Below are 144,179 nucleotides of genomic sequence, written 5' to 3' on the forward strand. Positions count from 1 at the left end.
GTGGCCCCTGGTGCTATTTAGCTTTGCTGTTTCACGTGTCCCCAGGTGTTGTCCAGCATATTCAGCCTGCTATTCCACGTCTCCATATGTGCCATTCAGCATATTCAACTCTGCTGTTCAACGTGGCCCCAGGTGCTGTTCAGCAGATTTAATTCTGCTATTCCATGCGGTCCCAGGTGCTGTCTAGCATATTCATCTTTTCTGTACCATGTGTCCCCAGGTACTGCCCAGGATTTTCAGCACTGCTGTTTCACACAGCCCTGGGTGCTGTCCAACATTTTCAGCTCTGCTGTTCTGTGGAGCTCCAGGTATTGTCCAGTCTATTCAGCTCTCCCCGTACCGCCAGCTGCTGTACAGCATATTCAGCTTTGCTATTCCATGTGGTCCCAGGTGCTGTGTGGCATATTCAGCTCAGCTATGCCACATGACCCCAGGAGCTTTCCAGCATATTCAGCTCTGCTGTTCCACATAACCCAGGTGTTGTTCAGCACAATCAGCTCAGCAATTCCACATAGTCCCAGGTTCTGTTCATGATATTCAGCTCTGCTGTTCCACATACTGTAGTCCCAGGTGTTGTCCAGCATATTCAAATCTGCTGCTCTACACAACTTCAGGTGTTGTCCAGCATATTCAGCTCTGCTGTTCTCTGGGGCCCCAGGTGTTGTCCAGCATATTTAGTTCTGCTATTGTACATGGACCAGGTGCTGTCCAGCATATTATTCAGCTCTGCTGTTCCATGCAGATGTCATCCATACTTTTACTCACTGTTGCTCCCTGTCTGAAAAATTGCTGGTTTAATTCATATTCAATGAATACGCAAGACACTGCCTCCCCTGCTCTATAACCCAACAAGCCCCACCTTCCTCTGCTTGGCTTGACTACACTATCAGTCAAGCAAGGAAAGGTAGGGCTGGGTGGGTAATTGAGTTGGGGAGGCAGAGTCTTGTGAAGTGCTTTGTCACTCCCACAGCACTTAGGCCTCATTTGCATATTAATTCAAATATCATTTTTTTCAGTCAGGGAGCATCATATGGCATAAGTGATCAAATTGGGTGTCGACTAAATCCAATTACCCTAATAAATAATGGAATTGAAGTAAGCAGGATATCACAAAAGAAAACTGGGCTGTTTATGGTAGTTTTGTGAATGGAGTCCAAGGACTGGCCTAAACGCCATCTGCAGTGAGAATCTGAGATGAAACAATAGATTTTTACTTTTTCACTCCTAATGATCCCATTATACTTAATTGTACAGTGATGGGGTCTGACAACACCCCCAATATAGTCTGATAAAGGAACGACTGCCATTCCCTACAATAATAAGAGGGCTACAATCTGAAGGTTTTGCCTTTTCCATTTGTGCTGGAAAGTCGCAAGGTAACGAGGCATTCCTGACATCTGGACAAGGTGTGTTAGTAATAAGTGAACATGTCAGCTGCTTATCAGGATGTCCACTGCCATCTCCTTTCTGTTCAAGAAGTTTTTGCAGTCTGACATACATTAAGCTCTTTATATTTTACGGATCCTAAATATTCTGCTGTGATTTCCATGTGAAGTTTGTGAAAGTATGATTTTATAAGGTGACCTATAGCTTGGGGATTACTGTAAATGGTTCTATTAGGTTTTACTATGGCTTGTAAACACAATGGAGGCTATAAAACCAGACAGAAGGCTAAGTGCTCTGTGACAGCCTAAATCCAAACTGAAGCACATGTGGAAAGCAGATGACTGATGAATGCTGAGGAGAGGAAAAGCTGCACAGCGTACATAGTTTTCCTTAGGTCAGATCTGATATAGGTCAAAACTTCACTATATGGCTAAATATACGGGGGGGGGCACCTGACCATACACTTTTTGTTAGGATCAGAAATATTGGGAGAGTGACCGAATCTTCATGATTTCAGCTCTGCAGGCCACTATTTTGGATTTAAAATGAAACTTCATTTCATGGCTTTAAACAGTGTTGTGCCAACAGCTGTCAGTGACAGCTGAGCGTTATGAAAAGAGGGGTGGTGACCCATGTCAGTAGTCCCCATACTCAGGGGACTGTGATCAGTCCATCTGACTGACCGATCACAGCAAGATCGCGCAGGAGGTGCCGAAATATCAGCATCTCTCAACTGATTACAGCAGGAGCTCAAGCGCTGCTAGTGGCCGATCTCCTGTATTAACAGTCAGAGACGGTGCCAGCATGATCTAAGAAGCTTCTGTATAGGTATAATCCATTTTCGATGCATTAAAAAGCGCTATGGCTCCTCACCCCCCCAAAAGAAATCCAGCAAATTCTGCACTCCTAAATCCAAATGCCCTCTCCTTTCTGAGCTCCACAGTATTTCTAAACCACATTTAGCGTTCAAATGTTTGGCAGTCGTATGATTTCCAAAATGGGGTCACTTGATGGGAGATTCTGCTCTTCTAGCTCTTGGGGGCTCTGTATATGGAGTACGCACACATTTCCAGGAAAAGCTGCTCTCCAGGAGGCAAATAGCGCTCCGTCCCTCCCGAGTCTCGCTGGGTTGCTATGCAGTACTGTACAGTCACGTATGGGGTATTGCCAGGTTCAGCAGAAATTGTGGGACAAATTTTGATGCCATTTTTACCCATTTCCCCATGTGACAATGTAAAATCTTGGGCTAAAACAACATTTTTGTGCTAAAAATTTAGTTTTTTTTCTCTATCCCCCATGACAGCACCACGGAGAGATGGGACGCGCCCTTCAGGGACAGGGAACCTACAGATAAAAGGTCGGTACCTCTCCCTTGCATCAGTTGGTGTCACGATCCATTTTTGGATCGATGTCAGATCTGGATCCTCATATATAACCTTTTTTCCTTTCAGGCCATTGGGGTTAATAGATGAGCAGGATTCAGAAAGGCGCTTCCTGATGTGGGCACGCTGTGCAAGGTGGCTCTTTATGTGCATGTCTCACAAGAGAGGGGCGGGAATCTCCCAAACCTTGCATAAGCAAGAAACTAATAGATTGTTCCCGCCCCTCTCTTGTCTGACATGCACATAAAGAGCCGTCTTGCACAGCGTGCCCACACCAGGAAGCGCCTTTCTGTATCCTGCTCATATAGGTACTGTTCACATGATCAGGTTTTAAATACATTAGATAGGACTGCTCCGAGATGGGTATACCGTGACGTTGGTGAAGTGGCTTAGTATACATTTTTTGCAAAAAACATATCAACTAAATACCCTGTTTGTTATCTTTTTACTAGCACTTGCTGACTACTGTTATATATTTTTTACAACAGAGTATTGCAGAAGATCGTGCTCCTGCGGGTCGGGTGACCGGGTTCAATCAAATGTCACCGGATCCGCCGTTGCAGGGGGACCTAGACTTCACACCGGGGGGTGGCTTCGCCCCCCCGGGGATACGATCACTCCTGGTGACCTTTTAGTCACCCCCCTCAGATCTGATTGGAGCTAGCGTCCATGTGATGCTAGCCCTCCAATCAGATGTGGAGGGGCGGAGTATAATGTAGCTGCCTCCTTCCTCAGCTTCATCCCGTCTTCCCGTCTGCGGAAGCTGAGGAAGGAGGTGACTGACCGCTGCTCTGCCCCGTGATCGTCGACGCTGCCGCCGATCTAATTATACACCGGCTCTCCCCCACCGCCTGTTTCCATGCCCCCAACCTCCGATCACCACCCCCTGCACTCCTGATTAACCCCTGCACCCCTGATAAACTCACCTGCTGCTGCCAGCTCCTCAGCCCTTTTCTCCTGTGCCTGATCGCCCCCTCCTGCTCCCCCCGTGATCACCCCTCAGCCCCCTGATCACCTCCTGCCCCTATGATCACCCCCTGCCCCCCTAATCAACCCCTGCTGCTTCATATCCAATTCCAACCCTCAGCCCCTTTCTGCCCCCTCGCTTCTGACAGCCCTTTCTGCCCCCCCTGATCACCCTCTGCCCCCCCCTGATCAACCCCTTCTGCTACATATCCACCTCCATCTCTTCAGCCCCTTTCTGCCCTCTCGCGTCTGACAGCCCTTTCTGCCCCCGGTGATCATCCCCCTGCTGCTGCTGCATCTCCTCTGCCCCCCGTGCGCCTGACAGCTCCCTCCTGCCCCCCGTGCGCCTGACAGCTCCCTCCTGCCCCCCGTACACCTGACAGCTCCCTCCTGCCCCCTGTACGCCTGACAGCTCCCTCCTGCCACCCGCGCGCCTGACAGCACCCTCCTGACAGCCCCCTCCTGAAGTAAAGTTTCACCAACCACTCGCACGCACACTATAATAAAGCTTTTTTACACACGCACAATGTCCCGCTCATCCCAGTCATCCCAGTCCCAAAGGGTCTACTCAGTTGAGGAGGCATATGAAATTATTGCCTCCGAAACAGATAGTGAGAGAGAGGACCCCACCTTTCTCTATTCCTCCCACTCTTCGTCTTCCAGCGACACAGACTCACCACCACCGAGATGTCGCAGGATGAGAAATCGTCCGGAGCCCAGGGAGGAAGAGTCGGAGGCCTTGGAGGAAGAGTCGGGTACCTTGGAGGAAGTCCCACAGCCAAATGTGACTTTCGCCCAACCTAGCACTAGTTCTCCCTCCTGGACCCCCGTCACTGAAAATTTTGCTCCACGGATTCCTGATTTCGTTCCCCAATCAGGAATCCAGTTTGAGACTGCCAACTTCAGGGAAATAGACTTTTTCAAAGTCTTTTTCTCGGAGTCAATCATCAGGTTGGGTGTGTGGTGTAGTGTATGCCAGGTTGGTGTGTGTTTGGTGTATACTATACCACACACACCAACCTGACGTACACTACAGCACACCACGCACACCAACCTGACATACACTACACCACGCACATCAACCTGACGAAGTGTGTCAGGTGTCATGGTTTGAACAGGGTTCTTGCCCTGTACTCACAGGGTTAACTGTTCGTGGCCTCTTTCTGGATCTGGGAGGGGTATTTATACTCACTCTTTACCAGGGTTCTCTGTTAGCTATACTGTTGTTCTGGTGTGTCTGGCCCCTGGTGTGCGTGTATTCTGCGTTGCTTGTTTCCTTCCCGTGTATGACCCGGCCTGTTCCCTCACTCTGTACTCCGTCTCTCGCTTTGGTACTATTGTCTTCTCCGGTTCTGAGCTCCTGGCTTGGCTATCGTTACTCCGTTACAGTTTGTCGCTATTGTACCGTCTATTGCCCGTTCTGGTTTTCTGACCTATTGCTACGTCCTGACTATCCATTCTGTCTAACCCTTTGGTACTGTATTGCTATCTTGTGCTTTGACCCTGGCATCATCTGGTTTCTGTCTCTGTCTATGTCCCTTGGTAACATTGACCTGTGGTTACCTTTCTGGGAGTTTACCTGCAGCTCCTAGCTCTGTGGAGCTTAGGCAACGCCCCCAGCAATCATGTGCTTCAGGTCCTGATACTCTGAAGCATGCATTGTCACCACTGCTGCCCTGCTCCACAGGTATCTTTGAGCACTGTTTTTGTACTCAGGACACCCGCATTGACTCAGTGAGCAAGTGCAGTGTGGTGCTCCTGACATTATAGCTGACCGTTTCAGTTTTTTTTCCTCTGAAGAAAAAAAAAAAAGTGTTATCCTCATGGATCCCATACAAGCTTTGGCTGATCAGGTCAAGCACCTGACTCAAATGTTCCACAAACTTAATGTGGAACAGCACACCATGGCCCAGACCCAGCAACAGTTGGTGGATACTGTGCAGGGGGCTGTCGCTGCAGGGGCTCCTAGTGCTGGGGATAGAGATGTGTCATTGGCATTCCCTGAATCTCCGGTCAAATTGCCAGACCTTTTCTCAGGGGATAAAAAGGAGTTCAGGTCTTTCAGAGAAGGATGCAAGCTTTTTTTTTTCTCTGAGGCCCCGCTCCTCCGGGGATGAGTTCCAGAGGGTGGGGGGTCATCATTTCCCTACTTCGGGGGGCTCCACAGGCATGGGCTTTCTCTCTCTCTTCCTCTGCTCCTGAACGTATGTCTGTGAATTTGTTCTTTGAGGCTCTGGGGCACATTTATGATGAGCCTGATAGAGTGCGTCTGGCAGAGGATATGGTGATGAGTGTGACACAGGGGAGGAACTCTGCTGAATGGTTCTGCTCTGAGTTCAGAAGCTGGGCAGCGGAGGTCTCCTGGGATGATGCTGCCCTCCGGGGTTTGTTCTGTAGAGGCCTGTCCGAATGTTTGAAAGATGCCCTAGCCCTTCATCCTCCACCGGATTCTTTGGAGGACGCTATGATCCACGCCGTCCGCATGGACCATAGGCTGCGGGCAAGAGGGGTCATGCTGCAGGAGACCCCTTTATTCTCCAATCTGAGAGACTCTACATCTAGTCCTGAGCCCATGGAGGTTGGTGCCACGTCATTGGAGGAAAAAGAGAGGAGACATCGAAGAAACAACCAATTGTGCTTTTACTGTGGATCCGCTGGACATTGGAGAAGGAACTGTCCTTCTTGCCCTTCTTCAGTGAAGCCGTAAGGAAAACGACTGAGTCCGGGTAACAATTGAGGAGGTTGCCCAGACTCGCAGGTACCCTTTTCCTCACTTACTAAAATTCTGCTTCCGGTGGAACTGGAACTTACTGGCGGTCCAGTTGGGACTACCGCCTTTGTTGACTGTGGTTCTTCTATTTATCTGATCGATGCCAAAGTTGTGACTTTTCATAAGATAGGGACAGTCAGGTTAAAAGATCCTGTTAAAATCGTGGCAATTGATTCTTCTCCTATCACCAGGAGGGAATTTGTTTCATGACTGATGCCTTTTCTCTGAAAGTGGGTTCCACTCATGTGGAAAAATTAAGGTGTTTTGTTTTAAATAATCTGCCGGCTGGACTGGTACTGGGTATGCCTTGGCTTCAACGTCACAATCCTACTATTGACTGGGTCACGGGGGAGATCATTCAGTGGGGTTGTATGGCTAACGGTCTATGTTGTAACTTGACAACTCTTGTCACCCCAGTAAAATCTGTGTCAGTGTCGTCTGTCGATCTGGAAGGTATTCCGGAGTACCTGAAAGATTTTGAAGTCGTATTTTCTGAAAGTGAGGCTGAGGCGCTACCACCACATAGACCCTTTGATTGTGCCATTAATCTAGTCCCTGGAGCCAAGTTACCCAAGGCTCGCCTGTTCAATTTGTCCGGGCCCAAACGTCTAGCCATGAAGGAGTACATTACTGAGAGTCTCCGCAAAGGGCATATTAGGCCTTCTGTTTCACCTGTGGCAGCGGGCTTCTTTTTTGTTAAGAAAAAAGATGGTGGTTTGCGGCCGTGCTTCGACTTTCGGGAATAAAAACAAAATTACTGTGAAAAATACCCTCTCCCCCTAATTCCTGATCTATGTAACCAACTCACCGGGGCCAAGTGGTTCTCTAAACTGGATTTACGTGGGGCATATAACCTTATAAGAGTCCGGGAAGGGAACGAATGGAAAACAGCATTCCTGACGACTGAAGGGCTGTTCGAAAACTTGGTTATGCCCTTTGGTCTCACCAACGCTCCTGCTGTTTTTCAGAATTTTATTAATGCAATTTTCTCTGATTTAATTGGTCGTTTTGTGGTGATCTATTTGGATACATTCTGGTGTACTCGGTGGACAGTCAATCTCACTTGCACCATTTGCGGATGGTTCTCATGAGACTGAGGGAGAATCATTTGTATGCCAAGTTGGAAAAATGCTCATTTTTCATGCAAGAAGTATCCTTTCTGGGGTTAATTGTGTCAGGGGAGGGGTTCCGCATGGATCCTAAGAAGGTCCAGGCTGTTACAGAGTGGGTGCAGCCTCATGACTTGAAAGGGTTGCAGCGATTTTTGAGCTTTGCCAACTTTTATAGGAAATTTATTAAGGGCTTCTCGCAGGTGGTAAAGCCTCTAACGGACCTCACTCTCAAGGGAGCTGATGTAAAAAATTGGTCTGTCGCTGCAAAAAATTCTTTCATGACATTAAAAAAGTGCTTTTCTTCAGCCCCTGTATTGGTACAACCCGACCCGTCAAGACCTTTTGTCGTGGAGGTTGACGCCTCGGAAGTAGGGGTGGGGGCAGTTTTGTCTCAGGGCCCTCCTATCCTTACTAATCTGAGGCCTTGCGCCTTCTTCTCTAAAAAATTTTCCTCTGCCGAGAGAAATTACGATGTCGGCAATAGAGAGTTGTTGGCGGTAAATTTGGCTTTTGAAGAAAGAAGGCATTTCCTGGAGGGGGCTGTTCATCCCATTACAGTCATCACTGATCACAAAAATTTGGCCTATATAGAGTCTGCCAAGAGATTGATCCCCAGACAGGCTCGGTGGGCGCTTTTTTTTTTTTCTCGATTTCTGTTTACCATCACATTCCGCCCGGGATCTAAAAACATCAAGGCTGATGCCTTATCCCGAAGCTTTGATTCGGTGTCCCCTCCAGAACCTCCCTCCTCCATTCTTCAGCCAGGAGTAGTGGTGGCCGAAATCTCATCTGAGTTACAGAGAGGGATTTTGGAGGCCCAGGCTCGGGCTCCTGGTGGTAAACCCCCGGGTAATTTGCTTGTACCGGAACGTTTCTGTCTCGGACTTATGCAGGAATTTCACGATTCTGTGTTGAGTGCTCATCCTGGGATTGCAGCTACCCAGGGGGCAAATACGAGGGATTTCTGGTGGCCCTCTATGGTAGCAGATATTAAAAAGTTTGTGACTGCATGTGGGGTGTGTGCTCGTTCTAAAAGTTCTCAGGTCCGGCCAGCCGGGGAATTGGTGCCTTTGCCAATTCCGGATAGAACATGGACACATTTGTCCATGGATTTTATCACAAATCTTCCTCCTTCCAGGGGCAACTCGGTGATATGGGTGGTGGTGGATAGGTTTTCAAAGCAAGCTCACTTTGTACCTCTCCCCGCGTTACCATCTGCTGAAATCCCCGCTTATTTATGCAGCATATAATTAGGTTGCATGGAGTGCCTATGAATGTGGTGTCAGACGGAGGGGTACAGTTTGTAGCCAGGTTCTGGAGGGCTTTTTGCAAAAAGCTGGGGATTTCGTTGTCCTTCTCCTCTGCCTACCACTCAGAGTCTAATAGACAGACGTAGCGCACGAACCAATCGTTGGAGCAGATTCTGAGATGCTTGGCCTCTTCCAGGCAGGAGGACTGGTGTGAGGTATTGCCCATGGCAGAGTTTGCATTCAACAGTCATGTGAGCCAACCCACTGGGAAGTCTCCCTTTCAGGTCAACTATGGGTTTAACCCACATTTTGGAGAGTTTTACCGCATGGATTCAGGTTGTCCTGGCGCTGAGGGTGCGACACAACGTCTTAGAATTCTTTGGAGGGAGGTTCAGAGGAATATTTCCAAGGCCCAGGAAAACTATAAGCGGTTTGCTGACTGGAGGAGGGGGCCAGGTCCAGCATTTGCAGTAGGGGAGAAGGTGTGGCTCTCCACCCGCAATATCAAGCTTAAGATACCATCTATAAAGCTGGGCCCCAAGTTTATTGGCCCATACAAAGTTGTGGAGGTTGTTAACCCAGTAGGCTACCGACTGCAGCTGCCCACCTCCTTTAAAATTTCTGATGTCTTCCACAGGTCCCTGTTAAAGCCTGTGGGGACAGTGAGAGAGGATCCCTCATCAAATGCTCCGCCAGTGCTGGTAGAGGGGCAGCTGGAGTATGAAGTAGGGCGCATTGATGACTCCCGGTGGGTGCGCCGGAGACTCCAGTATCTGATACACTGGAAGGGGTACTCTCTGGAGGATCGGTCATGGGTTCTGGCCAGTTCGGTGCATGCCGATCGTCTGGTGCGGGCTTTCCACGCCAGATACCCAGACAAGCCTGGGGGTCCAGTGGCCCCCCCCGTTAAGAGGGGGGTACTGTCATGGTTTGAACAGGTTTCTTGCCCTGCACTCACAGGGTTAAGTGTTCGTGGCCTCTTTCTGGATCTGGGAGGGGTATTTATACTCACTCTTTACCAGGGTTCTCTGTCAGCTATACTGTTGTTCTGGTGTGCGTGTATTCTGCGTTGCTTGTTTGCTTCCCGTGTATGACCCGGCCTGTTCCCTCCCTCTGTACTCTGTCTCTCGCTTTGGTACTATTGTCTTCTCCGGTTCTGACCTCCTGGCTTGGCTATCGTTACTCTGTTACAGTTTGTCCCTATTGTACCGTCTATTGCCCGTTCTGGTTTTCTGACCTATTGCTATGTCCTGACTATCCATTCTGTCTAACCCTTTGGTACTGTATTGCTATCTTGTGCTTTGACCCTGGCATCATCTGGTTTCTGTTTCTGTCTATGTCCCTTGGTAACATTGTCCTGTAGTTACCTTTCTAGGAGTTTCCCTGCAGCTCCTAGATCTGTGAAGCTTAGGCCACGCCCCCAGCAGTCATGTGCTTCAGGTCCTGATACTCTGAAGCATGCATTGTCACCACTGCTGCCCTGCTCCACAGGTATCTTTGAGCACTGTTTTTGTACTCAGGACACCCGCATTGACTCAGTGAGCAAGTGCAGTGCGGTGCTCCTGACATCAGGTTGGTGTGTGTGGCGTAGTGTACGTCAGGATGGTGTGTGTGGTGTAGTGTATGTCAGGTTGGTGTGTGTTTGGTGTATACTATACCACACACACCAACCTGACATACACTACACCACGCACATCAAAATTTTTGTGAAAAAAAAATCCTTTTTTCTTTTTTACGGATCAATTTGTGAAGCACCTGGGGGTTCAAGGTGCTCACTATGCATCTAGATAAGTTCCTTGGGGGGGTCTAGTTTCCAAAATGGGGGAGCTCCAATGTTTAGGCACACAGCGGCTCTCCAAATGCGACATGGCAACCGCTAAATATTCTAACCTATTTTCCATTCAAAAAGTCAAATGGCGCTCCTTCCCTTCTGAGCCCTGCCGTGCGCCCAAACAGTGGTTTATGACCACATATATCGGTGTATCGGTATCGGTGTACTCATGAGAAATTGCCCAACAAATTTTAGCATCCATTTTATCCTGTTGCCCATGTGAAAATGAAAAAATTGATGCTAAAAGAAAATTTTTGTTGGAAAAATTAAAATGTCCATTTTTTCCTTCCACGTTGCTTTAGTTCCTGTGAAGCACCTGAAGGGTTAATAATCTTCTTGAAAGTAGTTTTGAGTAGCTTGAGGGGTGCAGTTTTTAGAATGGTGTCACTTGTGGGTATTTTCTGCCATATAGACCCCTCAAAGTGACTTCAAATGTGAGGTGGTCCCTAAAAAAATGGTTTTATAAATTGCTGGTCAACTTTTAACCCTTATAACGTCCTAACAAAAATAAATTTTGTTTCCAAAATTGTGCTGATGTAAAGTAGACATGTGGGAAATGTTATTTAGTAACTATTTTGTGTCATATAACTCTCTGGCTTAACAGAATAAAAATTCAAAATTTGAAAATTGCAAAATTTTCAAAATTTTTGCCAAATTTCTGATTTTTTTCACAAATAAACGCAAAAATTATCGACCTAAATTTACCACTAACATGAAGCCCAATATGTCATGAAAAAACAATCTCGGAATCGCTAGAATGCGTTGAAGTGTTCCAGAGTTATTACCTCATAAAGGGACAGTGGTCAGAATTGCAAAAAATGGCCTGGTCATTAAGGTCAAAATAGGCTTGGTCACGAAGGGGTTAAACGGTCCTTTCAGACATTAGAGACCAAGCCAGATGGGTCCTATTGCACAATTATAAACCTGTGGAAACTGAATGACTATGTGAAATCTCAGAAATTCAAAATGGAATCAATAAAATTGACCATCAAAATACTGTTTCCGAACTGTTTTATGACTGTCCTGGATCTCAGCGATGCCTACTATCATGTACCCATTCACAAAGAATCTCAGAGATTCCCCAGGTTAGCGGTTTCCATGGGGGGGATAAAGGAATTTCAATACAGAGCCCTTCCCTTCGGACTATCAATAGCCCCCTGGGTATTTACCAAATTAGTGGCAGAGATGATGGCTCACCTGAGAGAACAGGACATTTTGATAGTCCCCTACCTGGATGATTTTTTGATAGCAAGCGACTCAGTTCAACACTGCAGAGAGCAGATGGACAGAGTAATGAGTACCCTAACAGACCTGGGCTGGCTTCTAAACCTAAAAAAAAATCAAAGCTAGAGCCAAACATGGTGCAGGAGTTCCTGGGGTTAACGTTGGACTCCCGGAAGCAGGAATGCTGTCTTCCAACGAAGAAAAAGGGGAAGTTTATAGATCTGGTGTCAAGAGCCCTCAGAACCCCTCTATGACCTTGAGGAAGGCCATGTCGCTACTAGGTTCCCTTTCTGCCTGTTTACCAGCAGTTTAGGGGGCACAGTTACACACCAGGGATCTACAGTGGGACATTCTAAAGAACCAGGTCATATTAAAGGGTCACAGAGAGGGCTGCATGACTTTAGCCTTAGCCACTATTCGTTCCCTAGATTGGTGGAGAGACACCAACAACCTGTCCAAATGGATTCCATGGGTAACAGAAGTATCCCGGGTAGTTACCACCGACGCAAGCACCACGGGATGGGTGGCTCATCAGGGCGACAGGGTCACTCGGTGGATGTGGAGAAGCCAGGAGCTCGAGGCATCTTCGAACCAGAAACAACTTTGGGCAGTAGGTCGGATTTCCTACACATTCTATGGGGCCATCACATTCGGGTGTTCTCGAACAATCAAGTGGTAGTGGCCTATCTAAACCACCAAGGGGGGACCAGATCCCGGGCCCTTATGAACACCCCTTCCCAAATCTTCAGGATATCAGAGAACAGTCTTCTGTCCCTTTCTGCATTACACATTTGGGGGGGGTAGAAAATCAGAAAGCAGATTTTCTGAGCCACTATCAATTGAGACAGGGCGAATGGGTTCTGAACCAATCCATTTTCAAACAGATTGTGAAAATATGTGGGGTCCCGGTCATAGACCTGTTTGCCAATGTCATCAACGAAAAGGTGGAAACATTTTATTCCCTAGATCCCAGGGGGAATCCTCAAGCCCTGGACGCTTTCATGATTCCGTGAACTCAGTCTGGCATACGCCTTTCCCACAACGATTCTCATCCCAACGGTCCTACGGAAAGTTAGGGAGGATGGGTCGCGAGACAAATAATAGCCCTTTTCTGGCCAAAAAGAACTTGGTTCTCCTGGCTGAGGATGTTATCAATCACCGATCCTTGGGTTCTGCCATATCTCCCGAACCTTCATTTAACAGCATGGAATTTGAGGGGGAGCGATTAAAAGAAAAAAATGGCTTGTCATAGAACCTAGTTTCTACCCTTTTAAACTGTAGAAAAGCTGTCACCACAAGAGCTTACGGAAAGACCTGGAGAAAGTTCCTGTCCACCTCAGGTGTAAGCGTTCAGGATGGGGTCCCAATTACTGTGATCCTCGAGTTTTTACAAAAGGGGCTAGAACAGGGCCTAGCAGTCAGTATCTTAAAAGTACAAGTAGCAGCCCTAGGAGCATTCTATAATCATGATGTAGTGGGTGATACGTGGGTTGCACGCTTCATCAGAGCCGCCGCTAGATCTAGGCCGATAGTCAGTCAGAGGCTACCATCTTGGGATTTAAATCTAGTCCTAACAGGTCCCCCTTGAGCTTCTAGATCCAGCTCCTCTAAAAATCCTATCTTTCAAAACCGCTCTCATGGTGGCTTTAACATCAGACCGGAGGGTAAGAAATACTCAGGCCTTTTCCGCAGGTCCTTCCTTCACAGATACTTGATGATAAGGTTATTTTAAAATCTGTTTGTTTTTTTCTGCTATGCAATATGATAAAGTATATAAATTTTGATGTCATTAACCTGGAGGTCCTCCAATGCTCTGCAAACCAACTAATGCAAGGAAGAGGTGCCGCCCTTTTATCTGTAGGTTCCCTGTCCCTGAAGGATGGATCCCCTCTCTCCGTGGTGCTGTCATGGGGTCTGACAAGTCCCGTTACCGGTAAGTAACTTCGTTTTTCTTCACTGTCCAATGGTAGAAAATTCTGTAACACACCTGTGGTGTCAATATGATCACTGAACCCTGTAAGGTAGCGCTCACTGAGTGTATTGGGGGACACTCACTTGGCTGCAGATAAACCAGGTCCGGAACAGGCTTTTCACATAACACAGTCCATACGGTTTATTGTATGTGGCATAAACCATGAGGAATTGATAACAGTCTTACAGCAGACGAAACAGATGTTCATAGTGGAGCTCTGCTCCCGTAGCTCTGTGTTCACACAGGCTGTGCTTTGTCCAGTAACAGGCTCTATAGCCTCAACAGTTATTTCCCCCTTTTGGGGGTTACCTCTCAGGAGCTCCTGCTCCAGACGCCGACTCTGGGTTAGTCCTTTCTCCCAGGGAAGCGGCCGCACTGGGCTCACCGATCCGGACAGTGCCTTATTCACTAGGCCACCCCATGGTTACAGAACCACAGCCGGGCAGTGGCTTCCCCATCGCAGGCCGTCACAGACTCTGCTCACACACGTGGCCTGTCCGGGTGCTGTTCAGGGATCCGACCCTACTCCTTGGGTCTCCCAGGTCCAGGGACTCAGCGGGTGCTATTCAGGACATCCGTCCCCTCCTGAGACCGTCCAACGCTCACGCTTCACTGGGTGCTATTCAGGGATCCGTACCTACTCCCAGGGACTCCCAGCACACCGGCCTTACCAGGTCCAAGGTCACAGCAGGTGCTATTCTGGAAGGCAGCACACCTTCCAACACCTAGACCCTCCAGGACCTTGCACCCTGAACCATTCAGGTACACTCTCTCCCCATGTGACCAGACCTCAGGCACATTATATGGTACATAGCCACACCCACAGGTGATCACATGGCTATGGCCTCATTGCAGGTCCTTTCAGACAACCAACCATACACACACATATACTTTGGGCATTCAGACACATGCCCCTGGGTGGGTTTGTAGGTGATTCGTCCCACCCATCTCACCGGCCACCTGGAAGCTCTCCCTATTACACTGCAGAAAATCCTCAGCAGTATATCTCTGCTGATTAATACATATTCCAGCTTCCATCACAGGGCACACACCCCTGTGATACATATCGGCCATTTATAATCCTGCCACTCACCATTTTCCCATCATAACAAAGGGAATGCCTGCATACATGTCCTGGGAAGCCCATACAGCACCCCCTAGCTGTCACAGGGGTAACTGCATCACAACCCCTAGATGAATTAATTGAGAGGTGTAGTTTGTATAATGACTTAATTTATGGGTGGGTTTTTGCTGTTCTGACACCTAAGGGGCTCTGCCAATGTGACTTGGCCCTCTTAAACCATTAAAACAAAATCTAAACTCCAGTATGGCGCTTCTTCTCTTCTGAGCTTTGCATTGTGCTTGAAAAGTAGTTTTCGACCACATATGGGTGTACTCAGGAGACATTTCACAAAAAAATTGTATGGTGCATTTTCAAATTACCCTTGTGAAAATAAAGAATTTGGGGCTAAAAGAACATTTTTGTGGGAAAAATTAGATTTATTTAATTTTCACGGCTCTACTTTATAAACTTCTGTGAAGCACCTGGTGTCACATGTACTGTCCTGTGTGACACGACCCGCAGGCTGGTAACTGAAACAACAAGACCAACACATGTAACTGTCCTGTGTGACATGACCCGCAGGCCGGTAACTGAAACAACAAGACCAACACATGTACCTGTCCTGTGTGATATAACCCGCTGGCCGGTAACTGAAACAACAAGACAAAGGGGAAGGGGAAACAGTTACAACGGTGGGCCCTGCAATAGGGAACGGGGACGTGGAGACCTCCTGCACTCCCCTGAGGCAGTGTCCCTAAGCACTCGTAACATTCCCTATACAGGCTCCTCACCTGTCGCCGACCAGGATACCTGAACTCTCATTTGCCCTGCACCTACCCCTTGCTAGGTAACTGGGTGGGGCAGACACTGGTCCCACCGCTGCACTAATACACATAAGGAAAAATACAAAAAATAGGGAATACAATGAAACACATCTTTCTCTGCTGCAGTCACCAGGCAGCAGAGTGCAGCACCAGATCAGCTTTCAGCAGTGGCTCGAACCCTCAGAGCCAGCTGCTACCTTCACCGTCTTCAGCAGTGGCTCGACACCTCATAGCTAGCTGCTCCCCTTTCTCTGCTGCAAACACCGGGCAGCAGAGTTCAGCACTAGACTTTCAGCAGTGGCTAGACACCTCAGAGCCAGCTGCTAACTTAACCAGGTTTCAGCAGTGGCTCAACACCTCAGAGCCAGCTGCTCACTTCACCGTGGTTGGAATCCACAAAGGAAATGCTATCACCAACACCTGCTGATAGACCAGCTGACATCATATAGCAAAGGAGGAGTGGTCACATCAGCAGGGGCCAAAAACAAATGTAATAACCCCAGTGACCACCGGGGGCAAAAGGTAAAACAAAGAAACCATTATAATGTAATGACACCTGTGGCCACCGTGGCCAAAAACACATATTAAGCCCCAGAAGCCTGAAAATAAAGGTTTTAATGCGGGAACCCAGAATCTGACATAGATCCAAGAATTGGACTGTGACACCTGGGGGTTCAAGGTGCTCACCACGCATCCAGATATATTACTTGAGGGTCTAGTTTTCAAAATTGGGTCACTTGTGAAGAGTTTCCACTGTTTAGATACATCAGGGGCTCTCCAAACGCGACATTGTGTCCTCTCTTGATTCCAGACATTTTTGCTTTCGAAAAGTCAAACTGTTCTCCTTTCCTTCCGAGCCCTGCCATGCGCCCAAACAGTAGTTTTCCCTTGCATGTGAGGTATCAGCATACTCAGGAGAAACTGTCCAACAAATTTCGGGCTCCATTTTGTCCTGATACTATTGTGAAAATAAAATATTTGGGGCTTAAAGAACATTTTTCTGGAAAAAATTTGATTTTTTTATTTTCACGGCTCAACTTATAAATTTCTTCTAAGCACCTGGGGGTTCAAGGTGCTCACCACACATATAGTTAAATTCCTTGAGGGGTCTAATTTCCAAAAAGAGGTCACTTGTGGGGGTTTCCTCTTTTTTAGGCACATCGTGGATCTCCAAATGTGACATGGCATCCTCTCTCTATTCCAGTCAAAAGAAGATTAACAAGCCCCTATAGAGTTAGGTCCAGAAATATTTGGACAGTAGCACAAATTTGGGCATATTAGCTGTTTACCAAAACATATTCAAGATGCAGTTATGTAATCACTATGAGCTTGTAGTGGAGACTCGCAGCTTTAATTTGATAATATTCACCTCCTAATTGGATTAAGGGTTTGGAATTACAGCTCTTTAATATGTAGCTGAATCTTTTTAAAGGCATCAAAGGTAATAGGACAATTATCTCAAAAGCTCTTTAACTGGCTGCTGTTACGGGGTTACCGTGACAATATGAAGCCAGAAGACCACAGCATCTGATTGCTTCTACTCTGGCGCTGAGAAGAAGCACTTCTCCTTCATGTTAATGGTCGTTATTTCTTCAGGCAGAACATGGGCTAATCGGCCATGTTGGAAATCTCTGAGTTCGCAGCTGAGCTCAGTTAGCCACTCCTTTCCCCTTTATAATCTGGGCTCTGATGCAAATCCTTGTCAGAGCTAGCATTTTCTGTATGGCTTCAGGATGGAGAGGTGTTCAAATGAGAAGGAGTGTTGCAGGAGTTATCTCTGAGTGTTGCTTGGTTTGTAAGTGTGGTGTTTCCCTATCCTTCTCTATTTTGGTTTATTCCCCTACCTCCACTCCCTGGTGCATTCCTCTGTTATATGTGAGTGAATATTTTGTATGCCTGGAGCTTTCAGTTAACCCTTGTGTTGTCTTGTTTGTCTGATTGGTGTACTTTGGTGCACAGTAGCGTCCCTCTTCAATTGGGTGGGGGAAGAGAACAGAGGGCTGACTCAGGAGATAAGGAAAGGGTGGAGGCCCCAGCTTCTTCACCTTCAGAAGTATCCTGGGAAATAGGGAAAGCTACGGTGCCCCCTAGTGTTAGGGACAAGGAAGGAGCCCCTGTTCCCGGGTCACCCAACAGTTGTGTCGTGACTTCTGCCTAGGATATTCTCTCATTAATCAATCATTAGTTAAGAAAGCGGATAACAGGTCTTGACAGGACTCCAGGTGTGGAATTTGCATTTGGAAATCCATCAGAGAGAAAGCAGAAAAGTTAGGAGTGGACAAATCAAGTTTGGTACATTCTGCAAAAAAAGGAGCTCACTGGTGAGATTGGGAACTCAAAAAGACATGTACTTCCACAGAAGACAACAGTGGTGGATGATCAGAGAATCCTTTTCATGGTGAAGAAAAACCTCTTCACAACATCCACCCAGGTGAAGAACCCTCTCCAGGAAGTCGGTGTGTCAGTATCTAATGCTACCATAAAGAGAAAACTTGATGAGCGCAAATACAGAGAGTTCACCATGTTTAAAAACATAAAGTCCAGATTAGACTTTGCCAAAAAAACATCTAAAGAAGCTTTCCAGCCCAGTCTCTATTCTTCTGGTTTTCCCACAATAGTTCACTGACAAAAAGGTAAATTATGAAAACATGCGATGATGTTGGAAAAGAAGAATTGACTATTGCATTGTATTGATAATTGCTCCACTTCATCCCTAAGGAGATCAAACCAAAGACAGAAACAAAATATTAAAAAACCTGAAGTGAAGAAATAAACAGCATAGTGCATGAAAATAATATATGGTACTTAGTTAACATGTTTTTTGACAAAAAATATGTCAATGCCTCCCACTACGCCACGGTGACCAATGATAGTCACCATGACGTGGTGGGATGGCTTTCACATTTTGTTGATCAAAAAACCTGTTAACCAAGTACTGTACATTATTTTCATGCACTATACTGCAAACACATATATAATGTTTATGTTGCTAAATGCAACGAGATTTGGTATACTGAAAAATACAACAGGAGGGCGGGACATCATTAGGTGTCAGTGTTATACTGATATTTAATAAAAGAGTATGCGCCATTCTAATTTTCATAAATCAATAATACACATGAAAATAAGAAACTTTGTAATATATATTATTAGACAAAAATCTGCTTCTTTGCACCAACAGTCGTGTTTTATTCATATGCAAATTAGGTTCACAAGTGCGCTAGTGGGCTTATTAGTGCACTTGCAATGCTTGCTTCTCCCTGCTGGCGGCGCCCCTTGATTGACAGTGGAGAGCAAAGGTGATATTATGTACCACTGTCAGTCAAAAATTTGAATCCTGTCTGGGAGAAGCAAAGAAGCGCTGTGGACTGCAAGTGCACAGATACCCCCACTAGTGCACTTGCAGGCATAATTTGCATATAAATAAAAGCAAAATTTCAGCACAATGGTTCCCTAGGTACATTCTTACAGGGTGCTATCCTTGGAAATATGTTACCTTTGCTCTATCCTGCAGGACCTCAGGTTTCTTACGCACATTCTTTGTGACAGGTAGACTATAAAACTAGACCCAGAACGGTCGGAAAAAAAATTCTATACTCACCAGAGGCGAGGAATCTGTAGCTAGAGATATCTGGCATTTATTGCATTTTGTGACATGTAGATGCCTATACTATTGTGAGGTGGTTCCCTCTTTTTTGTCTGGTAGTCCATATAACAGCAGCAATATACCACTATTATATACAGTACAAGCTGCATGGTTTGTAGTCCTTCTGCTGACGCCATGTTCTTTGCAGAGCTATGATTTTCCAGTATCTCATTACACTGCCCAATGAGCATCTGAATTTCCCGACGTCCTGCAGACTTTCTACCATCTGCTGCCATATCTGACTTGGCACTCACATCCTCTCCTTCTTAAAACCTGAAAGGAGATTGTATGAGTAAAGGAACAGCTTATATTTTCATGTACATCAATCTTTTCTAGGCCAAAAAAGAGGAGAAAATCGTCAAATAGGCTTTTTATTAAAATGTAACAGTGGGAAGGAAGAAATAAATGACTCTTTAATGAGTGGAACAGGCTGCCACGAGAGGTGGTGAGTTCCCCTTCAATGGAAGTCTTCAAACAGAGGTTGGACAGACATCTGTCTGAGATGGTTTAGTGAGTCCTGTATTGAGCAGGCGGTTGGACACGAAGACCCTGGAAGTTCCATTCTATGATTCTAAGTCATACTTACCCCTTGAGTCCGCTCTCCGTTCCAGTGCTGCCACTCTGACCGTCTCCACCGGACTAGAAGAGATGATGTCCTGACAATCAGGTATTTGGTGTTCTTGACATATGATGATGTCCCAACCATCAATAACCTGACTTAGTGGCCTCAGCAATCAGGTGGTCTTCACATAATGTCTTCTGGGAGGAGACACAGATTAGATATTAGAAAAAACTTTTTGACAGTTAGAGTGATCAATGAGTGGAACAGGCTGCCACGAGAAGTGGTGAGTTCTCCTTCAATGGAAGTCTTCAAACAGAGGCTGGACAGACATCTGACTGGGATGATTTAGCGAATCCTGCTTTGAGCAGGGGGTTGGACCAGATGGCCCAGGAGGTCCCTTCCAACTCTACGATTCTATGATTCTATGACTGGCAGACTCGGTCAGACAGAGCGTGAATATGGTTTCTGCGACTGTTCCCATTGAAAAAAAAAGGTAATACATATTAAAAACTACCATAAAAACTAATAAATCAATTCCTGACCACTAACCATGCAAACCTGCGCAAGGTACGATGGCATTATCTTACCTAATGAAGGCTCCACCGTGTCTGCCATGGTTGTGCACCTATGAAGCCAACGTAACTGGACTTCACTGTAGATCAATAATTTTGAAAAACGTTGCATCATTTGGCTTCTAAACAATGTATACAAGTGAACAAGTGCATCTTTAGTCCTCAATGTTGCTCATTTCTTGGTGTCCTCAACACTGAGAAGTACAGTCAGATACTTATCCATCATGTAGTAATACCATCAGGGAGGCGTCTGATCGGCTCCGAATTTATTCTGCATCAGGGCAACCACCTCCAAACATACAGCCGATGTCATTAAGAACCACCTTCAGGGTAAAGAAGAACAAGAATTCCTTGAGTGATGATCCGGCCCCCGCGGAGCCCTGATCTCACATCATCTAGTCTGTCTGGGATCACATGAAGAGACAGAAGGATTTCATAGAATCACAGAATGTTAGAGTTTTGAAGAGACCTCTAGGGTCATCGTGTCCAACCCCCTGCTCAATACAGGATTCACTAAACCATCTCAGACAGATATCTGTCCAGCCTCTGTTTGGAGACTTCCATTGAAGGAGAACTTACCACCTCTCGTGTTACAAGCGACATCCATAGAAGATCTGTGGTTGGCTTTCCAAAATATTTGGATCAACCTATACACCGAGATCCCTCACAAGTACCCAGAAGTTCTGATGAAAGCAAATTGTGGTCATCAAATATTGACTGGATTTTGATTTCTCTGTTGTTCACTCACTTTTTATTTTGTTAATTGCTAAAAAAAACCAAAACAATTCTGCTCTGTGCTAAAGATCCCTATAATGCAGCAGCTACACCAATGAGTGCAGCCGTCACTCTTGGGTCAGGAGAGTCGCCGGCCAGTGTGTGCACTGCGATCCAGTATATCACCAGTGACCCTCTTACAATAAGCAAATTATTTTTTTTATTAATAAATAAAACAAATATCAGGGGCGCTAAGCGCTATTGCACCGGAGTCCTGAGCAGCAAATAATGAGACAAAACCACCTAATTTGTCCAATACATACAAAAATGGAATAGAATAATTATATTATTTGTGCTAAAGTGGTATCCGGAGGAAAAGATTTATTATTTTGGCGAAAACGGAAATATGTTTTATTTATTTTTTTCCTATTTTGCTTTTCCTTTTCTGCACAATGCTTTCAATAAGCTGGAAGGGGTCACATGTTCACTTTGAGCAGAGGAGAAATAAAAATGTTATACTCTTTAAAGGCCCTGGAGTACTACTCAGGGCCGCTGTCACCACCAGGCCAAGTTCAGGGGCCCTGACCAAGAAAGGGGGCCCTCTCGCCATTGGGGACACTGGCAAGCTATGGGGTCCATGAGTCGGGGAGGCCAGTGCCCACAAGTGGGCCCCAGTCTGCTTGCTTTGGGCCCCCGCACTTTCAATACTGACCTCTCCCTATTTCTCCGCAGCTCTGGTGTCTTCTGCATTTTCTGACTGACATCTCAGGGAAGAGGGCGCTATGATGTTACTACTGTGCACCCTCTGCTCTGAGCAGTCACAGTGCAGAGAGCTGGATGACTGTGACACTGAGTCCAGACCTGCGAACAGCGAGGAGAGGTGACTATTTGATTTTTTTTCTATGTATGGAGCAATATATTGGGCCCATTATTATGTATGGAGCATTATACGAGACCCATTTGTTACGTGTTACAGAACCACTTAGCACCCAGAATATGTTGTGCAGTTATATGTATGGATAATAGGTTCTATGTGAGATGCATGTCCCTAATGCATCAGCATTCCCCTTTTGTCCGCCCTCCCACCTTTGTAATTTCCACAGTAAACATTGGCAGGCTCCGGCCACCTGCGGCTTTTGTAATGCATGTCTGGCCTGCCGCTTTTCTATTGGCCTGCCCTCTGTATCTGTGTGATATATTCTGTGTCCTGTGAGTGAAGTGTTGTCTGACTGGAAATACATGGAGAAGCAGTGATCTTTTATATGCGCCCATGTAACCCAGGGATTCCAGCCAGCGTCCTTCATTCAGACTCCAGCCAAAGCAGAGTGGACCTCCGGAAACACGGGGTGGTACTGAAAGAGGTACCTCAGCTTGGTAGACCCCATTACACTGGTGGCAGACAGAGGGATTTGATACCCCTTCTACAGGAGGAAAGGAATGAATGGAAATAACTACCAGAAGTTAAAGAGGACTACATTAAAAGATCTGGTGGAAGCCCGAGGGTTGATCGCCAGCAACAAAACAAAAGCGGATTTGATAGCAGCCATCATGGAACACGACAGTGCAGCGCCCCCCAATGTGAATATGGAGGAGACCGAATTCCAGAGGGAGGTAAAGAACAGACTGGCGTTCTATGGCCTAAACCCTGCAGTAGAGATCATACGAGAGGTGATGGCTGATGTGCGTACTGATCTGAAGGAAAAGATGGCAGAGCGGACCAGGATTGAGCTAGCCAAGATGGAGATGGCAGAGCGGACCAAAGTGGAGCTGGCCAAGATGGAGATGGCAGAGCGGAGAGAGGAGAGCCAGCGAGCAGGGGGAGCTCTGGCCTTCGACCAGGTACCTTCAACAGTAAGCCACAAAAAGATCAGTATAATGCCTTCCGACAGTTGGGGGAGGCAGAGGAAGACATTGATGGCTTTCTGCAGGACTTTGAGCGGCAGTGTGCCCTTCATCAAGTGAAGCCGGAGGAACGGGCTCAGATTCTGGCCAGCAAGCTGACAGGACGGGCAGTGGACGTCTATCGCACGGTACCTGATGAGGACTGTATGGACTATGAGCGAATCAAAGAAGTGATCTTGGCCCGGCATGCGCTGACACCAGAGGCCCATCACCAAAAGTTCCGTGGACTTATAAAACGCGTAACCGATACCCACGCTGAATGGGCCTGTAAATTACGGCGGTCACTGCTACAAGGGAGCCAAGCAACCACTAAGGAGGACGTCCTCCAGCTCTTCCTGTTAGAACGATTCTTTAATGGACTAAACCCCGAGACACAGGAATGGCTTCGGGACAGGCGGCCAACGACTCTTGAGGAAGCCGCTCGTCTGGCCGATGAACATCATGATGCCAGGAGGCCGCAGTTCTCCGGATCAAAGGTGGTCACTAGGGGCCCGCCCATGGACCTGGAGGGCCCCAAACCACCGAAGATTGTGGGGGGGACCAGCTAGAAACCCGGCCTACCACAGTCCCCCTGGGGCGCGATGCCACACCTGCCGTCAGCTGGGCCACCTGCAAAGACAATGCCCCAACTGGACTCGGCATACCCAGTGGCCAAAGGCGGGAACAGCTACCTTCAGCCGGGCTGCTGTACACTGCTACCAAGGCGAAGCTGACCCGGCATTGGGGGCTATGACTAACTAAGGGGTGGAAGAGATGGAGGAAGTGCTGCATGAAGTAGACCCCGTGCAGGCAGCCCGGGCAGATAATCGACAACAGCATCGACAGGTCGTGTGGGTTAATGGGAAACGTATGCAGGGACTAAGATTCCGGAGCAACTTTGACCCTTGTGAAGCCTCATCTCGTCCGGGACCAAGAGAAGACAGACCGGACAGTGGCAGTCCGTGTAGCAGGGGGAGCTATACATCGACTACCCACTGCCAGGATTCACCTGAACTGGGAGTCGGGGATGGCCTTGTTGAGGTCGGCTTGATGGAGGATTTGCCTGCAGACGCCTTGCTGGGAAATGACTTGGGGCCCATGTTGTCTGCATTCTCGGTGGCCCCTCTGGCTGAGACCTATCCTGTGACCACCCGGAGACAAGCTTGAGCTGCGGAGGCGGAATCACACTCAGAGGAGGCCCAGGTAAGACATCCCAGCCCTACACGTATTCCCATAGCCAGACACATTTCTTGGGCCACCCCAGATGAATTTAAGAGGGAGGTACTTGAGTATCCTTCATTAGAGGGATATCGTGGGAAGGCACAGGAGGGTAGAGGAGTACTGGAAGGGGAACAGTTTGTATGGAAGCAGGGTCTCCTCTACCGGATCACAGAGCAGCACCACACAGGGACGAGCCCCACTATAAAACAACAGCTGGTAGTTCCCAAGAAGTATAGGCAGGAGCTACTGCGAATCTCTCATGATATACCCTTGGCCGGGCACTTCGGCGTCAGTCGCACCAGGCATCGTCTGACACAAAACTTCTTTTGGCCGGGGGTAACCTATGATGTTCGTCAGTACTGCCAGACCTGTGACAGTTGTCAGCGCATTGGCAAGAGGGGAGATCGATGCAAGGCAAAATTACGCCCCCTCCCCATTGTGGAGGAACCATTTAGACGAGTAGCGGTCGATCTGATAGGGCCGTTAGCCAAACCCAGTCCATCCGGGAAAAAGTATTATTGACAGTGGTAGATTATGCCACACGGTATCCAAAGGCGGTTGCGTTACCTAACAAACTGGCAGAGACTGTGGCGGCCGCCCTGCTCAAGGTTTTCTCACGGGTTGGATTTCCCCGGGAGATTATCTCGGGCCAGGGTACCCAGTTTACAGCAGAGGTGGCCAACCGTGGAAGCTGTGCGGCGAAAAGTCCATAAGAAGCGCCCCGTACCACCCGCAAACCAATGGGTTGTGTGAACGCTTTAACGGGACTTTAAAACAGCTCATTGGGACTTTTACCAGGACCTACAGGGACTGGGAGAAATTCTTGCCATTGCCACACCTCCTGTTTGCCTATCGGGAGGTGCCCCAAGAATCCACGGGGTTCTTCCCGTTCGAGCTGGTATACGGGAGACGGGTAAGGGGACCCCTAGACTTAGTGCTGCAACTCTGGGAAGGGGAGGGCCTCATAGAAGGGGTACCTATTGTACCCTATGTGCTGGAATTCTGGGACCGCCTACAGGAGCTGACTCAGGCTGTATGTGAGAACATGCAGGCGACCCAGCGGCGCCAGCGCATATGGTACGATCGGAGGGCCAGAGAGCGCACTTTGGAAATAGGACAGAAGGTCCTGGTGTTAGAGCCCACTAAGCAGAATAAGTTTCAAGCTGCATGGCAGGGGCCCTACCAGGTAGTGGGGAAAATAGCCAACACAACCTATAATGTTGCCGACTGTGACGACCCCAGGGTTATCCGCATGTTCCACGTGAATATGCTGAAGCCCTACCGGGAGCGCCCTGAAGAGGTAGTTGCCATCTGTGCACCTGAAGCAGAGGATTTAGCCAGACTTCCCTTGCTGGATGTCTTAGGGGAAAGGACTCAGTCTAAAACATGGGACCAGGTACACTTGGGTGAAGACCTAGGCACACGGGAGAGACAGCAGGCGGAGGCGTTGTTGAGGCTGCGACAGAGGATGTTTTCAGAGAGACTGGGGTACACTCGCCTGGCACAACACAAGGTTGAGACCCAGGATCAGACCCCCCTGCGACAAAACCCCTTCCGCGTCCCTGAGTCTGTACGAGAGGGGATGCGGCAAGAGATACAAGAGATGTTGCGTTTAGGGGTCATTGAGGTGTTAGACCGGCTGGCGGGGGCAAAGTATTTGACCACCATCGATCTATGCAAAGGCTACTAGCAGATTTCCCTTAGTCCTGACGCTATTCCCAAGTCGGCATTTGTCACCCCGTTCGGCTTATTCCAGTTTCGAGTTATGCCTTTCGGGATGAAGAATGCCCCGGCGACCTTCCAAAGGCTGGCTGACCGGCTTCTGGATGGTCTCCAGGACTATGCTTGTGCCTACCTGGATGACATTGCCATCTATAGTGCGATAAGGGAAGAGCATCTAAATCACCTAGAGACAGTATTGGACAGGATCCACCAGGCCGGAATCACCCTGAACCCAAACAAGCGTCACGTGGGCAAAGCAGAGGTTCAGTATTTAGGGCATTGGGTGGGAAGTGGGAAATAGCGACCAGAACCAGCCAAGATTGAGGCCATAGCCAAATGGCCCATCCCACGCACTAAAACCCAGGTCATGGCGTTTCTAAGGACAGTGGGGTATTACAGGAAATTTGTTCCCAATTACAGCAGCGTAGCCAAGCCCCTCACTGATTTGACCCATAAGAACCAACCCAGCCAGGTAACCTGGACCTCAGAGTGTGAGGAAGCCTTCCGCCAACTAAAGGACACCCTCACCAATACCCCTGTATTGGCCGCACCCGATCCAACTAAACGTTTCCTTGTTCATACAGACGCTTCTATGTTTGGATTGGGGGCAGTACTGAGCCAAGTCGGGCCAGACGGACAAGAACACCCGGTAGCTTACCTGAGTCGGAAACTACTGCCCCATGAAGTAAGCTATGCGGCCATCGAGGAGTGCCTGGCGGTAGTATGGGCACTCAAGAAGTTGCAACCTTATTTGTATGGACGACAGTTTTCCCTCCTAACGGACCATAATCCCCTAGTCTGGCTTAATCGCGTCTCCGGAGACAACGCCAGATTGCTGCGGTGGAGTTTAGCCCTACAACCTCTGGACTTCACCATCCACCACAGACCCGGCAAACTGGTAACGCCGATGGACTAAGTCGACAAACGGAACTTGTACCAACCCCATAAACTCCGGTCATCCCCAAACCGATCCGTTGAGGATCAGACTGTGTATGCCGATCGCGTCGCTGAAAAGGGGGAGCCGTGTTACGTGTTACAGAACCACTTAGCACCCAGAATATGTTGTGCAGTTATATGTATGGATAATAGGTTCTATGTGAGATGCATGTCCCTAATGCATCAGCATTCCCCTTTTGTCCGCCCTCCCACCTTTGTAATTTCCACAGTAAACATTGGCAGGCTCCGGCCACCTGCGGCTTTTGTAATGCATGTCTGGCCTGCCGCTTTTCTATTGGCCTGCCCTCTGTATCTGTGTGATATATTCTGTGTCCTGTGAGTAAAGTGTTGTCAGACTGGAAATACATGGAGAAGCAGTGATCTTTTATATGCGCCCATGTAACCCAGGGATTCCAGCCAGCGTCCTTCATTCAGACTCCAGCCAAAGCAGAGTGGACCTCCGGAAACACAGGGTGGTACTGAAAGAGGTACCCCAGCTTGGTAGACCCCGTTACACCATTATTCTGTATGGAGTATGTGATGCCCATAATACTGTATGGAGGACTATGTGGTACCCATAATACTGTATGGAGGACTATGCGGTGCCCATAATACTGTATGGAGGACTATGTGGTGCCCATAATACTGTATGGAGGACAATGTGGTGCCCATAATACTGTATGGAGTATGTGGTGCCCATAATACTGTATGGAGGACTATGTGGTGCCTATAATACTGTATGGAGGACTATGTGGTGCCCATAATACTGTATGGAGGACTATGTGGTGCCCATAATACTGTATGGAGTATGTGGTGTCCATAATACTGTATGGAGGACTATGTGGTGCCCATAATACTGTATGGAGTATGTGGTGCCCATAATACTTTATGGAGGACTATGTGGCACTCATAATACTGTATGGAAGACTATGTGGTGCTCATAATACTGTATGGAGGACTATGTGGCACTCATAATACTGTATGGAGGACTATATTGTGCCCATAATACTGTGTGACTGCAAGGCAAAATGAATCAAATTTATGAAACATCTTCAACCACTATTAGAGAAACCCAAAACATCCAAATGACCCTGATCAAAAGTTTACATACCTCATTTCTTAATACCGTGTATTGCCCTCTACAACATCAATGACAGCTTGACGTCTTTTGTGGTAGTTGTGGATGAGGTTATTTTCTCAGATGGTAAAGCTGCTCACTGTTCTTGGTAAAAAGCCTCCTGTTCCTATAAATTCCTGGGCTGTCTAGCATGAACTGTGCTCTTGAGATCTCCTCAGAGTGGCTAAATGATATTGAGGTCAGGAGACTGAGATGGCTACTCCAGAACCTTCACTTTATTCTGCTGTAGCCAAATGACAGGTCGACTTGGCCTTGTGTTTTGGATCGTTGTCATGTTGGAACATTCAAGTAGATCACATGTGCTGCTTCCGGGCTGATGATTGCAAATTTTCCTGAAGTATTTGCTGATAAGGTGCTGCATTCATCTTTCCTTCAACTTTGACCAAGTTTCCTGTGCCTATGTAGCTCGCATGTCCCCAAAACATTAGCGATCCACCTCCATGCTTTACAGTAGGAATGGTGTTCCTTTCATCATAGGCCTTGTTGACCTCTCTCCAAATGTAACGTTTTTGGTTGTGGTCAAAAAGTTCAATTTTGGTCTCGTCACTCCAAATTACCTTGTTCTGAAAGTTTTGAGGCTTGTCTTTGTGCTGTTTTGCATATTGTAGGCAAGATACTTTGCGGCATTTGCGCAGTAATGGCATTTGGCGACTGGACCATGCAGCACACTTTTCTTCAAGTGCCTCCTTATTGTGCATCTTGAAACAGCCACACCGCTAGTTTTCAGAGAGTCCAGTATTTCAGCTGATGTTATTTGTGGGTTTTTCTTTGCATCTCAAACAATTTTAATGGCAGATGTGGATGATATTTTTATTCGTCTACCTGACTGTGGTTTTGTTTTTACAGAGCCCCCGATTTTCCATTTGTTAATCACAGTTTGAACACTGCTGACTGGCATTATCAATTCCTTGGATATCTTTTTGTATCCATTTCCTGTTTTATACAGTTCAACTACCTTTTCCCGTAGATCTGTTGACAATTCTTTTGCTTTCCCCATGACTCACAATCCTGAAAAGTCAGTGGATGGATGAAAGATGCAAGAGTCTGTCTGGATCCCAGAAACTCACTCAGCTTTTATGCACACACACTGATTACAAGCAAACAGGTCACCGGTGAGGATGTTACCTTTAGTAGCCATTCAAACCCATTTGTGTCAACTGCTGTGCATGTTATCAGGCCAAAATAACCTGGCTATGTGAACTTTTGATCAGGGTTATTTGGATGTTTTGAGTTGTCATTATGATTTAAAAAGAGAAAACACAGTAGTTTGACAATAAAAGGCTTCACCCAACCTCTAACCATGAGTGGAGAAAAAGTTTTGGTGTTATTCATATTCTCTGAAAAAAGGCCAAGAAAACAAAAATTCTGCCGGGGTGTGTAAACTTTTGAGCACAACTGTACAGTATGTGGATGGGGTAGTATACAATGTATATATGAAAACAGCAAAAAGTTCTCTTTATAGACAATTTTATTTCCGTACATCACGTGTATTGCAGCATCATGTTAAACATATGTACAAGATATTCTCAAATCAACAGCACAGAGTCCTGGGAAACGAGTCCCGAGGCTCCAGGACATCATGCTAGGACACAGTGTCATCAACTGGACGTCTGGACATTCACAGCTGCTCCACGTCGGCGAGAAGCTGCGCCAGTGTCGGAGTTTACAGTATTGAGTGAGGCCGGGTTCACACATCCCACCCACACTGCAGTCATCTCTGGGTAGTAAATAGGAATGTTTCCATTCACTGACTGCAATCAGAGATGCTTAAAAAAAGAAAAAAAAAAAAACACAAAATAAAAAAAAACAAAACAGTACACCCCGAATAATTTGTAGACTTAATATAATACATTCCCATTTTTTATTAATAGGTATTGAAATGGCGTTGTTAAAAAAATAATAAAAATAATAATATGAACGTGGCCCTGTGTGAACCCGGGCTCATACGAATTCTTACAGGACCGAAAAGATAACTTGCATAGCAATGGTAATTAATTTATTAATGGTACATTATTATCAACCATAATTGGAATGTGCTTTTAAAGGATGGCTAAAGCTATGGTAACGCAGGAGACTGAGATTTGTTTTGGCAGCCATTTTGTGGGCTCGAAAACGTGAGTGGACACCCCCCCACAAAATAGCTGCTTACACTGAAGACTCAACCAATGATATTCCATGTTTCTTTTCTGCAATGCAGGTTCAGCAATGAAAGCTGGAATCTGATTGGTTGTTATGGCCATCTGTGCTTATAGATAAGGACTAATAGTAATTTGCCTTGCAGCCAGTATCAACCAATCAAGGTTCAGGTTTCACTTTTCTATTCAGAATTAGAAAATGCTATCTATATTCTGATTGGTTGCTATAGTCAACTACTTAAGAGTCTCTACTTTAACACGAGGCCCTTTCTTTTTCTAAATCAGAAAGAAAACTTGTCAGCTGTAACCGGTTGCTACGAGCAACTAAAATCCCAGTGCCCATTGTGTCGGAGATAAAATGACCTGTTGAACACAGCAACCAATCAGTGTTCAGCATTCATTTTCTAACCTGTGTCAAAAAGATATAAGCCATAATTTGATTGGTTGCCAAAGGCAATTTTTCTCTGCGACCTTATCAGAACATAAGGTCCTTTGTGCGGTGGCGGTTAGTGCACAATATGGAAGAACTTAGTAGAGGAGAGGGCGAGTTTCTGTCATCAAATCTGACAAATAAGATCGGCGACTAGTGGTCTGCAGTCAGGGCATTCTGGGAGATGTAGTTATACACTCGTTGTCGGGTCACCTGTTGCAGACCACCAATATGGACGTCCAACGAAAGACTCCAATTTTCCATTTGATATAGTGCAATAAATGACATTTCCTCTTATTCATTGTTTAGGCATATCAATATTGGGGTCTTTCCAAGGCAGTGATGGAAGCAAAGATGTCTCACATACACAGAGGGCGGCCATGTTTTAGGCATAATTAATTCACTAATTCACATTGGTGGTATAGGATTCCTTAAAGGAAAACTCCACTTTTTCCTAACATGTTCCATTAACCCACCATTTAAATCTCCATAATCTGTTTAATATCTTTCTAAATACTTTGCTTTACTTATTTTGCACTTTTTTTTTTTTCTCCTTTTAGTCAGAAAGCTACATGGTGACCACAAAATGGTGCATTGTGGGAGATCGGGTCACATGACTGTCTGCAGAGCACTTTCACTTTTGAGTGGAGAAGGAAATGTCATAAAGCTGGAAAATTGGTGCAAAATGAGAAATTAAAAAGTTTATTTCAAAGCCTCCTAACTTTTAGGCAGATTTTAGCTGTGCAGTTTATTTGGGTTATGCCTTAAAGAGGACACGCTTCGTCTCTTACGCTTTGGATAACAATAAAATAGATCTACGTTTTCAGCCGCCCACAATATGGCTGCCCACGTGATTTACAGGCAATAGGCATATGACATAACAGAAGAACTATTCATTTTTGTTGTTAAAAAAAAAGCAAATATTGCTAAATTGTCTCTACTAGGAGATAGTAAAAAGCAAAAAAAAAAAATAAAAAAATAATGTCTTAAACACTGTAGTTCTTCGGGGCAGTCACAAGGAGAATAGTCAGCTGCCATGTTGTGACTGCACCTCCTTCCCCTGTATTCTTTAGCGAGGGGTTAAACCTGAATCACCTGATCGTAAGATAATAAAACATACACAAATATCTGTTGTTGGCAAGACAGGAGCCAAGTAAGTGCAAACAAAAGGGCACATTCAGAAGAAAAATAAAATAAAAGGAAAAAGGCTCCGTTACGGCCAATCGGAGGCTTGCTCTTTTTGTATTGTAGAAAAAAGTATTCCGATTGGTCGGTGACACCTTTTTCCTTATATGCCCTTTACTTAAGCTGCCAAAAATGTATATTCAGATTTATATAGTAACTGGTGTTTGGAGACAAAGATTTCGGCATCTGTGTTATTTTTCTTAACCAATCTAAATGACAATTTTTGGAACTGTGCTGACCACAGAAGACCGGAAGTACCCAGCAAAAGTCATAAAATGTTCTTAGAGGATATGAGCACCTCTAAAGGGTTTGTTCCAAGTTAATTAGTTAGGATAGAGAATAACTTATTTATCACAGGGGGGGGGGGGGGGTTCAACCACCGGGACCTTCAGAGATCCCGAAATCCCATCTTGAATAAATGGTGTTTGGCCATCTCTCCATTCAGACAGATTTTCTGAATCCCATTCTCTAGAGCCAAGGACTCGGACCGGCGGCGAGCAATAAGTTGATCCCTAACTACAAATAACTTCAGACAAACCCTTTATCTATAGCACCTGTGGTGGTCTGTTAGCTGGGAACCCAACTAATAACGGGGGGGGGGGGGGGGAGAAGTTATGGTGGTCTATCAGCACCATACTTTTTCATCTTCACTCATTGATTTATATAACAGTATCAAAAATATCAATTATTAAGGCCAATTTCACACATCCAATATTCACAGAGTAGGGACCGCGATGGATGCCCGACCAACCCAAACTCATATATATATATATATATATATATATATATATATATATATATATATATATATTCGGGTCAGCAGATCTGCACCGGTACAAAAATCACAGTCCGTACTTTGATAGTGAATGGCGGACACGTGAAACCGGACTAAATCTTAATCTTGTGATTGGCGGAGGTTCTAGCTCACGAACCTGATGCCATTTTCTTCTGTTAGATCAGAAGACGGTAATTAGAGGATCTCCTATAGTGGTATAGGCAATAAATGCTAAATTGGTGGGGCTCCAATCAATGATCGCCGAAACGGGGGACTTCTAAGCCACCATCTACAGGACCCAAGAGAAGTTTCAATAGAGCGGCGGCCAAGCATATGCCCTTCCGCTATGCTATACATGTGCTTAAATGGCTCTCTCGTAGTCTCATGGAAAATGAATGAAACAATGGTGCGTATGCTCGAACTTCGCTCCCGCAAAGTCCCTTTCTCGAGGGATCCCAGCGGTCGGCTCCCTATTCTATGGATAGTGGATAATGTTCAAACTCGGCGCGACCCCTTTAATCCAATATTAGAATAAAATTAGATTTTTTTTTATATGTAGAAATTCTTAAAAAATGGCTATAAATATAGTGATCTCACAGATATAAGATGTCATTACTATACAGTAACTATAAGCAGGGCTTGCTCTAGCAATTTATAATAAAAAATGACAATTAGTGTTTACAGTCTTAATGGGGGCAGAAAATTGTTATATTTCTTTCTTTCCATATAGGGGCTTTAAAGGGATCTCTTCTATATTTACATGTATATTCGCCAGTTATTCAGACTTTCTATACTGGTTCTCTAGACATAGACAATATATGTATTAAAATAAAGTCTCGTAACCAAAAAAATAATCTCAGACATAGCCAAAAATAAAGTAGAATCGATTAACAAGGCACAATATGAAAAAAAATAAAAAATAAGAGTCCCTGAGACTCTATTTTGGATTCTTTTTTTTTTTTACCCCCATCTCCCCCCTACCCCCCAATATATTGAGAACATTTAGGAAAATATAATACAAAATTTTTTTTTTTTTTTTTTTTACAAGGAAATATAGACTACACGTACTAAAATCACTCGTCAGAAAAGTGTCCGTAGCTTTTTCTTCTTTTATTACAACCTCAAACTGGAAATCCAGAGTATCGACCTGTTATGATCAAGTGGCGGAAGGCGGTCATTTTCACAATTATTTAAAGGGGTGCTCCAGAACAAAAGTTTATGGCCGTACCAGTCCCATAGGTAAATAATAATCACCCCCCCTCTACACAGATTGGCGTCAGGAAACTTGACTAGGAGCCCAAATTGCTTTTTAATAATACCCTTTAATAGGGTGTTCTCGTCAATAAAGTTTTGGAACTTTCTAACATCCATTGTATTCTAATTCCTAAGTAATTTTTAAAATCTCTGTCAATCAGCAGAAGCGCACCATCCCTGACCAGCAGAAAGTCAAAAGGCTGGGGAGAAGTGTGCTCCTGAAGACAGAAACATGAGACAACCCCTTTAACGAGGACCTGTCACTTGCCATAAATATGTAGGTTTTTTGGCTGGTATAAATGCCGCTCTTCTCCTGAATCCGGCACTGTTTTACTTTTGTTCCTGCGCCTCTCCGTTCCTGAGATATGGCCTCTTCTTTGATGTGTAAAAATTTAGTCTTTTAAAGCCAAGTGGGCTTGGTCCGCTGTTTTCTTGATGTCTCCGCCCCCTTGGCTTATAAGACTAGTTTTATATACAGGGAATACAGGGCTGTATCTCAGGAACGGAGAGGCGCAGGAACAAAAGAAAAACAACGCCGGATTCAGTAGACCGGCGGCATTTACACTAGGTAAAAAAAAAATTACATATTTATGGCAAGTGACCACTTCAATATGGAGTCTTCCAAGCAATGCTCCATGGGAAAAAAAACTATGCAAATTAGCTGTAAAGTGTATTAGACTGAAAGTCAATTAAAAAGTTTACAAAGATCTGTCCTATTACAGAAGGACTTTTCTGGAGCACCCCTTTAATAGCTGCTCTGTCATCAACCTGTGAGACCATAAACGTCCTGGAGCTTAAGGTGGTCATACACACTAGGCTTGGGTTGCGACTGGTTGAAATGTTTGGCCGACGTTCGTTTGGCAGACGGATTGGTCATGTTGGGATTTCAACATGCTCGATCCTTTGTTCTTAAGGAAGATAAGGAGTCTCGCTTCGATTCCCTTATCCTTGTTAAAACAAAAAACATCCACGCTTGGTGGAACTGAGCCCCCATACGTGTGAGGGTATGTAAAGAATCTCGGTTGGCTGAATGAGCTAAAGGGGTATTTCCATCTTCAAGATCCAATCCCAATATATAGTACAGTAGGTATAATAATAATATTAGTAAATATCACCAAACAGAAATGTAGTATAGTTCATCTGATTAGCTATGTCACTTACCCTATGTGCAGGGCATTGTAGTAGCTTAGGTATCCATGGTTACGACCACTCATATAGTGACAGTTAGTTGTTAGTAGTTGTAACCATGGATATCTAAGCTACTGCAATACCCTGCACATAGGGTAAGTGACATAGCTAATCAGAAGAACTAGACTACATTTCTATTTGGAGTCATTTGCTAATATACTGTAATATTATTACACCTACTTGGCGAAGGGAATACCCCTTTAACGAAAATTTATGGCCCACCTTTAGCAATGGTTCAGCCGACTGTAACGATGTGCTAAGACTAGGGCCACATTTGGACTTCTGCCTCCCTCCACCTGGTGCCGGTTCCACCTCCAGCGGCGCTATCACTATTGCCCCAGTAGCCCCCTCTTTTTTTTTTCCCCCGCTATACCGCCCTTCCTTTACCGGACTTCACAAGAGGAACCCGAGGCCACGTTACACAAAATAAAACTAGACTACGACTTCATAGTATTGCTACAATTCTCATAGATACATATTTAAGTATACAAAATAAACAGTGCCGTTTCACAGCATGATTTTCTTTTTCCCCCCTACATTTTTTTTTGTTTTTTTTGTTGTTGCTGTTATTGTTTTTTTTGCCATTCTAGACGTAGTTCCTATAGTGCTGAGGAAACACAATGTAAGAATACGCAGCAGCCGGAAGCCATGCCTTCGGGGAAAATAAAAAAATTGCATCTGTGGCGGAAACGTTGGACACAAAACAAGCGGCTTTCTCCTAACCGGGTACCACGTTTAGAGGGGGACTCTATGGGGGTCTTACAGGGACATCTGAGTACAGTGGTCCCATTGCTATATACTGCATTAGACAACGTGGAAACCCCATAATGCAAGTGTGTGGTCAGGGAGAGCTGTGGGGGGCTGCAGAGCCATGGGGGGCTGCCAATGTTCCATTTTCTTGGGGGGGCCCACAGCATATCATGATTTTGCCAAACTCGGTCAAGGTTGGAACATGTGCAGTGCTTCCCTCCCTGGAGAAGCCATAATGGCCCCGAGGGTCATGAACAGAGAGAAACAAGCACCGAGCTGTTATGGGTGGGCTCACCTAGCACCATAATGGGGGCCCATATTGATCACTCCTATGTAAATCTCTCGCCAAAGCCACCGTATCCATTCACGGGTGAAAAAAGTCATTTTGCAATTGTGTTTCATTAAAAATGTCGCATTATTTGCCTTTTATAGCATTTGAAGAATGAGTTAACTGAGAACCCATCAGTGAGCACATTCTAACAGAAGGGTGTGAAATCCTTTCTCTAATCTCCTCCCTGTTGATTTATAGTCGCAGACCAGACCACGTCAACGCTGGATGTGCAAGGAAACAAAATAAGCCTGTGAGAGGCAAACAGTGCAAAATTGGTAAAGAAACCCAATTGTAAAAATGATTTTTAGCCTCAAATATATAAAACTTGAGTAAAATAAAAAAAACAGGGGAAACCCCCCCCTTTAAGGATCTATAAACGTATATATTATAAAGTAGGCTCCAAATGATCTGAACGCAGTAATCTGAATATTTAAAGACCGTTCCCCCGAACGCGGGTTATACTCCGGTCTGCCTCGGGCTAATCCACAGCGCCGTATACTGCAATGTAAAAGCTGATTGGTCGGCAGGGAAGAGATACAAACGCCACCTACGTGTAGGAAGCCGCTCTTGGAACGGCCTCGCCGTGTGTCCTTGTATACAGTACAACCTGTACATTGTAGTCACCTCCCTCCCCCCATCGGACTCCGCTCCTCTCTTCCTGCTCTTCCCAATCCAAGTGCTTGAAAATACTGACTCCGGGAAGCGTCGCTGCCTTTATTCGGTTACGTCTAGCTACGCGGGGATCCGCCGGCGTGTACAAAAAACTAGATGATCTCTGGTAATCAAAAATATCTGACCTGCTTTATGTCTCCTGTGTATTCATGTAATACTTAGTAATGGAATGATAGGACTGCGAAATTGGGCGTCACTTTTTTTTTTATGCTACTACCGTAATAACAGCACAGGATTCCGCCAGAGGCGAGTTGGGGGTCTCCATGTGCTGTGTAGGGGGCCGCTCAGCACTAACGCTCCTTTTTCAGGATGTAGCAATGGACTGAGTCCCGGCTGAGCGGCAGGTAACATTTCTTTTCTTGCAGTTGTTGTTGTTGTTTCCATTGTTGTTTTTTTTTCTTCTTCTTTTTTTATTTTTTATATATAAGTGCCTTCAGCTGGGTGGTCCTGAGTTGGTCCAGTAATTTGTCCACTATAAGAGGCTGGAATTAAGTCTCAGGGAATGTGGGGTGTATCCGCTGTCGCTCGAGCTGCTTTGCAAACTGTAGTGGTCGTCGACATCGCTGGCGCTTCCGATGCTGTCCATTTCACCCGGTGCAAACTCCATGCCTTCAATGTCCACTTCTGAAAAGACAAGGAGAACGGGGAAGGTTACGGCACGACTCTACGTAGCAAGGAGCGCCGCACAACCATGGCTGAGGTGTATTAAACTGAACGTCTACCCCGAAAATTATAACACCCCACCTCCATTTGCTAACTTGCTTAGAAGTTTAGTGTTTTTGTTTTTTGCATAGTAAAAGTCTGTGCGGTATGGAGGGGCAGTATATTATATAGCAGACATAACTTTCTGTGATTCTAGTTACATTGAGGCAGGAAGACCAGTAGGACAAACTAGGTGGAGAATACATAAAAATGGATGTGCAAGTGTATTAACCATGGTTAACCTTCCCATAATGAACTAGTGCAAAACTACAGTGCCTACAAGTAGTATTCAACCCCCTGCAGATTTAGCAGGTTTGATAAGATGCAAATAAGTTAGAGCCTTCAAACTTCACACAAGAGCAGGATTTATTAACAGATGCATAAATCTTACAAACCAAAAAGTTATGTTGCTCAGTTAAATTTTAATAAATTTTAAACATAAAAGTGTGGGTCAATTATTATTCAACCCCTAGGTTTAATATTTTGTGGAATAACCCTTGTTTGCAATTACAGCTAATAATTGTCTTTTATAAGACCTGATCAGGCCGGCACAGGTCTCTGGAGTTATCTTGGCCCACTCCTCCATGCAGATCTTCTCCAAGTTATCTAGGTTCTTTGGGTGTCTCATGTGGACTTTAATCTTGAGCTCCTTCCACAAGTTTTCAATTGGGTTAAGGTCAGGAGACTGACTAGGCCACTCCAACACCTTGATTTTTTCCCTCTTGAACCAGGCCTTGGTTTTCTTGGCTGTGTGCTTTGGGTCGTTGTCTTGTTGGAAGATGAAATGACGACCCATCTTAAGATCCTTGATGGAGGAGCGGAGGTTCTTGGCCAAAATCTCCAGGTAGGCCGTGCTATCCATCTTCCCATGGATGCGGACCAGATGGCCAGGCCCCTTGGCTGAGAAACAGCCCCACAGCATGATGCTGCCACCACCATGCTTGACTGTAGGGATAGTATTCTTGGGGTCGTATGCAGTGCCATCCAGTCTCCAAACGTCACATGTGTGGTTGGCACCAAAGATCTCGATCTTGGTCTCCTCAGACCAGAGAACCTTGAACCAGTCTGTCTCAGAGTCCTCCAAGTGATCATGAGCAAACTGTAGACGAGCCTTGACATGACGCTTTGAAAGTAAAGGTACCTTACGGGCTCGTCTGGAACGGAGACCATTGCGGTGGAGTACGTAACTTATGGTATTGACTGAAACCAATGTCCCCACTGCCATGAGATCTTCCCGGAGCTCCTTCCTTGTTGTCCTTGGGTTAGCCTTGACTCTTCGGACAAGCCTGGCCTCAGCACGGGAGGAAACTTTCAAAGGCTGTCCAGGCCGTGGAAGGCTAACAGTAGTTCCATAAGCCTTCCACTTCCGGATGATGCTCCCAACAGTGGAGACAGGTAGGCCCAACTCCTTGGAAAGGGTTTTGTACCCCTTGCCAGCCTTGTGACCCTCCACGATCTTGTCTCTGATGGCCTTGGAATGCTCCTTTGTCTTTCCCATGTTGACCATGTATGAGTGCTGTTCACAAGTTTGGGGAGGGTCTTAAATAGTCAGAAAAGGCTGGAAAAAGAGATAATTAATCCAAACATGTGAAGCTCATTGTTCTTTGTGCCTGAAATACTTCTTAATACTTTAGGGGAACCAAACAGAATTCTGGTGGTTTGAGGGGTTGAATAATAAATGACCCTCTGAATAAACTTTTCACAATTTAAAAAAAAATTAAACAAAGAAATAACATTCTTTTTTGCTGCAGTGCATTTCACACTTCCAGGCTGATCTACAGTCCAAATGTCACAATGCCAAGTTAATTCCGAATGTGTAAACCTGCTAAATCTGCAGGGGGTTGAATACTACTTGTAGGCACTGTAAGTAAAATGACAAAATACATCCATTAAAGGGCTTGTCTGGCCTTAGGCTTTTGAATCCTCACATTTTGCGCTCTGCACGCCGTTGGGATTCTCCGTTGCCAGGACTGGACGGTCCAGTGACTGCAAGTATGTGAGTTGCATACTACCGGCCACAGTCCGACTAGACTTGTCCAGCTTTGCTCAATACACTTCCATTGAATGAGGTGAGGCTATGCACCACTAGTCGACACATGACTGCATGTATGCAAATCACATATTTGTGGTCATGCGTGGTCACCAGAGGAGAATCTTCAAGGTGGACAGTGAACGCAGTGTGAGGTAAGAGGCACCGGATAACTTTTAATACTCACTTTACAAACTGCTGCTATGTCATGGCTCCCTTAGTCCCTTGCCATGTTCATCTTTTGACACCACATGTGACCGCAGAAGCGCAGTAAGCAGTGACCGGAGTTGTCGACATGTCATTGCGGTAGCTTGGTAAACAGAGACCGGCGGGAGACCAGGGAAGGGTCATAGGAGTGGCAGGAAAGTCTAATGTCGGTTTGTCCAAGAGTCCTAATGTGTATGGTGGCCCCTGACAGATGATGTTGGGGGGGGGGGGGGGATAAGAATCTGACGCTCCCAATTTCAAACCTTTTATTATCAAGGAAATGAGCTGCCGCCAGGGGATGAGTCTGGCAGCGGCTCTCTCATAGAAGACCTACATGTGGGACTGTCAGCCAAGATAGCTGCCAGCTGACTGATCGTCCGTCGGCTATCTGATGTGTATGGGCAGGCTTTACTCCTTTAGATGGAAAAACCTTAAAATTCTGTAGCCCAACCCAAAAAAAAAAAAATTCATAACCCCCCAGAACTATCACATTGGCAATGATCTCAGTAATCTATAGGCCATCGTCCAGCCTGCTGACGGTCTCCCCGGTACCCGCTCGTCTCTGGGTTATACAGAAGGTCATTTTTCATTTATTATTACCCCGTACTGTTCTTATTCCCATAAATTTCAAACTCCCTAATCTTAATCTATCTTGTCCTAATGACAGAGAAATTAGTATTATCCTGCATGATTAATAATTACAAAAATAAAAATATTATTTCCTAAAAAATGTCCACATTAAAAGCTTTATAGGTAGGATTGTGCCCCGATCACCAGGTTCTGGAGGGGAACTCAGTAATACACAGGATAGGGGATAACGTCCTAATCCCGATACGGTCATTCAGGATAAAGGGGGGGGGAGGGTCTAAAATACCACGTTTTGGCTTATTCAGTCCGTCTGCTATCTATTGGGAATGTCTTGGTATCGCCCAGCTAGGACCTTCCTCCTCCATCATCATACAGCTACATTTCCTTAAATTCCCTGCTAAAGATTGTGGCCATTCCTGTGAGCTTTGGGGGATATTTAGGGTGAGGGCTAAAAAAAAGTAAGTGCGCCACCAATGACTCGAAAGGATTTAAGGGGAAGAGCGATGAGCTGTGGAAACATGTCAAAGGATTCACACAAGCTTAGTGAGCTGAGAAAGGAAAATCAGGAGGCCATGCCAAGTCTGAAGTTCTGAAGACATAGATGATGACACACCTGGAGCGAAACGGGCAGAATTGGATCCTGGAGCCACATGGGGTAGCACTTGGCGCTGAATGTGTATCCTCTGCTGTAAGTCCACCAGCACTGCCTCACTGTACCGCCATCCATTCCCCCTCTATCCTGTAATGCCCGTAGACATTGGGAAGTGGCCCTCACCTTGTTCGGAGTCCGTGGATATGATGGAGCCCATACTGTCAGTGCGCATGCGCTCCATGCCGTGTAAGGAGAGCTGCTCTAGGCGACGCTTGAGGTAGCGATGTTCTCTCTGAAGCTGCTCTTTGACGTTCAGTGCTTTTCGGTCCTGTTCTTCTAATTTCTGTTATGAAAAGAACCAAGAACGGACCGGTAGTTTTATTTCACTCCTGATAATGGTCCTAAATATATAGGGTCACATTGCAAATAAATATGAAGTCAAGAAGATGATGGATGGACAGATAGATATAGATACTAGACACACGTCACCTACCTTAATGTGCATTTTTGCTCTTTTCAAGAGACTCAGAGTGGTATGTCTGTTACTATCGGGTCCCAGCGGCACAAGCTGCTTCAGCTGCTCCAGATAAAGCCTGAGTTTCGCTCGCCTAGAATGATATCATGAGAAAAATACGCTGCATTAGTGAGGCCTGGCCGGTCATATCCTACGGCTGTATATGACTACATATATAGACAATCACTGATGGTAAAAATACAGGTAGTAGGAAACCCTTCACTGCACATTTGGGAGCAGCAATCCCTGCCCTGTTATATTTCCACTTTCAGAAATGATAACAATAAATCCTTGCTCTAAATATTATATAATGTAGCTGCCTCATAAGGGATTCAGCAATGTACTCTGAATATGTCACATACAACATGGAGAGGTCCTTAACCATATTCTGTCAAGATAATAATAGTTATAAGAGAAGCAAGAAGACAATGAAGATTTGACTTTCATTAAAGTAAAAAAAAAAAAAAAAAAATACCATACTAGTGGGTCCAGAAATATTTGGACACTGACATAGGTTTGCTGTGTACCAAAATATATTTAAGATACCACAAGGCTCTGTACTGGCCCCCGTGTTCAACATTTTTATAAATGATCTACATAAGAGAAGTGAAGGTAAACTAATCAAGTTTGCAGACGATGCAAAGCTAGGAGGGATAGCTAACACTAGATAACAGAGAAAGGATTCAGAAGGATCTAGATAAGCTTGATAAATGGGCAGTGACTAATAGAATGGTATTTGACATGAAGAAATGCAAGCTTCTACATCTGGACAAGAAAAGTGAAAATTACATCTACAGAATGGGAGGAATAGAACTAAGCAACAGCATGTGAGAAAAAGTTAAAAGATCTGGGAATATTTAGCTTTTAATAAAAGATTGAGAGGAGACTTAATAGCGGTCTACAAATATCTCAAGGGCTGTCACAGTGTAGAAGGATCATCCTTATTCTTACTTGCACAAGGAAAGACTAGAAGCAATGGGATCAAACTGAAAGGGAGGAGAAATATTAGAAAACACTTTTTGACAGTGAGGGTGATCAAATGAGTGGAACAGGCTGCCACGAGAGGTGGCGAGTTCTCCTTCTATGGAAATCTTCAATCAGAGACGGGGGCGCAATCTGTACGTAACTGTGCACAAATCAGATCTGCTAGTGATGCCCCCGTCCTCCACTAGAGGGTGCCATCTGTATTTAGCTGTGCACAGATCAGATCCGCTAGTGATGCCCCCGTCCTCCACTAGAGGGTGCCATCTGTATGTAGCTGTGCACAGATCAGATCCGCTAGTGATGCCCCCGTCCTCCAATAGAGGGTGCTATCTGTATGTAGCGGTGCACAGATCAGATCCGCTAGAGATGCTCCTGTCCTCTACTAGGGGGTGCTGTTGTGAATTCACTTTCTGGCCTATCTCTGGTTGCTAGTGAAGGTAGTGGAGCTGGTTGTATTGACAGAGGGGACGCGAGTTCTCTTTCCGGGCTCCCTCTGGTGGTTACAGGAGGTAATGGAGCTGATCTAATTAACAGAGGCCTGCCACCTGATAATGAGGACGACGATTGGACATGTGGAGTTTCTGACTGGATTTAAGACAGCCGACTCCCTCTATCCCTGCTGGTGATTTTTTTCCTGCCTCCTGAGGTCTTAGTTTCCAGCTCCGCCCCCTGCATGCTCAGCTAAGTGTTCTTTTGCTATTGTTCACATTTGATTTGGTTTTGTCTATTTCAGTTTTGTGTGGCCAGCCAGCCCAGGCTGGGGCTGTGCTGAATTTCCATCCTTATGTTACTGCTTGTGCCAGTTTGTTTTTGTCCCTTATTAGATTGGCCTCTCTTTGCTCTGCTTTCAGAATATACCAGAGTGCTGATATAGTGGGCGAAGTCTAGTGACTTCAGTGTTTTTCTTTCAGACGTGTTGGACATTTTTTGCAGGGTTTTTTGCGTGATTACAGACAGTGTCTTTCCTTTCCTGTCCAGTCTAGTCAGTGTGGGCCCCATCGTTTGCTCAGCCTATTTTCCTACCTGCGTTTGTGTTTTCATCTTGTCTCACCGACAATATATGTTTGGGGGCTATCTATTCCTTTAGGGTCTGCTCTGGGGTAGTTTAGATTTCCCCTTTCTTGCTTTAGGCTTATTTGGTTCTCCGGCTGTGTCGAGGCATCTAGGATCATCGTAGGAATGCTCCACGGCTACTGCTAGTTGTGGGATAGGATCAGGGGTCTTCAATCCGCTTAGTTACCAACCTCTCTGGTTTTCTGTGGCTTAGCCTGGGCCTGCTATCCTCCTCGGTGACCCAATCATAACAGGGTGCTATCTGTATGTAGCTGTGCACAGATCAGATACACTAGTGATGCCCCCGTCCTCCACTAGGGGGTGCTATCTGTATGTAGCTGTGCACAGATCAGATCCACTAGTGATGCCCCCGCCCTCCACTAGAGGGTGCCATCTGTATGTAGCTGTGCAACCATCATATTTGCTAGTGATGCCCCCGTCCTCCACTAGAGGGTGCTATCTGTATGTAGCTGTGCACAGATCAGATCCGCTAGTGATGCCCCCGCCCTCCACTAGAGGGTGCTATCTGTATGTAGCTGTGCACAGATCAGATCCGCTAGTGATGCCCCCGCCCTCCACTAGAGGGTGCCATCTGTATGTAACTGTGCAAACATCAGTTCTGCTAGTGATGCCCCACACTCCACTAGAGGGTGCTATCTGTATGTAGCTGTGCAAACATCATATATGCTAGTGATGCCCCTGTGCTCCACTAGGGGGTGCTATCTGAATGTAGCTGTATACAGATTAGATCCACTAGTGATGCCCCAGACCTTCATTAGTGGGTGCTCCACTAGGGAGTGCAATCTGTATACACATCAGATCCACTAGTGATGCCCCCGTCCTTCACTAGAGGGTGCTAACTGTATATGGCTGTGTACAGATAAGATCTGATAGTGATGCCACCGTCCTCCACTAGAGGGTGCAATCTATACATTGATTCTAACGTAAGCCTCTTCCTTGTGGAATGAAACATTAATGTCGACCAATGTTCAGATTTCTGCTTTTAGTGAATTTAGTTTTTATTTTTGTTTTCACTTAGAAGCGAATATCCTCTCCTGATCCCGTCCAGTTAAAGGGGCGGTGCATGGCTTGTTCCAGTGTATGAAAGCTTTCGTATATCTTACCCCTGGGACACGGTCTGGGTCGGTTTTCCAGCCTCTGTACATAAATAATAATGTTTTCGGTCACTGGCAGTGAGGTAGGAGACATCTTGGAAGTCATGTATTTCCTTAAAATAGAAATCCCCTTTCAGCCGTCGCACAGTGTGTGTTCACGGTGGAGCTGCTGCCATTGACATCTACTGGGGGGGGGATCATCACCTGCGTTGTAGTGAACGTCGCACCCATTGCATGAGCTTCTTTTTGCCTTGAATCACTTCGACCACAAGCTCCAGCGTGTCCCGTAAAGGGCAAATGAGTCAGACAGCGCGGCAGGGAGCACCGAAAATAGATCTGGAGGCAGGAAAGACTGGGAGGGAGCAGAGCGGGGTCCCGGTGACTGCACAGAACACTGCTCTCCTGCCTGCCGGATACGGCCGCATCACAGCCCTCTACCCTTATATAGGTGGGGTGTAATGTAAACCGGAACCAGGGACAGAAACTTCCCGGCAGCTTCCGAAATGCAAACTTTCTACAGTCTTCATGAAACTTTCTACCATTTAGCTGCTGTAAGGCCTTTACAGTATCTAGCGGAATGTTTTAAAAAAATAATGTTACAAATCTGATAGAGCTCCACCTCCGCTCTAACGGCTGTCCCTTCTCTCAGTGTTAGAGATAGTAGCAAGGATGTGTAGGAGAGGGGTTGTACACAGAGCTCCAGTGTGGAGAGGGAAGAAAGTATCTATAGTCTTGGAGAGGACGGACACAACAGACTATGGAAGAGAAAATTCATATATAAGCTAATGAAGACAGCAGCACCGTGGAGACACCTAGACCTCACGTTCAGCCTATTAGGGTCATTTTCCAGCTTACAAGGTGACAGCTCCACATATAACATGAAGTCTTGGCTGTTAAAGGGAACCTGTCAGTATAATTTTCCCACAGGAATTAGTGTCACCGCTGTGTAGGTCCTAGTACAACAAGAAAAATGATACCTGCATTGTAGTAATCCGATGTGCCAGCCCTGAGAAATCAGGCTTTGAAGTAAAATGCAAATGAGACTCTAAGTATGTTGGGGGTGTGGTGAATCCTGAGTAGCCCGACACGCCCCCAGTGCACTTCCAGGCTCATTTGCATGTGGCTTCAATTTCAAAGCTGTATATCTCAGCGCCGACACATCGCATTTTTACAATAGAGGTATCATTTTTCTTGTTGTACTAGGACCTATACAACCGTACCGCTAGTTTTTGAATTGACAGGCTCTCTCTTATATCCCCAGTGTAGGCAATCAGCATGTGACAGAAGTGTCCATCTTACCTGTGCTTTTCTAGCTCGTTGTGCGATGACCTGTAAAAGAAAAAAAAAAGAAAAAAAAAACAAAAAGAGAATATCATTAGGAATCGGCTCTACACATGTGGACAAACAATGATTTCTGGTATGAAAGGGTTGTGCAGAGAGACAAGGCCCCTTTGACATGGCTCGGAGGTTTCCGTTAGTAGAAAATCTCCCATAACATTCTAAGCAAAAGTCGAGTCCTGTATTTCACCCAAACAGCAACTAACATGGAAATAATGGAGAGAATCAATTACAGAAAGTTTCCAGACGAGCCCAGGAATCATACATCATGGTGGATTTCATGCACAGGCAAAAGGCACCGAGCCGCTCATATAATATCGTCAGCGGGGATGGCCGCCGTCCCAGAAAGTCTCAGCATCTTGGAATGCGGCACATTTGGTATAACGGATGTCACCCCATGGCATTCGTGTGCAACGGGAATACACAAACACTGTCCTTAAAGGGGTGTTTCCATCTCAGTAAGTGGTGACACTGCACTAGGATATATGCCATCACTTACTGATCGCTGGGGGGTCTGACTGCTGGAACCGCAGTCACAATGACTATCATTAAAGGGTCAATAAAAGCCTGACTGCTGGGATCCCCATGGATTCCATGAATGGGGTTCTGAAGTTCTGCTATCGGCTGTTTTGCTATCGGCTGTTTTGCTATCGGCTGTTCTGCTATCGGCTATCTTCAGCCTTATACCCCTTTAAAGAGAACCTGTTACTTACCATAAATATGCATTGGTGTAAATGCCGCTGTTCTCCTGAATCCGGCAATGTTTTTCTTTTGTTCCTACGCCTCTCTGTTCCCGAGATATGGCCTCCTCTTCACTGCTAATAAAACTAGTCTTGTTAGCCAACTAGGTGTGGTCCTCGTGAACACGCCCACAAAAGAGCTGATGGCCACACCCACTTTGATAAAAAAAAGACTATATTTTCATATAAAAATAGAAGGCCATATCTCAGGAACACAGACGCACAGAAACAAAAGAAAAACATCGCCGGATTCAGGAGAATAGCGGCATTTACACCAGCACATATTTATGGTAAGTGACACGTCCTCTTTAATATGATAAAAGTTCTTCTAATCCCGGGCCTCCTAATGTCTTTACATGTAGCGAAGGGGGAAAGGGTTTATGGCTGCCATAATTGACAGCCACCAAGAGCTCAGGATAAGTTAATAGCCCTAGTTAGGACTATTATGGGGGATTGGAAAAACATGACCACGTTCAGAGGCAGCGCCACTCTTGTCCAAAGGTCGTGTCTGGTATTGCAGCTCATTTAAGTAAATGCCCATGAAGTATAAACCTAGGCATTAATGAACCGTAAACATGAGATCATTTTGCTCCAGTGTGACAGCGTTGTAAAACTCCTGGAGACAACACAGGGTTAATTTTCCTCCTGATTTGCTCCATTTGGGAATGAATAAGGGGTGGGGCATAACTAAGAGGCGGGCCTTATTGTCCTACTGCAGCAGAGCAGATGGGGAGAGGCTCCTGCTGCAGTTAGTTGTCTTACAGCCAGACACAGGACAGTGAGAAGGAGTGACATGGCTGATCTCGAGTTTATTAATGTATTTCTCAGTTTTTAATGTGATATGAGACAAATTAGGATGAAAGCAGCTTCAAATGATTGTATTTTGGTCTAAACCCCCCCACCCTAAAAAATAAAAAAAATAAAAAAAAAACACATTTTGCTGTTGGATTTCATTAAATTTTTCTGCATCATTTGGCTTTTACATGCTTCATTTCCTTTTGTTGTGCTTGTACTGGCTGCAGAATGAGAAACCTGAGAATTATCAGGTGGACGTGGAGTCTGTTACTCCTTTATCTGTCTTTTCCTGAGCTCCTCTCAGCTGATTTATCACCGGAAAGCTCGGCTCAACATTGATGTGGTCTGTGATCACAACCAAGAACAAAAGGAGCTCAGAAAAACAACTGTTTAAAAAAAAAAAAAAAAAAAAGTAAAAACTCCCCCAAGGAGCTCACTGACAGATTCTCAGTTAACTCATTATTCAACCAGCAACACGAATAGGAAACAAAGAAGCCTATAAAAGACGAACTAAGCAAAATTTTTCATGAAACCCATCTCCAAAAATTATTTTTAGCCCAAAATACTTGCATTTAAAGAAAATACAAAAATATAAAAATTGTATTTAATACAAAAATGTATACCCAAATTCTTTAATGGAGGCAATAATGTGATTTTTTTTTTTTTTTTTTACATCTCACACTGCTAAATGTGGGTTGTACACAGTGGACAATGCATCCAAGCGAGTGTCAGCTCTGCAGGCAAGTGACTGTGGATACAATTGGGAATAAATGAGCAGCAGTGCGGCATCTGGGATTGCAATCTATGGAGGCTTCGCGGTGTTTTCCTTTCTGCGCTATTCTCGCTTTTCATCAGATTCTTGCACCTGGCACCTTCTGCATTCTGTAAAACCCATGAAACATATGTTCAGAACTGAAATGAAAACAAATGTGCCGCCGTCCGCAGCGGGCGGATTCAATTACTGGAGATTTACACCGAAAACATTCCCCATCACAAGCTCATAGGCAATGGGGGGGGGGGGGATGTTCGGCAGGGGTCCGATCTCCGCCTCAAAATACGAGTGCAGGAGGAGAAGCTGCTGCACAGTCCGCACCTTGGCACAGCAGTGCCGGGCTAGTGCTGAATAAGGGTTTTTACCACTCCAGAAGCCAAAATATATCATATACTCCCCTGCTATGTTCTGCTTGAAGGCTGTGTCCAACCATGTAAAGCTTCCCTAGTTAATGGTTAGCTCCGGGTAGGAAGCATAAGTCACATATGATGAGTGAATATACAGAGAAAATAGCAGGGGCTCACAGATTTCTGAGGCAACAAATTTCCCTGCCTGTTTTATCACAGGAGTGAGTGTTTCTGCCGTGTCAGTGACATAGGGGCTCCAGCAGATGCTGAGTTTATTTGTCACAGCTTTGATGTATGATGAGCTCACTGGAATTTTGACATGGCAGAGACACTTGCTCCTGTGATAAAACAGGCAGGGAAATGTGCTACCTCAGAAAGCTGCAAAGCTCTGCTATTTATCCTAAGTGACTTATGCTCCCTTCCCGGACAGAAGATGTGGTGTGTGCTGACCATTAACTGGAGCACCTCTGCATGGTAGGACGCAGTCATTACACAGTACACAGCAGGGGCACATTTATAAGATTATGTCACTTTTTTTTTTTTTAACATATCCAATTGTGGAGCGTATTAAAATTACAAGGCAAAAATCAGAAAGTTAGTGATCATATAGTGGTCACACGTGACATAGGAAGTCGCCGTGTAACCTGGGCCCCAATAATTGGCAGAATTCCAAAATGGTTTCCAAGGCGGAGCTGCACTCCAGGAAATGTTTCCACAAGTGAAATACTTTCTAACAAGTAGCCAGACGCTCACTGTAGACAGGCACTATACGGACACAAGTATCCGGACACCGCCACATTACACCTCCCATTCTACACCCATAGACATTAGCTAGGACAGCTCACACTCTTCTGGGAAGGTTTTCGATAAGATTTTGGAGGTGTCTATGGCAATTTTTGCCCCTTCATCCAGAAGAGCATTTGTTAGGTCAGACCCGGATGGGGAGAGGACGGGCTCACAATCTCCATTCTACTTGATCCCAAAGGTGTTGGATGGGGCTGAGGTCCGGGCTCTGTGTGGTCATGTTCTTCCACCAATCTCATCCCTCCGTATCTGTATGGAGTCATGTGGAGCAGAAATGGGCCTTCCCCAAACTGTTCCCACAAAGCTGGAGGCTACAATTGTCCACAATGTTTTGTACTGAAGCATTAGAATTTCCCATCATTGGGAATAACGGGCAGAGGCCGAGCCATGAAAAACACCGCCATGGTATTATCCTCCACCCCAAACTGTACAGCGGGCACAGAGCAGTCAGGAGGGTAACGTTCTCTTGGAATCACCAAACTCAGACTCATCTATCAGACGCTAGATAGAGACACATGATCCGTCACTGCACAGAACACGTTTCCTCCAGAATCCAGTGGTGGCGGCTTTACACCACTCCATCCGATGCTCTGCATTGTGCTTGGTGATGTAAGGCTGCATGCAGCTGCTCAGCCATGTAGGACAGGAGGTCTGGACTCTGCAGTTATGGAGTTAGCAGAGAATTGGTGACTTTCCTGCCCTCTGCTCCTCAGCACTCGGCCCCCCGCTCTAACATTACGTCGTGGCTGAGTTGCTGCGGTTCCTTCTGCTACTCAGTAATATCACTCACAGGTGATGGGGAAAAACTTAGGAGGGAAGAAATATCATGACCGGACTTGTTACAGTGACTCCTACAGGACTGTGCTGGTATCAGTGAACTGTGAACCACCGGCCATTCTGCTACATGTTAGTAAAGGCAGACGGCATGGAAGGAAGCCAGATATTATACACCGGGGGCGAGGGGCTGGATGTTATACACCGGGGGCGAGGGGCTGGATGTTATACACCGGGGGCGAGGGGCTGGATGTTATACACCGGGGGCGAAGGGCTGGATGTTATACACTGGGGGTGAGGAGGCCAGAGGTTATACACTGGGGGCAATGGGACTGGGTGGAAAACTGTATCTCAATGATTAAGACGTGTGGGATACTTTTCTCCATACAGTGTGAGGGATGTGAGGGCCGAGAGGGGAGGATACTACAAGGAGTGAACGCCTCTCTGCAGTGAATACTTTCTACTGGATCCTCGAGGGACATAAATCAACGGGCTGAATATTTACATTGCTTTCCAGGAACATTTTCTGCTTATGCTGCACATTCTGACTATTCAGTGATCAGGAGGGAAGATGGATTACACAGATCTGCAGAAATGATTACCATGTGTAAACATTGGGGGCTCTTAAAGGGGAAGGGACAGCAAAGAGGCTCCAAGACATGCAGCATAAAGGGCCTGTCACACTAAGCGATATCGCTATAACGTCACTGGTTTTTGTGACGTTATAGCGATATCGCTTTGTCTGATACTTACCTCCGACCGCTCCCCCGCTGGTTATCGCTGATCGCGCAAAAGCCTGTAAAACGAAGGAGAAGGCTTCTTAAAAGGGGTCTTACACTAATAAATTTTACACTTTTCGTCTTTTCTTTGAGCTCTGACTTTTTCAAGTGGAAACCACTCCAGGAAATGCAGCTTTTAGGGGAGTTGTTGGAGGAGTTTTACTTTTTTGAAGAGTTCCCCCCCCCTCCCTGAATCTTTGTAGTGCTGTGATTGGTCAGTGCCTATGGAGATGTTTCCTACAAGATCCACTTTGAAGAACTGATCTGCATTCTTTTTTTCCACTAGGAATTTTCTAAAACCTCTTCATAAAAAAGCTAAAAAAAAAAAATACATAGATATCCCAAAGAAAGTAATAGGAAGAGTTTTCTAAATTTTGAGGTGGATTTTGAAGCCCTTGTAAAACTGTGTGTGAACACCACAGCTAAAGGGGTGGACTGATTTCGAAAACCTATTTAAGTACTCCATTAATAGAGAGGGAACCACCATTTAGGACCCTCAATTAAAGGCGTTGTTCAGGAAAAATGTGTTTTTTTTTGTAAAACAAAATTTTGAGTTAACATAGGGGGTCTCACTATTCAGGAGACCACTTGATAGATCAATCCTTTACAGGCATGATCACTGTACGGTGTAATACCCCATTTCTCCTGCAGAAGTGCTGCTGCACTTTCTGCCACTTGGAAGATCAATCCTGTACAGGCATGATCACTGTACGGTGTAATACCCCATTTCTCCTGCGGAAGTGCTGCTGCACTTTCTGCCACTTGCTAGATCAATCCTGTACAGGCATGATCACTGTACGGTGTAATACCCCATTTCTCCTGCAGAAGTGCTGCTGCACTTTCTGCCACTTGCTAGATCAATCCTGTACAGGCATGATCACTGTACGGTGTAATACCCCATTTCTCCTGCAGAAGTGCTGCTGCACTTTCTGCCACTTGCTAGATCAATCCTTTACAGGCATGATCACTGTATGGTGTAATACCCCATTTCTCCTGTGGAAGTGCTGCTGCACTTTCTGCCAGGTTTTCCCTACAGCTAATCAATGAGGTTCTCAGCAGCAGGACACAACACTGATCTTTGAACAAAAAAGTTTGCCTATGCCAATATTTCATGGTCTGAAATTCTGACCCCAATGCGCAGACTTACGCCACATGACCATTACAGCCAATCACTGGCTTCAGCTGGAATGCCTGCCTGCATGTGTAGCACCAGAATACAGTGAGGCCAGTGACTAGCTTCAGCGGTCACATAGGTAAAAGGCAGAGAACGTCAGGGATCACCAGAACTGGAGTGGCGGCAATTGTAACAACACCTTTAAGAGGAGAATTTTAGGGGCTGAATTGCTGAAATACTGGAAACATGATTTTCTAAGTGCCAATGTAAGTAGAGGCCTGCGCAGAGCGCAGCTGCGATCCTTTACAGCATGGCATGTGAGAAAGGTAGAAAAACTCTCATAAATCATCATTATCATCACAGAAACCGCAATATTCTGTCTGCAAGATGAAAAGTGACTGGTTACAGATGGGCGCACACCACCTCTGCAGAGTGCTTTCATGTGGGTCTAAACACAGAGGCCCCGACCCACATAGGGGTGCACAGGGGGCACGAAATCACAGAGCAAAGCCTAAAAGCTTCTCGCCCTCGGTAGACATCATTCTCAATGATTACAGGCTTGTCACTTGTATCTATGAGGTATCGGAAAGGTTGCAGAAGTTGAATTTCCTCTAAGTTTAAGGTCATGATCACACTGAATTTTTTTTTTTTTTTTTTTTTTTTTTTTAAGATGATCCGCTGCAAAATCCTCCTCGAAAATACCTCAAATAACTGTGTGAACAATGCCTTAGGCAAAATTCAGCAGTCTGTGGAAGACGGTCCTAGTGATGTCTGGCCTGGCAAATATGGAGCTGGCCAGTTCAGGTCAGGAGACCCGGGGCCAGTTCAGGTCAGGAGACCCGGGGCCAGTTCAGGTCAGGAGACCCGGGGCCAGTTCAGGTCAGGAGACCCGGGGCCAGTTCAGGTCAGGAGACCCGGGGCCAGTTCAGGTCAGGAGACCCGGGGCCAGTTCAGGTCAGGAGACCCGGGGCCGGTGGCACTTGGATCACGTTCCACTAAACCTAGCCTCACATACAGGAGGATGGGGGGGGGACAGGTGAGCCCTCCTGACAGCATCACTCACTCTGGGGGGCCTTGCATTTTAAATACCCCCCCCCCCCCCGGATTTTAATGAATAAATGCCCTCTATTCATAAAGGCGTATTACAGAAGTGTCCCAAGGACATAAATTGATCATTGAGTGTCCTGTAGTAATCACCATTGATCAACTCTAAAATCTATTCAGTTTCCCTGCAGCACCACCACAGGTTCAAAGAAGCATTACACTGTTTTTACTGAAGCTAGTAGGCTGTCTGTGTAATGTGGGGTCCTGCAGACCAAGACATGCTGTGGGATCCCCTCTATTAGCCCAGTTTTATAGTAAATCTTGACATAACGATCCCAGTCTTACGCCGCGCACTGGATCAGATCACTGGGTAATTGTGACTTTCTCATCACTTTGTAGGACCTGGATGTGTCACCCCGTCCGCTCTTATGTCATCATCTCTGTGTTGTGTCGTTCACCCTGTACGTCTGGCTGTATACTCCTCGGCCTCCATAGTGTGGTGTGATACACAGCAGGTTAGGTGTCTGCCTGTATATTCCTCATCCAGCCGTAGATGCTGTATCCTCCATGTCTAGACCCCGGGGCATTGTCTCCGAGCTCACCCTAGCTACAACCTGTTAGTAAAGGTATTGATGTTACACATTAATGTGCTCCGTCCTGTGTCACCAGGGACCTCACATGTCAACACCGGCCTACGTCTGGACCGCTTATCCTCCTTGGACAGCAGGTGAGGCCAGCTATGGCTGCTCTGCTGCTGTGAGTCCTCTTTGTGAATGGAGCAGCAGTGCACATACTCGACCACTGCTCCATTCACTTCTATGGAAGCAGCAATGCACATGCTGAATCACCCCTCCATTAACTTCTATGGGAGCAGCAGGGCACTTGCTCAACCAAACAGCTTCATTCACTTCTATGGGAGCAGCAGTGCACGTACTGAACTCAACCACTGTTCCATATACTTCTATGGCATTGATGTAAAATAGAAATGACTGGCACAATGGTTGAGATTGCTACAATCACACTTGGGATTTTAGGACCCCAATTCTTGCGATCGGTGGTGGTCCCAGCGGTCGGACCCACGGGCAGCCGTGTATTTGTCTCCGAAATGCTGCAGAATTTAAAGAAAATATATTTATCCAAAAGCCGGGCGAGAACTACTTGCTTCTGATGTCCAAGAGGCAGTGTACGAGGATGACAGGTACAAGGCCGATCCCTGGGGGCTTCTCCCTGCCCCGTTCCCCTACACTGACAGGTCTCTTCCTGTATACGAAGGGATCAGTCAGTCCAACCAACTGGGTCCAAGCTCAGACTAGTCAGCCCAGAGCCATAGTCTGCATATACAGTTGCTTACAAAAGTATTCACCCCCTTGGGATTTTTCATGTACAGTTTGCATCAGTTCATGTAAAGAACTTGCCTACAACTGTGAACATTTGTTTTTCTTTTTATTGTGAACAGAGGCGTAGCTCGGGTTTTGGTCCGGGGGGGCGAAACTTCTGAGTGGGCCCCTAACCAGAGAACCTAAGCAGATGACCGCGCTGTTGCCAAAAATAATTAATCTATATATAAAAAGACCAAAATTGATATTACGTCCCCGCTGTGTGCCGGTCTGACTGCAGCACAGCTCCTGACATCGGAGCAGAGTCGCCGCCGAAATCAGCGTGGGAGCGAGGAGGAGAGGCGAGTATTTTTTTTATTTTTTTTTTTAAATTTATATAGTGAGTCCTGGTTGCATGATTATGATAACACGTATGGGGGGCGACAGCAAGATACCCGTATGAGGGGCAGCATGATATACCACGCATGAGGAGGGGGCAGCATGATACCCCATATAAGGGAGGGCAGCATTATATTCTGAAGGGGATGTATTATACCATATGAAGGGGGCTACATTATACAGAAAGAAAGAACAGAGAGAGAAAGAACAGAGAGAGAGAGAAAGAGAGGAAAGAAAGAACAGAGAGAAAGAAAGAAAGGGGAAAGAAAGAACACAGAGAGAGAGAAGGAAAGATGAGAGAAAGAAAGAACACAGAGAGAGAAGGAAAGATGAGAGAAAGAGAAGGAGAGAAAAAGAAAGGAAGAGGGGAAATAAAGAAAGAACAGAAAAAGAAAAGAGAGAAAGAAAAGAAAGATTAGAGAGAGAAAGAAAGAACAGAGAGAGAGAGAGAGAGAGAGAAAGGAAGAGGGGAAAGAAATAAACAGAAAGAAAGAAAGAAAGAAAGAACAGAGAGAGAGTAGGAAAAGAAAGATTAGAGAGAGAAAGAACAGAGAGAGAAAGAAAGAACAGAGATAGAGAGAGAAAGCAAGATTCTATAAAGATACTATAGCAGCCCGGCTCCCATTGTAGTGCCCACCTGAGCCTCCCAGGGCAGGACATATCATGATCCGCTCACATGGCCGACATCCCCGTGTCCAAGGCGATCCCGCTGTCCACCCTGGAGGAGCAGGACATGGTGATGGATCTGAAGCATTCCCTGAAGTGCCTCCATGGTTCCGTCACAATCTCCTCCCGAAATTACCTCATTTCCAGTCAGCTTCTAGCACGTCACTTCCGGTGGAACGTCACGTGCGAATTTTAAAGTGCTCCTCGGGGCTCCGCCGTGTACTCCTGTGTCCGTGGGAAAAGTAAGCTCCCAGCAGGGGCAAACTCTCAAAATCAGGACTGTCCCGCTGGATCAAGGACGGTTGGGCGGTATGAATGATCCCCACCATACACCTTGTACACGTATGGCTCCGCACACCTCATACACACACGGTTCCGCTGTCTATGTCTCGTACACACACGGCTCCGCTCCGTACACCTCGCACACACGGCTCCACACAGTACACACATGGCTTCACTCCGTAAACCTTGTACACATGCGGCTCTGCTACGTACACCTTGTAAACACGCAGCCACGCTCTGTACACCTTGTACATACTTGGCTCCACTCCATAAACCTTGTACACATGTGGCTTTGCTCCATACACACGCGGTTCCGCTCTGTACACCTCGTACACACGCGGCTCCGCTCCATAAACACGCAGCTCCATTCCATACACCCATGGCTCTGCTCCGCTACGTACACACACAGCTCCGCTCCATACACCCCGTACACACATGGCTCCACTCCATACACATGTGGCTCCACTCCGTACACCCCGTACACACAGGGCTCCGCTCCGTACACTTTCTACACACACGGCTCCGTTCTGTACACATGTGGCTCCGCTCACCTCGTACACACACGGCTCCACTCCATACACCTCGTACACACATGGCTGCACTCCATACACCTCGTACACACACGGCTCCACTCCATACACCTTGTACACACACAGCTCTGCTACATGCACCCTGTAAACCCCTCCAAATCCCACAAATAAACTTCCCTTATCCAGCACGATGACAACTAGCATACGAGGCCCCTGATCATGTGACCCCTGACTCCTCCCCTCCTGTGACCTTATCACAGGTCCTGTGCAGTGCACACAGAAGAGAGAACATTGATCATCTCCCTGCTCTATTCTCCCTGCTCTGCCGCAGATAGTTACACCAGCATAGCCCGGGTGGGCCCCCTCAGAGAGCGGGGCGCGGGGCCCGGGGCCACCGCCCCCTCTGCCCCCCCCTCCCGGTAGCTACGCTACTGATTGTGAAGCAATAGGACAAAATAACTGAAAATTTCAGTGTGCAGAACTATTCACCCCCCTAAAGTCAGTACTTTGTAGAGCTTCCTTTTGCGGCAATAACAGCTGCTTTGGATAAGTCTCTAGTAGCTTTCCACATTTTGCCATTGGGATTTTTGCCCATTCCTCAATGCAAATCTGCTCCAGCTCCTTCAGGTTATATGGTTTCCTCTGGTGAGCAGCAATCAGCAAGTCTGACCACAGATTCTCCATTGGATTAAGATCTGGGTTGTGACCAGGCCATTCCAAAACATTTACACGTTTCCCATTAAACCACTCGAGTATTGCTTTAGCAGTATGCTTTGGGTGACTGTCTTGTTGGAAGGTGAACCTCCATTCCAGTGTCAAATCACTGACAGACTGAAACAGGCTTTGCTGAAGAATATCCCTGTAGTTCGCACCATCCATTTTTCCCTAGACTTGGACCGTTTTTGCTGTCCCTGCTGCCGAAAAACATTCCCACAGCATGATGCTGCCACCACCATGTTTCACTGTGAGGATGGTGTTCTTGGGGTGATAAGCGGTGTTGGTTTAGCACCAGACAAAGTGTTTACCTTGGTGGCCAAAATTTCAGTTTTAGTCTCATCTGACCACAGCACCTTCTTCCGTACAATTGGGGTGTCTCCCACATGTCTTTTGGCAAACTCAAAACGAGCCTTACAATTTTCATGCGTAAGTAAAAGGCTTTTTTCTCCCCACACTTCCATAAAGGCCACCTCTATGGAGTGTACGGCTTATTGTGGTCGTATGGACAGATACTCCAGTCTCTGGCTGGGAACTCTGCAGCTCCTTCAGGGTTACCGTTGGTCTCTGCGCTGCCTCTCTGATTAATGCCCTCCTTTCCCAGGCTGAGAGTTTTGGTGGGCGGCCCTCTCTTGGAGGTTTGTGTGGTATCATGTTCTTTCCATTTGATGAAAGTGGATTTGATGGTGCTCCTGGGATCATCGGAGGTTGGGATATTTTTTTTTTGTAACCCAACCCTGACTTGTACTTCTCAACAACTTTGTACCTGACTTGTTTGGAGATTTCCTTGGTCTTCATGGTGATGTTTGGTTAGTGGTGCCTCTTCCTTCATGGTGTTTGGTTACTGGTGCCTCTTGAAGAAATAGATAAAAAGCCAAAGGGGTCAATACTTTCGCAAACCCCTCTAGCTGTACTCTGAAATGCTGTCGCATTTCAGAGTAAAACGTAAGCTGCTACAATGATGCGGCCGGCATCTGATTCATGCTGTCCGGGGATCGAGCCCAGTAAATCTCCCGCAGGTTCCCTTTAAGAGAAAACTATTAAACCTATATATAACACCTATCATTAAGAACCACCCTCATCGGACCATGAAAAGGTAATCACAAATACAGACTGAGTGCACACCAGGGATGCGGCCGGATGAGAGACCCAGAGGAAAAATCCCCATGACATAAGGCATCCGGATACCGAGGGAGCAAATTACACAGTCGCCGTGCGATAAGTACTATATAATTATCTCGATGGCCATGATGTCATTTACTGATGAAGCTAAATCAACATTCTTATTGCCATGGTAACACTCACGACCCTTTAAACTCGGGTTCCAGTCACTAACCACTTCACAAAGTCCTACCGACGAGACATCATTACCTAACTTTTGTAAAAAAATTAAATTAGATTTTTCATAAACAGATGATTATTAGGTATTTGTTTCTTTGCTGATTTATTCGTTTTATTTAATTTTTCTTTTTTTTAAATGTATTAATATTATTGTTTTTTTATGATAGGTATTTTTATTTTTTACTGGTAATTTTACACCAGCCACATGTTAAAAAAAAAAAAGCTTTGGACAAATGATACAAACTTTTTATTGAAAAAAATAAAAATTTAAATGTATCTAGAAGTTAGGGGTCCGATCGCAGGGACCCTTGCTGAGCCCAAGGTCCCCGTCTGAATGTAGCAGAGGTAGAGCATGCACACCTCCGCTACCATTCATTCATCGCAGGCTCAAGTCTCCCTAAGGGCATCAAAAAGAAATGAAAAAAAAAAAAAAAAAGTCTTGAAAAATAAAAAAAAATAAAAAACTTTACACGCTTCTTTTAATCATTCAAAAATAAACATATTCAGCATCGCCGAGTCTGTAAAAGTCCACCAAATATACAGCAAATACCGTGAGGCAGAAAAAAGGAACGCTGCAAGTGTGCCGATAATTAGTCGAGTCTCCCCCAAAATATGTATGAAAATATGCTCTGTACCTCCCAAAAAAAAAACAATTAAAATATCAACTTGCCACGAAAAATACAAACTCTCATACAGTGACATAGTGAAAAATTAAAATGTTCCGCCTCTCAGAAAAAAAAAATTCAAATTTTTGTTCTACTTCTGTGTTATTTCTATTTTTTTTTTTTGCCACTTTTCTGCACGAGAGTCTTTTTCTCCTTTGCATTACATTATATGGTAAAAAAAAAAAAAAATGGGGTCGTTAAAAACGGTAATAAAAAAAAATAAGCCCCCTATACGGTTATGCGGAAGGAAAGCGCAAAAATAGGAAAAAAGGGTTTGTTTTTTTGTAGACTTCTGTCTTTTACGCTCACTTTGGCCACCGTTTGGCTTGTAAAACATCAAAGCATCATTGCTGGAATAAAAGGCTGAAACTGAATCCTGGGGAGCGAAACTGATCAAAGGGGATTTAAAGGGAACTTCCACCTCGACTTGGAAGCCACGGCAGGGGAATGTGCTGGCACTCACGGGTCCCTGGGCTACTATATTCATTCCTATAGCCCCGCTCCCATTCAGCCGCCCTGTTTGTGTTTGGGCTGGAGGTTTAATAGTTTCCACATAAAGAGGCGGCTCTGAATGGTAATGAATGGCCGACATTCACACAGCTCGCTGCCATTGTCTGGAATTGGGCTGGAGCTGCCTCTTTTATATCAGATAGTAGGCAATTGACGATGTCATGAAAGGAGAGTCATTGAAAAAAAAAAAAAAAAGCTCAAAATAATAAAAACAATCCCGGGAAAAGGAGGAGTACTCGCTGTCATGTCTGCTCACCGCATCATAAGTCATATCACCCATCGCCTTCTATACCATTATGGATTTTTTTCCGTTATTTTAAATAAATCTTTGGAAAAAAAAAAACAAAAAACAAATAAAATAACTATTTTTTTTAATGATTTTTATCTATTTCGTCTGTGTTGTTTATTGGATTTATTCTTTTTGTTTCAGCTTTCTTCGTTTTGTATTCGTGGCCGCGGCGGAGGGTGCTATTCAATCTTGGCAGACTCGTATGATGAAATGCTCGGTTGGCATGGGCAACAAGGACATTATACCTCTGAGGCAGCACTGAGGCCCCCGTTCTTTTTGGCAAAGACTAAACTTGTGAACAGTAATAACCATTGCTACCTAGGTTGGATAAGTAAGCAAACAACACATATACTATGTGTCAATATATATGCATGTCCATATATGTACACATTTATGTGTGTATATATACAATATATATATATACACACACAAACACATACACACATGTAAATATACATATATGAATATAACTATATATATTATATATAATTTTTTTTTATTTTTTTTCTAAATTAATTTATTTATTTTTGTAGCTTTTTGATTGGCCATATATTTTTTCCAATATATTTATTTATCTTTACGATTGGCCAGCAGTGCTAGAGGAGATAAAGCACACGCCCACAGAGAGGTTCTGTGGTTCACTCCCAATTTGATGAAGGGAAAATTTGCATCTTTACTTCCGGAGGTCAGAACTTTGGAACGGAGGAGCCCGGAAGAAAAATAAAAACTGTTCCAGAATCAGTGGATCAGCGGCAATTGGAGGAGTGAAGTCAGATTAAATTAAAAAAAAAAAAAAGACAAAAAGGTCCCCTTTAACCCCTTCATGACCAAGCCTATTTTGACCTTAATGACCAGGCCATTTTTTGCAATTCTGACCAGTGTCCCTTTATGAGGTAATAACTCTGGAACGCTTCAACGGATCCCAGCGATTCTCAGATTGTTTTTTGTGACATATTGGGCTTCATGTTAGTGGTAAATTTAGGTCGATAATTTTTGTGTTTATTTGTGAAAAAATCAGAAATTTGGCAAAAATTGAGAAAATTTTGCAATTTTCAGATTTTGAATTTTTATTCTGTTAAACCAGAGAGTTATGTGACACAAAGTGTCATTTCCCACATGTCTACTTTACATCAGCACAATTTTGGATTTTTTTTTGTTTTGCTAGGGGTTAAAAGTTGACCAGTGATTTCTCATTTTTACAACAAAATTTACAAAACCATTTTTTTAGGGACCATCTAACATTTGAAGTCACTTTGAGGGGTCTATATGGCAGAAAATACCCAAAAGTGACACCATTCTAAAAACTGCACCCCTCAAGCCGATCAAAACCACATTCAAGAAGATTATTAACCCTTCAGGTGTTTCACAGGAACTAAAGCAACGTGGAAAGAAAATATGGACATTTTAATTTTTCCAACAAAAAATCTTTTAGCATTAATCATTTTCACATGGGCAACAGGATAAAATGGATCCTAAAATTTGTTGGGCAATTTCTCCTGAGTGCACTGATACCTCATATGTGGTCATAAACCACTGTTTGGGTGCATGGCAGGGCTCAGAAGGGAAGGAGCACATTTGACTTTTTGAATGGAAAACATGCCGGAATATTTAGCGGTTGCCATGTCGCGTTTGGAGAGCCATGGCCGCCTATGCAGCATCAGTAGTAAAAGATAGAATGTAAAAAAAAAAAAAAAAAAAAAGTGTTATTCTTACCTTCCGACGTCCCGCGCAGCCGTTCCCAGTAATCCTTTGCGAAAATGCCCGCGATGGCGTCCGTTCTCGCGGGATCGCGACGTCTCGCGGTAATTCGCGATGACGTCGCACGAATGACCGCGAGACTTCGCGACCCCGCGAGAACGGACGCCATCGCGGGCATTTTCGCAAAGGATTACTGGGAACGAGATCGTGGAGAGAGGCGGGAATGCTGCGCGGGACGCCGGAAGGTAAGAATAACAATATTTTTTATTCTATTTTTTACAGGGATATGGTACCCAAAGCCCGGAGGACAGTCTCCTCTCCTCCGTACCGTGGGTACCATCCGCAAATGTTCTGCTTACGTTCCGCATGGTGTGCACAGCCACATGCGGGAAGTAAGCGGAACAATGCATTCCTATGGGTGCGGGATCGCCGCGATTCCGCAAAATAAATGAGTATGCTGCGTTTTTTTTCCCTCAAAAATGATTTTTTTAGCTCGTAAATTTTTATTTTCACAAGGGTAACAGGAGAAATTGGACTCCAAAAGTTGTTGTCCAGTTTGTCCTGAGTACGCTGATACCCCATATGTGGGGGGGAACCATTGTTTGGGCGCACGTAAGGGCTCAGAATGGAAGTAGTGACGTTTTGAAATGCAGACTTTGATGGAAAGGTCTGCGGTCATTGTTATGTTTGCAGAGCCCCTGATGGGCCTTAACAGTGGAAACCCCCCCCACAAGTGACCCCATTTTGAAAACTAGACCTTCCAAGGAACTTATCTAGATGTGTAGTGAGCACTTTGAACCCCCAAGTGCTTCACAGAAGTTTATAACGCAGAGATGTGAAAATTAAAAAATCATTTTTTTTCCACAAAAATAATTTTTTAGCCCCCAATTTTTTATTTTCCCAAGGGTAACAGGAGATATTAGACCACCAAAGTTGTTGTGCAATTTTTCCTGAGTACGTTAATACCCCATATGTTGGGATAAACCACTGTTTAGGAACACGTTGGGGCTTGGAAGGGTGGGAGCACCGTTTGACTTTTTGAACACAAAATTGGCTGGAATCAATGGTTGCACCATGTTGCGTTTGGAGACCCCCTGATGTTCCTAAACAGTGGAAACCCCTCAATTCTAACTCCAACCCTAACACCAACCCACCCCTAACCACAGCCCTAACCCAGAGTTTATCACAGTGATCAAAATGAATGAATGAATCTGTAGCCGGCGGGAGCACTGCGCATGTGCGCCCGCCATTTTCCAAGATGGCAGCGCCCAAGAAGCAGGACCGCGGGACACCGGGAGCCGGAGAGGGACATCGGAGGTACCGGGGAGGGGGGGGTGGTCGGAAGGGGGAGGGGAGCAGATGACGGGGGCGGGGGTCGGATCACGGTCTCCAGCCATGTCCAATGTTACTGCAGCATCGGCCATGGCTGGATTGTAATATTTCATCAATTTTCATTGATGAAATATTACTATCGCTCTGATTAGCTGTTTCACTTTTAACAGACAATCAGAGCGATCGTAGCCAACGTGGGGGCGAAGCCACGCCCCCTGTGGTGAAGAACAAAGCCCCCTGTATCTGCGGGTCGGGTGACCTTTTAGTGACCCCGGTCACCCGACCCGCAGGGGGGCTTTAAAGTCATGACGCCACATAGGCATCACTGGTCAGTTTGGCACCAGTTTTCATGACGCCTATGTGGCGTCATTGGTCGGGAAGGGGATAATAGCTATCCTGTTGCCCCTTTAATTCTATCACTTTTTTTCTCTCCTTCTGTGTCCCTGTGACAACGCTTCTTGCACACATCTACATCAATATTCGCATACCATATATTGCATTTGTTTTGTATGAACGTGTAAAATTTGGATTGTCTTGATGACAATGTTGAACAAGAATGGTCACAGGGATACAGGAGTAGAGATAACAGGATATACGGATGTTTTTGGCACCATGTGACGGCACATAGATGGATAAGGTCGGCACCCTAAGTTTTATACATGGCTGCCTTTGTTGTCCACATGTGCCCAGATGAATCACTATGAGATGTGATCGATCCGATAATCGTTATTTTGCAAACCCCAGGACTAGAGTTATGGGCTATGTCCACACAAGGCAGAAATGCAACAACTTGCCATGGAAAATGCAAGCAGCAAATCCTCCAACCCTGGAGGTTCCATTTACGCTCGATGCACCTCTATTCATCAGCCGTGTACAGTCATGGCCAAAAGTTTTGAGAATGACACATATTATATTTTCACATGATCTGCTGGCCTCTGGTTTTTATGTGTGTTTGTCAGATGTTTTTTATCACATACAGAAATATAATTGCAATCATATTATGAGTAACAAAAGGTTATATCGACAGTTAGAATGAGTTAATGCAGCAAGTCAATATTTGCAGTGTTGACGCTTCTTCTTCAGGACCTCAGCAATTCTCCCTGGCATGCTCTCAATCAACTTCTGGATCAAATCCTGACTGATAGCAGTCCATTCTTGCAAAATCAATGCTTTTATTTTGTCTGAATTTGAAGGTTTTTGTTTGTCCACCCGTCTCTTGATGATTGACCACAAGTTCTCAATGGGATTAAGATCTGGGGAGTTTCCAGGCCATGGTCCCAAAATCTCTATGTTTTGTTCCCTGAGCCATTTAGTTATCACCTTTGCTTTATGGCAAGGTGCTCCATCATGTTGAAAAAGGCATTGTTGATGGCCAAACTGCTCTTGGACGGTTGGGAGAAGTTGCTCTTGGAGGACATTCTGGTACCATTCTTTATTCATGGCTGTGTTTTTAGGCAAGACTGAGAGAGAGCCCATTCCCTTGGCTGAGAAGCAACCCCACACATGAATGGTTTCAGGATGCTTGACAGTTGGCATGAGACAAGACTGGTGGTAGCGCTCACCTCGTCTTCTCCGAATAAGCCGTTTTCCAGATGTCCCAAACAATCGAAAAGGGGATTCATCAGAGAAAATGACTTTACCCCAGTCCTCAGCAGTCCACTCCCTGTACCTCTTGCAGAATATCAGTCTGTCCATGATGTTTTTTCTGGAGAGAATTGGCTTCTTTGCTGCCCTCCTTGAGACCAGGCCTTGCTCCAAGAGTCTCCGCCTCACAGTGCGTGCAGATGCACTCACACCTGCCTGCTGCCATTCCTAAGCAAGCTCTGCACTGCTGGTAGCCCGATCCCGCAGCTGAAACACTTTTAAGAGACAGTCCTGGCGCTTGCTGGTCTTTCTTGGGTGCCCTGGAGCCTTTTTGGCAACAAGGGAACCTCTCTCCTCGAAGTTCTTGATGATGCAATAGATTGTTGAATGAGGTGCAATCTTTCTAGCTGCAATACTCTTCCCTGTTAGGCCATTTTTGTGCAGTGCAATGATGACTGCACGTGTTTCTTTAGAGATAACCATGGTTAACAGAAGAGAAACAATGATGCCAAGCACCAGCCTCCTTTTAAAGTGTCCAGTGGTGTCATTCTTACTTAATCATGACAGATTGATCTCCAGCCCTGTCCTCATCAACACCCACACCTGTATTAATGGAGCAATCACTGAAACGATGTTAGCTGGTCCTTTTAAGGCAGGGCTGCAATGATGTTGAAATGTGTTTTGGGGGATAAAGTTCATTTTCTAGGCAAATATTGACTTTGCAAGTAATTGCTGTTAAGCTGATCAATCTTTATAACATTCTGGAGTATATGCAAATTGCCATTAGAAAAAATGAAGCAGTAGACTTTGTAAAAATTAATATTTGTGTCATTCTCAAAACTTTTGGCCATGACTGTATGTCCATCCTTCCTGTCTTTCCTCGGACATACATGTATTATGTGGCCACTATATTTATATATAGAATACAGAAAATAATCACATCGGCCAGATTTCTACTACGGATGAATGTAAAAATGTATTTTAGTCCAGAGGGAAAGCATTCCAGAGCCTGCGAGCTCCTATATATAGACCTCTCCCAGCAAGGAGCGCTGCACAATGCCAGGAGGACCCGAGAGAACAGTCTCAGGGTGAGCAAAGACATTGGACAGGTTCTTGTACGTGCTGGTTGGATAGTAGTCACCACAACCGATGCCTCCACATTGATATGGACTGTTGGCGTAAGGGTGACATGACAGAACTAAAAAATCCAGCATGGCCCATCTTATTTACCCCTATATGAGAACCCAGAAGAGTCTGAACATCCTAGAATCGGTTTTAGAGAAAATGGTGCCCTAAATAGTAAGAAAAATTACTGCCATACAATGTCTGCGAATACCACCACACAACTTCAGAGAAAACCTCCATACAATGTCTGCGAATACCACCACACAACTTCAGAGAAAACCGTCATACAGTGTCAGCGAATACCACCACACAACTTCAGAGAAAACCTCCATACAGTGTCAGCGAATACCACCACACAACTTCAGAGAAAACCTCCATACAGTGTCAGCGAATACCACCATACATCTTCAGAGAAAACATCCATACAATGTCTGCGAATACCACCACACAACTTCAGAGAAAACCTCCATACAGTGTCAGCGAATACCACCACACATCTTCAGAGAAAACCGTCATACCATGTCAGTGAATACCACCACACAACTTCAGAGAAAACCTCCATACAGTGTCAGCGAATACCACCACACAACTTCAGAGAAAACCTCCATACAGTGTCAGCGAATACCACCATACATCTTCAGAGAAAACATCCATACAATGTCTGCGAATACCACCACACAACTTCAGAGAAAACCTCCATACAGTGTCAGCGAATACCACCACACATCTTCAGAGAAAACCGTCATACCATGTCAGTGAATACCACCACACAACTTCAGAGAAAACCTCCATACAATGTCTGCGAATACCACCACACAACTTCAGAGAAAACCTCCATACAATGTCTGCGAATACCACCACACAACTTCAGAGAAAACCTCCATACAGTGTCAGTGAATACCACCACACAACTTCAGAGAAAACCTCCATACAATGTCAGCGAATACCACCATACATCTTCAGAGAAAACCTCCATACAATGTCTGCGAATACCACCACACAACTTCAGAGAAAACCGTCATACCATGTCAGTGAATATCACCACACATCCTTAGAGACAACCGTCATACCATGTCAGTGAATACCACCACACAACTTCAGAGAAAACCTCCATACAGAGTCAGCAAATACCACCATACAACTTCAGAGAAAACCTCCATACAGTGTCAGTGAATACCAGGGCTGTGGAGTCGGAGTCGGAGTCGTGGAGTCGGAGTTAGTTTTGGTTGGAGTCGGAGTCGGTAGAAATGTACCAACTCCAGCTTTAAAAAAATGTATTAATATTTCATAATTGAACTTTCATATGAATTTTATAAATGTTACTCAAATATATATGTTCTATCAAACTATGAACAACAGTGATAAGCAGTTCTGCTGGAGATAGAGACATTTCTTACTTCTTGTGTGTCACTGTTCTCCACTGCCCTTATCTAATCTTATACTTGGTTAACCTCATGCTGCCCCAACCCCCCTACTTACAATGTATGAAACTCAAAGTGAAAATGTGTTGCAAATTCTTAGTAGTAAAGCTCCTCCTCTAGACTAGATCATACTAGGTGTGCGTCTTCCAAGCATCTCACAGCTGCCTGCTACTCAGAAGAGGAAGACTGTAAGAAGTATTATCCTTTCAACAAACTTTGCATCAGTTAACTGTGAGTACATGAGGAATAATAACAGTATTACTGACCACTATATCAGTTGTACGACCTGGCAATAATTTTGTACAATTGTTTTTAGGAAAAACAATTGTCATTTGGATTGTGAATGCAGAATTAAAAACCTGAGAATGTCAAAGAAGCATCACATTAAATCAGCTGTATTTGAACATTTCACCATCACTCAAGATAGAAAACATTATGTCTGTCAGTGTATGACAAATGATCTAGACGAAAACAAATGCTGTGAAGCCAAGATGAGTGCATATTCAGGCAAAGATAAAAATGCTCCTACCAGAGCTTCTAATCTAAAGAGACATTTACAGCGCTTTCATCCAGAAGTACTGAAAGCAGTGGATGAGAAAGACTGCATCCAAACCAATGAACCAGTGCCCAGCTCATCCAGCCAAACAAAGGAGCAGAGAACTTTGCAGCCATCAGTTGCAAGATATTTTGTCAGTGACAAAGTTACTGTGACAATGACAGTAGATACATTTAAAAAACAGATCATAGAGCTTGTTGTAAAGGATAGTGTGCCTATTTCATTATTTTCACGACCAGCTTTTATGTGTCTGAATGGGGAAATGGCCCGCAAGTTTGGTGTTTCTCTGGAGAGAGAGAGTATTAGAAAATTAGTAATCGAAGAAGCTTTTAACCCCTTCCTGACATCCGACGTACTATCCCGTCCACGGTACCAGGGCCCGTATGACCGTGGACGGGATAGTACGTCTACCGCGATCAGCGGCGCCCACGTGGTGAGCGCCGCTGATCGCGGCCGGGTGTCAGCTGATTATCACAGCTGACACCCGGCACTATGTGTCAGGGGCGGTCACGGACCGCCCCCGACACGTTAACCCCTTGCACACCGCGATCAAACATGATCGCGGTGTACCGGGAGTTAAAGGGAAGCATCGGCAGGGAGGGGGCTCCCTCCGTGCTTCCCTGAGCCCCCCACGGCAGCGCAATGTGCAGCGTTGCTGCGGGGGGCTCCTATCCTCCAGGCCCCCGAATCCAAGATGGCGACGGGGGCCTTCGGGGACCTGAGGAAGCTGGCTTCCTCAGTGCCTGCAAAGCGCAGGCAAGAGGAAGTCTGCTTCAATGCCTGTGACAGATTGCTGATCTGTCACAGTGATCTGTGATGTGACTGATCAGCGATCTGTCACAGGACAGTGATGTCCCACCTGGGACTATGTAATAAAGTAAAAAAAAATTAAAATAAAAATGTGAAAATAAATTAAATCGCCAAATAAATTAGTAAAAAAAAAAAATAAAAAATAATATTCCCCAATAAATTCATTTTTTGAAAATAATAATAATAAAAAAAAAAAAACAATAAAAGTACACATATTAGGTATCGCCGCGTCCGTAATGACCCGCCCTATAAAACTGTCCCATTAGTTAACCCTTTTAGCGAACCCCTTAAAAAATAAAAATAAAAAACGAAGCAAAAAATAATGATTTATTATCATACTGCCAAACAAAAAGTGTAATAACGCGCGATCAAAAAGACGCATATAAATATCCATGGTACCGCTGAAAACGTCATCTTGTCCCGCAAAAAACGAGCCGCCACACAGCATCATCAGCGAAAAAATAAAAAAGTTATAGCTCACAGAATAAAGCGATGCAAAAATAATTATTTTTTATATAAAATAGTTTTCATTGCATAAAACCGACAAAAACATAAAAAAACGACCTAAATGAGGTATCGCTGTAACCGTACTGACCCGAAGAATAAAACCGCTTTATCAATTTTACCGCACGCGGAACGGTATAAACGCACCCCCCCAAAAGAAATTCATGAAACGCTGGTTTTTGTTCATTCTGCGTCCCAAAAATAGGAATAAAAAGCGATCAAAAAATGTCACGTGCCCGAAAATGGTACCAATAAAAACGTCAACTCGTCCCGCAAAAAATAAGACCTCACATGACTCAGTGGGTCAAAATACGGAAAAATTATAGCTCTCAAAATGTGGTGATGCAAAAACTATTTTACAATAAAAAGCGTCTTTTAGCGTGTGACAGCCGCCAAACATAAAAACCGCCATAAATAGTAAGTCAAACCCCCCGTTATCACCCCCTTAGTTAGGGAAAAATAATAAAACTAAAAAAAAAGTATTTATCTCCATTTTCCCGTTAGGGTAAGGCTGTGTGCACACGCTGCGGATTAGGTGCGGATTCATCCGCGCGGATTTTGTAAAATCGCAGGTGAAACCGCAGGTCAAAAGACCTGCGGTTTTACCTGCAGATTGCTCTGCGGTTTTGTCCTGCGGTTTTTCATCTCCTCAATAGAGGAGATGGCAAACCACAGGAGAATCCGCAGAAAGAATTGACATGTCAATTCTTTCTGCGGATTGAAAACCGCAGATAATCCGCGCGGAAAATTCCGCACCGTCTGCACTGCGGTTTTTGATTCCCATAGGGAATCATGGTACTGGGGTCCGCAGCAGCCAAAACCGCTGCGGAACCACAGCAAAATCCGCATCGTGTGCACACAGCCTTAGGGTTAGGGCTAGGGTTAGGGCTAGGGTTAGGGCTCAGATTAGGGTTAGGGGTGTGTTGGGGTTAGGGTTGGAGTTATAATTGGGGGTTTCCACTGTTTGGGCACATCAGGGGCTCTCCAAATGCAACATGGCGTCTGATCTCAATTCCAGCCAATTCTGAGTTGAAAAAGTCAAATGGTGCTCCTTCCCTTCCAAGCTCTGCCATGCGCCCAAACAGTGTTTTACCCCCACATGTAGGGTATCAGCCTACTCAGGACAAATTGCAAAACAATTTTTGGGGTCCAATTTCTCCTGTTACCCTTAGGAAAATAAAAAATTGGGGGCAAAAATATCATTTTTGTGGAAAAAAATGATTTTTTTATTTTCACGTCCGAGTGTTATAAACTTCTGTGAAGCACTTGGGGGTTCAAAGTGCTCACCACACATCTAGATAAGTTCCGTGGGGGGTCTAGTGTCCAAAATGGGGTCACTTGTGGGGAGTTTCAATAGTTTAGGTACATCAGGGGCTCTCCAAACGCACATGACACCCGCAGACCATTCCATCAAAGTCTGCATTCCAAAACGTCACTGCTTCCCTTCCGAGCCCCGACGTGTGTCCATACAGTAGTTTTCTCCCACATATGGGGTGTCAGCGTACTCAGGCCAAATTGGACAACAACTTTTGGGGTCCAATTTCTCCTGTTACTCTTGGGAAAATGAAAAAATTGGGGACTAATTGATCATGTTTCTGGAAAAAATACGATTTTTTTATTTTCATGCCCTGGCATTATAAACTTCTGTGAAGCCCTTGGGGGTTCAAAGTGCTCACCTCACATCTAGATAAGTTCCTTAGTGGGTCTAGTTTTCAAAATGGGGTCATTTGTGGGGGGTTTCCACTTTTTAGGTACATTAGGGGCTCTCCAAAGGCAACATGACACCCGCAGACCATTCCATCAAAGTCTGCATACCAAAACGTCACTACTTCCCTTCCGAGCCCCGACGTGTGCCCATACAGTAGTTTTCACCCACATATGGGGTATCAGCATACTCAGGACAAATTGGACAACAACTTTTGGGGTCCAATTTCTCCTGGTACCCTTGGGAAAATAAAAAAATGGTGACTAAAAGATCATGTTTGTGGAAAAAATACAAATTTTTTATTTTCACGCCCGGGCATTATAAACTTCTGTGAAGCACTGGGGGGGTCAAAGTGCTCACCACACATCTAGATAAGTTCCTTAGGGGGTCTAGTTTCCAAAATGGTGTCATTTGTGGGGGGTTTCCACTGTTTTGGTACATCAGGGGTTTTCCAAACGCGACATGGTGTCCGATCTCAATTCCAGCCAAAAACGTCAAATGGCATTGCTTCCCTTCCGAGCTCTGCCATGCGCCCAAATAGTGGTTTACCCCCACATGTGGGGTATCAGCGTACTCAGGACAAATTGCACAATAACTTTTAGGGTCCTGTTACCCTTGGGAAAATAAAAATTGGGGTGAAAAGATCATTTTTGTGGAAAAAATATGATTTTTTAATTGTACCGCTGTACGTTATAAACTTCTGTAAAGCCCTTGTGGGTTCAAAGTTCTCACCACATATCTAGATAAGTTCCTTGGGGGGTCTAATTTCCAAAATGGGGTCACTTGTAGGGGGTTTCCACTGTTTAGGTACAACAGGGACTCTCCAAACGTGACATGGCGTCCGATCTGAATTCCAGCCAATTTTGCATTGAAAAAAGTCAAACGGCGCTCCTTCCATTCTGAGCTCTGCCATGCGCCGAAACAGTCGTTCCCCCCCACAAATCAGGTATCAGCGTACTCAGGACAAATTGCACAATAACTTTTGCAGTCAAATTTCTCCTGTTACCCTTGGTAAAATAAAAAAAATTGAACCTGAAGTATTTTTTTTGTGAAAAAAAGTTAGATGTTCATTTCTTTTTAAATATTCAAAAAAATTCCTGTGACGCACCTAATGGGTTAATAAACTTCTTGAATGTGGTTTTGAGCACCTTAAGGGGTTCAGTTTTTAGAATGGTGTCACTTTTGGGTATTTTCTATCATATAGACCCCTCAAAGTGGCTTCAAATGTGATGTGGTCCTAAAAATAAAATGGTGTTGTAAAAATGAGAAATCGCTGGTCAACTTTTAACCCTTATAACTTCCTAACAAAAAAAAATTTTGGTTCCAAAATTGTGCTGATGTAAAGTAAACATGTGGGAAATGTTACTTATCAAGTTTTTTGTGTGCCGTATCTCTGTGATTTAAGGGCATAAAAATTCAAAGTTGGAAAATTGCGAAATTTTCAACATTTTTGCCAAATTTCCATTTTTTTCACAAATAAACGCAAGTTATTTGAATGAAATTTTACCACTAACATGAAGTACAATATGTCACGAGAAAACAATGTCAGAATCACCGGGATCAATGGAAGCGTTCCAGAGTTATGACCTCATAAAAGTACAGTGGTCAGAATTGTAAAAATTGGCCCGGTCATGAACGTGCAAACCACCCTTGGGGGTGAAGGGGTTAAACAAAAGGAAGAACTTAAAAAAAAACTCTCAAGGGACGCTTTCTGTTTCTTAAAATGGATGCCTGCACACGTCACAGAGTGAACTATTTTGCCATCAATGTCCGATTTGTTTGTGACAAAAATGAAATAGTTACCAAGACATTGGCAGTAAAAGACACCAAAGCTCATCACACCAGTGAGTTTCTCCAGGTCTTGGTGGAAAAGGTTCTGCAAGACTATGAACTTAAAAAAGAGCAAGTTCTTTCTGTCGTAACTAACAATGCTTCAAATATGATAAGTACTATTAAGCTAATGAATGAGAGTAATGATGGTGACCAGCAACTAGAAGAACATTCTGGGTCCACAGACACAGAAATGTTTGAAATAGAGGAACACAGTATTGTAACTGAGGAGCAAACTGAAGTTGCTTCAGATGAACAGCAACATGATAGTTTAGATGATCTTGTTGAAACTGTGTCAATATGTTCTTTCATTCATCACATGCGCTGTGTTGTGCATACGCTACAGCTGGCTATAAGAGACAGTCTGCAAGAAGGACATGCTGCTGCACTGATTGGCAAGGTGAGAAAATTGGCTACTGTTGCCAGAACCCCTAAAGTTGACTCAATTTTGAAGAGACATGCTGGAAAAGGGGCAATTATTGATCAAGCCACACGATGGGGCAGTACTTACTTAATGATTCAGCGCTTGGTTGAACTGAAAACCTTTCTTGTAGACATGGCTAACCCTCAACTGACGCTAAATGAAAGTCAGTGGAATCAGGTGACTGAGCTGGAAAAATTGCTAGAGCACCCATTTACAGTGACTAAAAAATTACAAGCAGAGGACTTAACTCCAGGTATTTTCTTAAAGGAGTGGAAGAACCTGATGTTTCGCCTGTCCCAAAGAGGAGGGTTAATTGCAAGTGGCATTGCTACATCAATGAAACGGAGAGAGGAGCTACTATTACAAAATAACATTCTTTTGGCAGCTGTTTATGTAGACCCAATGCATCGGATTCTTCTAGATGATCAACAGCTAAGTAAAGGAAAAGAAGCTCTGTTTGAAATAGCAGTAAGGATGAAAGGGTTGCAGAACAGTCAGGAGGAACAAGAAGAATTTGGTCGTCCTGCCACATCTTCACCCTCATCATCAACTGATGAAGAATTTAATTTCGAAAAATATTTGGATCACAAGGACCGTGCAAAGCGTTCCCGCATAGAAGAAGAGTCATCCCCATCAAGGAACACAGCCAGTACATTTCAGCAGAATTTTTCATGTGCACTAAAAGAAATTGAGAAATTTGACCGTTCATCAAAAATAACAGTGCAACAAGCGATTCCTCTGTATCCTGATATTGTCAGAGATGTTGCCCGAGTGGTTACTGCTTTGCCACCAACACAAGTTAGTGTAGAGAGGTTGTTCTCTGCTCTCAAAATAATTAGATCAGATTTGAGGGCATCCATGAAGGAGGATCTGACAGAGGCAATACTTTTTCTGAGGACAAATTTATAGATTTCTTCTTATTAACTGCATAAAAGTGTTTATTGCATATTTACTTACAGTTTATAAAAGTTTATAAAAGTTATTTGCTATATTCTAATTGTATTCTAATAAATGTAGTTTTTGCTCTAAGTGGTCTGATTACTTATATGATGGTGAGAAACTGAATAAGCACGATGTTTAATATTTTACAACAGTAAATTTGTTGTTATGAATTGGCCATTTATGAAGGAGTCGGAGCCGGAGTCGGAGTCGGAGCCTGATAAAATCCAGGAGTCGGAGTCGGAGTCGCAACTGTGGCTTACCGACTGCACAGCCCTGGTGAATACCACCATACAACTTCAGAGAAAACCTCCATACAGTGTCAGCAAATACCACCATACATCTTCAGAGAAAACCTCCATACAGTGTCTGCAAATACCACCATACATCTTCAGAGAAAACATCCATACCATGTCAGTGAATACCACCATGCAACTTCAGAGAAAGCTGTCATACAGTGCCAGCGAATATCGCCATACAACTTCTTCAGAGAAAACCTCCATACAGTGTCAGCGAATACCACCATACAACTTCAGAGAAAGCCTCCATACAGTGTCACTGATAAATTACTATTATTGTGAAGTTAATCAAGTTGAAGATAAAATGATCTCTAAAAGGCCTAAAGTTAAAGATGACACATTTCCTTTGTATTTTAGGCAAAAAAAAAAAAAAAAAGGTATAGTTTTTAACCTTTACATTTTCAAAATTACAAAATGGAAAATGGGTCAATGCAAAAGTTTGGGCACCCTTGGAGATTTGTGTGCTCAGATAACTGACCAAGGGTTATGGCTTACTCACTATCATCATTAGGAAATGCAGGTGATGCAAATGTCCCAGCTTTATAAAAACCCATCCTTCTCTAACCTTGTGCAAAAAAATAGCAGCCATGGGTTCTTCTAAGCAGCTGCCTAGAACTCTGAAAATGGTGGAGGCCCACAAAGAAAGAGGAGGCTATATGAAGATAGCAAAGCATTTTCAAGTTGCCCTTTCCTCAGTTCGAAATGTAATTAAGAAATGTCAGTTACCAGGAACAGTGAAGGTCAAGGTAAGGTCTGGAAGACCAAGCAAAAGGTCAGTGAGGGCTGCTTGTCGGATTGCTAGAGAGGCAAATCAGAACCCCCCCCGCTTGATTGCAAAAGACCTTCAGAAAGATTTAGCAGACTCTGAAGTTGTGGTACATTGATCTACTGCTCAGAAATATGGCTTTCGTGGAAGTGTCATCAGAAGAAAAACTCTCCTCCATCCTCACCAAAAAATTCAGCATCAGAAGCATGCAAAAGAACATCAAACCAAGCCTGATGCATTTTGGAAACAAGTCCTATGGACCGATGAGGTTAAAATAGAACTCTTTGACCACTTCCATTAAATTACAACAGATTCTTGATTCAAACACAACACCATCTGCAAAAAAGCTGAAGTTGTAAAGTGGATGGTTTCCACAAATGGAAAATTATCCTAAAACACATGTCAAAATCCACAATAGACGACCTCAAAAGGCACAAGCTGAAGATTTAACAATGGCCCTTACAGTCCCTTGATCTGAACATTATTGAAAATCTGTGCCTAGACCTCAAAATAGCAGAGGATGCAAGACAACCCAGGAATCTCACAGAACTGGAAGAATCTTCCAAGGAAGAATGGAAGAAAAGCCCTCAGACAAGAATTGAAAGACTCTTGTTTGGCTACAAAAAGTGTTCACAAGCTGTGCTACTTGCAAAAGGGGGTGCTACTAGGAAGTAACCATGCAGGGTGCAGCAACCTGTACATAAGCCAGTTTTCCTTTTTGTAATTTTTAAAATGTAAAAGATGACAGATTATATATATTAGCTGAAGAGCCCGGCGCTGCCCGGGCATAGTAACTAACTGTGGTTAGTTATAGCAAATTATAATTATCCGCCATCCCATAGTCCCGTGCCCATATACCCATCATACATATCCACAATCCCATAGGCCCGTGGCCATATACCCATCATGCATATCCTCCATTCCATAGTCGAGTGCCCATATACCCATCATACATATCCTCCATCCCATAGTCGCGTGCCCATATACTCACACATCCTACATCTCATAGTCGAGTGCCCATATACCCATCATACATATCCTCCATCCCATAGTCCCGTGCCCATATACTTGTCATACATATCCTCCATCCCATAGTCCAGTGCCCATATATCCATCACACATCCTCCATCCCATAGTCCCGAGCCCATATACCCGTCATACATATCTTCCATCCCATAGTCCAGTGCCCATATGCCCATCACACATCCTCCATCCCATAGTCAACCATTATGACATCATAATGAGCGGCGGGGCTTGCAACCTATGACGACAACAGTGTCGCCATGGCAACCATTATGACATCATAATGAGGGCGGGGCTTGATACACACTTTTTCCCCCCATTATGTAGATGGGGCAAAATTGTTTGGCGAATTGGAACGCGCGGGCTTAAAAGTTCTAAGACGGCAGTCCATTACAACAAGGTCAAGCAGCAGACATTGGGGACAACAAAGCTACAAACCGGCAGTGGGCGAAAACTGCTCTCCACTGACCGAGATGACCGTCATATTATTTGAATGTCACTCAGCAACCGCAGGATGACATCAAGTGACCTACAAAAGGAATTGCAAATGGCAGCTGGGGTGAAGTGCACGGCAAGAACAGTTGGTAACAGGCTCCTAGAGGCAGGGCTCAAGTCACGTAAAGGTAGAAAAAAGACTTATCAATGAGAAGCAAAGGAGAGCCAGGCTGATTTTTTGCCATAGACCATAAGGATTGGACCATAGAGGACTGGAGTAAGGTAATCTTCTCTGATGAGTCTAATTTTCAGCTTTGCCCAACAACTGGTCGTCTAATGGTTAGACGGAGACCTGGAGAGGCGTACAAGCCACAGTGTCTTGCACCCACTGTGAAATTTGGTGGAGGATCAGTGATGATCTGGGGATGCTTCAGCAAGGCTGGAATTGGGCAGGTTAATCTTTGCGAAGGACGTATGAATCAAGCCTCATACAAGGTTCTCCTGGAAAAACAGTTGATTCCTTCTGCTCAGGCAATGTTCCCCAACTCTGAGGACTGGTTTTTCCAGCAGGACAATGCGCCATGCCACACAGCTAGGTCAATCAATGTGTCAATGAAGGAGCACCACATCAAATCCCTGTCATGGCCAGCCCAATCTCCAGACCTGATCCTCATTGAAAACCTCTGGAATGTAATCAAGAGGAAGATGGATAGTCACAAGCCATCAAACAAAGAAGAACTGCTTACATTTTTGTACCAGGAGTGGCATAAGGTCACCCAAAAGTAGTGTGAAAGACTGGTGGAAAGCAGCCAAGACGCAGGAAAGCTGTGATTAAAAAATCATGGTTATTCCACAAATTATTGATTTCTGAACTCTTCCTGAGTTAAAACATTAGAATTGATGTTTCTAAATGATTATGAACTTATTTTCTTAGCATTATTTGAGGCCTGCAAGCACTGGGTTTTTTGACCATTTCTCATTTTCTGAAAATAAATACAAAATGTAGTGCTTGGAAATTTGGAGACATGTTGTCAGTAGTTTATAAAATAAAAGAGCAATTTACATTTTACTCAAAAATATACCTATAAAGAGAAAAATCAGACAAACTGAACATTTTGCAGTGGGCTCTTAATTTTTGCCAGAGCTGTATATGTTTTTTAATTTTATTTTTTTCCTGCCTAAATAAAATACAAAGGAAATGTGTCATCTTTAATGTTAGGCCTTTTAGAGATCATTTCATCTTACTTGCTTAACTGTTCACAAGAACAGTAATATGGACTTACATGCCACTGTATATCTTCAGAGAAACTCGCCATACAATATCACAAAATACCACCAGAAAAAGTCAAAGAATATGGCCATAAAATGTCAGAAAAATCCACCGTATAACTTCAAAGAAGCTCGCCATACAATGTCAAAAAATACTGCCACCATACATCTTCAAAAAAAAAAAAAAAAAAAATCGCCATGCAAAGACATATTTCTGCAAAGCATTGGGATACAATACCGCCATACAAACATATAATATTATAGCTGGGTACAGTGCATGTATTCATTAATCGCAGTGTGTTGTCGCACAAAGGACCGACATATGTTTGTCTATTGGGCCACAGGGTATTTCTGCTCCTGCATGCTAATTGCATACTATAGGCGTGCGGATCTCTTTTATTCTAGGTTTTTTTTGTACCACCATACAATGTCAGAGAAAACTGAAATGCAATATAAGGGATTACTACCATACAATGTCATAAAATATTTCCATACAAAACCAGAGAAGAAAGACTACTAAACAATCTCATAGTACCGCTATACAATGTCAGGGAGTATTACTAACGTACAATGCTGCTATACAAAGACCGAATACAGCCAGCCATACAATATCAGAGAATACTGCCATGTGATGTGGGTAAATAAAACATCATACAATGTCAGAGAGAATTGCCAGGCAATGTCCAATGATACCACCACAAAATATCAGAAAATACCGTCATGCAATGTCAGAAAATACCACCAGAAAATGTAAGTGAATACTGCCATGCAATACCAAAAAATAAAAGAGCCGGAGCTGAACTAGAAAAGTGTAGGCCCCACATGACAGGGGATGGGCCGTGAGCAGAATGTTATGTGATTGGTTGTTATGGAGTTTGAAAATAGAGTGGGAGGGGGTATACATATAAAGAAAAGTGCGGGAAGGAGGCAATTTTAGGGGATCCTCAAGGTGAAGAGTGACCCCCCCCACACTATTATACTGCCTATTACCTGTTAGCCAAGGCTAATATGGAGGCTCTTCTAGGATGGCTGCGAGCGTCAGAGGCAAAGCGTGGCTGGAGTAGAAGGAGTTGTAGTGCTGCAGCATGAGGGGTCCGGTCAGAGGCTGTGGATGACAAGGCCGCCAGAGAGACGGAGTCCGGAAAATACCTCTCCGGCTCAGGGGCCCCTCTAAGGACCCTCCTGGTGGCGGCGAGCACCAGAATACTACAGCCCCGAGGCTTCAACGGCTAGGGAGGAATCCTAACAGGCAGCCTGGGGCCACGGGAAGAAGTAGGCCGCAAAACACGCAGAGTTAGGCCTCTTCCTTCCAGACGACCAGAAGTACGCACAAAGGCGGCGGGCCCTGCTGGCGATGTTCCTGTTGCAGGGCCTGACAGTGTTGACAGGGCTCCAGGACACAGGAGATCAGCGGTGGGATCGGGCAGAAGAAGAGATAAAGCAAAAGGCTGTTCTTGGTGTCTGGCAGGGAGAAGTGAAACGTCAGGTTATGGTGGGATAATCCGGTCGTAGGCCCTGCCTGAAGCAACGCTGAGCAGGGACACCTGTACCAAGTCGTGGGTCCTGGCAGATGAGGTCAGCGAGAGGGCAGGAGTCGGCAGCTGGGGAAGCGGGCTCAGACAACCTAGTGGGTACATTAGGATAACAAGTGCCCCCTGCCTCAACTGAGGGGTGGGTGTCGGGTGGAAGAAAGAAGCAGGCAGGAGCCCTATGGGTCGAGGACGGGGATGAACAAGCATTAGGATTCGGGATTTACAGCTGGCGACCTCACAGTCCCAGCGCAGCCTGATGAGTATTAAAGGGGGAAGGCTTCAGTGATGACGGCTGCGCTGAGCGGAGTTGGGGGTTACGGATTTACTAGGTAACATTCGAAAGCTTTTACTGCGTTTGGAAGGGAGATCTGGTCCGGGAATATTGTATCCCCTGGTGGTAGTACTGGCGGGAATATTGCTCCAGGAAGTGAGGTGGGACTCAAAGGATATCTATCGGTCTGTGGATGAAGGTGATAGCGGCATATAGGTATGGGCAGTCCTTTCTCGGGGGTGGGGGAGGCACCGGTCATGGGACGCAGGGATCAAAAGATAAGCTTTGAGCATTTGGGCAATTTAACGAGGGGCAATGCAAGTACGGAATCAGCTGCAAATGTAAACACGTGTGTTCGCACTGTTTTGCAACCTCACATGGAGCGGAAAAGGGGGCAACAATAATAGGCAAGGGTGAGAGTCCGGTGAATCTTCATGTCATGGTCCCCTTTCTAGATAGATTCCAGGATAGGCAGAGGGCAGTTGTCATTCACAAAAGCTTTTCAGGAGGGTTTCAGAATCCCCCCAACCAGCCATCAAGTTCTGTTTTCTTCTAAAAATTTAAGGCCGTCTTTAGTAAACTCAGAGTTAGTGTTTGAAAAAATTGGTAAGGAGGTTCAGCTTGGGTGTAAGCCGGGCACGTTATCTGTTCCCCCGTTAGCGGATTTGGTTATTTCACCACTGGGTGTGGTACCTAAAAAAAAGAGCCAAATACATTTTGCCTCATTCATCATCTTTCTTATCCAAAAAGGTTTAGCAGTGAATGACGGTATCGGCCCTGAATTATGTTCAGTGGCGTTATACATCATTTGATGCGGCAGTTACATGGGTTCGGCGTTACGGCAGGCATGGTACGACACTGGCAAAAGCAGATACTGAATCGGCATTTAGGTTGTTGCAGGTTCATCCTGAAAGTATTCGGTTGGCAAGTTGTTCTCGATGGGGTATAATAAACTCCAGAGGCTCAAGAATCGGGGTTGGAGTGTCCCTCGCACCTGTGGAGGCTGGTTACCGAGGAGTGAGTAGCTTGATTCGTGGTCCAGTCGCTGAGGGCACCTGGGAGGCCTATGAGTTTGCTTGGCGAGTATGAGAGAAATGGTTATTATTAGTGGTTGGTACTTCCAGTTTTGAAGTACTGTTATTCCGGATATGCTTTTCGTTGGCTTTTTTTTGGGGGGGGGGGGGGACACAGATGGGGAATTAGTTTCACAGAGTAGATGGAAAGCATTTAGCTTGAATTGAATTTTGGATTAGAGGGTCAAAGACAGATGAAGTAGGTGGAGGCAGAAGGCTTAAGCTTGGGTTAGTGGTTGGGCCTGAGATGTGTCCGTTGCTTTATAGAGTATCGGCAGTTATGTCCAGAAAAGAGCAGTCCGTTGCTTCGTCATGCTGATGGGTCTTTTCTTTCAAGATACCAATTTACTGCTGTTACGAGAAAAGGATTACGGGAGTTGGGTTTGTTTGGATTTGGCTAGTTCCGGCTCTCACTCCTTTAGGATAGATGCGGCGACGGAAACAGCAGCCGGGCCTCAGGACAGAGGGCATAAAACGGATCGGAAGATGGAGTTCTAGTAGGGATAGGTCACATGCTGTAGACGGCTCGGATTCAGAGGTATGATGTGGAGTCTTGTGTTACCTGAGCTGCATAAGGCGCCACGTCTGGAAAGAATGCCCGATATCTTGGTACAAGAGGTGGCGGTGAGGGGGTCCTTGGAGTTTGTGTAAAAATGTGTTGTGGGTGAGTCAGATGGAGGGTTCCCTTCAGCATGGAATAATGGCTGATCTGGCACTTAGTGGGGCTCTGGATGGGGGGGGGGGGTAGACCCTGGGAGCTGGTGTTTGGCGTTATTTTACCACTGACCGTGGTGTGGTGGCCTTGAGCTGGGGTTTTAACAGCTGAGGGTACAGATATTTCTAATTTGAATAATTGGTTAGGGTGTGTCAGATCTGGTAGCTCCATGGACCTCACTCTTTTATCCGGTAAGTAACAATGGTTATTGTATTGTATGTTAAATAAATGTCCGCTGTGGCCAAATCTCTCCAAAGAATATGTCTCTCGTGTATGATTATTAAGAAGGGGGGCAATTAATGTTATGTGGAATTTTACTAATAGGGAATAGAAGTCTTTAATGGTGCGAATCGGCCATAGCATGTCATGTCAGAGAATACTTCCATGCAATGTCCGAAAATACAGTTATTATATGTCAGAGAATACCATCATAAAATGTTTAAAAATATCACCAGAAAATAGTGAATACCACTAGAAAATGTCAGAGAATACCGCCATATGTCAGAGAATACCGCCATACGTCAGAGAATACCGCCATACGTCAGAGAATACCGCCATGTAATGTCAGAATACCGCCATGTAATGTCAGAATACCGCCATGTAATGTCAGAGAATACCGCCATGTAATGTCAGAGAATACCGCCATGTAATGTCAGAGAATACCGCCATGTAATGTCAGAGAATACCGCCATGTAATGTCAGAGAATACCGCCATGTAATGTCAGAGAATACCGCCATGTAATGTCAGAGAATACCGCCATGTAATGTCAGAGAATACCATCATGTAATGTCAGAGAATACCGCCATGTAATGTCAGAGAATACCATCATGTAATGTCAGAGAATACCGCCATACGTCAGAGAATACCGCCATGTAATGTCAGAATACCGCCATGTAATGTCAGAGAATACTTCCATGCAATGTCCGAAAATACAGTTATTATATGTAAGAGAATACCATCATAAAATGTTTAAAAATATCACCAGAAAATAGTGAATACCACTAGAAAATGTCAGAGAATACCGCCATACGTCAGAGAATACCGCCATGTAATGTCAGAATACCGCCATGTAATGTCAGAGAATACCGTCATGTAATGTCAGAGAATACCGTCATGTAATGTCAGAGAATACCGCCATGTAATGTCAGAGAATACCGCCATGTAATGTCAGAGAATACCGCCATACGTCAGAGAATACCGCCATACGTCAGAGAATACCACCAGGTATTGTCAGACCATACTACCATGTAATGTCAGAGAATACCGCCATGAAATGTCAGAGAACACTGCCATGTCAGGGAATGACGCCATACAATGTCATAGAATACAGTCATGTATTGTCTTAGAATACTGCCATGTAAAGTCAGAATACCGCCACACAATGTAAGAGAATACCGTCATGTATTGTCAGAGATTATCACCATACAATGCCAGAAAATACCGCCATGCAATGCCTGAGAATAGCACCACAGAATGTATCGCCATGCAACGTATAACACTGCATCTTTTTACAACTTTCTTGGCACCAGGAGTGGCACATTATTAGTATTAGTCATCACAATTAAAGGAAAATTACACCCAAACCATAAAGCAATACCTCTAAATTAAGGTCTTTAGGTTTAGAAATGAAGGTTTGAAATTGGATTGAAAACTGTCTCAAAGAATGTGTGCTGCGGGAGAGCTGTGGTGGATGACTGCCACCCTGAATGGTCCCCCGGTTATAAGTGGTGACCCCAAGGGTCAGTGCTCGGCCGCTATTATCCCATTTATTTATATGATATAGAAGGCGGGATTATTTGGATTATTAGTGTTGTTTCTATTTTTTGCAGATGACACCGATCTACGTAGAGTAGTGCAGACCATGGAGGATGCTCGTAAGTTACAGGCTGACTTGGCCAAACGGAGTGTTTAGGCATCCACGTGGCAAATGAGGTTCAAGGTGGAGCAACGTAAAGTTATCTACATGGGCGCTAATAATCTGTGGGCACCGTATGTTCTAGGGGGAGTAAAACTAGGAGAGTCACCTGTAGAGAAGGATCTGGGTCTACTTGGAGATCACAGACAAAACAACAGAATGCGATGTCAATCAGCTGCTTCTAAAGCCAGCAGGATATTGTCATGTAACTACCACTTTGTGAATGCCGCTCTTCTCCTGAATCCAGTGAAGAGAAAACAGCTGCACTCTGGGAAATTTTGATTTTCAATGCAAAAAATTTTTTTAATTGAAGACAGTGCACGCCTTGTCTGTATCACAGTTCTCCTGAATCCGGCGCTGTTTTCGTTTCGTTCCTGCGCCTCTCCGTTCCTGAGATTCGGTCTCCTCTTTCCTGCATATAAATCTAACTTGCTAGTCAGCTGGGTGTGGTTATTGACTCCCATATATGGAAATCTTCTGGGGAGCCACGCCCACTGAGCTTAAAGGATGAGATTTACATATAAGGAAGAGGGGGTCATATTTTAATAACAGAGAGGCGCAGGAACAAACGAAAAACAACACCAGATTCAGCAGAACGGCGGCATTAACATTAGGTAAGAAAAAATACATGTTTATGGCAAGTGACAGGTCGCCTTTAAGAGGTATATACTATTTTAAGATACATTTTAAGAGATAACGATGACGAATTTAAAAATGATTCACTGGTATGAAAAACTCCCTTGGGTGTACAAACTTTATAACACAGTAAGAATGTTGGGGAAATTCACAAAAGCCATAACTATACCAGCAGAAGAAGATGGACCTGGACCACGTGTGACATTACAAAGATTTAGGGGAGTTCCTGGATAATATCCGAGATCACCAGATCATTAGGCGTTTTCTTATTTCAGATACGACAGTGGCCATTCTTTTTTTTTTTTTTAATATTGCCATTGTCTGATTACTATTAGCTCCAGATGTTTTATATTAGATTCATGATCAAGTTTTGATTTTTAAAAAGGAGAGTTCATCTTTACCCATCTCCTAATAAGTCGGTAAGACACGTCAGAAGTTGGGAGTGACCTCTACCAATCCACGTAATCTCCATTGACATTCCTGTGCCCCAACAGTAATCATCATAGGACAGCCCTAAAGAGCCCAATTTGCACCTTCTACCAAGGAAATCTACCGAAATTGGGGGGGTTTGGACTCTTCTAATCCAGGATGTTCCAAAAGAGTTCGGTTTGTGTACATCTAGAGTACGCAAAAGGGGAAATTGAATTTAAAGAGAACCCATCACTTGCCATAAATATATTTTATTTTTACCTAGTGTAAATGCCGCTGTTCTCCTGAATCCGGAGATGTTTTTCTTTTGTTCCTGCGCCTCTCCGTTCTTGAGATACGGCCCCTTCTTTCCTAGTATTTTTAGCCAATAGGGCATGATCATCAAGAACACGCCCACAATGTAGACTTGCAGACCACGCCTACTTAGATAGCCAGACTAGATTTACATACAGGAAACAGAGGGCCGTATCTCAGGAACGGAGAGGCGCAAGAACAAAAGAAAAACAACGCCGGATTCGGGAAAAGAGCGGCATTTACATCAGGTAAGCAACAAATTAAATATTTATAGTAACTAACAATTCCTTTAAGAAATGAAAGCTGAGCTCTGATTGGGAAACAAAGATAGTTTTTCTTTAAGACAGTTTTGATAAATGAGGCCTGAATTTCTTATTTTATCACTCCTTCAAGAACAACTTATGTTGCACGATGCTAAAAAAAATATGGAGAAAAACATTTCATGTTTAATACAGGACAAATATGACGTCCACCTGCAGCTGACATACTGTCACGTCTGCAGTCATCTGGCGGACACCTGCTGTTTTAGAAGCTCACATTTGGACGGAGGGCTCAGTGTAAATGTTACCACAACAAAGGAGCTGAACAAAATGTCCGTGTCACGCTGAATGACCTGTAACGCTGCCCGGCAAACATGAGAGAGAGCGGAGGAGTAATGTCATCTCGCGGGCTGCACTGGGCGGCCGGAGTCTTTAATGCTGCTGCAAAATGCATATTTATGTGAACCCCGCGCCTATACAGCAGCAACAATCTGCTGTAAACTAGCAATATCAGCCAGAAGAGCCTCAATAACAGGCAGGAAACATTAATATTTTAAGATTTAGTGTTTAAGTTTTTTTTTGTAAAAGGGTAATGCTGGCAGGGCTTGGACTGCATAAGTAGATTTTTTTGTTTTGATTACTTGGTTAACATGATAACTATTGACAGAGGGATGTAAGGGGTTTTAAAGCGGTATGCCCATCTCTAAGATGCTATCCAAATATGTAGTAGGTGAAATAAAAATATTAGTAAATACCTCCAATTAGAAATGTAGTATAGTTCTTCTGATTAGCTAAATCACTTACTTCCTGTGCAGGGCATCAAAGTAACTTAGGTATCCATGGTTACAGCTACTAACTAACTGTCACTATATGAGTAGTTGTAGCCACGGATACCTAAGCTACTGCAGTGCCCGGCACATGAGATAGGTAACATAGCTAATCAGAAGAACTAAGCTACCTTTCTAATTGGAGGTATTTCCTGCTATAATCATTATTAAACCTACTACATAGAATCTTGGAGATGAGAATACCCCTTTTACTGCCGCAATCACAGCTTTTGGATTCATATCACTATTCATTGTGTTAGCGGCACTGATTCTTTACAGTTGGCTTCAACCTTTGTAAATGTAGGTTGTGGTGCCAAGCCAAGGACATTAATAATAAGGGGCATACAGACAGGCACTATTATTAATGAGGAGCCCAGTATTATTAACGGGATGGTCCTTTTTCAGATAATCTTAGTACCCAGGCACAATTTAAAAAAAAAAGACAAAAAAAAAAAAAAATGCGCTTTACTTACAGTCTCCGGGTTATGTGCTGATCCCAGTGTCCGGTACTGGCCGCGGCGCTGACGTCATGTCGACAGACGATCAGTGAGCTCAGCGCCATTTCCGATGTAGACGGAACGCCCTGCTCAGTATCGCTGAGCTCACTGATTGACTGCAGCGGTGTCGACGTGTTGTCATCGCTGCAGATAATACCAGACAGAAGGAGTGGTTTGTTTTCTTATAGCAAACCTGTGGGTGGTGCGTATCTGCTGTATATTGACAACTGGGTGTTACCATTCAGCTCAAAAAGGTAGAAGAGAGAACAACAGGCCAGAAAAAGCCATACACCTGACAAATGCTATTGAGAACTCTGCTATTAGAAGTGGAAAGGAAGAACAAAGACAAAAGAATCTAATTAATAAAAATATTGGAGAAAGAGAAACCAATCACAAACTAAAATGTTTCTATACTAATGCACAAAGCATGGGCAACAAACAAGGAGAATTGGAACTACTAACACAGGAAAAGAAATATGAGGTCATTGGAATCACTGAAACTTGGTGGGACAATACACATGATTGGAATACAAGACTAGAAGGATACAACTTATTTGCAAGAAACAGACTTGATAAACGAGGAGGGGGTGTCGCATTGTATGTTAGAAACGCGTATATCTGCACAGAGATTGAAGCTTCAGAGACTGGGAGTTCTGTGGAAACTGTTTGGGTAAGAATACAAGGACAGAACAATGGAAAGGACACCATTGTAGGCATTTACTACAGGCCGCCTGTGCAAGCTGAAGATATGGATGAACTCTTTATGCATCAAATGGCCAAGTTCTCCAAAAAAATATGACATACTGTATATACTCGAATATAAGTCGAGATTTTCAGCCCATTTTTTTGGGCTGAAAGTCCCCCTCTCGACTTATATTCGAGTCATATACACCGGGGGGTCGGAGGTGTCAGGTCATACTTACCCGTCCTGACGCTGTCTCTTGAGCCCCCCAGCTTCTCCTCGCTCTCTCTTCCTGCCTTCAGCAGTCACGTGGTACCGCTCATTAAAACTCATGAATATGCGCATATTCATGAGTTTTAATGAGCGGTATCACATGACCGCTGAAGGCAGGAAGAGAGAGCGCGGAGAAGCTGGGGGGCTCAAGAGACAGCGTCAGGACGGGTAAGTATAGCGATACTCACCTGTCCTGCGTCCATGGCTGCTTGCTGCTGTCTGTCATCGGTCAGTGACTTCAGACAGCAGAGGGCGCGGTGACGTGGTTAGTGCGCGCCGCGCCCCCTGCAGTCTGAACATCACTGACCGATGACGTGGCAGATAGCGGTGAGCAGCCATGGACGCAGGACAGGTGAGTATCTGACACCCAGCGACGGAGAGGTGAGTATGTCTTTTTTTTATTTTTACATGCAGCAGCAGCACATGGGGGAGTAATCAAGGAGCTTCTTATGGGGGCAGCACATTGGGGAGTATTCTAAGGAGCTTCTTATGGGGGCAGCACATGGGGGAGTAATGTAAGGAGCTTCTTATGGGGGCAGCACATGGGGAGTAATGTAAGGAGCTTCTTATGGGGCAGCACATGGGGGAGTAATGTAAGGAGCTTCTTATGGGGGCAGCACATGGGGGAGTAATGTAAGGAGCTTCTTATGGGGGCAGCACATGGGGGAGTAATGTAAGGAGCTTCTTATGGGGGCAGCACATGGGGGAGTAATCAAGGAGCTTCTTATGGGGGCAGCACATTGGGGAGTATTCTAAGGAGCTTCTTATGGGGGCAGCACATGGGGGAGTAATGTAAGGAGCTTCTTATGGGGGCAGCACATGGGGGAGTAATGTAAGGAGCTTCTTATGGGGGCAGTACATGGGGGAGTAATGTAAGGAGCTTCTTATGGGGGCAGCAATCTAAGGAGCTTCTTATGGGGGCAGCACATGGGGGATTAATGTAAGGAGCTTCTTATGGGGGCAGCACATGGGGGAGTAATGTAAGGAGCTTCTTATGGGGGCAGCACATGGGGGAGTAATGTATGGAGCTTCTTATGGGGGCAGCATATGGGGGAATAATCCATGGAGCATTTCCCACCCTAGACTTATACTCGAGTCAATAAGTTTTCCCAGTTTTTTGTGGCAAAATTAAGGGGGTCGACTTATACTCGGATCGACTTATACTCGCGTATATACGGTAGTTGTCATGGGAGATTTCAACTATCCAGAGATTTGTTGGGAATCTCAGGCAAAACTAACAGATCAAGGAAATTCTTATCCTCTCTTGCTGACAACTTTATCTTCCAAAAGGTAGGGGAGAAAACAAGGGGAACTGCTACCTTGGATCTAATCCTTATAAACAGGGAGGAAATGGTTGAGGAGGTAAAAGTGGCTGGGACCCTAGGAGGTAGCGACCATGCTATTTTAGAATTTTGGATAACTAGAGGAGGAAGACCTGTGAAGACTCAGACGTCAAGGTTAGATTTCAGAAAGGCAGATTTTAAGGAATTCAGAAAGAGAATTGGAGGGATCTAATGGCTGGATATCCTTAAAGACAAATGTCCAGGAAGGATGGGAAATCTTGAAAAATGAAATTCTCAAAGCACAAATGTTAACAATTCCGAAAAGAGGGAAGAATAGGAAGCATTTAAGGAAACCTGGATGGATGAACACAGAACTTAAGCACATGCTAAAAAGGAAGAAAAAAAATGTTTATAAAATGGAAAGAGGGAGGCATATCTAAAGAAGAATATAATGCTGTCTGCAGAACCTGCAAGGCACAAATCAGATTATCTAAAGCTGACAATGAATTGAGGCTTGCAAGAGATGTCAAAAGCAATAATAAAGGATTTTGGGGATATGTCAAAAGTAAAAGAAAAGTCAAAGATGCTATAGGATTTTTACAGGATGAAAATGATGAAATGGTAAGACAGGATGCTGAGAAGGCCGAACTTTTAAATTCCTATTTTGCATCTGTTTTCACTCAGAAAGGAAATGTAACATCAACTGTTCTTCACTGTCCTATTAAGGGAATAGAAGAATCCAGGATATCTATAAACAGAAAGATAGCGAGGAAACACTTAGCTAACCTAAATGAATTCAAGTCTCCAGGTCCAGATGAATTACACCCCAGAGTACTGAAGGAGATAGCAGAAGAAATTTTTGAACCCCTCTCCATAATCTTTGAAAATTCTTGGAGAACAGGAGAAGTCCCAGAAGACTGGAGAAGAGCAAATGTTGTTCCTATCTTCAAAAAAGGGGAAGAAGGTGGACCCAGGCAACTATAGGCGGGTGAGTCTGACTTCTATACCAGGAAAGATCTTTGAACAAATTATTAAACAACATGTATGTCAGTACCTGGATAAGAATGAAGTGATTAAACAGAGTCAGCATGGGTTTGCAACTAATAAGTCATGTCAGACTAACTTGATTTCCTTCTATGACGGAATCACTGATTGGGTGGAACAAGGAAATGCTGTAGATATGGTATATCTTGACTTCAGCAAAGCATTTGACAAAGTATCTCATACAATCCTTATTGAAAAAATGACTAAGTATGGAATGGACAAGGCAACTGTTAGGTGGATTCATAACTGGCTTAGTGATCGGACCCAAAGAGTGGTCGTAAATGGCTGCACATCCAGTTGGAAGAATGTCTCAAGTGGGGTACCACAGGGCTCTGTCCTGGGCCCTGTATTGTTCAACATCTTTATCAACGATTTAGATGAAGGAATTGAGGGTAAACTGATTAAATTTGCTGATGACACAAAGCTAGGATGGATAGCTAATACTAGAGAAGAGAGAGAGAGAGGATTCAAAAAGATATAAATAAACTGGAGCAGTGGGCAGCAACTAACAGAATGGTTTTTAACAGGGAAAAATGCAAAGTACTACATCTGGGCAATAAAAATGAAAACAGCATATACAGAATGGGAGGAATAGGGCTAAGCAACAGCACATGTGAAAAAGACTTGGGTATACTAATAGATCACAGAAAAGTTCAGAAAAGAGCGACCAGAATGGTGACCGGTCTGCAAACCCTGTCTTATGAGGAAAGGTTGCAGGATTTGGGAATGCTTAGTTTGCAAAAGAGAAGACTGAGAGGAGACTTAATAGCTGTCTACAAATATCTCAAGGGCTGTCACATTGTAGAAGGATCAACTTTATTCACATTTGCACAAGGAAAGACTAGAAGCAATGGGATGAAACTGAATGGGAGGAGACACAGATTAGATATTAGAAAAAACTTTTTGACAGTTAGAGTGATCAATGAGTGGAACAGGCTGCCACGAGAAGTGGTGAGTTCTCCTTCAATGGAAGTCTTCAAACAGAGGCTGGACAGACATCTGTCTGGGATGATTTAGCGAATCCTGTTTTGAGCAGGGGGTTGGACTAGATGGCCCAGGAGGTCCCTTCCAACTCTACGATTCTATGATTCTATGAACAGCATCTGCAATCTTGGACCTAACTCTTACCAACAGGGAGGTAATGGTTGAGGAAGTAAAGGTGGCTGGGAATTTAGGAAGCATCGAGCATGATATCCTCGAATTTTGGATTACAAGAGGAGGAAGACCAGCAAGGTCTCAGACTTTAGGGCTGGACTTGGTAAAGGCAGATTTTAATGGACTGGAAAGAGGGTAGGAAAAGTCCAAAGGCTGGATGTTCTGAAGGACAGATGTCCAAGAAGGATGGGAGACTTTACTAAATTAAATTCTCACTGCACAATCGGTAACAATCCCAAAAAGAATGAAGAACTGTAAACAATAAAAGAGACCAGGGTGAATGAACACAGAACTTAGTCACTTGTTAATAATAATAATATAATGCTGACTGCAGGGAACGCAGGGCAAGTGTTAGAAAAGCTAAAGCCACTAATGAAGTTAAGCTTACAAGGAGACCAAAAGCAGCAAAAAAAGGATTTTGGGTGTATGTCAAAAGCAAAACAAATGTCAAAGATGCTATAGGATTTTTACAGGATGAAAAGTGTGAAGTGGACAAAAATAATGTTGGGAAGGCCGAACTTTTACATTCCTATTTTGCATCTGTGTTTTCTAAGAAAGCAAATGTAACATCAACTGATCTTCATGGTGCCATCAAAGGAATAAAAGAATCTACTCTATTCAAAAACGGAGAGACCGTGAGGGAACACTTACCTAATTTACATGAATTTAAATCTCCTGGTCCAGATGAGCTACATTTTAGGGTACTGAAAGAGATAGCAAAGGAAATTGCAGAACCACTAGCCAGAATCTTTGAAAATTCCTAGAGAACAGGAGAAGTCCCAGAAGATTGGAGAAGGGCAAATGTTGTCCCTATATTCCAAAAAGGAAAGAAGATGGAGCCAGGAAATTACAGGCCAGTGAGCCTTAAGGCCCCGTCACACTAAGCGATCTCGGTAGCGAGATCGCTGCTGAGTCACAACTTTTGTGACTAACAGCGATCTCACAAGCGAGATCGCTGTGTGTGACAGCGATCAGCGAGCGGCCCCCCTGCCGGTATCGCTGATCGCTGCAAGAAATCTCTGGACATTTCTTTGGTCGCTGGTCTCCCGCTGGCTCGCACGCATCGCTGTGTGTGACAGCGGGAGACCAGCGATCAGGTGTAAAAAATAATAAAAAAAATAAAAAATATAGTTATTCTCACCTTCCGACGTCGCGTTCAGCCATCCCGCCTCTCTCCACGCTCCGGTCCCAGTGATCCTTTGCACGAATGACCGCGAGACTTTGTTATCCCTCGAGACCGTGACATTTCGCGGTCATTCGTGCAAAGGATCACTGGGACCGGAGCGTGGAGAGAGGCAGGATGGCTGCGCGGGACATCGGAAGGTGAGAATAACTATATTTTTTATTTTGATTCTATTTTTATAGCGATGGCAAGCGATGCCGGGAGCTCGGCATCGCTGTGCTGATCGCTGGTGAAGCTGTCTGTGTGACAGCTCACCAGCGATCACATAGCGATTCACCAGCGATCCTGACACCTTGATATCGGTGTCGGGATCCCTGGTAAGTCGCTTAGTGTGATGGGGCCTTTACTGCTATATCGGGAAAGATCTTTGAACAAATTATTAAACAGCATGTTTGTAAGTACTTGGATAAGAATACAGTACTTAACCAGAGCCAGCATGGGATTGTAGCAAACAAGTCATGCGAGGCTAATCTAAATTTCCTTCTGTGATGGAATCACCGACTGGGTGGATCATGGAAGTGTGGTAGATATAGTATATCTCGACTTCAGCAAAGCATTTGATAAAGCATCTCATACTATCCTTATTGAAAATATGACCAAGTCTGGGATTGACAAGGCTACCGTTAGGTGGATCCATAACTGGCTAAGTGATAGTACTCAAAGTGTGGTAATAAATGGTTGCACATCCAATTGGAAGTGTTTTAAGTGGGGTTCCACAAGGCTCTCTCCTGGCACCAGGGTTGTTCAACATTTATACAGATGATCTAGATAATAGAACTGAATGTAAACTAATCAAATTTGCGGACGATGCAAGCTAGGAGGGATAGCTAGCACTAGATAAAAGAGAAAGTATTCAGATGCATTTAGATAAGCTGGAACAATGGGCAGTAACTAACAGTATGGTATTTAACAGGGAGAAACCCAAGATTCTATATCTGGGCAAGAAAAACTACAGAAGGGGGGAAATAGAACTAAGCAACAGCACATGTGAAAAACAATTGGGTATACTAATAGATCACAAACTGACCGAGTCAACAGTGTGATGCAGCGGAAAAAAAGGCAAACAGTTCTGGGATGTATTAAGAGATGCATAGAATCTAGATCACGTGAAGTAATTAACAACCTCTACTCCTCCTTGGTCAGGCCTCATCTGGAATACTGTGCCCAGTTCTGGGCATTATGTTTTGAAAGAGACATTGATAAACTGGAGAAGAGCTACTAGGATGGTGAGCGGACTGCAAAGTATGTCCTATGAGGAACGATTAAAGGATATGGGAATGTTTAGCTTGCAAAAGAGAAGGCTAAGAGGAGACTTAATAGCTGCCTACAAATCATAGAATCATAGAATCGTAGAGTTGGAAGGGACCTCCTGGGCCATCTGGTCCAACCCCCTGCTCAAAGCAGGATTCGCTATATCATCCCAGTCAGATGTCTGTCCAGCCTCTGTTTGAAGACTTCCATTGAAGGAGAACTCACCACTTCTCGTGGCAACCTGTTCCACTCATTGATCACCCTGTCAAAAAGTTTTTTCTAATATCTAATCTGTGTCTCCTCCCATTCAGTTTCATCCCCTTGCTTCTAGTCTTTCCTTGTGCAAATGAGAATAAAGTTGATCCTTCTGCAATGTGACAGCCCTTTAGATATTTGTAGACAGCTATTAAGTCTCCCCTCAGTCTTCTCTTTTGCAAACTAAACATTCCCAAATCCTGCAACCTTTCCTCATAAGACAGGGTTTGCAGACCGGTCACCATTCTGCTCGCTCTTGTCTGAACTTGCTCCAGTTTGTTGATGTCTTTTTTAAAATGTGGTGCCCAAAACTGGACACAATATTCCAGATGAGGTCTGACCAAAGAGGAGTAGAGGGAAATAATGACTTCACGTGATCTAGACTGTATGCTTCTGTTAATACATCCTAGAATTGCATTTGCCTTTTTCGCTGCTGCATCACACTGTTGACTCATATTCAGTCTGTGATCTATTAGTTTACCCAAGTCTTTTTCACATGTGCTGTTGCTTAGCCCTATTCCTCCCATTCTGTATATGCTTTTTTCATTTTTATTGCCCAGATGTAGTACTTTGCCTTTCTCCCTGTTAAAAACCATTCTGTTAGTTGCTGCCCATTTCTCCAGTTTATTTAAATCTTTTTGAATCCTCTCTCTCTCTTCTCTAGTATTAGCTATCCCTCCTAGCTTTGTGTCTTCAGCAAATTTAATCATTTTACCCTCAATTCCTTCATCTAAATATCTGAAGGGAAATCAGTGTAGAGGGATCATCATTCTAATTTGCAAATGGAAACATGAGAAGCAATGGAATGAAACTGAAAGGGAGAAGATACAGATTAGATATTAGAAAAAAATATTTTTGACAGTGAAGGTGATCAATGAGTGGAACAGGCTGTGATGAGAGGTGGCGAGTTCTCCTTTAATGGAAGCCTTCAACCAGTGGCTGGACAGACATCTGTCTGAGATGGTTTAGTGAGTCCTGCATTGAGCAGGGGGTTGGACATGATGACTCTGGAGGTCTCTTCCAACTCTAACATTCTATGATTCTTTACCAGCAGGCAGTAGTGTAACTAGAGGTCGAAGGGCCCCGATGCAAAATTTGGACCTGGGCTCCCACCTGCATGTTGGTCAGATGTCTGGCCCCTTGTAACATTCTAGGTCTTATAAACATATGTGTGTTCGTCTTCCATAGAACAATGTCCCTGATCTTGGCTCCTTCCTGTAATAATCTTCCCCATCCTGGTTCCTTTCAGTAATAATGGGCCCCATGCTGCAACAATGTTCCCCCATCTTCGTCTGCTTCCTGGTATAATGTCCCCCATCCTGGGCCCCTTCCTATAATAATGTCCTCCATCCTGGGCAACTTCCAGTTATAATGGCCCCTAACCTGGCCCTATCCTATAACAATGTCACCCATCTGGGGCCCCTCCCTGGTATAATGCCCCTATCTCTGCGACCGTGATGTCACGAGAGCCAACCAAGAACATGATAGGTGATGAGAAGGGATGGCAGAAGTCCTCAAAAACTAGGAATCATAAAACGACAGAACGTAAAAGACCGAATGCAGAGTAAATACAAAAAAAGAAATGTGCTAAGGTTTAATTAAAGGTTGAGGGTTAAAAAAAAGCTGCAGCAGTGATACCGAAGAAAATAATTGAAAACCCTATTGAGAAAAAGCTGGCTCCAATCCTTGGGACCAGCGGGGGCTTCAGAGGACGGGATTTGGAGTCACACTACGCACTTGTTACACTATGAAAAACTCTCTTTCATTTAAAGGGTCCGGTAGAAAAGTTCTAGCTGATCACTGCAAATCCTATACACTAAATTCCAATGATTTGGAACTTGATAATTAGCAGAATAAATCCATTAAGAGCTGAAATCCTGAAAGTAAAAACTAATTAGCAGAATGTAGTTTCGCACACGGCGTCTTTTTCAGGTGGACTGTGGCCCCTTAAAATGAGCATGGATCAGAATAACTTCAAAATGACGGCTTGTAACCGCTTCAGGATTCGGAAAACGTTAGGTGGGTTTCCAGACGCGACATGATCATTCTTTGGAGGGGCTCCCAATGGCACCAATGGGGGTCTTTAGTAGGCACCAAGCTGCCATGGTACTCTGCCTTTCCGTCAGTGATTGACAGCATCTAAACGGTGAAAGAGCAGCGATCTGAGTAAGCTCGGGTCACTGCCGTTAGATACGGTGTAACACAGCCGGCCCCAGGGCGGATGTATAAATAAATCCATTTATTCACCTGTCTTATGAATGGGGGCCCCCATCCCTTGCCCCCTGGATTGGAGAGGAGACCACACCCAGGAGGTCCCGATGGGCGGACCCTCGCGGTCATAAAGTGACAAATTGGGTGCGATACGCCTTTAACTTGGGGTCTGAGCAGCAATTCCACAAACAGGGGCAAAAAATAAAACTCTATTTGAGTTGTACGGACTCATTACACATCGCCCATAAGGGCCCACACTGCGCCCCTGGGTCCCGTGCACACCGTATTACGCAGGTGTTCTACACCAGAAGCTTTACTTATAGAGGAGAATATGGTGTCTCCCCCGAGGCGCCATACACATTGCCTGTGGCACAAAACTGTACAAAACCGCCCTTATCCCCCAAGAACATGTACTGTATATTGAGGAAAGCACTGACGTAATTAGGTGTTTGCCCTTGGACTTCTAGTTTTCAGCTTTTTCCAGAAAATCGACATATAATTTTACAAACAGTTACACAATATTATTTTTTTTACTTTTTATCACTATTTTTTTACGTAGCAATTGAATTACTTTAGCCCTAAATCTAACCGTTCACTTCTTGTCTTATCCCCACTCGTAGCCTAGCCCTACTACTAACCCTAACCCTGAGCCAAACCCAGCTAGTGTTAGAGAAAACGTCAAAGCAGCTCTCTGCACTGAATGCACCATGTGTACTGTCTTCACTAGGATAATACTGAGTGCAGCTCTGGAGCATAATACAGATGTAACTCAGGATCAGTAATGTAATGTATGTACACAGTGACTGCACCAGAAGAATAGTGAGTGCAGCTCTGGAGTATAATACAGGATGTAACTCAGGATCAGTAATGTATGTACACAGTGACTGCACCAGCAGAATAGGGAGTTCAGCTCTGGAGGAGTATAATACAGGATGTAACTCAGGATCAGTAATGTATTGTATGTACACAGTGACTGCACCAGCAGAATAGTGAGTGCAGCTCTGGAGTATAATACAGGATGTAACTCAGGATCAGTAATGTAATGTATGTACAAAGTGACTGCACCATGTGTACTGTCTTCACTAGGATAATACTGAGTGCAGCTCTGGAGCATAATACAGATGTAACTCAGGATCAGTAATGTAATGTATGTACACAGTGACTGCACCAGCAGAATAGTGAGTGCAGCTCTGGAGGAGTATAATACAGGATGTAACTCAGGATCAGTAATGTATTGTATGTACACAGTGACAGCACCAGCAGAATAGTGAGTGCAGCTCTGGAGCATAATACAGGATGTAACTCAGGATCAGTAATGTAATGTAAGTACACAGTGACTGCCCCAGCAGAATAGTGAGTGCAGCTCTGGGGTATAATACAGGATGTAACTCAGGATCAGTAATGTATGTACACAGTGACTGCACCAGCAGAATAGTGAGTGCAGCTCTGGGGTATAATACAGGATGTAACTCAGGATCAGTAATGTAATGTATGTACACAGTGACTGCCCCAGCAGAATAGTGAGTGCAGCTCTGGAGTATAATACAGGAGGTAACTCAGGATCAGTAATGTATGTACACAGTGACTGCCCCAGCAGAATAGTGAGTGCAGCTCTGGAGTATAATACAGGAGGTAACTCAAGATCAGTAATGTATGTACACAGTGAATGCACTAGCAGAATAGTAAGTGCAGCTCTGGAGTATAATACAGGATGTAACTCAGGATCAGTAATGTAATGTATGTACACAGTGACAGCACCAGCAGAATAGTGAGTGCAGCTCTGGAGCATAATACAGGATGTAACTCAGGATCAGTAATGTAATGTAAGTACACAGTGACTTCCCCAGCAGAATAGTGAGTGCAGCTCTGGGGTATAATACAGGATGTAACTCAGGATCAGTAATGTATGTACACAGTGACTGCACCAGCAGAATAGTGAGTGCAGCTCTGGGGTATAATACAGGATGTAACTCAGGATCAGTAATGTAATGTATGTACACAGTGACTGCCCCAGCAGAATAGTGAGTGCAGCTCTGGAGTATAATACAGGAGGTAACTCAGGATCAGTAATGTAATGTATGTACACAGTGACTGCCCCAGCAGAATAGTGAGTGCAGCTCTGGAGTATAATACAGGAGGTAACTCAAGATCAGTAATGTATGTACACAGTGAATGCACTAGCAGAATAGTGAGTGCAGCTCTGCAGTATAATACAGGATGTATCTCAGGATCAGTAATGTAATGTATGTACACAGTGACTGCACCAGCAGAATAGTGAGTGCAGCTCGAGTAAAAAACATGACAAAATCAAGGATCAGAACCCCTGGTGTGATTCTCCAAGACCAATACTAACAATAATAAAGATGTTCCAACCGATCCAAGTGTGAAAAGAAATCAGCCGGCATCTCAGAATCATTTTTGAAAAATCCTATTATATCCTTATAGTTACAGATCATGAAATGCATCGCCACGTTGTTATTAAAGCCGTGAAATTCAGAGTAAATTCTACCCGTGCCACAATGGTGGGAGGCTGCCACATTCAGGTCATAACCTGCGGTGTCCGTATTCTCCAGGCCACAGATCTGCGCAGTGTCACAGCATCGGCATTTCATGAAATGTCGCTCACACACAGCGGGAGAAAAGCTGCACCTCAAACTGACCTACGGTGCGGATCTGCGTCTGCTGTATGCCGTCCTAAGTTGGGGATGTGATGGCGGATGCAAGGGTAAAATAAAACTGCAATGCATACGACAAGGGAACACAAGGTCTGTATGACTAAGGGACATAATTGCTCTGCGGCGTCAGTGCACGAGAGGTTAAAAAGCGCTCTAATTTAGGACGATCTCCGTGAGGTGGGTGTGTGCAGAGCAGCGGGGACGTAGCACACGGAGTACAGATGTGTGCGAGGAGAGGGGATGGCACGAGTGACACTGATCGCGGGGACGTGCAGGGCTCGCAGGCATGGTGTACGCGTGGCAATGTTTATATGGAATCAAAACAGAGCCAAGCCCAGGCAGGAAAGATGGCGTCGGCCCCCAGCACCTCCCTCCCCGTGGCCTTCCTCGGGGCCTCCTCTAGTTACCTGTTATTCTGGGATTTTCTAGAAAGTGAGGCTGCTTTGTTTTTTTTCAAGGAGTAATCACTGTCGAAGGGTAGAACGGACGCGTAGCCGTGTTCTGCTTCTGCAACGAGAGGGGGTGAAGGGGTTAAAAATGGCATTTTGTGCAACAACATACAGATGGAGCAGAGTTGAGCGTCACATAGCAAGCAGAGCCGTGTCAGAGCCAAGTGTGCGACTTTATAAAAGCTTGCGTGTGGATGTAGCAGAGCCAAGTATGCGTTTTTACAGGAGCTTGTGTGTTGCTGTAGCAGAACTGAGTATGAGGCTTATATAAAAGCTTGTTTCTGGATGTAGCAGAGCCGAGTATGCGCTTTTACAGGAGCTTGTGTGTGGATGTAGCAGAACCGAGTATGCGGCTTTACAGGAGCTTGTGTGTGGATGTTGCAGGGCCGAGTATGCGGCTTTATAAAAGCTTTTGCGTGGATGTAGCAGAGCCGAGTATGCAGCTTTTTAAAAGCTTGTGTGTGGATGTAGCAGAACCGAGTATGCGGCTTTACAGGAGCTTGTGTGTGGATGTTGCAGGGCCGAGTATGCGGCTTTATAAAAGCTTTTGCGTGGATGTAGCAGAGCCGAGTATGCAGCTTTTTAAAAGCTTGTGTGTGGATGTAGCAGAACCGAGTATGCGGCTTTACAGGAGCTTTTGTGTGGATGTAGCAGAGCCGAGTATGCGGCTTCTTAAAAGCTTGTGTGTGGATGTAGTAGTGCCGAGTGTGCAGCTTTGCAAAAAAAAAAAAAAAGTTTGTGCAGGTAGCAGAGCTGAGTAAGTGGCTTTAGAAGAGCTTGTTTGTGCATTGACAGACGGGAGTATGCGGCTTTGTTTGTGGATGTAGTGGAGCTAAGTACGTGGCTTTGAAATGGATTATTTGTGCATGTAGCGGAGCAGATTACGTGGCCGCGGCGGCAGTAATGGGGTTGGCTGCAGATGTGGAGGTGTTGAATTTGGAGCATGTCAGACATTGCATAGTTGAGGCCGACGATGTGCTGTAGCGGAGCAGGCGGCTGCGCAAGACGTGAGGTTCTGAATGCAGCAGAGCCGATTATGTTGTTGCTCCTGAGCAGAACCCGTGGTTGTGGCTGAAGTGAGTGTGTGAACTTGGCTGCCCTGCGTGTGTTATGTGCGGATCTCCATAGGAACAGCAGATAAGAGGAGGTTATCTCGCTGCACAAACAATGGAATCCCACAGCAAACAAATTCAGCTCTGCTACATGCAGCAGCCCTCCTCCTCTGCAGGACTGTAATCCCCCCCCCCTTTCATGTGTCAGCTGCAGCTGATCTGACAGGCGGGGTGATCTCATTACTGACAACCATCTGACACGGGCACGGTCCCAGCATGACACCACATACATGTACAGTGCGCGCCGCCATGACGTACACGTGACAGGCGTGTAGTGCTGCCTGTGCACAACGCATCATGCTACATGTCACAAGTATGCAGCGACAGGACACGTATGGCCCGGACCCACGTTCGCGGGACCACGGGTGCGACACCGCAATATATATATCTGCAGTAATGGTGTCCAGACTCGTGCTGTTTTATATGGAATCGTCACCATTTCTGCACATATCTAAGCCGTGCACCACGGTCAGATGGCAATTATCTACTGTCAATGCAAAACCCTCCGCGCTGGTGCGAACAGAGCAGGCGAAGACCCAACCTGCGCCATTGTAACAAGAAATACATCATAAATTTATATATATATATATATATATATATATATATATATATATATATATATATATATATATATATATATATATATATATATATATATATATATATATATACACACACCGCAATCAGCATATTAACCAACACATAAACTAATAAACTACCCTGCTTCATATATAAACACTGTGCACCTACACACATCATGTGGTTCCACTGCACATACATACACCTAGGGGTGTTGATATATGTGCAAAGTTTATATATATATATATATATACACACACCAGTGATGTACCGTATATATAGCCATATACTGATCGTAAGAGGTAGATATCTGGACAGCCAGCACTATATACATTGCTACATATGAATGCAAATATATACATATATATTAAACTAAAAATAGATTTATGCTCACATTCAGAGAAAAAGATAGTATGCAAAGTGCTACATGGAATGTCTACATGTAGAATAAAGTGCCTAAATAAAGATGGCGCAGTGAGTGTAGAGCTCCACGCTCATGGTGCCGGAGTACACGTACGGAGACTCCAAATGGAATATATATAATTATCTATCTTATATACACACATAGAAAGAAATAACATGCAAATAAGAAAGTCGTATGTACGGTGTTTACATGTGTATGCACTAGTATTACAAGTTCAAAGAGCGGGTATATACTGATAGCAAAGTGTGCATATATTATAGTGTGTGTGTGTGTGTGTGTGTGTGTGTGTAGTGTGTGTGCTGTGTGTGTGTGTGTGTGTGTGTGTGTGTGTGTGTGTGTATGTAAAGACAGTGCTATATATATATATATATATAAACACAAATATAAAGAAATAAAAAGGAGCAGCATGCAAAGTAGTACATGTGCTGTTTACATGTTTACACAGTGCATATTAGTGCAAAGTGTCTATATACAGGAAACACTGTGTGTATCGCTATCTGCTGATTGTACATATATATATATATATATATATATATATATATATATATATATATATATATAAAAATATATATGCCCCTGACAGTGGGAAAGAAATATATATATATATATATGGAATCAGCATACAAAGTAGTACAAGTGATGTTTAAAAGTACATGCACCAGCACATTAGTGCAAAGTGTCTATATACAGGAAACACTGTGTGCAAAGAGTGTATATATATATATATATATATATATATATATATATATATATATATATATATATACATACATAGCATGCAAAGTAGTGCCTGTGCTGTTCCCCTGTCTATACATTAGTATATAAGTGCAGAGTTTCTGAATCCAGGCAGCACAGTACTGTCTGCATTATATACAGGAGAAGCACAGCATGTGTGTATATATACACTGTGCATGCACACCCACACATATAGAGCATGCATTATATACAGGAGAAGCACAGCATGTGTGTGTATATACACTGTGCATGCACACCCACACATATAGAGCATGCATTATATACAGGAGAAGCACAGCATGTGTGTGTATATACACTGTGCATGCACACCCACACATATAGAGCATGCATTATATACAGGAGAAGCACAGCATGTGTGTGTATATACACTGTGCATGCACACCCACACATATAGAGCATGCATTATATACAGGAGAAGCACAGCATGTGTGTGTATATACACTGTGCATGCACACCCACACATATAGAGCATGCATTATATACAGGAGAAGCACAGCATGTGTGTATATATACACTGTGCATGCACACCCACACATATAGAGCATGCATTATATACAGGAGAAGCACAGCATGTGTGTGTATATACACTGTGCATGCACACCCACACATATAGAGCATGCATTATATACAGGAGAAGCACAGCATGTGTGTATATATACACTGTGCATGCACACCCACACATATAGAGCATGCATTATATACAGGAGAAGCACAGCATGTGTGTGTATATACACTGTGCATGCACACCCACACATATAGAGCATGCATTATATACAGGAGAAGCACAGCATGTGTGTGTATATACACTGTGCATGCACACCCACACATATAGAGCATGCATTATATACAGGAGAAGCACAGCATGTGTGTGTATATACACTGTGCATGCACACCCACACATATAGAGCATGCATTATATACAGGAGAAGCACAGCATGTGTGTATATATACACTGTGCATGCACACCCACACATATAGAGCATGCATTATATACAGGAGAAGCACAGCATGTGTGTGTATATACACTGTGCATGCACACCCACACATATAGAGCATGCATTATATACAGGAGAAGCACAGCATGTGTGTGTATATACACTGTGCATGCACACCCACACATATAGAGCATGCATTATATACAGGAGAAGCACAGCATGTGTGTATATATACACTGTGCATGCACACCCACACATATAGAGCATGCATTATATACAGGAGAAGCACAGCATGTGTGTGTATATACACTGTGCATGCACACCCACACATATAGAGCATGCATTATATACAGGAGAAGCACAGCATGTGTGTGTATATACACTGTGCATGCACACCCACACATATAGAGCATGCATTATATACAGGAGAAGCACAGCATGTGTGTGTATATACACTGTGCATGCACACCCACACATATAGAGCATGCATTATATACAGGAGAAGCACAGCATGTGTGTGTATATACACTGTGCATGCACACCCACACATATAGAGCATGCATAGCAGAGCCCTGGCTGTTCCCATGTACGTGCAGCAGGGCACAGGGTGTCTCCTGAGGCCGAGTATACAGCTATACACAGGGCAGGCTGCCGCACCATTACCGCACGGTGTGTACACGCACCACTAGCCCCCTCCATGTCACCCACACACACCTCGGTCTCTTCTCTCCAGGTATTCGGCTGCCTCCAGGAGGATGAGCAGAGAGTTCAGCTCCATGCTGCAGGATAGAGATACAGGGCTCTCTACAGAAAACTAGATGTAGAATAATAATGCCGCCGTGCACGTCGCCCCGGGCAGGAGAGGGACCGACCAAAACAAGACGAAGTGGGACGAACTACCAGGAGTTCAGCCGCTCCGGGGACTTCTCAGTCCATATAAAGGGGAGAGCAGCTTCGTTTGACACACGCTGATGGACGGGGAAGGCGACCAATAGGAGAGCGCGAAAAACAGGAAGGCGTAGTTTTCTCGTCTGTCTTAGCCAATAGGAAAGCTTTATGAAAGGTAGGGGGCGGGGCAAGCCGAAAGGAGGAATGTTGACAGATCCCAATCAAGGGATGGTAACGATTGAGATGCCGAAGCTTAGCAACAACGAGATGATCCACGCCCACCCGAAGCGGGATTGGATACATTTATGCATCTTAAGTAGGTGCTTAACGTTGATTGGTCATGGACAGTGACTGTGACAGCGGGGATGCTCGGCGAGGCGCTGACCAATAGGAGGCCTTGAACTTGACGTTGCTGTGAGGAAGAGAAAAGTTTAAAGGGAGAGGGGAGAAAAAAACCATAACACACACACGGGGACCTGACCTGTTTAGGGACTGTAGGCAAAGACACTGACCAATAAAAAAAACGAAACACTTTTGTGTTTTCCTATCTTGTATGATCCCTGGGCAATTATAATGTATAGTTTATAAGTGGCAGGGCTATCACAGTGCGCGCAGCGGTGTATTATAGTGTAGGCCTCGCCTTTACTCTTTATACAATGACACTAGGCCTCATTTATCAAAATGGTCTGTGTAGCCCATAGCAACCAATCAGCGAGCGGTTTTCATTTCCAGAACAGCTCTGGTAAAATGAAAGCTGCATTGTGATTGGTCATTTTTTGGAGCAACAAAGACCGTGTAGGTGCAAAGTAGAACGCGGACGCCATTTTGTTTTTACCTTAGTCTCTGCTTAAAATAAAGACCACTAAAGTGAGATAAATAGTGCTGCGGCATCGCCGTATATAGCACAAGCGATCGGACGATCACAGCCTCAAGGGGACTAACAAACACAGTGAAAAGTTAAAGAAAAGTACAGATGTGTGGTATCACTGCATTCAAAAAAGTCCGATCTATCAAAATATAAAAATAATTTACCCGATCAGTAAATACCGTGAACGTAAAACATTAAATAACGCCAAAATTAAAAATTTTTTGGGTCCCTACAAAAACACCACAAAAAGTACCGAAACAAGCGACTGAAACGTCACATCTATCCCAAAATGGTATCAATAAAAACGTTGTCTCACGCCGCTAAAGATAAGCAGCTCACACAGCTCCATCGGCCCAAAAATGAAGACGATACGGGTCTTGGTAAATGGCGACACAATCCCCCCCCCCCCAAAATGTATTTTTTCAAACTTCTAATTTTTATTTTTTCACCACTAAAATAAGAAAAAATTGGACATGTTTAGTATCGCCGTAATCGTACCGATGAGAAGAATCATGTCGCGCGGTCATTTTTATCACACAATGTACACCTTAAAAAGCATTTCTCCCAAAAAATGTCAAAATTGGGTTTTTTCACAATTTCCCTCCACTTGGAATCTTTTTCCCGTTTTCCAGTACTCCGTATGGTAAAATGAATGGTGTCAATCAAAAGAACAATGTGTCTCACGAAAAAAAAAGCCCTCATATGTCTATGTGGGCAGAAAAATAGCAAATTTATGGCTCTGAGTAGAAGGAGGGGAAATAATGAAAATGCAAAATGCCGTAGCGTGAAGGGGGTTGAAGGGTTATTATTCCCAAAATAGTAAGTTATCCGTTACCTTTAGGATATAGCAATAACTTACTGATCGCTGGAGGTCAGATCACTGGGACCCGCTGTAACCCTGATTGTGTGGCTGTGTAACACAGGAACCTGGCCCTGCAGAAACCCATCTTTAGTGGAGCGACCCCCTTACATTATTTATGGGAATTCCAGAAATAGCGGCATATAGTGACCCCCAGCAATCACCTAGGGCATGCGCACACAGTGCGGATTACACTGCGGATTTTTCCGCACGGATTTGCAGGTAAATCTGCAGGTAAAATGACCTGCGTTTTACCTGCGGATTAGCCTGCGGATTCCCCCTGCGTTTTGACACCTGGACAATGGAGCAGGTGTCAAATCGCTGCGGAATCCGCAGAAAGAATTGACATGCTGCGGTTTTAAAACCGCAGCAAATCCGCGCGGAAAAATCCGTAGCATGTGCACTGCGGTTTTTAAATTCCATTCATTAACTTTGTACTGTACAATGCTTGCAGATCCGCAGAGGTAAATCCGCTGCGGATCTGCAGCAAAATCCGCACCGTGTGCACATGCCCTAAGTTGTCTCCTATTCTGCAGATGGAGCCATACTATGTTGAGAATAAAAAAAAAAACAATAAAAATCACAATAAATCCCTCTGATCTAACCTGGTATAGCTCTAATAAAATACTCTAACGCATAGCTTTTAATAAATAACTATTACAAACGTGTATACTAATCTCTTAAGTGGTTAAAGAGGACCTGTCAGCTGGTCAACAGTGACCAGGCTGTGCTCTTATTTTATTCCCACTGTTCCCCTGAATATTCCATTTTTTGTTTTTTTTCATATGTGCCATGCGGTCCCAGAGATATGTGTGGCGCCCCCAGGAGTATGGCCGTCACAGTGGCTTTGCCTTCCTCCAGGGGAGGGTAATGCCAGGCTTGAAGGCAATGATGGGTCTCTCTCGCAGTCAATCTAAGCATGCAACACAGTTCCATTCCAGGCCAGCAGGGGGAACTCTGAACCAGGATTAAGGGGAGGAGTGCTCTCTGAGGGCCAAGAGGAAGGAGTGGTCAGTTAGTCTGCGGAGGGTGAAGTGTGCAGACGTGTAGAGAGAAGCTGGAGGTTGAGCTGCGGAAGGCGAGCTCCTTCAGCTTGAGAGCGCAAGGACTAGAGCCTGGTCTCCACGGTTGTACAGATACTAACGGTCCTGCAACAGATACCAAAGGGGTAGGCTGTAAATGCCCTACTCCCATCTAAGACTCGAGGCACAACAGCAGCTTGGATAGAGAGCCAGGACTCAGAGAGAGAGGAGTTCCCGAGATAGGCTACAGCTGTCTGCCGTGCAAGTAGGGTTCTTGGGAACATCTGACAGGTGGAACTTCAGAGTAACTCAGTGCTTGGAGCACTTCATTCGAATAGGCGCTAGGAAGGAGACTGCACAGCCCGTCTACTGAGAGAGAATCCCTGAGTTGCTTCCAGGCTAGCCTGCTCCGTTACCATCTGTAATCAGGACCCTGGACTGCAGTTATCAAGTAAAGGTACAGATATTGCACCCCGCTGTGTCTTGTCTGCTTCCTACCTTTCCGGCACTGCTACATCCCCGTGCCAACCACATCTACACTGCCCTGGGGTTACAGCTTCACCTGTGGGGAGCTATTACATCTTTGCTGCACCATACCATCAGTCCCAGCGGATCTGTCTGCAGCGTCGGCTTAACATCTCCCTTGCCGAACAATACAGGTGGCGTCACGAACTATTCCATTCCATTAACTACATCCCCCATTACTTGGGTGCCCAGGGCCACGGACCGGGTCACCGCTGCTGTGACACAACCCCCTGACACCGGCCCGGTACCGAGTACCCCACAGCCCTAGGAGGGCGACCCATATGGGCCTTTTTATTTAGTACACTTTTTAATGGTCTTTGCAATGGGGCGTGGCACACAGGATCCTCTAGGGCGTGACTTTAGGCTGTTATTATCCTGTGAGCACCACATTTTGTAAAGACTATTAAAATTAGCACAAAATAAAAAGGCACTTATCTCCGGAACCATATGGCGGATTTGAAAAAAAGAAATAACAGAATACTCAGATGAGGAGCGGGAATAAAATAAGAGGAAAAACTGGACACTTTTGACCTGGTGACAAGTCCTATTTAAACAGATAATCTAAGAACAAGTGCAACTAATGCAAGCTGTTGCAAATTATGTGCTCCTAGAAGACCCTACAAAAACTTTTTTGACAGTGAGGGTGATCAACGAATGGGACAGGCTGCCACTAGAGGTGGTGAGTTCTCCTTCAATGAAAGGCTTCATTCAGAGGCTGGACACTCATCTGTCTGGGATGATTTAGTGAATCCTGCATTGAGCAGGGGGTTGGACAAGATGGCCCAGGAGGTCCCATCCAACTCTAACATTCTGTGATTCTATGATTCTGCTAATGCCCAATCCTAAAGTGTAGATAGGTCTATCAAAAGAAACACAGGCCATAGGTGCTAATGTCCCTATAGAATAAGGGCCCTAATAGCTGCTATAAAATGGGCATATAAAGGATGCAGCACAGTCCCATAACAAAAAGCAGAGAAGCAGAGATGCAAAATACTGATGAACAACCACTCACAAGCCTCTCATCCATGGGGTAGGTGATTAGTTAGTATTATAGATGCACACTGATCTGTAAGGTACAAGACACACAGTAAACCATGCTGGTATCCAGCCTATGCTATTAGATCAGGACTATGTAAGTACATCTCACAAGTGCAGACTCCCCAGTTCCCCATATATATTACAGGACCTAACTGCATCCACGCAGTCAGTGAATTTCTTTAAATTTTAAAGGTTTATTAATATCTTTATAGATTGAAACTGTCACATAGTGCTTGTGAAAATTAGTACTTTTACAATTTACGGCTTATTAAAATTTACAACCATTCTAGACATATTAATACTTTTATATTTTGTTTACATTTCATTGCCTAGGAGACCGACCACCTAGCTTATAATAATAATAATAATAATAAATTTTTATTTTTATAGCGCCGACATATTCCGCAGCACTTTACATTTCAGAGGGGATTTGTACAGACAATAGACATTACAGCATAACAATAATCACATACAGTAGATTATAGCAAATACCAAGAGGAAAGAGGGCCCTGCTCGCAAGCTTACAGTCTATGAGGAAAGAGGTAGACACGAAAGGTGGGTGGTAACAGTTGCCCTGATTGTATGGACCAGCCATAATGTTAGGTGTGTGACAGTACAGACACAGAGGGCTAATGGATGCATAAAGCATGTGGGAACATGATGCGGGGAACCTGGTTATGGTAAGACTTTTGGCTCTGCCACACAGGGATAGATTAGGTTAATGTGTTGAGGCGATAGGCCAGTCTGAATAAATGCGTTTTCAGGACACGCTTAAAATTGTGGGGATTGGGGACTAATCGTATTGACCTGGGAAGTGCATTCCAAAGAATTGGCGCGGCACGTGTAAAGTCTTGGAGACGGGAGTGGGAGGTTCTGACTATTGAGGATGCTAACCTCAGGTCATCAGCAGAACGGAGGGCGCGGGTAGGGTGGTATACTGAAACAAGGGAGGAGATGTAGGGTGGTGCTGAGCCATGGAGGGCTTTGTGAGTGAGGGTAATAAGTTTATACTGAATTCTGGAGTGGATGGGTAGCCAGTGTAATGACTGGCACAAGGTAGAGGCATCGGTGTAACGATTGGTGAGGAATATGATTCTGGCTGCAGCATTCAAGACAGATTGGAGAGGGGAGAGTTTGGTAAGAGGGAGACCGATTAGAAGAGAGTTACAATAGTCGAGACGAGAATGAATAAGAGAAACAGTAAGAGTTTTTGCAGAGTCAAAGGTAAGAAAAGGTCGAATTCTAGAAATGTTTTTGAGGTGCAGATGACAAGAGCGAGCCAGTGATCGAATGTGGGGGGCAAAGGAAAGCTCGGAATCAAGTATGACCCCAAGACAGCGGGCCTGTTGCTGGGGAGTAATAGTGGAACCACACACAGAAATGGCAATGTCGGGTATAGGTACATTAGTAGAGGGAGGAAACACCAGGAGTTCAGTCTTTGACAGGTTCAGTTTCAGATATAGTGAGGACATGATATTAGACACAGCGTTTAGACAATCGCCGGTGTTTTCTAGAAAGGCTGGCGTGATGTCAGGAGAAGAAGCGTATAATTAGGTGTCATCAGCATAGAGATGGTACTGGAAACCAAATCTACTGATTGTTTGACCAATAGGGGCAGTGTACAAGGAGAAGAGTAGGGGGCCTAGAACCGATCCTTGGGGGACCCCAACAGTAAGGGGAAGTTGAGAGGAGGAGGAACTGGCAAAAGATACAGTAAAGGAGCGGTCGGAGAGATAGGAGGAGAACCAGGAGAGAACGGTATCCTTGAGGCCAATGGAACGGAGCATAGTGAGGAGGAGCTGATGATCCACAGTGTCGAATGCTGCAGAGAGATCCAAGAGAATTAGCATGGAGTAGTGACCATTTGATTTCGCTGTTAGCAGATCATTAGAGACTTTAGTGAGGGCAGTTTCAGTGGAGTGTAAAGAGCGGAAACCGGATTGGAGAGGGTCGAGAAGAGAGTTTTCTGAGAGATAGCGGATAAGACGGGAGTGGACCAGGCGTTCCAGGAGTTTAGAGATGAAGGGAAGATTAGAGACAGGTCTATAGTTAGCGGCACAGTTTTGGTCGAGGGATGGTTTTTTAAGTAGTGGATGTATGATGGCATGCTTAAATGAGGAGGGAAAAATACCAGAAGAGAGAGAGAGGTTAAATATTTTAGTTAGGTGAGGGGTGACAGCAGGGGAAAGGGACTGGAGGAGCTGTGACGGAAATGGGTCACTGGTGCAAGTAGTTGGGCGAGAAGATGCAAGGAGCCTGCTTACTTCTTCTTCTGTGACTGGTTCAGAATCAGAGAGTGAGCTAGATGCAGTGGGGGAGGGAGGACAGTGCATGGTATGAGGTGATTGGGAGATAATTTCCTGTCGGATCTGGTCAATTTTTTCTTTGAAGTAATTGGCCAGATCGTCAGCTCGGAGCTCCGTGGTTGGGGCCTGTACTCTTGGATTGAGTAGAGAATGAAAAGTGTCAAAGAGACGTTTCGGGTTATTGGACAGTGAGGTGATGAGGGTGTTGAAATAGGTTTGTTTTGAGAGGTGAAGGGCAGTGTTGTATGTTCTAAGCATAAACTTAAAATGGATGAAATCTTCGGGTAGATTGGATTTTCTCCACAGACGTTCGGCGCACCTGGAGCACCGCTGCAGGAAACGTGTTTGCACCGTGTGCCAGGGTTGTCGCCGTCTGCGTTGTGGTGTTCTATTTATAGGGGGTGCAAATTCATCCAGGGCAGTTTGAAGTGTTTCATTGTAATGCTTCAATGCAGAATCAGGACATGAGAGGGAGGAGATAGGGGCCAATGAAGACTGCAAGTTCTTCATAAGTTTCTGGGTGTTAATGGCCTGTATGTTTCTATAAGTCTGGACAGTGGGGGTGACCTGAGCAGCCTGGCAGTTCTTGATAGAGAATGAAAGAAGATTGTGGTCAGAGAGCGGGAGAGGGGAGTTTGCAAAATCATCCACTGCACAAAGCCGAGAGAAGACCAAGTCGAGGGAGTTTCCGTCTTCATGCGTTGGAGAATTAGTAAGCTGCGAAAGGCCAAACGAGGAGGTTAGAGATAAAAGGTGAGTAGCAGATGGTGAGAGGGGAAGAGCAATGGGGATGTTGAAATCTCCCATGATGAGGGTAGGGATGTCACAGGAGAGAAAATGTGGAAGCCAAGTGGCAAGATGATCCAGGAACTGATGGGAGGGGCCGGGAGGACGATACACCACCGCCACTCGCATGGAGAAGGGGGTGTAGAGTCTGACGGCATGGACCTCAAAAGAAGGGAAGACAAGTGAGGGTACTTGAGGGATAACCTGAAAGGTACATTTTGGTGATAGGAGCAGATCAACGCCTCCACCAGCTCTACTGTCTGATCTTGGGGTATGAGAGAAGTGAAGCCCCCCGTATGAAAGAGCAGCAGCAGCGGTAGTGTCTGACTGCTGGATCCAGGTTTCAGTAAGAGCCAGGAGGTTAAGAGAATTAGAAAGGAAAAAGTCATGAATGAAGGAGAGTTTGTTACACACTGAGCGAGAATTCCAAAGTGCACAATTAAGAGAGACAGATGGCATGCAGGGAATATTAATAAGATTAGAGGGGTTTCTAAGTGTAGCAGTCGGGGGGTTTGACTCTCTATAACATGGGGGACCAGGGTTGGGAGCAATGTCTCCTGCGACTAGGAGAAGGAGGATAGAAAGAGTGAGCAGATGGTTAAGTGATTTGTGAGAGCGTCTCTGATGTTGAATGGTGGGACTGACTGGATCTGTGCAATTTAACAACGTGAAAAGAGCATGAGTGCTATACATAGGAGAGGAAAGAAGCGAGGGGCCAATGTGGATGGAGTGTAGAGAGTTAATGCCAGGGCGGTGGATTTGTGTGAATGCAGCGGCCAGGATTAAAATTGCACAAATGCATATGGTATATATTTGTTGTACTCCTAATGTACAGGGTGTAGATGTATATAAATGTCTTACCTGTCTCCTGCCCTGTCTAACTGCCATGTTATAACTGCCAGTACTTTGATAAACTGTACTTGGATAAAGTGTGCATAAATGCCCCCTGCATAAATGCTATCCCCAAGCTATGTCTGAATATATAGGAGGATAAGACTTAGAACTTTTTTTTTTTTTTGGCCTCTCTCTCTTCTCGTTAATCAATCACACTAAATTGAGACACCAGGACCCAATAAAATGTTGTGGTCAAATAAACACATGTCCAGCACTACATGGATCATAAAGCACTTTGAAAAGTTTCTTGACCTCACAACATAAGGGGACAAGCAGAGTAAGTTGAAAAAAAACTATATACCATATATAAGCTTGCAGAGTTGAAAACACAGAGATAGCATTCAGGATTAACTGCTTGCTGACATTGAATGGAGACACAGGAGTGGATTCAGAGCAGAGACTGGAAAAGCTGGTTACCTGTATGAAGAGAATAGAGATGCGTGTCACATTCATCCATGTTATAACTGCCAGCTTATAAATACTAAAGTATGCTGAAGCTAGTCGGCTAACAGCGCACGTCAGCGATCCTGTCTAGCTTCACAACAATACTTACAAGCTCAATAGTAAGGAGCTTGGAAGCACTGCACAGGCTCTGCTGTCTAGCAGCGCTGGTCGGTCTCCAAGGCAATGAACTGTAAACAAAAGCAAAGTGTTATTTTCTCTGCAGACTCTTGAATTTAGCGGAGGGGCAGATACTTGAACTCTATTCCATTGATTGTCCATGCGGATCCTGGAGAAATCCAAATGCTGTACTCAGCTTTCCCTCCAAACGATAGGGGATCATTTTCAATTATCTTTAAGTCAAAATTCCCTTTAAAGCGAATCTACAATGATGATCAACCCAGACCTCCCTGCCCAAAAAAGAAAAAAAAACAACACAAACCACTTATATTGTCACATAGCACTTGGAAAACTAAGTAAATCTGTACCTTTTCTATAGCCAAAAAATCCAATTTTTTTATCCATGTGCAAACGGGTTCCATCATTTGCCATAAAAGTGTAATTTATTTTACTTTGTATTAATGCTGCTTTTTTTTTGGCCATCTGGGTCTGGTCCCCACATATGAAAACTGATGATCACGCCCAGTTGGCTAAAAAAGGGCTAGATTTACAGTATGTATAGGGAAAAGGAAACCGTATCTCAGGAACGGAGAGGCCCAAGAACAAAAGAAAAACAGTCCCGGATTCAGGAGAGCAGCGGCATTTACGCGAGGTTAAAAAAAATTAACATATTTATGGCAAGCAACAGGTCGTCTTTATTTTATAGCAAGCATAGATCTTGAAAACCACAAGGAACTTGAAAAGTATTTTACTTTGTTGAAGAAAATAATCTTTATTTGCTAAAACTGTAATAGCCCTTTCAGTTTAAGAGCCCCTTTACTACACTGGGACCGTCCTCGCCTCCTCCTCACAGAATGGTATAATTCCTGAAGACTTATAAAGCGGTTTTATCACTTTCTGACCTTACAGGCCAAGAAATATTTCTTTTTCTACAAGAAAAGAAAACAGGCTGTCTGGGAGCGTTACTATGGAGAAACCCAGAAGTGCACCAGGATGATATGCTCTTCCCAGTGGGAGAGTCTCCTCACAGACTGGCTACTACCACTGGATGATTGCCCTGGCACCTGAAGGCACCGGGGATTGTATTTTTCCATTTACTCCGGAATTACAAGCTGATGTAAGATTATTAATAAACACATTCACAGAGCCTTTCAAAATGGGAGGAATCATAATCAAAAGTACAGAACAGGATGATATAATCAGCTTTAATGCACAGATTGCCCTATTCGAAGCCTTCGATTTTTCCAACATTGGTTATGGGAATTCATCATTACAAGATTTTAAAGGAGCAGAGACATATGGAAATCAGAATGACCTTATAGTGCCTCCATCAAAGTACATAGCTCCCAACCGTCCCGGATTCCGCGGGACAGTCCCGTTTTTGCCCCGCCCACCCGCTGTCCCGCCCGGGAGTCTATTTGTCCCGCATTGCAGGGAGATAAGCCGCATGTCCCCCCATGCACCGACCCCATCCTCGCCCTCCCGCAGAGACCCACCGCACTGACAGCAGGCCCTTACAGCCTGCAATGTCGCTAGGCTGTTCTCTTCTGTGGCACAGGACCTGTGATGAGGTCACAGGAGGGAAGGAGTCAGGGGTAACATGATCAGGGGCCTCAGTGTATTCAGGACTCTGCTGTGCTGGTTGTCATGGTTTTGGATGAGGGTAAGTTTATGTGTGGGGTCAGGAGGGGTTTACAGGGTGGATGTAGCAGAGCTGTGTGTGTACAAGGTGTACGTAGCGGAGCTGAGTGTGTGCAAGGTGTATGGAGCAGAGCCGCGTGTATACGAGGTGTACGGAGAGGAGCCGCGTGTGTACAAGGTATATGGAGCGGAGCCGCATGTGTACGAGGTGTACGGAGCGGAGTCGCGTGTGTACGAGGTGTACGGAGCGGAGCCGCGTGTGAACGAGGTATACGGAGCGGAGCCGCGTGTGTACAGAGCAAAGCCGCGTGTGTATGAGTTGTACGGAGCGCAGACGTGTGCGAGGTGTACGGAGCGGAGCCGTGTGTGTACGAGGTGTACGGAGCAGAGATGTGTATGGAGCGGAGCCGCTTGTGTACGAGGTGTACAGAGTGGAGAGGTGTAGGGAGTGGAGCCATGTGTATGAGGTGTACGGAGCGGAGCCTTGTGTGTATGAGGTGTATGGAGCGGAGCCGCCTGTTTACGGAGCTGAGCAGAGCTGTGTGTGTATGGAGGGGAGCCGCATGTGTATGGAGCGGAGCCATGTGTGTACAGGGTGTAAAGAGCGGAGCCACATGTGTATGTGGTGTACGGAGTGGAGCCGCGCGTGTACGAGGTGTACAGAGCAAAGCCGCGTGTGTACGGAGCGGAGACGTGTACGAGGTGTATGGAGTGGAGCCGTGTGTGTATGAGGTGTATAGAGCGGAGCCATGTGTGTATGAGTTGTACGGAGCAGAGATGTGTACAGAGCGGAGCCGTGTGTGTACAAGGTGTACGGAGCGGAACCGTGTGTGTATGAGGTGTATGGAGCGGAGCCGTCTCTGTATGAGGTGTATGGAAACGGAGCCGTGAGTGTATGAGGTGTATGGAGCGGAGCCGTGTCTGTATGAGGTGTATGGAGCGTTGCCATGTGTGAACAAAGTGTACGGAGCTGAGCCGTGTGTTTACGGAGCTGAGCAGAGCCGTGTGTTCGGAGTGGAGTCGCGTGTGTACGGGGTGTACGGAGCGAAGCAGTGTATGTACGGAGTGGAGCCGTGTGTGTACAGGGTGTACGGAGTGCAGCTGCTTGTGTATGGAGCGAAGCTGTGTGTGTACGAGGTGTACGGAGCGTAACGGCGTGTGTACAAGGTGTATTGTGCAAAGTCGCATGTGTACAAGGTTTACGGAGTGGAGCCATGTGTGTACAAGGTGTACAGAGCGTGGCCGCATATCTACAAGGTGTATGGAGCAGAGCCGCATGTGTTGTGAGTTCATTTTCCCCTTCACCATTGAGGTCTGATGAACTCCCTCTTCTGGTGAAGGAAGGTAGTGAGGCTGATTACCAAGCACCTGGGCAGGATGATGATGACTGGGTGACGGGAATTACTGACTGGATATAAGGCAGCCGACATCCTTCTGCCTTGCTGGTGATCTCTCTGAGGGATTCTAGGAGACCAGTCTAATTCCTGCTCCTCAAAAGCTAAGTTTTCTGCTCTACTTTTTGCATTTGTGTTTTGGTTTTGTTTTGCATTGTTTTCCTTGATTTCTGCCATTCCCTGCTGGGGTGAGCTGAATTCCTTTTTGCTCTGTCTTCAGAAAATACCTGAGTACTGATATAGTCTTTTTGAAGCCTAGCGTCTTCAGGGCTTTTTTCCCTATCAGCTGTTGGCTCTTGTTTTGATAGGGTTTTGGCAGATTACAGACAGCAGCTTTTCTATCCTGTCCAATCTAGTTAGCTTGGGCTCCATCATTTGCTCAGCCTATCTTTCTATCTGTGTGTTTTTTCATCTTGCTTCACCGTCATTATATGTTGGGGGCTGCCTATTGCTTTGGGGTCTGCTCTGGGGCAGTTTAGATTTCCCTTTCTGTCTTTAGGCTATGTAGTTCTCCAGCTGTGATCAAGGGGTCTAGGGCACCGTAGGAACCCCCCACGGCTACTGCTAGTTGTTATTGATAGGTTCAGGGGTCTGCAATCCGATAGCTGCCAACTTCTCTGGTTTTCTGGACTTAGCTAGTATTTCTGTTTTTGCCTCCTGCGGTGACTCATTCATAACAGAATCACCAGCCCTACCGCAGATCCTAGGGTACTCAATAGCAGGAAAGAATTGTAAAAAGAAAAAAAAAAAAAAAGGTGTGTATATTTTTTCCTCTATATCTCTGAGGCCGTAGGGGGAATTTTTTTTCTCTCAATGGAGATAAAGCAATTGTCTGATCGTGGGGAGCAGCTCGCTGCGGAAGTGCGGGGAATTTCCGCCTACCTTGCTCATTCACATGCTGCTGAATCAAAGATCCCTACTCCTGATGTGTTTTTTGGGGATCGGTCTTAATTTTTGAATTTAAAAAATAATTGTAAATTATTTTTTGCCTTGAAGCCTAACTCGTCAGGGAGCTCCGCGCAGCAGGTTAAAATTGTCATCTCTTTGCTGCGTGGCGATCCCCAGGATTGGGCGTTTTCTTTGAAACCAGATGATCCTATTCTGACTAATGTGAACGCATTTTTTCAAGCCTTGGGGTTGTTGTATGACGAACCTAATGCTATTGATCAGGCTGAAAAGACCCTGTTGGCATTGAGCCAGGGTCGAGATTCTGCAGAATTGTACTGTCAAAAATTCCGAAAGTGGGCGGTCCTTACTACCTGGAATAATGCCTTGGCAGCTCTCTTTCGGAAGGGTTTGTCAGAAGCCGTAAAAGATACTATGGTGGGATTTTCTGTTCTCTCTGGTCTTGACGATTCTATGTCATTAGCCATTCAGGTTGATCGGCGTTTACGTGAACGCAGGACTGCACGAGAGGTGTTGCCACCTATTGAACAAATGTCTGAACCTATGCAATGTAATAGAGTTTTGTCCAGGGAGCAACGTCAGGAGTTCAGAAGGCGTAATAAGCTGTGTTTTTTTTGTGGAGATGCCTCGCATATTATTTCTGTCTGTCCTAAACGAGAGAAACGTTTTGCACACACGTTTTCTGTGGGTGGTGTTCAACCTAAGTTTCTTCTGGCAATTACTCTGATCTGCTCCCTGTCCACATTTTCCGCCAAGGCTTTTGTGGATTTGGGAGCAGCCCTGAACCTAATGGACTTGGATTTTGCTAAACGTTGTGGATTTCCTATGACACCTCTGCGGACGCCTATCCCTTTGAGGGGGATTGATGCTACTGGCGAAAAATAAACCTCAGTTTTGGACCCAGGTGGTAATGCGGGTCGCCCCAGACCATCAAGAAAATTGCAGATTTTTGGTGTTACATAATTTGCATGATACCATTGTTCTGGGGTTTCCCTGGTTGCAAATTCATAATCCAGTTTTGGATTGGAAATCTGTGTCTGTGGTGAGTTGGGGTTGTCGGTGGGCCCTTAGTGAGGCTTCGTTTTTTTCCACCTCTCCTCAGTCGCATGATGTTCCTGACTATTTGGCGGATTTTTATGATGTATTTAGTGAGAATGAGTCTGAGTCTTTGCCTCCTCATAGGAGTTATGACTGTGCAATTGAACTGAGCCTGGGGTGTAAATTTCCCAAGGGTCGGCTCTTCAATTTATCTGTACCCGAGCACGAGGCTATGCGATCTTATATTAAGGAGGCGTTGGAGAAGGGTCATATTAGACCATCCTCTTCACCTTTAGGTGCTGTTTTTTTTTTGTGGCCAAAAAGGTTGGTTCATTAAGGCCTTGTATTGATTATCGTGCCCTCAACAAAATTACTATTAAATAACAGTATCCGTTACCCCTGATTTCGGATCTATTCTCCAGAGTTAAAGGTGCTTGCTGGTTTACCAAGCTTGACCTCAGGGGGGCGTATAATCTTATCCGCATTAAGCATGGGGATGAATGGAAGACGGCGTTTAATACTCCGGAGGGACATTTTGAGTACCTGGTGATGCCTTTTGGGCTCACTAATGCCCCTTCTGTCTTCCAGTGCTTCATGAACGATATTTTCCGAGACTTTGTGGATACATTTTTGATTATCTATTTGGATGATATTTTGATCTTCTCCAAGAATTGGGATTCTCATGTGGAACGTGTTCGGACTGTGTTCCGGATCTTGAGGGAGAATTCCCTGTATGTCAAAGGATCAAAATGCCTTTTTGGGGTACAGAGGATTTCGTTTTTGGGATTTATTTTGTCTCCGTCAACTTTTGAAATGGACCCGGCCAAGGTACAGGCCATTTATGATTGGGTTCAGCCCACTTCTTTGAAGGCCCTCCAGAAGTTTTTGGGTTTTGCTAATTTTTATCGGAAATTTATAGCAAAATTTTCTAGTATTGCCAAGCCATTGACTGATCTGACTAAGAAGGGTGCTGATGTGTTGAATTGGTCTCCGGAGGCTGTTTCTTCCTTTCAGGAGCTGAAGCGAAGATTCACTTCTGCCCCGGTTTTGCGGCAACCTGATGTCTCACTCCCGTTCCAGGTAGAGGTGGACGCTTCTGAGATTGGTGCAGGAGCTGTTTTGTCCCAAAAGGATCCTGTAACATCTAAAATGATTCCCTGTGCTTTCTTTTCCCGAAAGTTCTCTCCATCTGAATGTAACTATGATGTGGGGAATCGGGAACTGTTAGCCATGAAATGGGCATTTGAGGAGTGGAGACATTGGTTGGAGGGAGCTAAACATCAAGTCGTGGTCCTCACTGACCACAAGAATTTGATTTACCTGGAGTTGACCAAACGCTTGAACCCTAGACAGGCTAGGTGGGCCTTGTTTTTTACACGTTTTGATTTTGTGGTCTCTTTTCTTCCTGGCACTAAGAATGTCAAGGCTGACGCTCTCTCTAGGAGCTTCTTTGCTGATTCTCCTGTGGTGACCAAGCCTGCTACCATCTTAGGTGAAGGGGTAGTTCTTTCTGCCATCTCGCCCGATTTGAGACGTGCTCTGGAAGAGTTCCAGGAGGACAAACCTGAGCGTTGTCCCAGTGGAAAGTTGTATGTTCCTGACCAGTGGAAGAAGAGAGTGATGTCTGAAGTTCATTGCTCTGCATTGGCTGGTCATCCAGGTATTTTTGGTACTAGAGATCTGGTGAGTCGGTCTTTTTGGTGGCCCGCCTTGTCTCATGATGTCAGGAATTTTGTGCAGTCCTGTGGGACTTGCTCCCGGTCTAAACCTTGTTCTCGCTCTAGTGGGTTATTGATGCCTTTGCCAGTTCCCAGGAGGCCATGGACCCATATTTCAATGGATTTCATCTCTGATATGCCTGTGTCTCAGAGAATGACTGTTATTTGGGTGATTTGTGATAGACTCTCTAAGATGGTTTATCTTGTACCACTCCCTAAGTTGCCATCTTCCTCTGAGTTGGTGCCCCTGTTTTTGCAACAGGTGGTTCGCTTGCACGGGATTCCTGAGAACATTGTATCTGACAGAGGAGTTCAGTTTGTGTCTAGATTTTGGAGGACTTTCTGTTCCAAGCTGGGAATTCAGTTGTCCTTCTCCTCTGCTTTTCACCCTCAGACCAATGGGCAGACGGAGAGAACAAACCAGACCTTGGACTCGTATTTGAGATGTTTTATTTCCGCTGATCAGGATGATTGGATTTCATTTTTGCCCTTGGCCGAATTTGCTTTAAATAATAGAGCTAGTTCTGCCACTTTGATGTCACCTTGTTTTTGTAACTTTGGGTTTCATCCTCGATTTTCTTCAGGGCAGGTAGAGCCTTCTGCCTGTCCAGGTGTTGACACTGTGGTGGAGAGAATGCACCAGATCTGGGACCAAGTGGTGGATAAGTTATCTCTCTCCCAGGAAAAGGCCCAGCGGTTTTCCAACCGACATAGGAACATAGTTATAGAAAAAGATTTGAGGGCACCCCAGAATATTTAAATGGGATCTATGACAACACACAGTATAAAATGTCAATAGGGAAAAGAAAAGCAGTGTGTATAAGAGTCATGATCACCCAAAATTAAACTCAATCAAAGCAATCAATATAAGATTATAAATTTTTATTGTACAACAGCACACAAATCTGGACACACAAAGTGTTAAAACCAATTAAAACGGCCTAAAAAAGGCCAGAAATCAAAACACCCAGAGTCCATGTTAAGACCCTTGTGAACACATATACACCAAGCTGGCAGATATTATCAATCAAAAAAATGTTTTTGTAACATGAATATAAGCAGGTAAGATACCCAAAAATGATATCACAATATATATATACAACCATCATTCATTTGGCAACCAATATACATATATGTATGTGCAAGCAACAAAAACCCAGTACATGAAGTAATGAGTAATCTGTTATCTCCCAATAATGTGCAAAAAATGCATGAAAGGAAAAGTGAACAATCCTGAATTGGCAACCTAAGATCTACTACGGCCTATATTTGGATTAATATCCAATAAGATCAAAAAATATATTTTGTAAAGTCAAAAAATGACCTGAAAAAAAGAAAAAAAAATGTCAGAGAAACCTCTGGTTGAACACAAAGAGTGAGGCTGAAATACAACAAGATAAAAACATGATGATACTACCTCACAATAAGGTGAACAATGGGTTAAACCTGCAGCCAGTCCCCACATTACACCTATATGCTGGCTGCAGGTTTAACCCATTGTTCACCTTATTGTGAGGTAGTATCATCATGTTTTTATCTTGTTGTATTTCAGCCTCACTCTTTGTGTTCAACCAGAGGTTTCTCTGACATTTTTTTTTCTTTTTTTCAGGTCATTTTTTGACTTTACAAAATATATTTTTTGATCTTATTGGATATTAATCCAAATATAGGCCGTAGTAGATCTTAGGTTGCCAATTCAGGATTGTTCACTTTTCCTTTCATGCATTTTTTGCACATTATTGGGAGATAACAGATTACTCATTACTTCATGTACTGGGTTTTTGTTGCTTGCACATACATATATGTATATTGGTTGCCAAATGAATGATGGTTGTATATATATTGTGATATCATTTTTGGGTATCTTACCTGCTTATATTCATGTTACAAAAACATTTTTTTGATTGATAATATCTGCCAGCTTGGTGTATATGTGTTCACAAGGGTCTTAACATGGACTCTGGGTGTTTTGATTTCTGGCCTTTTTTAGGCCGTTTTAATTGGTTTTAACACTTTGTGTGTCCAGATTTGTGTGCTGTTGTACAATACAAATTTATAATCTTATATTGATTGCTTTGATTGAGTTTAATTTTGGGTGATCATGACTCTTATACACACTGCTTTTCTTTTCCCTATTGACATAGGAACATAGGACCATTGGTCCCCAGTTTAAGATTGGTGATATGGTTTGGTTATCATCAAAAAATATCGCTATGAAGGTGGCTTCTCCTAAGTTTAAGCCTAGATTTATTGGACCTTACAAGATTTTGGAGATTATTAATCCGGTCTCTTTTCGTTTGGCTCTTCCTGTTACATTTAATATCCATAATGTGTTTCATAAGTCCTTGTTGAAGAGGTTTGTTGAACCAGTAGTTCCTGGGGTGGCACCTTCGGACCCTGTATTGGTTGAAGGTAACATGGAATATGAGGTAGAGAAGATACTGGATTCCCGTCTGGCTAGACGGAGACTCCAGTATTTGGTTAAGTGGAAGGGTTATGGTCAGGAGGATAATTCCTGGGTCTCTGCCTCTGATATTCATGCCAAAAGATTGGTGCGTGCCTTTCATCGGGCTCACCCTGATCGCCCTGGTGGCGTGGATGAGGGTTCGGTGACCCCTCCTCAAGGGGGAGGTACTGTTGTGAGTTCATTTTCCCCTTCACCATTGAGGTCTGATGAACTCCCTCTTCTGGTGAAGGAAGGTAGTGAGGCTGATTACCAAGCACCTGGGCAGGATGATGATGACTGGGTGACGGGAATTACTGACTGGATATAAGGCAGCCGACATCCTTCTGCCTTGCTGGTGATCTCTCTGAGGGATTGTAGGAGACCAGTCTGATTCCTGCTCCTCAAAAGCTAAGTTTTCTGCTCTACTTTTTGCATTTGTGTTTTGGTTTTGTTTTGCATTGTTTTCCTTGATTTCTGCCATGCCCTGCTGGGGTGAGCTGAATTCCTTTTTGCTCTGTCTTCAGAAAATACCTGAGTGCTGATATAGTCTTTTTGAAGCCTAGCGTCTTCAGGGCCTTTTCCCCTATCAGCTGTTGGCTCTTGTTTTGATAGGGTTTTGGCAGATTACAGACAGCAGCTTTTCTATCCTGTCCTATCTAGTTAGCTTGGGCCCCATCATTTGCTCAGCCTATCTTTCTATCTGTGTGTTTTTTCATCTTGCTTCACCGTCATTATATGTTGGGGGCTGCCTATTGCTTTGGGGTCTGCTCTGGGGCAGTTTAGATTTCCCTTTCTGTCTTTAGGCTATGTAGTTCTCCGGCTGTGATCGAGGGGTCTAGGGCACCGTAGGAACCCCCCACGGCTACTGCTAGTTGTTGTTGATAGGTTCAGGGGTCTGCAATCCGATAGCTGCCAACTTCTCTGGTTTTCTGGATTTAGCTAGTATTTCTGTTTTTGCCTCCTACGGTGACTCATTCATAACACGCATGTGTACGAGATTTACGAAGTGGAGCCATGTGTGTGCGCGCGAGGTGTACAGAGCGCAGCAGTGTGTGTATGAGGCATACAAAGCAGAACCGTGTGTGTATGAGGTGTGCTAAGCCATGCATGTACAAGGTGTATTGTGGGGAGCATTCATATCTTCCAACCGTCCCGAATCCAGCAGGACAGTCCCGATTTTGAGTCTGTCCCACTGCCCCGGCCGGGAGGTTACTTTTCCCGCGGACACAGGAATACACAGTGGAGCCCCGAGGAGCACTTTAAAATTTGCACGTGACGTTCCACCGGAAGTGACATGCTGGAAGCTCCCATAGAAGTGAATGAAGCTGTTTGGTTGAGCAAGTGCCCTGCTGCTCCCATAGAAGTTAATGGAGCGGTGATTCAGCATGTGCATTGCTGCTTCCATAGAAGTGAATGGAGCAGTAGTTGACTAGTGCACTGCTGCTTCCATAGAAGTGAGTGGAGCAGTGGTCACGCATGTGCACTGCTTCTCCCATAGCAGTGAATGGAGCGGTAGTCGAGTATGTGCACTGCTGCTCCCATAGGAGTGAATGGAGCGGCGGTCGAGTATGTGCATTACTGCTCCCATAGAAGTGAATGGAGCGGCGGTCGAGTATGTGCACTGCTGCTCCCATAGAGGTGAATGGAGAGGTGGTCGAGTATGTGCACTGCTGCTCCATTCACAAAGAGGACTCACAGCAGCAGAGCAGCCAAAGCTGGCCTCATCTGCTGTCCAAGGAGGATAAGCGGTCCAGACGTAGGCCGGTGTTGACATGTGAGGTCCCTGGTGACACAGGACGGAGCACATTAATGTGTAACATCAATACCTATACTAACAGGTTGTAGCTAGGGTGAGCTTGGAGACAATGCCCCGGGGTCTAGACATGGAGGATACAGCATCTACGGCCGGATGAATAATATACAGGCAGACACCTAACCTGCTGTGTATAACACCGCACTATGGAGGCCGAGGAGTATACAGCCAGATGTACAGGGTGAATGACACAACACAGAGATGATGACATGAGAGCGGTTACTTTTCCCGCGGACACAGGAGTACACAGCGGAGCCCCGAGGAGCACTTTAAAATTCGCACGTGACGTTCCACCGGAAGTGACGTGCTGGAAGCTTACCGGAAATGAGGTAATTTCGGGAGGAGTTTGTGACGGAACCATGGAGGCACTTCAGGGTATGTTCAGATCCATCACTGTGCCCTCCTCCGACAACGCGAACAGTGGAATCGCCTTGGAATCGGGGATGCTGGCCATGTGAGCGGATCATGATATGTCCTGCTTCAGGAGATTCAGGTGGGCATTACAATGTGAGCCGGGCTGCTATAGTATCTTTATAGAATCTTTATTTATTTCTCTCTCTTCTTTCTTTCATTCCCCTCTTCCTTTCTCTCTCTCTGTTCTGTTCTTTCTTTCTTTTCTTTCTTTCTCGCTCTAATCTTTCTTTCTTTCTCTCTGTTCTTTCTCTCTGTTCTTCCTTTCTCTCTCTCTTCTTTCTTTCTCTCTCTGTTCTCTTTCTGTCCCCTCTTTCTCTCTCTCTGTTCTTTCCTCTCTCTCCCTCTGTTCTCTTTCTTTTTTTCTTTCTTTCTCTGTCTCTCTGTTTTCTTTCTTTCTTTCTTTCTTTCTCTTTCTTTCTCTCTCTCTGTTCTTTCCCCTCTTTTTTCTTTCTCTCTCTGTTCTTTATTTCTTTCCCCTCTTTATTTCTCTCTCCCTCTCTGTTCTTTCTTTTCCCTCTTTCTTTTTTTCTCGGTGTTCTTTTTTTCTGTCCACTCTTTCTTTCTCTCTCTGTTCTTTTTCTTTCTTTATTTCTTTGCCATTTCTTTCGCTGTTCTTTTTCTCTGTCCCCTCTTTCTTTCTCTCTGTTGTTTCTGTCTTTCTCTCTGTTTCTTTCTTTCCCCTTCTTTCTTTCTCTTTCTTCCTTTCTTTCTTTCTTTCTTTCTTTCTCTCTCTCTGTTCTTTCCTTCTTTCTTTCGTTCCCCTCTTTCTCTCTGTTCTTTCATTCTCTCTCTCTGTTCTTTCTTTGTCTCTCTCTGTTCTTTCTTTGTCTCTCTCTGTTCTTTCTTTCCCATCTTTCTTTCTCTCTCTCTCTCTGTTCTTTCTTTCTTTCCCCTCTTTCTTTCCCTCTCAGTTCTTTCTTTCCCCTCTTTCTTTCTCTCTCTCCCTCTCTGTTCTTTCTTTCCCCTCTTTCTTTCTCTCTCCCTCTCTATTCTTTCTTTCCCCTCTTTCTCTTTGTTCTTTCTTTTGCTCTGTTCTTTCTCTTTCTTTCCCCTCTTTCTCTCTAATAGTTTTTTCTCTCTTTGTTCTTTCTCTCACTTTCTCTGTTCTTCCTTTCTTTCTCTGTTCTTTCTCTGTTCTCTTTCTTTCCCCTTTCTTTCTTTCTCTCTGTTCTTTCTTTCTCTTTCTTTCTATCGCTATTCTTTTTTTCTGTCCCCTTTTTTTCTCACTTTGTTTCTTTCTTTCTCTCTGTTCTTTCTTTCCCTTTTTTCTTTCCCTCTCTGTTCTTTCTTTCCTTCTCTCTCTGTTTTCTTTTTTCTCTCTCTCTGTTCTTTCTTTTCCTCAGTACCAGTCAATGTGCCAACACTACCAGTCACTGTGCCCATAATGCCAGCCACTGTTCCCTCAGTACCAGTCAGTGTGATCAGCAGTGCTAAATGGGTGCGGTTGGGGTGTGGACATGGGTGTGACTAATTATGAAATAAGTGTAGTCGGGGCGTGGCCTAAACTTTACGCGGCTCGCCTCAGCCTTTGTCTTTCTTTCCCTTCTTCAAAAGTTGGAAGGTATGAAAGTATGATGTCCCAACAGTGCCCCAGCACAATATGATGTTGACACAATGCCCTCAACACAGTATGATGTCACCACAGTTGCCCATCACAGATTATAAGGGCCCCACAGTGACCCCCCACTCCATAGTATTATGTTCCATACCCCCCACTGTTTCCCCACACACATTAGGCCCCCAGTAACCCACAACAAAGTATGATATCCCCACAGTTGCCCATCACAGATTATGAGGCTCCACCCCACAGTATCATGTCCCCACAGCTCCCCTACACACATTTTGAGGCCCCCAGCAACCCCCAACACAGTATGATGTCCCCACAGTTGCTCAGCACAGATTATGAGGCCCCCACAGTGACCCCCACTGTATAATGTCCCCACTGTTCAGCCACACACATTATGAGGCCCCCAGTAACCTCCAACACAGTATGATGTCCCCACAGTTGGCCATCACAGATTCTGAGGCCCCAAAACCACAGTATTATGTCCCCACTGTTCCCCTACACACATTATGAGGCTCCCTGAAACCCCCACAGTATGATGTCCCCACTGTTCACCCACACACATTATGAGACCCCCATTAACTCCTAAAGATTGATGTCCCCATGTGGCGCCCCTGAGGCTCAGTCGCCACAGAGGTACCTCACCTTCTCCTAAGGTGTAGTGCCCCACCACCTAGGTAAGTTGGGAACTCCTTTCCACGCTCCAACACCTGCATCCCACACACAGGATAGTTCAGCACTGACCACATTGCGGCTTCATGCTTAGAGGGTAGCAGAGCACCTTTCGTGGTTCCTTGCTTCGTAACACGAGATGTGCTGGGAGGTGGGTGGAGTTGGATATAAAAAGAGTGGGAAAGTTTAGAATTACAGATCAGTCTGGAGGTCAGTCTGACAGAGGGTCAGAGGAGTGGAGTCTAGAGGGTCAGTCAGTCAGGAGAGACTGAGGACGGATCCCTGGAAGAAGGGAGAGAGGAAGGAGTGCTGCAGCTGCCTCTGTGACCTGAGCCAGCTGGCACGGGAAAGGAACAGAAGGAGAAAGACATAGAACTGCAACCTAAGCTTCCATAAGAAAGAGAAGGAACAGCGCGGAACGAAGGAGTAGGAGAAAAGAGAGGAGTTGTGGGTTGGAAGAGGAACCCTGCCTATAGGTTCTCAGCGCAAGGCCGGGGCCCGGTCCCCGAGGTTGTATGGACACTTATGGTTCTGCAGCAGACACCGGTGGAGTAGTTGGCTGTAAATGCACTACTCCCATCCAAGACTTGGGGCACAACAGCAACTGAATAGAGAGCCAGGAATCCAGAGAAGGGAGTCCCCGAGAGAGGCTACAGCTGTCTGCCATACGAGTAGAGTTGTTAGGAACATCTGACAGGAGGAACTTCAGAGTACCACGGTACTGGAGCTCTTCACACTACAAGGCGCAATAGAGGAGTCGTTCAGGAAAGGTACATGTTGGCGGAGTGTTGGAGAGGAGAATCCTGACTTGCCCGGGAGGTTGATTGAGTCTCTACCCCGGAGGACACGGCACGGAGGCAGGCACCAGTGTGTACCGCGAACTGTAAGTAAGGCTTTGGAACTGCAAGCCCTGGTGTCTTCCATTCATTTGTGCGCCAACACCGTCAGCACTGCTACATCTGGATACCAACATTCCTTACACCGCCTGCGCCTATACACTGCCCTGGGGTTACAGCTTCACCTGTGGGGAGCTACACCATCTATGCTGTAACACACCATCAGCCCCAGAGGATCTGCATGCAGCGTTGGCTTAACATCTTGCTTGCCAAACACCACAGGTGGCGTCACAAACTATTCCATTCCATTAACTACAAACCACCATTGATTTGGGCGCCCAGGGCCACGGACCGGGTCACCGCCGCTGTGACACCACAGCCCCCTGACACCGGCCCGGTACCGAGTACCCCACAGCCCTGGGAGGGCGACGAGGGCGACCCACCCACAGTTGTCAATCACAGGTTATGAGTCCCCCACCCCACAGGATTATGTCCCCACTGTTTACTCACACACATTATGAAGCCCTCAGTAACTCCCAACACAGTATGATGTCCCCACAGTTGCCCATAACAGATTATGAGGCTGTGGTACTCGCAGGTACGCAGGATGCAGTGATGAGCTGGAGACGGAGCAAGTGCAAACTCAACCTTTATATATAGATTACAGTTGTGGCCAAAAGTATTGACACCCCAGCAATTCTGTCAGATAATACTCAGCTTCTTCCTGAAAATGATTGCAAACACAAATTCTTTGATATTATTATCTTCATTTAATTTGTCTTAAATGAAAAAACACAAAAAGAATTGTCCTAAAGCCAAATTGGATATAATTCCACACCAAACATAAAAAAGAGGGTGGACAAAAGTATTGGCACTGTTCGAAAAATCATGTGATGCTTCTCTAATTTGTGTAATTAACAGCACCTGTAACTTACCTGTGGCACCTAACAGGTGTTGGCAATAAATAAATCACACTTGCAGCCAGTTGACATGGATTAACGTTGACTCAACCTCTGTCCTGTTTCCTTGTGTGTACCACATTGAGCATGGAGAAAAGAAAGAAGACCAAAGAACTGTCTGAGGACTTGAGAAACCAAATTGTGAGGAAGCATGAGCAATCTCAAGGCTACAAGACCATCTCCAAAGACCTGAATGTTCCTGTGTCTACCGTGCGCAGTGTCATCAAGAAGTTTAAAGCCCATGGCACTGTGGCTAACCTCCCTAGATGTGGCCGGACAAGAAAAATTGACAACAGATTTCAGCGCAAGATTGTGCAGATGTTGGATAAAGAACCTCGATTAACATCCAAACAAGTTCAAGCTGCCCTGCAGTCCGAGGGTACAACAGTGTCAACCCGTACTATCCGTTGGCGTCTGAATGAAAAGGGACTGTATGGTAGGAGACCCAGGAAGACCCCATGTCTTACCCCGAGACATAAAAAAGCCAGCCTGGAGTTTGCCAAAACTTACCTGAAAAAGCCTAAAACGTTTTGGAAGAATGTTCTCTGGTCAGATGAGACAAAAGTAGAGCTTTTTGGGCAAAGGCATCAACATAGAGTTTACAGGAGAAAAAAAGAGGCATTCAAAGAAAAGAACATGGTCCCTACAGTCAAACATGGCGGCGGTTCCCTGATGTTTTGGGGTTGCTTTGCTGCCTCTGGCACTGGACTGCTTGACCGTGTGCATGGCATTATGAAGTCTGAAGACTACCAACAAATTTTGCAGCATAATGTAGGGCCCAGTGTGAGAAAGCTGGGTCTCTCTCAGAGGTCATGGGTCTTCCAGCAGGACAATGACCCAAAACACACTTCAGAAAGCACTAGAAAATGGTTTGAGAGAAAGCACTGGAGACTTCTAAGGTGGCCAGCAATGAGTCCAGACCTGAATCCCATAGAACACCTGTGGAGAGATCTAAAAATGGCAGTTTGGAGAAGGCACCCTTCAAATATCAGGGACCTGAGGCACTTTGCCAAAGAAGAATGGTCTAAAATTCCAGCAGAGCATTGTAAGAAACTCATTGATGGTTACCGGAAGCGGTTGGTCGCAGTTATTTTGGCTAAAGGTTGTGCAGCCAAGTATTAGGCTGAGGGTGCCAATACTTTTGTCTGGCCCATTTTTGGAGTTTTGTGTGATATGTTCAATGTTTTGCTTTTTGCTTCATTCTCTTTTGTGTTTTTTCATTTAAGACAAATTAAATGAAGATAATAATACCAAAGAATTTGTGATTGCAATCATTTTCAGGAAGAAACTGAGTATTATCTGACAGAATTGCAGGGGTGTCAATACTTTTGGCCACAACTGTATATGGATAAACGGTAAAGCTGACAATAGTTTCCACGCAGGGAAGCTAGACACTATTACACCAATAACACGATATCAGGTAAAACGGCAAGAGCCAGTAACTATATGGCCACGATATGGCCGACTACGGGTCATTGGACTATAGTTAACAATCAACGAAGTGGGCCCTTATTCCAGGACTCTCTCTCCTACAAGGCCACCACAGTGACCCCCACAACACTGGATTATGTACCCACTGTTCACCCACACACATTATGAGACCTCCAGTAATCCCCAACAAAGTTTGATGTCCCCACAGTTGCCCATCACAGATTATAAGGCCCCTACCCCACAGTATTTTATCCCCACTATTCAGCCATTCACATTACGATGCCCCCAAGTAACCCCCAACACAGTAAGATGACCCACAGTCCCCACACTCATAATATGATGCCCATGCAGCCCCTCACCATATTATGGAGTCCCCCCACAGTATGATTACCCCACACACAGTTTGATGGCCCCATATTCTCCCCCGCACACAGTATAATATCACCACAGTGACCCCCACAAATTAGGATGACCCACCACTCCCACACAGTATTTTACCCCTGCAGTGAAAGAATCATGTTTTCCCAGCTCGTAAGTTCTTCGAACCAGCACATCTGATTGACTTTGCCTATCCAGGCCTGGTATTTGGGCACCTTGATTTGCATCTAGTTTATACTCAAAGTTTTTGGCTGCTGTAAAGAGCGGGAGTAATTATGTTTGATCTGAAGGGGTCTTGATATTTTTTTATATTTTTGCACACTGGTATTAAAACAGTTACATTAAAATAAAAAAATACACAAAAAAGTAATAATAAATAATAAAAAAATAGTACTAAAACAATATAAACCTTTTTATGTTGTACTTCAGTAAAAAGCAAAAAAGTTCCAAAGAGAAAACAATAATCATGTAGATATTTTCTTAAAATACTGTACATGTCCTTGGGCAATAAGGGGTTCAGCACTGGACTGAGCGGTAGGAGAGACTCAGAGTGCTAATCATCCACGGATTAGGGGGGCACAAAATACTTGCCTGATCCCTTTATTAATAATGTCCTTTAATTTGTTGTGGTTCTTGTTTTGCCGTTGTGTGCAATGGTCCCTGTTGGGTCGCTGTGTGCAGTGGTTCTACCATAATCTGGCAGTGTTCCTGGTTGTCAGGCATTTATGGGATTCGCTAGTCTTTATCTAACAGCGCACTAATGTAAGGTGCAGAAAATTTCTTAAAAGTTGTTCAATAAATGTGTTGCTTCTTTGGGCAGTCCGTAAGCAAATAAATGACATAGTCACCAGCAATGAGCTGGCATACAGTGCATTATAGTACATTTGTTGTTGACCCCTTTGATGACCCATGCACACTTTTTAACTATTGAAAATCAGAATGCAGAAGATGATAAATTTACCCAAGGTCCCCAAAAGAGCCAACTCTCAGCAGGAGGTAATAAATGTTGATGGTAGGATAACCCCCCCCCACCCCATAAGGTTTCAGAGAAAACCATCCTCCTAGGACCATACATAGTATGACGTGATTTGCATGTGAGTGCTGAGGAGCAGAAGACATCAAAGTCACCAACGCTCTGCTGACTCCCCATACTACACATAGGGGTACGTGATGGGACACTAGAGGACCGTACAATTTTATAGGTACTGTATAACAAATCATTACAACGCAGACCCAAAATATAGTTGTGTTCAAAAGTCCTCACCATAAAACCACATTTAGACACTATTTTACAATCTACATAAAAGATTGAGAAAAATTGTATTACTTGCACTATGGAGAAAAGTATTGGGACACAACATTGAATGCGAGTTTCCCATTACATCGGTGTATGACATCATACACAGATGTATGAGCAGCTGCATGCAGCCTTACATCACCAAGCACAATGCTGAACATCGGATGGAGTGGTGTAAAGCCGCCACCACTGCAGTCTGGAAGAAATGTGTTCTGTGCAGCGGCGATCACACTTCTCTATCTAATGGATTAGTCTGGGTTTGGTGAATGCCAGGAGATCATTACCCACGTGACTGCATTGTACCCACTGTGCAGATTGGGGCTAGAGGGATATTGCTATGGGGCTTGTTTTTCAGGGGTCGGCCTCAGCTCCTTCCTTAGTCCAACAGAAGGGAAATCTTATTTTTCCAGCACACCAAGACATTGTGGACAATTGTAGCTTCCAGCTTAGTGGGAACAGTTTGGGGAAGGCCCATTTCTGCTCCCCATGACTAAGCACAGTGCACAAGGTCCATAAAGTCACGGTTGGGGGAAATTGGAGGAAGAATATGACCGGCTATACATAGAGCCCGGACCTCAGCCCCATCCAACACCTTTAGGATAAACTAGAACAGAGAATGTGACCCATGTCCTCACAGCCAACATCACTGTCTGCTTGGGGCAAGACCAGTATTTGGACCGAAACCTAATAATAATGCCCTTGAGTGTCCATTAAAATAATAATGCCCCCATGTGTGCCCCCTTTATTAAGTAATAAATTGCACCTTAAAACATAGTGATGGCTCCTTAGTGCTCTGTCCAAAAGTAATAATGCTAGTTTTTCCCCACACACACACACACACAAAACATAGAGTTGACCAAGTCCACTAACAGAGAGCAGACTGGCACAATGTATTAACCTCATTGACCTAGCTGTGCGGGGGCGCTAACATCCTGCAGGCCATAGTGGTCTACAGGACAGGAAGTGATGGAGCATGGCTCCTTATCTCTCCCTATGGCTCCCTGCTCCAACATAAGATCCAACTGTATCGTCCAATGCAGATGAAAGTGACGCATCCCTGGAGATCCGGTAAATCCGGCCAGAAACTGGAGCCTAGGGGGCCCAATTGGTTCTTTGGCCCATGTTAGAAGACCAGTACCATACAGACCCACAATAGTCAGGTGCCCTTTTGGAGATTTTGCACTGGGGTCCTTGAGCTTCAAGTTACGCCATTGGGGGGGTCCCAATCCTTTAGTCCATATAGTGTATCTGAGTTACTGCATACACAAATCTGAAGGCTTCAGAGCTGAAATCTGACATTTCTTGACTGCTCAAATGTCTGAGTAGATCTTCATCTGTTGACTTCAGTTTTGAGAAGAATCGTTGGTGGTTTCCAAAGATGGCCAACAAAACTATGGATTTGGGGGGCAAAAATCTCTTTTATGTAATATTATACAGAGAATTCCTCTACAATCCTGAACATGCTGCATGTGAAATTTTCTTTCTTTGTTCCATTTAGTTTAGTTTTTTGTCCAAATTGTTATTTCGAAACCAGAACAAAGTAACAAAGTCGACAACCAGCTCCAAACTCATATTACTCATAGTGTTGAGAGTTGATACGAGGCGCACGGCTCTCCGGGGAAGTGTATCCGGTTACTCAATAAGCCTGTCAGCCTTCACTTACAGCCTAACAAAACCCTTATCCCTCCCTTGTCCTATCACCTTCCAGCTATTCTCTAGACCCATGAACTTGCTACTTGAACCTACATTACTTTCTCGGAGACTTTTTTTTTTTAACTTTTTTTTTACAACCAAAATATAAGTTTTATACGCTTTTCATTACACCAGTTCCCTGACGCAATTAAATTTGCAAGTACCTGCCAAGATATCTACCAGCTGAGCTTATGAAAATCCCCGAAAATCCACGTAGTCCTGCTTGTGTCCAGATACAAAAGGCCGCATTAAAAAAAAATAAATAAAATAAAAGTTCCATTTATGGACTAAAACTTCATCTTGATGCCACTAAATCCGGGTCAATAAAACAGGAAATAAAGTAAAATCACACAATATATATATTGTACAGGGATCCATAATAGTTTTGTTTGGTTTTTTTTTGCAAAGATACAAGAATAAATAAGCTAATGTAGTGTCAGACTGGACTGGCAAAAGCCCACCAGTAACAGTGATTCTTGGGGCCCATTTTTAGCCACATGCAAAAATCACCTGACCCTGGTAAACAAATTAACTTTTGCTTCTTTGTAATATTAATTTGGCTAGCTTGCTTGATGAATGACAAGATGATACTCATTCCTGCACTACTCATTAGCACTTCTTCACAGGGGCCTACCAGAGGATTCCCCTGCTCTCCTGGATGCCAGTCTAAGCCTGTGTTAATGTAAAACTATGAATGTCTCTGTATGAGCCGCTTATTGGGATATAGCCCAAAATAGGCTTCTTTAAAAGCAATTTACCGATGCGTTATATTAGAAGACATGTTGCAGCTTTTTTCATCTTTACATTTTTCTGTAAAGCATTTCCTAAATGATGTGAGATCATCAAACCCTATGAGGTTGTTTCAATTTTTTTTACAAATCAAAAAACCATTGTAGGGGAGTCTGGAAGTGAGACAATGCCTTTTCTTCTGAGAGTTCCAGGTCAAGTGTGTCAGGTATTACTAAACACCAGTCAATAGTTTTGTTGCTTCTTCTAGTTTTACCCAAAATTGTTGGAGTCATGGACCCGACCAAAAATATGTGTAATATTGTCACTACATCTCCACCATGCGAATACTGGAAGAAAAATAAGACTGCAGGACAGTCAGGTAGCGGGTACGAATTCTGTAGCCCGTTTCCTGGTATTTTGGAAATATGGAGGATCAAGGCATCTTTTCCTCTTTGTTCAGAGGTCAATTGAATATTTAGTTTTCCCACTTCGTTAAAAAAGCAAGGGGTTGAGCCGACTCACGGGAGATCAACGTAACCAGTCTAATCAAGATGTTCTCGAAAGTCTTTAAAGGTGGTGTCTCATCTTCATAAATGGGTACAAATGCAAAGTGTTTGTAAAAAGAAAGCAATTTTGCAATTTATCTCTAATTCTCAAGAATGGAGGGAATTTTATTTCTATAGTTTACAGCTGGTTGATAAGAATGTTATTAAAGATTAGCGGCCATTTCTACAGTTTATGAGTAGTGGCCGGTCTACTAGGCAAAGAGTGCAGCCAGTGGCGTAACTAGAGTTTGATGGGTCCCGGCGCACGAGTTGAACTGTGCTCCTCCATCCTGATATATGTATATATAATATATATATATATATCCCTCATCCTGGCCTCACCGTAATATATACTGGTATATCCCCCATCCTGGTATATATACAGTGCCATATTACGCACCAGTCCCTTTGCTCTCCATTCCTCCAGCCACGTACCTGCAAACAATCGACCCTGAAAATAGGCGACAAAACCCTGCGAACCTGATGCATCAGTAAACAACTCAAAGCTGGCAACTAGAGTTGAGCGACTTTGGTCGGATCGGGTTTCATGAAACAAAATTTGTTTCAGATGAAACTGGTCCGACTAGGGCAAAAAAGTCGGAGTTTCGTCCGAAACCCGACCCCAATGCAAGTCAATGGGGAATAAAAGTCGGCATTGAGCGGATGACATTCATCCACTTAATGCCGACTTTTATTCCTGTCTAATTACCCATTCCACAAGCGTACTAAAGGTCTCAAAATGCGCACATGAAATTGAACAACCCATTGACAAACAGCAGTCCACATAAAATTTATTTATTTTTCCACATATAGCCTAAAAGATGTAAGCAATCTGGATGTACCGGTAAGAGCCGAAAGGTGGCTTAAATGTCTGTCTTGGCCATAAGTGCCCACACAACAAATCATCTGCTTTATCAAATGAAGCATATGACACAGATCATAAATCATTGCTGATCCCATAATTTACTGATTAACCCATTGGGTATGATAAATGATGTGTCAAGCAAAATTTTTGGGGTTCCTTTTTCGGAACTACCTCCAATGGAGAGACCCGCAGGTGAGGCCACGGCAGCTCCTTAAAAGATCCCGCCATGCATACCAGGGCCACCTACGTGTTCAGTTTGTCCACCACCAGGTGTGCAGACTTAAGGTTCTGTTGATGAAACAATGGCGCATCTGTCACAAGCGGTATCCAAAAACCAAACTTAAAACCATCCTCCAACAATTGAGCTGACAATATGTCTGGATAAGCCCTTAGGTGCGGCAGCATCGTATCGATTCTCTCTGGTTTCATACCCTCTCTGGTTAGCGTCTCCGGTAAGTCCCTTTACCATTTTTAAACTATTTGGCCTGTTCATGATTCCCACCGCAAAAGGAGCATTTGTGTTTAAAGTGGCAGCCTGTGCCTTATCTGCATTAGTTGTTGTTAAACTGCCAGCAACATCTTGGCCTCTGGTGGGCCGAAGATGTCGACCCTGTGGTCAAACCCCTGACCCGTGTATGCAAAGGCTGTAGAGCTGCAGGGGCCTTGACCATGAAAGGGGCATCCACAATGCTATATCCTTATGGTCCCAGCGTAAACTTGGTCTCATAGCCTTTCTTTGCCTAATTTGCTCGTCGTAATGAAACCAAGCATTGCCATCAAAAACCCTATAGGTGTCACCAATAGAATCCATATGTCAGGACAGTGCTGAACAATTCTGGGGATCCTTTTCCCTTATAACACTTGCTAAAATGACAAACACCTGCAGCCAATTTGAAAAAGTACGGGGTATGAACCTATATCTCCTTTATTCCTCCTCTTTCTTACTCTCCTCCAGCTTTCCTGAGGATGGAGCCGATCGTTCCCCCCACACCTCTGCAATTCTTCTACCACCAATCCCAGAGTCCTCAACCTGCAACTGCGCCCGATCTCCATCGCTTCCTGGTGTTGAACCACGTCGTTGTAGGTAGGTGTGGGGGTGGTCCTCTTTCTGCCGCGAACAGACTGAGACAGAGACTGATGTGCATCCAACAGGTCCTCTTTATTGGCCGTCCCTTTGACTACCACAGCACCACACAGCAGCTGCACGACAAACTCCGCACACAGGCCCGGGTATCTTTCACTTGCTTCCTTTTCCTGTTTGACGTCCCTCGCGGCTCTTTCACTGTGGCTGCCCTAGGCCTACCACCACAGTGTTTCACCCGTCCGAGTCCGTCCGTTTGTGGTACCCCAGGCTGTCTCTGTTCTGCGGCTCCTCCTGTCAGGGCCACCCCCCTGACTGTCTGCCTCCTCAGTCCCTGCTGGAGCCTGTTCTCTGTCCGTCTCCTCCTTCCATCTCTTCTTGCTCTAAGCTCCTCTCCCTGGACTGACTTCTTCTGGAACTCTCTACCTTCTTATATCCCTCTCTCTGGGAATTCCCCTCTAGAGCTTCTGTAACCCCGCCTCCCATGACTCTGCAGTTTCGTAGCCTTAAGCTGCTGTTAAGCTCTGTCCTCACTGCTCCCTAGTGCAATCTTGTGGCCAAACTGCAGTACTACACCTTCTTCTGTTTCTGCTTGGTCTCCCCCTAGTGGCAAAACCCAGTACTTCACCATCCTTCTCCTCTGTCTAGCTGTCTCCCACCTTCAGCAGTCCATGTCCAGCACATTGTACATTAACCCTCCTGCTGCAGACAGGTCCATAGGTCGGTCCACTTCCCCTACACACCACCTTCCTTTGACCATTGTCATCCCCGACAATCTCTTCGCCTTCGTTTTGCGTTCTGAAGCTTCCCCACCTTATTTTTGTCTGACCGATTGTTGAGCAAGGCCCGCAATATGCGGGGAGCTGAACCAAACCGGGAGCAATCATGCTCCGAGTAGCTTACAGCTACTCGCCTGCGCGTATGCCACTATAACAATTCCTTCCTGTTGGGATAGGACCACCCGGATTCCTCTACAGGTGCGTACTTCCCACTTTTCTCCCGTTTTGGGACATTTTGCAATTTGGAGCGCAATGACCGAGGCTCTAACCTACCAGGTCATCGTTAGCTTCCTCCTTTCGTTTTGGGGTGTTCGCTGTACTCAGGGCCCGACCTATGGACTGCTGTCTCTTTGAATTCCACACACTTTATTGTTCCTCCAGTTTAAATTAGTCATGGTCGGCGTTTTCTCTGTTACCTAGTACCCAGGACCTGTTGAACATTTTCATTTTTAGATAACATTTCAAACCAACTATATATACTATATACAGTCATGGCCAAAAGTATTGACACCCCTGCAATTCTGTCAGATAATACTCAGTTTCTTCCTGAAAATGATTGCAAACGCAAATTCTTTGGTATTATTATCTTCATTTAATTTGTCTTAAATGAAAAAACACAAAAAGAATTGTCCTAAAGCCAAATTGGATATAATTCCACACCAAACATAAAAAAGAGGGTGGACAAAAGTATTGGGACTGTTCGAAAAATCATGTGATGCTTCTCTAATTTGTGTAATTAACAGCACCTATAACTTACCTGTGGCACCTAACAGGTGTTGGCAATAACTAAATCACACTTGCAGCCAGTTGACATGGATTAAAGTTGACTCAACCTCTGTCTTGTGTCCTTGTGTGTACCACATTGAGCATGGAGAAAAGAAAGAAGACCAAAGAACTGTCTGAGGACTTGAGAAACCAAATTGTGAGGAATCATGAGCAATCTCAAGGCTACAAGTCCATCTCCAAAGACCTGAATGTTCCTGTGTCTACCGTGCGCAGTGTCATCAAGAAGTTTAAAGCCCATGGCACTGTGGCTAACCTCCCTATATGTGGCCGGAAAAGAAAAATTGACAAGAGATTTCAATGCGGATGTTGGATAAAGAAACTCCACTAACATCCAAACAAGTTCAAGCTGCCCTGCAGTCCGAGGGTACAACGGTGTCAACCCGTACAATCCGTCGGCATCTGAATGAAAAGGGTCTGTATGGTAGGAGACCCAGGAAGACTCCACTTCTTACCCCGAGACATAAAAAAGCCAGGCTGGAGTTTGCCAAAACTTACCTGAAAAAGCCTAAAACATTTTGGAAGAATGTTCTTTGGTCAGATGAGACAAAAGTAGAGCTTTTAGGGCAAAAGCATCAACATAGAGTTTACAGGAGAAAAAAGAGGCATTCAAAGAAAAGTACATGGTCCCTACAGTCAAACATGGCGGAGGTTCCCTGATGTTTTGGGGTTGCTTTGCTGCCTCTGGCACTGGACTGCTTGACCGTGTGCATGGCATTATGAAGTCAGAAGACTACCAACAAATTTTGCAGCATAATTTAGGGCCCAGTGTGAGAAAGTTGGGTCTACCTCAGAGGTCATGGGTCTTCCAGCAGGACAATAACCCAAAACACACTTCAAAAAGCACTAGAAAATGGTTTGAGAGAAAGCACTGGAGACTTCTAAGGTGGCCAACAATGAGTCCAGACCTGAATCCCATAGAACACCTGTGGAGAGATCTAAAAATGGCAGTTTGGAGAAGGCACCCTTCAAATATCAGGGACCTGGAGTAGTTTGCCAAAGAAGAATGGACTAAAATTCCAGCAGAGCATTGTAAGAAACTCATTGATGGTTACCGGAAGTGGTTGGTCGCAGTTATTTTGGCTAAAGGTTGTGCAACCAAGTATTAGGCTGAGGGTACCAATACTTTTGTCCGGCCCATTTTTGGAGTTTTGTGTGAAATGATCAATGTTTTGCTTTTTGCTTCATTCTCTTTTGCGTTTTTTCATTTAAGACAAATTAAATGAAGATAATAATACCAAAGAATTTGTGTTTGCAATCATTTTCAGGAAGAAACTGAATATTATCTGACAGAATTGCAGGGGTGTCAATACTTTTGGCCATGACTGTATAGTTTTAACTATACTACGTTTAATACTTATCATTTTTAACTTTTTCTTTACCTTCAACATTTTTAAGTAAAGCATAACATTTTCTATTTTTTAAACAAAATGTAAACATTAGTGGTCCCCCTTCCTTTAAAGAGAGCACTCCCCCACATGCATCCCCGCCACATCAGGAGTGGGCATATTTTACCCACTTTGAGGACGTAGAACTGTCCCCAGGCTGTGCAACAGTGCACAGCAGTCCCGGTAGTCCATTTTTAAGGATACTTCGGGCCACCTCCTGGCGGCCGATGTTTCACCAACAGCAGGGAACTCCACAGCTGTGGAGTCCCAGGGATGCTTGAACTGTTCTGGGCCCGAGTGTCCCTGATGCCCGAGACCCAGGAGTCCTCTTCTCTTTTATGGGGGCTCTTAACCCTCGGGGTAAGCAATGACCGCCACCGCATAGTAGCCGCAGGGGCAGTACTCCTTGTAGCAGGAGACCAGGTCTCCCTCCCACAGAGCCCGCCCGTGCTTGATGGAAGCCACGTTGAGGTATACTTTGTGGCCGGTTGCGGTGTCCTGGATAAATCCATAGCCCTTTACGGTGTTGGCATGCACGAGCCGCCCAAATGACCGAGGGGTAGACATGGCTGTCTCCCCCCCTCTCATGCAGCAGTGCCCAAACCTCCCGCTCTTTGGCCTACTTCTGTTCAATGTCCTCCGCCAGCCAGGCGGAGAGCCCGGTGTAGGCTGCGGAGCCCAGCGATGCGGGCCGCTGCTGGAGTCAGAAGCGGGGCACAGATGTTACCGCATAGGCCGCAGCCGGGGCCTGGCATGGAGCAGAGACGACCGTGGCCATCAGCGGGTTGGCCGCGGCCGACACCAAGAGTGGAGCCGGAGCGGCCGCGGAGTAGGCCGCAGCCGAGGCCGAAGACGGAGCAGCGGCAGCTGTCAGCAAGTAGGCCGCAGAGGCTGGCGGCCCGGCCACAGCGGCAGACTGGAGCGGGATCGTGGCGGCGACAGGTCGAGATGGGTAGGCTGCTGCCGGGGTGTGGAGCGGGGCGGCTTGGGGTCGTGGACAGGAACGGTGGTCAGCCCCGTCAGGGTCACGGAGTCATCCAGAGCCGAGGTCACTGGCGGGCAGGAGGCCGAGCGGGGAGGTTGAGGGCTGATGTCGGGGCTCCGGGGCCTTGCTCGTGCAGGAGGCTTGGGGGCAGGAACTGCCTGCGTGCCGCCGGCTGGGCCGGGGGAACGCTCACCTTCCCCGGCGCCGTGGTTCCCGGCAGGTCATCCCGCAGCTCCTCCAGCAGCCGATGGTCTTCACCCCACCGTCCCGCAGGGCCAGCCTCCAGGCCTGATGGTTCCGCGGAGAGACTCCGTGGTGCTTCTTCCAGCGGTCATTTCAGTAGAGTCCGGGGTCGCTCTTCTTCCTTGTTACGCGTCCGGGGTACCGACAGTGGCTCCCAGGGGCAGCTCTCCCGACGGGACTCGATCTCCTGACGCCACGTCCATTCCAGGCGTCTGAGGCCACAGCAGCTGCAGCGTCGCATCTCGTCCGATGTCCAGAAGCTCAATGGCGCCAAGCAGCCACACACAGCCTCTCCACCTGGGGCACTCCTGTGGGAGGAACGGCTCCCGTCGAGTGTCCGGGCCGGAACCAGAGGAGCCGTCATCTGGGTTCTGGGGAAAACTGTTCCCGGGGGACAGGATTCGAGGACGGACCGTTGTGACTGACAGGTGGGCTGGGGGAGGGACCGGTATAAAGGAGGCGGGGAATTCCCCAGACGATGAGTCAGCAGACCGGGACAGACACAGCAGGAGAGCGTGGGAGCGACTGTCAGCTAGAGCGACTCACCAGCGCCAGGGAGGACGCCGACTTAGGATTCCAGAGGGACGGTATCCAGAGAGCCGTCCAGATCACGGCCACTGCGGCCCCAGCACAGCCCGCGGCCGCTGTCGCCTCCCCTCTGCTCTCGGCTGCGGCCTATCCACGGTCGCCCGCGGCCGCCTCCCCTGAGCTTGTGACCGCAGCCTGTTCCCTGCCACCCGCGGCCTCCCGCTTTCACCAGTGGCCGCGGTCAGCACCGTGCCGTTGGCGGCCATGACTGTCCCACTCCGGTCTGCAGTAGGAGCCGGGCCTCGCTTGATCGCGGACTCCCCGTCGCAGCCGTTAGCTGCGCAGGTGGCCTGTCACTCGCCACTATACATCGCTGCCGCCTGCCCAGGTCCGGGCACTGTGGCCCATCCGTCCATGGACTCCGCCGGGGCCTGTGGGGCTCCAGTGTCCTCAGCACACCGGAAAGCGCGAAGACTGCGTCAACACCTCAGCAACTGGGCCCAGCAACTATTTCGCCGAAAGACCACCAGCCCGAACGGCGAGGGACATCTGGACGGCTAAGTAGACTCTAGACTTAAGGACCCGTAGTTGGCCAAACCGCGGCCCTATAGTGACCGGCCGTTGCCGGGAGTAGTCGTGTGCCGCGTTACTGTGTTTGCTTGTTTAGAGCCCCTGCATGGGCAACCTGTTACCCCTGTTTCGGTGATCAGGCCATGACTGAGGAAAGTCCCCTCAAGTCCCATAAACGTATTCTTAAAAAGCACCGTAGTTGTCTTGTGACTCGACACTGCATCCTGCGTACCTGCGAGTACCACATTTTGGCGTAGTCGGCAGGATACCGTGTCTCGGAGTGCAGATGGCGGAGCGCCTGATCAGAGTAGGCCTGCGGGCGCTGCGGATGATGGGGGTCCCCGCTCCAGCATCTCCCTGGGGGCTATGCTAAGTAACTTGCCCCGGTTTTCTGGCTCCGATACCCTATTGTGGAGCTGGACCGAACGCGTGCGGGGCCTCTTCCGTATGCACCCCATGACCCCCGATCTAGAGGCTGAGGTGGCCCTTATGGTGCTGGATGGGAAGGCCCGGAAGTCGGTTATGTTGAGACCCCCGGGGAGTCGCAACACCTTCGCCAGGGTCTTACAGATCCTGGAAGAGACCCACGGGGATCCAACAGACGTGGGGGAGTTGAGAACCCGGTTGTTCAGTCGAATGCAGGGGGAGGGGGAGACCATCACCCAGTATATGAATGCCCTCCAGGAGCTACACACCGCCATAGAAAGGAAGGACGGAATGGGGGTAGGGCCCAGCGTGACCTGTTAGTGACTGGACTCCGGGACCCGCTAATCAAGCAGGCAATGCGGGAACAGGTCCGAGTGAACCCACGTTTAGCTTTCTCCGAAGTGGGGAGTCAGGTCCGGGTGCGAGAGCAAGAGCAGGGGATGACGGCTCCTGTGGGGAAGGCCCGGAGCATGGAGTCCTCCGTAAGCGTGGCCGAAGAACCTCAATGGATTGAGGAAATGAGACAGGAACTGAAGAGTATCCGGGGTGAGCTGGCCGAAGTGAAGAAGAGAACAGAGCCCGCGCCTGGCCGACCTGGCTACAAGTCCGGGCCTTGGGGGCCTCACAATACCCGGGGTGGCCGAGCCTCACCGCCCCGGTGTTAAGAGTGTGGAGAACTGGGCCACTTCGCACGGGAGTGTCCGCAGTGTGGGAGATACCCACCCCAGCGGACATTAAATTAGAGGGCTCCGGGCATGGGGGACGCCGCTCGGAGCTGGAAGCCACAACGAGGGGTGGTGGAAGTCCCGAAGAACTGGTCGCAAAGTGCCCATTAGTATGGGCCGAAGTTGAGGGTCGTGCTGTGCGGTGCCTAGTGGATACGGGGTCGCAGGTGACGACCATGCCGGCAACGTACTTCCAGCAGCATTTCCCGGAAGCGGCAAGGCCCCAGTGGGGGCCCATGATACGACTAGTGACCGCAAACCAACTGCCGGTACCTGTTGCCGGGGTGGTGTGGCTTCAGATGACATTGTGTGGAAAATCCTTCGGTCGCCAGGGAGTGGTCCTAACCCAACAAGAGACTAACGACCGTCACCCTTGGGCATGAACATACTGCGGGAGTTCGGCAATCTACTCAACGATACCATGCAGGAGACCCTAAGTCAGTGGGGTTCTCGCACGGCCCAGGGGCAGGTCTTCCAGTGGTTGGTGCGGGAGGCGCGAGTGCTCCAGGAGTGTCAGGAGGGTGAGGCGCTGGGCAAGGTCATCGCACCGGCGGCCCCTCCGCTCGTGCTTCCGCCGGGGCAGACGGTGGTGACTCTGACGATCCGCGCCCCGATACCACTGGAGGGCGTGGAGGTGCAGGTGGAACCATGTTATTCAGAGCGCCTGCACCCTGGCATCCTGGTGGCCTGCTCCCTGGCCACAGTGCGGGAAGGGACTGTCTTGGTACGTTGTGTCAACGTGGAAGGATATCGCCCTGAAGCCCCGGGCCGAGATGGCCAAACTAGTGAGGCCATTGGAGGAGATGCTGCTGGACCCCGCGGTCCAGTTGAGGGTGCAACCCAAAGATCCCTGGGCAGTGACGGTACAAACCCAACAGGCTGCTGCATCCTCGACCCAAGAAAAAGGTCGAGTCATCCTGGAGAGAATGCGGGCCGAACTGTCCGGCCTAGCGCCAGCCCAGCTTCTCCGAGTAGAGACACTTCTTGGACAATTTTACAGTGTCTTCGCCAGCCACGAGGATGACTTTGGATGTACCACGGCCATCACGCATGGGATCCCCATGGCAGGAGCGGACCCCATCCGGGAGCGATATTGGCAAATACCACCGCAGCTATACCAGGGATTGAAAACTCTGTTAACCCAAATGCTTCGGAAGGGGGTCATACGAGAGAGCCAAAGCCCTTGGGTGGCCCCTATTGTCCTGGTTTGGAAGAAAGATGGCACTTTGCGTTTTTGCGTGGATTATCGGAAGTTGAACGCCTGCACCATCAAGGATTCGTATCCACTGACCCGCATAGAAGAGTCTCTGTCCACCCTGGGGAACGCAACGTACTTTTCAACCCTTGACCTGGCCAGTGGGTACTGGCAGGTGCCGATGTCGGAGGAAGACAGGGCCAAGACGGCATTCATCCTTCCCATGGGACTGTTTGAGTTCAATCGGATGCCGTTTGGGTTGGTCAACGCCCCAGGAACTTTCCAGCGGTTGATGGAGCGGTGTCTAGGAGACCTCAACTTTGAAGCCACGTTGATATACCTGGACGATATTATCATCTACTCCGCCACGTTCGAGGACCACCTGAAGCGGTTGGAGCAGGTGCTCGGCCGGCTGCAGAAGTACGTGTTAAAGGTAAAGCCCCAGAAATGCCACCTGTTCCGCACCCAAATCGAGTACCTGGGGCATACCGTCTCGGCGGAGGGTGTCCGATCATCCCTGGAAAAGGTCGCTGCCGTCCAGGGGTGGCCTACCCCCGAGACGGTGAAGGACGTGCGGGCCTTCTTGGGTCTGGCCGGCTACTACTGTCGGTTCGTGAAAAATTTTGCACGCTGAGCTCGAGCCCTGCAGGACCTGCTGAAGGGGACTCCCGCCGGGGCGAATGATCAGAAGATCCAGTGGCAGCAACCGCAAGAGGATGCGTTTCAAGATCTTAAGGCTGCGCTCTCGGACGACCCGGTATTGGCATATGCGGATTTCTCGCAACCGTTCATCCTACATACCGACGGGAGCCTTCAGGGACTAGGAGCTGTTTTGTCACAGGTGCAGGGCGGCCGGGAGAGAGTGATCGCCTACGGTAGCCGGTCGCTGCACGATTCAGAACGCAACCCGGACAATTACAGCTCCTTTAAGCTCGAGCTCCTTGCGGTGGTGTGGGCAATGACGGAGCGATTCTCAGAGTACCTGGCGGGCTCCGAGGTAGTAGTGCGGACCGATAACAACCCGTTGGCCCATTTGGAGAACAACAAACTGGGGGCCCT

At 45.3% G+C, this 144,179-nt stretch overlaps 1 protein-coding gene across 1 annotated transcript; it reads right to left on the bottom strand.

Moving 5' to 3' along the window:
• Positions 1-35,577: 35,577 nt before the first annotated feature.
• MXD4 (MAX dimerization protein 4) lies at positions 35,578-103,307 on the bottom strand. The gene is made up of 6 exons (XM_073574452.1): positions 103,047-103,307; positions 98,485-98,584; positions 45,976-46,005; positions 41,504-41,618; positions 41,194-41,353; positions 35,578-37,516 (listed from the first exon to the last, which is right to left on the bottom strand). Exons 1-6 carry the CDS (start codon positions 103,108-103,110, stop codon positions 37,365-37,367), a joined length of 621 nt encoding a protein of 206 aa, XP_073430553.1. The 5' UTR covers positions 103,111-103,307; the 3' UTR covers positions 35,578-37,364.
• Positions 103,308-144,179: the final 40,872 nt, after the last annotated feature.

The sequence above is a fragment of the Dendrobates tinctorius genome, unplaced genomic scaffold (genome assembly GCF_039654945.1).
Source record: "Dendrobates tinctorius isolate UK_male_01 unplaced genomic scaffold, ASM3965494v1 ptg000039l, whole genome shotgun sequence".
Classification (NCBI taxonomy): Eukaryota; Metazoa; Chordata; class Amphibia; order Anura; family Dendrobatidae; genus Dendrobates; species Dendrobates tinctorius.

Excerpts from the sequence above, each read along its gene's own strand:
- MXD4 (XM_073574452.1), bottom strand. The coding sequence starts at position 103,110 with ATGGAGCTGAACTCTCTGCTCATCCTCCTGGAGGCAGCCGAATACCTG. Across the intron at positions 98,585-103,046 it reads CCTGGAGAGAAGAGACCGAG|AAGCAGAACACGGCTACGCG; the intron begins GTGTGTGTGGGT and ends CTCTCGTTGCAG. Across the intron at positions 41,619-45,975 it reads AACGAGCTAGAAAAGCACAG|GCGAGCGAAACTCAGGCTTT; the intron begins GTAAGATGGACA and ends ATATCATTCTAG.